The sequence below is a fragment of the Saccopteryx bilineata genome, chromosome 1, assembly GCF_036850765.1.
Source record: "Saccopteryx bilineata isolate mSacBil1 chromosome 1, mSacBil1_pri_phased_curated, whole genome shotgun sequence".
NCBI classification, from domain to species: Eukaryota; Metazoa; Chordata; class Mammalia; order Chiroptera; family Emballonuridae; genus Saccopteryx; species Saccopteryx bilineata.
The window spans coordinates 190,595,717-190,739,895 of NC_089490.1; the positions used below are offsets into that span (position 1 = coordinate 190,595,717).

General features: G+C 41.4%; 2 protein-coding genes and 1 long non-coding RNA gene across 5 annotated transcripts; 2 read left to right on the forward strand and 1 right to left on the reverse strand.

The window, feature by feature from the left end:
- The first annotated feature begins 2,117 nt into the window (after nucleotides 1-2,117).
- On the forward strand, nucleotides 2,118-36,671 carry CLGN (calmegin). 2 transcript variants are annotated; one of them, XM_066233037.1, is made up of 15 exons: nucleotides 2,118-2,216; nucleotides 9,775-9,927; nucleotides 12,401-12,474; nucleotides 13,136-13,194; nucleotides 15,523-15,664; nucleotides 19,564-19,645; nucleotides 21,056-21,248; nucleotides 24,344-24,533; nucleotides 27,003-27,116; nucleotides 27,233-27,383; nucleotides 28,861-29,076; nucleotides 30,258-30,383; nucleotides 30,584-30,743; nucleotides 31,705-31,802; nucleotides 33,509-36,671. In XM_066233037.1, exons 2-15 carry the CDS (start codon nucleotides 9,784-9,786, stop codon nucleotides 33,587-33,589), a joined length of 1,830 nt encoding a protein of 609 aa, XP_066089134.1. In that variant the 5' UTR covers nucleotides 2,118-2,216; nucleotides 9,775-9,783; the 3' UTR covers nucleotides 33,590-36,671. The 2 variants fall into 2 exon arrangements, with proteins under 2 accessions (XP_066089134.1, XP_066089136.1); XM_066233039.1 differs by having other exon boundaries at nucleotides 31,708-31,802.
- A 673-nt stretch (nucleotides 36,672-37,344) lies between these two features.
- On the reverse strand, nucleotides 37,345-68,463 carry SCOC (short coiled-coil protein). 2 transcript variants are annotated; one of them, XM_066233041.1, is made up of 4 exons: nucleotides 68,266-68,463; nucleotides 40,306-40,377; nucleotides 39,901-39,984; nucleotides 37,345-37,806 (listed from the first exon to the last, which is right to left on the reverse strand). In XM_066233041.1, exons 1-4 carry the CDS (start codon nucleotides 68,336-68,338, stop codon nucleotides 37,664-37,666), a joined length of 372 nt encoding a protein of 123 aa, XP_066089138.1. In that variant the 5' UTR covers nucleotides 68,339-68,463; the 3' UTR covers nucleotides 37,345-37,663. The 2 variants fall into 2 exon arrangements, with proteins under 2 accessions (XP_066089138.1, XP_066089140.1); XM_066233043.1 differs by lacking the exon at nucleotides 68,266-68,463 and adding an exon at nucleotides 41,857-41,959.
- LOC136306527 (uncharacterized) lies at nucleotides 42,188-49,983 on the forward strand. Its single transcript, XR_010725652.1, has 3 exons — nucleotides 42,188-42,293; nucleotides 49,718-49,758; nucleotides 49,844-49,983. It is a non-coding gene; the product is annotated as an uncharacterized lncRNA (long non-coding RNA).
- Nucleotides 68,464-144,179: the final 75,716 nt, after the last annotated feature.

Sequence of the window (144,179 nt, forward strand, 5' to 3'; positions counted from 1 at the left end):
GCCCTAAATGCCATTTGAGCTGATTACCAAGCATCTTGATATGTCTATATTTTGATAGTCATTCAGTTCTAAAGAGTCCATACTTTCTCTTATTATTGCCTTCTTAACTCAGAGGTTATTTGGGAATGTGTATGGGTTTTTTAATAATGTTGGTTCTGCCATCTTCTTTTGTTGATTGCTTATTTTATTATGTTATTGTTAGAGAACTTGGTGTAATAAAATTTGAGAATTGTTAGGAATTCTCATGTCTCAATACAATTTTGAAAAGAATGTATAGTCTCTATAAACATTTGAAAGATAGCCCCTTTAAAATATGTTGCATTAATTTGTTCTTATAAATTTTAGTTTTTTGCTTTAAAAATGTCTTCTTAAAATATTCCTACTTATTGGGTAAAGGATTCTCTTATATCAGGTTTTTAAGTTTATTTGTTCAAGTCTTTTAAATCCTTACCAATTTTGTCTGCTTTGAGCCATCATCTTCTTATAGGAGAGTCTATTCAAATTTATTATTCTTCATGTTATTCTATTGAGTTTTAGTTTATTTATTTTGAAAATAAGAGATACTTTCTTTTTTATCCTTCATCAAATATGAAAATCTTAATTCATACTGTTTTATCCTTGAGTGCCAAAATTTCATGCATTTACCTCAGTATAAAATGTATCACCAATGTATAAAGCAAGTGTGAAAGATGAACTAGTCATGTGTCCTTTTCATTCTCTCCCTGTAGAGGAAAAGATGCAGTATCTCAAAGTTGGTAGCAGGGGTCACTGAGAAGGAAAAAAAGACATATATATGTAACAAAAACTTAAATTTGACTTAAACTTTGAATGTTTAAAATTAAATTTGCCATAGCACATTTCAGGCTAATGTGAAAAATTAAAACTAAGTCCAGATGCAGTATTTCTTGAAAAGATGGCAATATTCCTCGTAAAGGGCTTGCTTGGACTTCTTAAAGATGGTTCTTATTTAATGGGGAAACACTAGAGGTCTTTGCACTAAGGTCAGGAATGAAGCAAGAATTTTTAGTCTTCAGCTTCTTCATTGCAGCCTCTGAATATATCCCTCAGAAATCCTTTCTGACAAGTATAAGTGTCTTGGTGATGGGCCACAGAATTATGACGAATAATAAAAGTTGGAAAGACTGAATAAAGAAATATTATTACAAAGTACCTCAAGTGAAATTTTTAGCTAATAAGTGCTATCCAAACACACTAAAAAAGGCGACAGTGTCAAAAGTTTAGAAATGATATGGCCTTATGACTGACACAGTGTGGAAAATGTTTGGTGATTTTGATGACTAGCCAATAATTACATCTCGTGCATGGATCGCCATCAATCTCTTAATCTGAAACACTTCAATAGAGATATCACAAGTCAACTATTACAGTATTCTTCCAACAAAATTGAACCGTGATTATACCAAAGTCAAGATTTCCTACAAACTGTAAGCAGTAAAAGCTGCATGATCCAAAATCCAGGGAGAAAAAACAAATAAACAAAACAAAACTGACTCAGTAGTACATTTGTGCTGTATTTTTATGTTTAGACTGTTGAATAAAACTACAGGTTCTGAAAGAGACAGGCCTGGATTTGAACCCTACTATTTCGACACTTACTAGTCAAAAGCACTGGTAAGTATCTTCAGTTTTTTAATCTGGATGGTTGTGAAATAAGATAATAAATGTAAAACCCTTAATAGTTCAGCGAGCACAATAAATGTTAGCAATTCTTGAGTATTTAGGACAGAAGCCTGATAATATTTTTATGTTAACATTTACTCCTATTTCACACGCACGAAATAGGAAGTCCTCATGATGACCACAGTGACTTCTCATCACCTAAAGAACTCTAGGGAAAGCCTGGGGCACTAACTGCACGCTGTTCAAAAACACGATTTTCGTAGAATTCAGGACCCAGTTACGCGCACCGGGAGGCAGAATCCCACTGTTTGCAGAGTGGGCAGGCGCTCGATGGGAGGAAATAGTTGCAGGAGTAATAACGGGGAACTCCCCTGCCCATCCCGAAGCCGAGTCCACTGCGGCCGCGGGCGGTTGAGCATCTCCGTGCAGGTGCGCGCGGCTCGCGCTCCGCGCATGCGCGGTTAGCAGTCGCGGCTGGGCAGCCTCGGGCGAGATCGGTCTGGGGAGACGCGGGACCGTGTGGCAGCGATTCGGACATATGAGCTGCCACTGCCGAAAACGGGCCCGCAAGACAGGTGCGTGGGTGGTGAGACACTTTCCCGCCGCCCTCTGCGCTCGGGCTGGGGCGAGGAGTCGGAGGCCCCGGTCCCGGGCTCCTGGCCGCACCCCTTTCTTTGGCGCCCCGCCAGGCGGGCGGCGTTGGGGCCGGGCGAGGGGCGGAGGCTGAGTTCGGGGATGGAGGGGCCGCGGGTGAGTTCCTGGGCGGGCTCTCCCGGCCTTGGGAGCCGGAGGGTCAGCTCCGGGCGGCGGGGTTGCTGCCACTTCGAGTCCATTGGGTCCCCTGGAACCGCTGTGGCCACCTGCTGCGCTGGGGCTCAGGCGCGAGCGAAGACGGCTGCGTGCCCGCCGGGTCTCGGCGGTCCCTGAGGGCGCAGGGGCCCCGGGAGCCGGGTCCGTTATTCCAGCGGTTACCACTTCAGCCCCATTCCACGCTCGAGCCCCGGGCGCGCTCCCAGGGGGTACGGAGGGGCGGGGGCGGGGCGTCGCCACGCTGCTCATTCCACGGGCTCCTTCTCACGGAAGCGCCGAGGAAACGGACACAGGCTCAGCTCATACAATTCCCGCCCCTGTGGAGGCGAAAGGACCCCACCCTGCGAGCGGCGGTGGCCTGGGGCCCCGGGCAGCTCCCTGGATGCGCCGCTGCGGACCAGCTGGGAAGTCGGTTGAGACCCGGAGAAGCCCTAATTACTAGAGACTCATTAACGCCTAGAGCCTGTTTATGATCAGTCAGACGCTTTAGCTGATCTTATGTGTAACATCTCCCCAGGTAACGGCAAAGATCAGAAAGGAGGAGGGTGAGGGAGAGAAAGTCACCCCGATGTCCGTAGGGAGAGAAGTCTCAAATTAGAAGAGAGTTAATTTATATTGAAACGTTTTGATACATAAAACCAATTAAGACCCTGGTATCATCTTAAGATTTTGGTTGCTTTAACATTTTCACGTCATCCTACTCTGGATAGTTCTCCTTCTGGTGATTTTTAAGTTTGTAAAATTATGAGTTTGACCTCTTCAGTTTGCACAGTTTTGCCTTCACATTTAATTGGTTTCGTCTTCCAGTCACATTTACACCTTATTCCTAAATCTTTAGAAAAGGTATATTCTGTATTCTTTATTTATATAGTTCATAAAGCTAATTATTGTGTGTAAATGATGTATATTGATGCAACCATAGAAATTGAACAGTGCTGTCCGTAAGCCTTATTGTTTATTTACAGTACCTAGTAAGTGTTAGTGTTCTTAAATAGGAAAGTAGAATTGTTCACTTTAGCTGACTGTTTGATTATCTAGTTTAACCCTTTTTACATAACAAATGATGAAACGGGCCCAGAACAGCGTTACCCCCTTGCCTTATTAAACATAGAACTAGAAACTTGGTGCTGTGGTGCCAAGTTCAATGTATTTTGTATTATATCACTCTGTAGTTGAGTGCCTGAAGCTCCATAACAACTCAAACTTGAAATAATAGTGATTTTCAAACACTGGTTTTGAGGCATACTAGTGTTTGGATGAGTCCCAAGTTGGCCATTAAAACTGACTAGAAGAAAGGCATTTTAAGAAGCACAGGCTTGCCAGCTTGAGCGCAGGGCTGCTGGCTTCAGCGCAGGATCATCAGCGTGATCCCAAGGTCTCTGGCTTGAGCCCAAAGGTCACTGGCTTGAGGACCAGTGTCGCTTGCTTGAGCCCAAGCTTGCTGGCTTGAGTAAGTGGTCACTGGCTCAGCTGGAGGCCCTGGACAAGGCACATAGGAGAAGCAATAAAAAACAACTTAAGTGAAGCAACTATGAGTTGATGTTTTTTATCTCTACCCCCCATCTTCCCTCTCCCCCCCAAAAAAGAAACTGTAAGAAAACTACAGAGCAATATCCTTAATGCACAAATCCTTACCAATTAAAATGGTTATATACCGTGATCGGATGAGATTTATTCCTGGAATGCAAAGATGGTTCAACATATAAAAATCAGTCAGCATAAAACACCACATTATCAAAATGGAGACAAAACAAAAAACAAAAATAAAACAACGAAAAACGAAACGATGATCAATTGATGCAGAAACAGCATTTGACAAGATTCAGCACCCTTTTATAAAAAATATTAAACAGCCTGACCAAGTGATGGTGCAGTGGATAGAGCATCAGCCTGAGACACCGAGGACTCAGGTTCGAAACCCTGAGGTCCCTGGCTTGAGTGAGGGTTCATGAGCTTGAACATGGGGTTGCCAGCTTGAGCTTAGGATCATAGACATGACCCCATGGTTGCTGGCTTGAGCCCAAAGATCGCTGGCTTGAAGCCTATTGTCGTGTTGGCTTGAGCCCAAGGTCGTTGGCTTGAGCAAGGGATCACTCGCTCTGCTTGGAGCCCCCCCATTGAAGGCACATATGAGAAATCAATCAATGAACTAAGGTGGTGCAATGAAAAATTTATGCTTCTCATCTCTCTCCCTTCCTCTCTGTCCCTATCTCTTCCTCTCTCTGACTCTCTCTGTCTCTGTCAAAAAAAAAAAAAAAAAAAAAGAATATGTGACAAACCTCACAATTTTGTTTGGAGCTTGATGGCATGTTGGTACCATAGTGTGATAGATGTTCAAGTAATACTGTGATAATGGTAGAGCACTGAAGAATTAAGCAGAAACCATCAGCTCTACATTTCTAATTTTAAAAAAAAGTAAGGGGCAATGACAACGTTGGACTATATAATTTTTTTTAATGGAGACTGATATCCTTTAGAACTGCATTGTCTATGGTTTGTGACTGCTTGCAGTTTATTTTTAAGTATTTCACCTGTAAGGTAAATATAGCCATTTCTGGGTAAATATCTTTATGGCTTAATACTACTAATAATCTAAATGTTGTAAATTTCTAAGATGTTTGATAATGCATGCTGTTAACACTGGTGTGATTTCTTTCCATTGCTTTACCAGTAAGCTTACAATAATGCTGTGGGGTCAAATTAAAATAGGAGATAGCATGGTGTATTGGTGTAGTGTTTCTGGATTCCAATCTTGTTTCACATTTCTAATCATGTGACTTTGACTAGTTTTTTTAAATCTGATTTAAATTCTGATTTCAGTTTGTCGACTGGACATGATTAATGCCTATCCTGTTTTTTCCTAGCCTGCAAAGATGATGTTTTCTAGAGTAGAGTTCTGGAGACAGCACTGCCTGCCTGGCTTCCCATTCATTCTTCCCTAGCCGGCCCGTACACCAGAGCTCAAACAAAGCACTTAGGAATTTTTTTGCCCCCAGCAGATTAAGAACCTAAAGTGTGCGTTTACTTTGAAGGAGAAGATATGGGTTCAGAGTGATAGTAATGTTCATTATTACTGCTATTATTACTTTATACATTTCTGTTTTACTCAAAGTTGTTGAGAAGCAGGCAAAATACGTCTTACATTTTATAAATTATAGAAGACTCTTAAAATTTTAGAACAATGAAGCTTCTAGGATTATTAACAATTGATAAGCACATTTCAAATATACTAATTTCTGTGCTAATAGTGAAAATAAAAAAAATAAACCTATGTCTTTTTTATTTTTATTTTTCCAAAGTTAGGAGCAGGGAGGCAGTCAGACTCCTGCATGCGCCCGACCAGGATCCACCTGGCATGCCCACTAGGGGGCGATGCTGTGCCCATCTGGGGCCTTGCTCCATTGCAGCCAGAGCCATTCCAGCACCTGAGGCAGAGGCCACTGAGCCATCCTCAGTGCCCTCCTGGCCCTTTTGCTCCAATGGAGTCTTGGCTGTGGGAGGGGAAGAGAGAGAGAGAGAGAGAGAGAGGGAAAGAAAGAAGAGGTGGAAGGGTGGAGAAGCAGATAGGCACTTCTCCTGTGTGCCTTGACCAGGAATTGAACCCAGGACTTCTACAAGCGGGGCTGACGCTCTACCACTGAGCCAACCAGCCAGGGCAGGGGTTGGGAACCTTTTTGGCTGAGAGAGACATGAACGCCACATATTTTAAAATGTAATTCCGTGAGAGCCATACAACGACCCATGTACGTTACTCATTATCCAATAAAAATTTGGTGTTGTCCCGGAGGACAGCTGTGATTGGCTCCAGTCACCCGCAACCATGAACATGAGCAGTAGGAAATGAATGGATTGTAATACATGAGAATGTTTTATATTTTTAACGTTACTATTTTTTTATTATTAAAGATTTGTGAGCTAGATGCAGGCATCAAAAGAGCCACATCTGGCTCGTGAGCCATAGGTTCCCGACCACTGTGCCAGGGCCAAACCTATGTCTTGTTATCAAGTGAAATTGCTCTCTTGCATTTACTTCCTATCCCAGTTATACCTCTTATGATTCAGAGAGCTCAAACTCTTCAACCAGATGACAGCATGCTTCATTTTTATTGTTGTGTTTGTCCATAAAGATGGTGATATTAACATACCTTTTTTTTGGGGGGGTTGCTTTTTTATTATTATTAAATTTAATGCAGTGACATTGATAAATCAGGGTACATATTTTGAGAGAAAACATCTCCAGATTATTTTGACATTTGATTGTGCTGTATACCCCTCCCCCAAAGTCAAATTGTCTTCTGTCACCTATCTGGTTTTCTTTGTGCCCCTCCCCTCCACTACCCCCCTCTCCTTCCTCGCCCCCTCCCCCCACCCCCCACCCCCGTTGCCATCACATTCTTGTTCATGTCTCTGAGTCTCATTTTTATGTCCCATCTATATATGGATTCATATAGATCTTAGTTTTTTCTGATTTACTTCACTCCGTATAATGTTATCAAGGTCCATCCATGTTGTTGTAAACTAGAAAGCCCAGCGGTCATACAAAATGACCGCTGTTCTAGATATTATAAATTGTAATTAAAATGATTTGTGCAAAGGTGTCTGCTAATTCAAACTGAATTACCCAGGGCAGGCGGCGAGGATGCCCCTTTGCTTAGTGCCCCACGGGGTGTCCCCCTTCTACTTGCTTAATTGCTTAAAGTAGAGTGCAATGAAGGAAACCACTGGCGGTACATTTCTTAAGAGCCACCGCTATCTCTGTTTGAAACTGTTTTAATCCTTTTTGCGTTTTGGTCAGCATTACTCTGTCGTTTTTTTGCATTTCTCTCCTGCCTTTGTTCAAGAGACTCATTTTGTCGAGACAGGCTTTTTTGTCTTGCATCTGAGGCAAGCCTTGTTTCTCTATGCTCATCAGTCTCATTTTTCTGAGAAAGACGCATTTGCTCTGTGACTGAAGCAAGCCTTGTCTGTCTCTGCTCAGTCGTTTCTTTTTGTTGAGAAAGCCGTTTTTGTGCAGCTTTAGCTCCTTTTCTCTTCTCTTCAGTGCTGTATTTTCTAGGAGGCATTCTTAAAAGAAATTAATTTAAGACGTAGTTTTTAAGTAAAACAGATAATTGCCAATGCAAACAAATGTTCACCTTCCCCCTGACACGCTCAATTTGCGTTCAGCTTTAAATTGTTTCAAAAGCAGATGATTGCCGATGCAAACAAGTGTTCACCTTCCCCCTGACCCGCTCAATTTGCGTTCAGCCGTGGCAACTTCACCCCATTGGCTAGTACAGTTACACAAGCAACCAATAAGCTATCGGCGACAAACGGACACTTAAGCCACATATGTTACTGTAAATGATCTGATGTCATCATTTCTTATGGCTGAGTAGTATTCCATAGTATATATGTACCAAAGCTTTTTAATCCACTCGTCCTCTGACGGACACTTGGGCTGTTTCCAGATCTTCGCTATTGTGAACAATGCTGCCACAAACATGAGGGTGCATTTCTCCTTTTGGAGCCATTCTATGGTGTTCTTGGGGTATATTCCTAAAAGTGGGATAGCTGGGTCAAAAGGCAGTTCGATTTTCAGTTTTTTGAGGAATCTCCATACCGTTTTCCATAGTGGCTGCACCAGTCTGCATTCCCACCAGCAGTGCAGGAGGGTTCCCTTTTCTTCACATCCTTGCCAGCACTTATTCTGTGTTGTTTTGTTGATGAGCACCATTCTGGCTGGTGTGAGGTGATATCTCATCGTGGTTTTAATTTGCATTTCTCTAATGATTAGTGATAACATGCCTTTTAATATAGAATGTTCATATTATTATAGATTGTTGTTGATTTAAAAAAGAAACATGCATTTTCATGTTTTTCAACTTTAGAGTTGTAACCAATGGCCTTTAGAAGAAACGAAGGCAGACTAAGAGTTTGCCTTGTGAAGTTTGATCTCATTCATATGAAGTTTTGGTCTCACACATCCACATAAAGTTTTGATCTCATTAGGAAGGGTTCTGATCAGTTGAATTAACTGTGGAAAAAGCTTTCTATAGTCTGAAGCTTCGATTTTTAGAAACAGCTCTATTGTTTGCACCTGCCAGTTCACCTGTTTAATGTGTGAAAATCAGTGGGTTTTAATACACAGTTATGCAACCATTACCCTGTTCCAATTTTAGAACATTTTTTATCACTCTTCTCCCTAAAATTCTATATCCATTAAGCCTTTCTTTCCACTCTTTTCTCTAGGTAATCACTAATCTATTTTTCATTTCTATGAATTTGCCCATTTTTTAAGGGTTACAAGGTGGTCAGTCATTCACACCATTTCTTTGTTCACATTTACATGGTATTTAAAAGTCCATTGGCACCACAAAACAAAACTTGAATTGTAACAAGCTAAGGGGAATAGAGGAGAACATATAAACCATGTATTTTTGCCAGGTGGCAGCCATATTATTCTTGGCTTCTCATTTCAATTAATGCTCGAGGATCAGAAGTGTCATAGTTGCCTGACCTGTGGTGGTGCAGTGGATAAAGCGTCGACCTGGAAATGCTGAGGTTGCCAGTTCAAAACCCTGGGCTTGCCTGGTCAAGGCACATATAGGAGTTGATGCTTCCAGCTCCTCCCCCCTTCTCTCTCTCTGTCTCTCCTCTCTCTCTCTCTCTCTCTCTTTCTCTCCCTCTCCTCTCTAAAATGAATAAGAAAAAAAAAGTGTCATAGTATTTGAATAGAGAATTGGTTAGATAATCGAGTCATCATGCTACTAGAGAATGGCAAATGCAAAAGAGCTTTATCTGTAGCAGTCAACCTGGTTGCAATGAAACCCCCATACCCCCATATCTGTTTGGTGTTTAAGCTGTGATTTGGTTTCAGCTAAAGTCAATCACATTAAATTGTGATAAAGTTCTTTCTCTTTAATATTTGGTGTTTATAAATGTATTTTGGCTTTATAGTTATAAAATTTCCAGTTGTGTGTTTTTTATACACTTGCACACATTGTAATAAAGCAACTCAAGTGAACATTTAGGAATCGTCCCTTTTTTCTTTCCTTTAATGGGGTCCACTTATTTGAGATTGGTGGTTACTGTTGTTTGTACCTTTAGGTTTGTACCATTGGCTCTTTGTTGTTAGAGGCAGACTGGTGGCAATAGCATCTGTGTCCTATGAGATTCAAGTTTTTATTATCACTTGTTCAAAGCATAATATAAGTAATTTTCTTAATTTGTTATAAAACTTCTGGAATAAAGGAGGTTATTAGGAGAAAATATTTCTTTGTAAATATACTCACACATATTTTCCACAACTTTCATTTTCACTGATAACTTTTAACTTCACAGATAATCACTATGCATTTCCAAGGCTTTTGGCTATGTTTGGGTCTTCTGTGCCTCTCCATTAATGCAGAATTTATGAATGAGGATGTTGAGATGGCAGATTATAATGAAAATTCAGAAGAGACTGTTGTTAATGAAGATGAACTCTTCTCAGAGGTAAGGTTATTGAGAAATCAGTTGCAAATTATTCCTTTACATGATGCACAGGAGTGACTATCTCTTAACACTTATTTCAGTCCTAATAATCTTCCTTTTCTATGTAAATAGAAAAGCACTCCTTTTCCCAGCTATTTGTTGCTGTGTGTTTTAGAGTGCCTGTGTACTACAGAAATTTGTGCCCAGCTCTTAGCATGGTTTTATTAGCAAATAAATATGGGGAAGGTTTTTACTATTAAAATAGGAGTTCATCTCTGGCTAAGGAGGACTTTTTGCTATGAGGAAGCTTTTCAAGGCTTATTTCTGATACTGCCAGCTCTCCTCAGATAAAAGAAAAGGTAGAATTATTTGTCGTTCTCCTAGAAGTAAAGGAAGCAGCTTCTCACTTATTTATTTTATTTTTTTGAGGGAAGAATGTCCTAGATAGGGGGATGAATTAGAAAGGGAAGGGGTGACAAGGTGGGCAGTGAGTAAACTCAGCTGCGTTTCTGTCTCGGATGTGTTAAGATATGTTAAGGTGTGCTGTGAGGGGGTGACCAGCAGGAGTCTGCAAACCTTTGCAGAGAGTTTGTATAGATTGACAATCCACAAGAGCTTTAACATTGAGAAATATTCATATATAATGTTAGGACAAACAAATTTTTTCTCACTTTGATGGTGAGAAAGCATCGATTGTGCTATGCCAGCTACTGCTTACAGGGCCAACAACAGAGTGATAGATGGTTGTTACAACCTTCTTTTAAAGTTTTTTATCTGCAAATGCAAGTGTAGCTCAGCTGCTTAAGGTGATTGAATATTCATTCTCCTGTTAAATTTTAAGCTCCACAAGCACATTTTTAAAACAACCTAGTTATGAACCATAGTACGTAAGTACTGAGAAGATACAGCTATTTCAGGGCCTTTGGAGGTGACTACTTCAAAGGAATTGTCAGATACCTACCCCTCTGAACTCTATTTGAGGATAATTTGAAAAGATGCTAAGAAGTGGGAAAGAAAATTTCATTTTTTTTGTTTTCTTTTTATATTGAATTTATTGGGGTCACACTGTTTAATAAAATTACATAGGTTTCAGGTGTATAACTATAATACATTATCTGCACATTGTATTGTGAGCAATTCTGATTTTTGATCCTTCTGATTTCGAAGTATGAGTAATCTAGGTATGATAAAGTATAAATAAAGGATAAAATAAACTGCTGGTGACTTAAAGGGTGGTCTGACAGAAGAAGGAAGCTTCTTGTGACCCTTTGCCCGTTTTTCATTTTGCCAATCTATAAAAATATAGAGAACAGTGAAGTTAACTTTCAGTCCTTCCTAGTACATGGACTACTTTGATAGCAGAATCTTGACCTTGTCAATAATTATGTGGAATTTTGTTGAATTACTGATTTTCCTCCCTTAAAGTGACAGGAAATGTTATACTGTCAGGCCAGAGTAGGGACAATGAAAATAGGAAAAGTATTTCTGCATCCTTTTCTCTAAAAACTAAGAGAAGATATTTTATAATTCATCAGACAAATGAAATCTCAAAGGCTGATTCAGAAAGGACCCAGATCTATCACATTTGGCAAAAATTAATCATTTGTCACCAATTCAAATTATCTTTTAAATTATTTTTCAATAATTTGTTAATAAGTTATCTTTAATATTTTAAGTTCTTCTGTTGGTATGTTCTACATAGTGTAGTGGTTAAGTATACAGGTTTTGGAGCCAGACAGCCTGGGCTCATACCTTTAAGTCCAGTAGTTGTCTAACTGCAAGACAGTGGGCAATTTCCTGTGCATCTCTCCGATAGTTCCATCACGCGTAAAATCGGTGCGACAATATCCCTTCAGGGAGATACTGTGAGGATTAAAAGAGCCACGGTGTTTCTACCATAACCACCCCTCTCCCCCGACCTCCCATCCTCACCCCCCATCCCCAACCCCCATCCCATCATCATCATCACTAGTAGCTGTGCAGATAACTTGCTTTGCAGTGCTCTCTCTGTTGAATAATTTTCTTTTCTGGGTTCCTAATCTCTCAACATAGTATCATCCTCTGGTCACATATCCGTGAGATTTAAGAGTTTATGTTAAACTAGCCTCCGTGCTTCCTTAGTTTTTCATCTTATATGTTTTTGATCATGCTATTTCTTTTGCTTCTAATGATTGATATCTCCAAATATTGTCACATGTTGGAATCCTTTTAAGGCCGTGTCAACTGTGTCATGAGGCCTTTTCTGTTACTTCTGTGTTAGAAGAAATGGGTGTACCCTTTGTTTGCATGCATAGTATTTGTTCCTGTCGCCCTATCCTATGGTCTCTCATATCTCATCACCACTAGGATACAAAGTGTTGAGGTTAGAGACCATGTTAGCTTATATCTATATTACCTATATGTCCATTCACAATAAGTCCTTAACTAGTGAGATTATTTAATTAAAATATTTGTGAAGATGAGTAACTTAAGATTTTTAAAAATTATTTTCTAGATTAAATATAAAACGCCTCAACCTATAGGAGAAGTATATTTTACAGAAACTTTTGATAGTGGAAGGTTGGCTGGGTGAGTATTCATTCAAGAGAGTTTTTTCCTTGACTTGATTAGCTTTTTTGAAATTATTGGTTATTGGCCTATGATAATTGCCCCTTCTCTAGAACTATAAAAAATTTTAAAGTACTTTATTTGATAGCGTAAAGCAGTGCCTTAACACATTTTTGTTATTGATAGAAATGTTTAGTTTGAATATTCATTTATGTAAAGAAAGTAAACAAGTAAATTATGAATATGAAGTAAAAATGTATAACATTTCATCATCCCTTAGGACAGATATTAATAACAATTTAATTTCACATGGCAAATTCAATTTACTCTTCATTCTAAATAATGGTAAAACAAGAAGAGTTGTTACTTACTGATTATTATATGCCACACACTATCCTAGGTAGGTAGGTGAGAACTTTCTTTATCTCATTTTATAGGTGAGAAACTGAGGCCCAGTGTGTCTCACCCATGGTTATATACAGCTAGTAAATTGCAAAGCTGACTGAACTCTAGCCTGGCAGGATGATGTATAGATGTCCTTATCTACCCTCTAAGTATTTCTTTATTTTTGAATGAGAAGTGATTGTTGGGTATTTGTGTGTGTGTGTGTGTGTAATATACTTTGTATCTATAAATTGATGATTTTATTTTTAATGATATATATTTGCTTTTACCTTTATAGGTGGGTCTTATCAAAAGCAAAGAAAGATGATACAGACATCGAGACCTCTATATATAATGGTAAAATGTTTATTTAAATATTCCATGTAACTATTATGACCCAAAGTTCACTAGCTTTTGAGATTATGTTGCTATTAACTATATACATGGGGCCTCAGTCTGCACAATGTAACATCCAGTCTTTTGTTTTGTCTCTTTCCCAGTATTTCTGGAAGACTCTGAGTAATCCATACTTAATCCGCCAATGTCAGATTTCTTTTCAGAACTATTAAGTATTCAAGTAATTAATGAGAGTTTCTGTCAAGTGCTACTTACATAAGATTCATTTATTTCCCTATTTTCAGGACTAAGCAAATCCGCATAAAACTTCATGTACTGGAATATAGGGTTTGCGTAGGGAGTGTACTTTAAAATTTTTTTCAGCTTAGGTTGTTAATAGAAGTACAATAGATGTTTAATAAATACCAATTCTTTAAATGACTGATTTTCAGGATTTCTTATGAAAAACATAAATTCTATTTGAAATTTTATTTACATTAGAATTTATATTACCTAATATTAATATTGTCTACATTTGGGCAAATGAAGGTTAATAGAGAGTTATTGTTTATTTGAAGTTGGGAAGAATCTTCTGTCATTGAGGAATTACCTTGTGACAAATTTTCTAAAATTAAAGTACTAGAGCAGGGGTCAGGAATCTTTTTGGCTAAGAAAACCATGAATGCCACATATTTTAAAATGTAATTCTGTGAGAGCCATACAACGACCCGTGTACGTTATGCATTATCCAATAAAAATTTGGTGTTGTCCCGGAGGACAGCTGTGATTGGCTCCAGCCACCCGCAACCATGAACATGAACAGTAGGAAATGAATGAATTGTTATACATGACAATGTTTTATATTTTTAATATTATTTTTTTATTAAAGATTTGTCTGCGAGCCAGATGCAGTCATCAAAAGAACCACATCTGGCTCGCGAGCCATAAGTTCCCAACCCCTGTACTAGAGGGTACCTTTTTCATAGCTGATAAGTGTCTGTGAATAATTGAAAAAATAAAAGCAACATAGTTTTTAAAATCCTTTATTATAAATATCCTGAAAATCCTAAAGATAAAGTTGTTACTTAAAGACCTTTTTATTTTGGTCCAACCACAGATTAGTAGTGGTAATATAATTTGTCATCAGCATGAGAGTAGAAACATCAATAAACTCATTTTTAAAGAACAGTATTGTATAACCATATTAGAGGGGTAAAAGAAAAAGAAACTTGAAAACTTTTAAAAATGCACTTTCAAAATTCCGATAAAACCTGCACGATAGACCAAAACACCTCTCTCTGATGTGTAAAATTGTTCTTGCACGGTTTTTTGTTTTTATTTTTTTAGAAAGAAACAAAGTAATATAAAGAGTATTAGTGATTGAAAGAGCATTAGTGATTCACAAGTGCCTGTTAAAATTTCAAGTTGGCACACTGCTGGAACATAGCCAATTTTTCTTAAATTGAGGTTTTTTAGAATATGCAGCCCTACAATATTCAAAACTAAAATAAATATAAGTTGGTATTTCCTTTTCTAAAAAGAGGAAAGGAGAAAAATCTAATATACTACATCTGGGCTACAGGGAGCCCTCCCAGCTTTGCATCTCATGCAGCCCACGATCTGATTTCAGGAGCTTTCTAACCTTACCCGTGGGAAACCTGGCCGGCCGAGAGAGGGCCCGTCCAGTGCTCGCTTCTCTCCTGGCCCAGAGTTCCGCGAGCTGGCTGGCTCACCCTGGGAAGCAGTGAGTTTCTGTTCACTGGGCTCACAGTTTTCAAAATAAAATTTAAATTCCCACAATAACGTCTGCAGAATAAAAATATGTAGCTATGGAATATCAGGTGTTTCTAAATAAGACTGAAGCAAACTGCACATTTTGTGTTAAAGATGCTCTTTGTCTCATAGGTGATATTAAAATATGTCACTTTCACCCCTTTTTATTGAGTTTATTGGGGTGACACTGGTTAACAGAATTATAAAATACAGTGGTGATAGGCCCTCTGAGACAAAGCATAGTTTGTCATTTCATTGACTCAAAAGCCTTTTGGAGGAATCCTAGCCCAGCCAGCTCTAGAAGCACTTTAATCAGATACTGTAGTGTGTATTATATGATATGTTCATTTCCACAGTTTTAGCTAAGGAAGGGAAACCACTCTGGTTGGAGAAAAGAGTAAACATATCTACAGTTGCAGATACTATTTCCTGATTTAAAATTTTTATTTTTATCAAATCAGCCTTCATGGAAAAATCCTACTGGTCACCACTGCTGATAAATTATTTTTTCAAATAATTTTTAATCAAATCAGTGTTTTTATTGTAGTTTCACCTTCTTTGCTTTATGTATTTTAGGAAGATGGGAAATAGAAGAATTGAAAGAACACCCGGTACCCGGTGACAGGGGGCTGGTGCTGAAGTCCAGAGCCAGGCATCACGCCATATCTGCTGGGCTAGCGAAAGCCTTTGTTTTTGCAGACAAGCCTTTGATAGTTCAGTAAGTTGTGTTATGTCTTTGAACATTTTCTGAAGTTTATATTAGTTTTGTGGAATTGGACTTCTGAATATGGGTATAATGGTTATAAAATGGGCATAAAAATGCAGGTTTTCCTTTTCAGTTTCACTTAAACACAATGCGTGTATACACACAAACACCCCAGGGTTTTGAATGAAAAGCAGGTTAATTTAAAAATAAATTGTGATGTATGAAATTTTTCCACCATAAGCTGTATACTGCATATTAAAATTATTTTTATCTTAACTCTTTTCTTAAAATTACTTGCTATTAAGATATTAACCTCAATATATTTATAATGGAACCATAGTATTGCTATTAAACCAGGAGTAAGATTCAAAGACAGCAAATTTATTTTTAAAAGGAAGTGCATAAATATATTAGTATCTATCAAACATGAACACCTTTGAAAGGGCACTTGTTTTCAGAGATAAGCCTCCCCTCCCCCACAATGTTACATAAACTAGGTTTACTGTGATGTTCCTTGTATGCATGTATATTAGCATAAAATCAAGTTATAAATTCCTAAAGCTTTTTTCACCTATACTGGTATAACACCAAAATAGATTTATCCAGTACAGTGAAAAAACTAATAAAATTGAAATTAAAAATGAAGAAAAGGAAATGTGTAAATGTTATTTTCTACTTTATATCAGAAGGTTTCTCTGTCCAACATTAATTAGAGCATGAGGAAATATCATTAACCATAAACTATATTGCTTTAAAACTCCTTCAGTTTTTGTTAACATAAGTTAAACATGTTCCTACCCGGTATGACTAAAATGCCTTTGTGCACTGTAGGAATTTATTTTTTAAGTATGGCATTTGGTGTAATTGGCTTAATTTTTCAGTTGTGATGCTTTGACTTAGTTGCATGATTATTTCAATAAATGTAAAATGTGTCAAAGAGTATATGACTATTATTTAAACAAAAATATCATTACAGGTACTTATTGGGACTAATATTTGAGCTTGATAGTATTTATCATTATTCAGGATTTGGTTTTTCTTTTCTAATGAAAATTTGAAAGTAATGTTATTATTCTGTGGAAACTTAGATAAATATAATATCACTTTCTATTTTGACCTTTTGTATTATAAATGAAAGGGTAAAGGAAAATAATATAAAGCTTAACTTCTCCAGAGAAAAATGAATCAAGTTTAGTATTTCCAGGAAGTATGAATCACTACTAGGCATGTAAGCAAAAGTTAATTTGCAAAATTAGAAGCAAAGATTGGATAAAAACTAAAAATTATTAAAGCAGTTGTGAAATTATTATCCTGAAAGAAGGAAGGGACAAGAAGAATGGCAGCCTCCTATACACTTAACAACTTTGTAGAGAGTGACTGTTTCTCTTCTCATTATATCGATGAAATGAAATGGGATAAAGAAAATAAAGAATTACATATCAAATTCTATAAATATTATGGATTTATGGCAAAACTTTTCTCCAAAGCTGCTTTTTTCCAAATTGTCTACGTGTTAATGTGCAATGTAGTCATATAAGTTTTAGAAACTAAGAATACCATAACCTTAAAGGTAAGGATGCATTATTTGCCCATTAAAGATTTTGAGAGAAGTTCTACACATAAAAACTGGTTTTTAATTTTAATACTGTGTTTAACAAACTTTATTTGACCACAGAAGTTGGGTTTTTTTTCCTATTAACAACAATTACAGTTTCATGGGACAGTTTGGGAAATGATACTCTGAAGAAAATAGGGTTAACATATACTCTGTATACATTGTCATTTTTTCTGTGACTAAAGTTTAGCAGCAGTCAGGCTATGTGATATACATGTCTCTAACCCATTGTGAATTATTTTTACTAGGCACAAGTTAATGGTTTGAAAACTCTGAAAGTTTTCAGTATAAGAATAGACAGTGATTGAGTCTAGACATAATAGGATAACTAATCTATGTTTACATTTATGGATACAGTTTATAAATTGTTCTTTCTAGTTATTAGCTTAAATAACCTATAATAAAGCTATATCTTTTTTTGTTTTCTTTTACTTAATGGAGTGGATATATAAATTTAAATCACATTGAGCACCATTTACTTTATAGTCTTCTAAGACATGAGTTTCTTTGTCAGCTACTGCTTAAAATAAAAATACTGATAAAGTTTTGAGAAAAACAAACTGTCCTTTATTTAAAAACATGAAAAAGAACAAAATAAAACCTTTCTCCTGATCCTAAGAGAAGCGGACATTTTGAGCATTGCTGTGCATGATAGCCTTTCATCGTTGTGACAGGCCTGTGAGGTGTAGGTTTGGGCAATGCACCCATCTGACAGATGAGCAAATAGACTTAGAACTGAAATCACTTGCCTTTACCCTTTGAGTAATGAGAGTAAGTGGCAGAATCAAGAATAAACCTCAGGTCTTTTTTACTCCAAAGTGCATGCATATCACCATATTGTAGAGATCTTGCGAAATAAAGCTGAGTAGAAAATGGGGAGGAGGGAATTCCATGGTCTGGCAGTTAAGAGATAATCACTTAAAATGTTACTGTATTTCCTGTTCTTTTCATTACAAAATATATACACTAATGAGTTCAAATTGTCAAAGGTTTGTATGCTATTTTTTTACTTTATTGTCACTCAAGTTTCTTCAGAAAGATTTTAAATAGTGCATCAAAATCACTAGTTCCTGTTGCTTCTCTCATTGTTATTTTTTCTTAATTCACTAAACCAAATCACAACTATTTTTGTCTTCACATTTTTTCACTGAGAGCCATTACCTCATTGATTTTTGTCATTTGTAATTCATCAGTTTACCAAAATTCTCTTCTAAATACTGTTTAATAAGTCTGTGTCTCATTGCCTAAACAAGATGATTTCCTTAAAATTACTTTTGCTGAGAATTACTCAGTGTTGTAAATCCACGAAAAGACTCTCATGTCAGTTTGCTCTTTTAGCTGTGATACTATGGTTTCCCATAGCTCCTAGCGGTTAAAGCCCTAAGTACTCCAGCTTATTGATTGAGATCCATTTGCTGGAGGTATTTAATTAAATGTACAATTATTTAGCATGATTTAGTATAATTGAACTAAAAGACAAACTGTTAGTGAACTGGATATTTAAGATCATTACTAATTTCTTAGAAATCTGTTGCTGTAGCTATGGTCTCCATAGTCTTTGATTATTATTAGTCTATTAAGACTATGTGCAAAGTGCATATCTTATCTGAATTTGAAGTTTCCTGTTATAGTTGTAGTCAAAATATTTTTCTTAATTTAGTAGTTTTTGTTTTGTTTTGTTTTTTGTATTTTTTCTGAAGTGAGAAACAGAGAGGCAGACAGACACCCACATGTGCCCAACTGGGATCCGCTGGGCATGCCCACCAGGGGGCAATGCTCTGCCCAGCTGGGGCATCGCTCTGTTGCAACTGGAGCCATTCTAGTGCCTGAGGCAGAGACCATGGAGCCATCCTCAGTGCCCAGGCCAACTTTGCTCCAGTGGAGCCTTGGCTGCAGGAGGGGAAGAGAGAGATAGAGAGAAAGGAGAAGGGGAAGGGCAGAGAAGCAGATGGGTGCTTCTCCTGTGTGCCCTGGCCAGGAATCGAACCTGGGACTTATACACGCCGGGCTGAAGCTCTACTACTGAGCCAACTGGCCAGGGCCAATTCAGCAGTTTTGATGGGAAATTATTTTAAAAATTAGTTGACTTTTTATTAGTTGATATTCATTCTACTTTTAATATTTTGAGGCTGTGCATAGGAAAAAGGTTTCTTCTTATTTCCTGGGCCAAGCTTACTATAGGCTTGCTGGCAATGTAACAGGTATGTTTAAATGAATTGAGAATGATACAGTAGATTTTTTAAGAGCAATTAGTATTTTTTATTTATCAGCAGTACGGTTTTTTCCCTTTACTTAGATACGAAGTAAATTTTCAAGATGGTATTGATTGTGGAGGTGCATACATTAAACTCCTGGCAGACACTGACGATTTGAATCTGGTAGGCTATTTTAATGTTAATAAGTATTAAAGTTAATAAGTATCTTAAGGAGTAATTAGTAAAATGAAAATTTTTGTTTTCAACTGAAATTGAAAAGAACTTTGAAAATCTTTCTCCAGCGTGAGTTTATGTGGCTTTTATAGTTGGCTTTCAAGTGTCCCAAACAGCTGGGTTACTTGATGGCATCCATTTCTGTAATCTTTAGCAACAACAACAAAAAATTTGCAATGTCTGTAAATAAAAAATGACATAGTGCCTTAGAAATGTCATTGAAAGATCAGCTTAGAGTTATTTTCTTTACAAAATAAGAAACAGAAGTTTGTTCAGAGAAACGAGATAACAGAGCAAAGCACTGAAACAGAATCCCAAACAACTAAATAAAAGTAGTGGCCAGTTCACAGCTGGCAGCCCACAAGAAGTAACTAAAAATGTTTTCATAATGAAGGAGGGTGTGTTAGGCCTGTTTGCAGGTGGGACGCGTTTCTTGTGGCATTCTCTGGCAGGGGGCTGCATCAGGTTCCTGCATACAACAGAAATGCACTGTGTGAGGCAGTGCGGTATGTGTCAGCTTGCTCGGCTGTGCTCAGCCTGTGTGTGAATCATGCCTGGGAAGATTTGTGTCCTGTTTTTAGACCAGGTGAAAGGGAGGTGATGCGTAGTACATGCGGAACCTCTTGTTTTATGTTTTATCAGGTGACAATCACCCGAATGTATGACAATAATAAAATCTAATGCCAAGTATTTTTCTAACACTTTATCTAAACTCAGTTAATCCTCAGAGCAACCATAGAAGGTAGGTGTTATTATCGTCTCCATATTTTAGAGGAGATGAAACCAAACTGTAAAGAGGTTAAGACATTTGCGCAGGGCCCCGTGCAGTTAATTGAAGGGCAGTGGTAGGACTTGAGCCCCGGTTTTGACTCCAGACCCCATGCTCTTGATCAGTAGACCATGTCAAATGAAGAGAAGTTACTAGTAGTTAAAAACAGTCTCTGTGTCTGTTTTTGTGTCTGAATTTCTCTTCACTCTGAGTGTATTCTGAAAAATAGTAATGGATGACCATTGTAGTCTTAAGTTCATAAGTATGCTTTTCTCTCTGTTTAACTTATTAATAAAAAAATAATACAGATTTACATAAAATAATTAAGGCTTATTATGATGTTGCAGGGGGATTTCAGCTTCCCTCCTATATCTTTATGAAGGAAGTAGTGTGTGATTTAAAAAAAAAATCTGTTTTGAAATAAAATTTGTCATTTTTCCACATCTTTTATTGTCACTTGTGTCAAATAATTCTTTGATGAATTAACAATTTCATGCATTTTTGTAAACTCTACCCAATTGGATAAAATAGAAATATTCATTAAATACTCTAACTCTAGACTAATCCCCATCACTCATCTTTCTTTGAAGGAAAACTTTTATGATAAAACATCCTATACCATTATGTTTGGACCAGATAAATGTGGAGAAGATTATAAACTTCATTTTATCTTCAGACATAGACATCCAAAAACTGGAGTTCTTGAAGAGAAGCATGCCAAACCTCCAGAAGTAGACCTTAAAAAGTTCTTTACAGACAGGAAGACTCATCTATATACCCTTGGTATATCCTTTTAATTAATTAATTCATTCATTCCAAAATATTTGCTGACCACTAATATTTTCAAGACAAGTACTTTGGGAGAAACAAACATGCATTCTACCTTTAAGGAGTTTATTATGTTTTTAGGAAAATAAGACATCATTCTACTATAGGTAGAAAGTCAAGTACCATTTGAGAGGTGCAGATGAGGTACAGTCCAGAGTTCAAAAGCAGTATCACTTCCGGTTTGGTCACCTTGAGAAAACCTGGTGAAGGAGATTGTATTTGAACTTGTCTTGAAGTGTAGGTAGACTGTGGAATATAGGAGGTGAATGGCTATTTCAGATACTGTGACACTATTGGTGTGGTTAAGAATAGAAAACTGGAAATAAGATAAAAAAGGAAGAACTTTATGAGGCCAAGCTGAAAATCCTAGACTTGATTCTACAGGCAGTTGTGATTATTGTTGGTCCTGCCTCGTGGTAGTTGTGTACATACCATCTGTTAACACACTTAGCTTTGCCTCCTGTAAGTAGGAGTTTGCATAGATGTTGCGGGTGAAGGTAGAATGCTATAAGGGATGTGTCTCCTCTTCCCAAGCACATATATGCGGTTATGCTCATATACATGAAATCGTAGCACATCAGAACCCCACAGGACAGCTCCATCTGAGAATAAGATATTTCAGCTTACTTTCCAAAGCCTGCAGTTGCAGAAATATTCATTTGTTTTGCCAAGGCAGTGTCCAATTTTATTTTTAATGTCGCTATTGACATCAAAGACTGTATATGAAATTAGAAAATATTTATATAGTACTGGACATTTTGGAGAACATAACTTATAGAAATCATGAGAAATTATAACTAAGAACAGTGAATTTAATCAGACTTAGCTGCACAGAGCTGGTCAGAGCAGTTTGGGAGTATATATCATAGGCCTTTGAAACCACAATCTCATTTTCAAGAATTCATCCAAATGACCCTCCATGTGAAAATATGCTGTGCACTGGAAATGACCCAAGTGTTATTGACCCAAGGCTTTTCTATACGACACAAAATGACTAAGTGTGAAATGTCTAGCAAGAATAAAAAATGCTTAGAATATTAACATGGGAAAAGAAAACAAGATTCAAATTTGAGGGACATCATGGTAGCCACTAGGCAAAGTATGCTGGCACATAGGGAAAAAAAACTAGAAAAATACTATTGTCATTAATCATCTTAGATGCACTGTCATCTGCGCTGGGCACTTCGTGTAGAACTGTCATGTGAGGTGAGTGCTTTCTCTCTGTTTGGGCTTAGCTGAAGTAACTTGCTCTGGGAAGCAACAGTAATCCCCTGCTCGAGCTGGAATTGAAATTAAAGCTTGACTTAAACATTTGCTTTGCTTACTACTATTTATAAAAACTTGTTGTGCTAAGATTGACATTTTTCTTTCCTTTTTAAAAAAACCTCTATAATACTATTATATTTTTGTAACACTGTTCTGTAATTGTTCTAAGAATCTTATCGAGTACCTTAACTTTATAAACCAATGCCTTTTATTGTACATTCATCATAAAATGTTTAATATTATAGTTTTCTAAATGAAAATGTTTTTCTCCAAAGATTTTGGACAAAGATTTTTTTCCCACATCTATTTGTCGTGTACCTTTTTTGTTTTAACTGTAATTAAAAAAAAAACAAAAACATTTGTTACAAAATTTATTCAGAAAACATTCTTTTTTCCAAGATTTTTCTTGAGAAACTCCATTTTTGAATTAGAAAGGATCTAGTTAGTACCTTTTCTGCATTTAAGGTCTTACTCTTAGCTTAACTTTTTTCAGCTGTTAATAAAAGAGGAAATTATAATCTCAGCTGTTAATAAAAGAGGAAATAGAGGAGAATAGGAGAAAGGAGAAAATATTGAGTGTGTTTTTGCATTTGAATTTGACAGAATTTGGCACTGTTGTGACTGAAACCTCTGGAGATTGGTATTACTTCAGAACTGTTCCTTTAGGAAGTCGTAGCCCATTTAACTAGAAGAGTTGAGACGATCCTGACATCTGTTGATAGCTCCTGCTTCCTTAGCTTAGTGAAAGCAAATCTTAGGCAGCTGTTTTCACCTATCATTCTTGCCAAAGGTATACATTTTGCCCAGTGACCCCCTTCCATGTTCACAAAGGGAAAGAGCTTCTCTCTTGTCCTTACAAAGGAGAAGGGAATTCTTTATGACATTTTTGGCATGGGGACAGTTAGCTAGAATTTACCTCGACATACTGATAAGTATAAGCTTAAATAATTTCAATCATCCTTAAGATATTTTACACTGTTGATGAGTCATTGAATTAGAAATGCTAATGAACTTTAAGAATTTCTAGGAAATAATAGTAATGTATTGATGCTAATTTCCTAGATTGGGGTTATGTAGGAGAATGTTCTTGTATAATATATATTAAAACATTCAAGAATGATGTCTATGAGGTTAGTAACTTACTCTCAGGTGGTTCAGGAAAAAGTAACATTTTTTGTTGTGTTCTTACAACTTTTAAAGTTTGAGGTTGGCCCTGGCCAGATAGCTCGGTTAGTTAGAGCCACTGTCCCAGATGCAAAGGTTGTAGGTTCAATCCCCAGTCAGAATATATACAGGAATAGACTGATGTTTCTGTCTGTCTGTCTCTCTCCCTCTATCCCTCCCCCTTCCTTCCTTTCTCGCTCTCTAAAATAAATAAAATTTAAAAACTAATAAAAATACATTATCAGATACATTTAAAATAATATAAAGTTTGAGGATGTTTAAAAAGATTATTTACAAATATTGAAGAAGATTGAGTTGTATTCTGTAACTAAAATAGTGAAGCTGTCTGGTTGTATGAGTCCCAAACTGAGCTAGCTACTGGATATTTTTATTTGAGAAGTAGTGGAGTATTTTATTAAGTTGTTATCACTTAATATTTTATCTTTGATTTTAGAAAGCACTAAATCTAGTGATTTCAGCGTATGTTGATTTAATACGTTGGTAACTCATCTATTTCTGCCTGAGAGAGAATTTTACCTGTGAATTTTAGGGTAGCTTTATTATTTAGATTATGTTTTAATGTCTGTTAATATGATAACTATATTTAAATTGCTCTTTAGTGATGAATCCAGATAACACATTTGAAGTATTAATTGATCAAATAGTTGTAAACAAAGGAAGCCTTCTAGAGGACATGAGTCCTCCTGTCAATCCTCCCAAAGAAATTGAAGATCTCAGTGATGAAAAGCCTGATGATTGGGATGAAAGAGCAAAAATCCCTGATCCGTCCGCCACCAAACCAGACGACTGGTAAGCGAGGAATTCAGTAGTAAAGCAGTATTTGGCGTATTAAGTAATGACAAAACAGATAAGTGTACAACCAATGAAATGTAGACTTTAAACTTCAGAGCTACTCACCTTGATTATTTTGTCTGAAATGCTTTTTTGAAACGGATTTTGCACTTCCCTTTTTAATTGTCTTAATTTTTATCTTAATATTTTAATGTTGCTTTTTTCAATATACTTTCATTTTCATGCTTTCAGTTCTGTAGGCAGAAAATTCCGTGACTTTAAAACACCAACACTTTAATTTCTAGTTTAATCTTCATCATGTGTGCATATTTTACATAGTTGTAGTCTTTTCCATTAATTAGTATTAAAACAGGCATATCTTCAACATCTTATAAAACTTTATAGGATTCACTCATACCAGTTTGTTTAACTGTAATTTTTTTGCTAGCTAAGTTTTTGTGTCATTTTCATTCTACAGGATTATGAATATTTTTCCTAAAAGAAATGTATTCAGTTCCTAAGTGCCCATAGCTTGAGTTCAGATGGTGAGATACCTGTATGTCTCTCCACTTACAAAGGTATTTTTTGTCCTTAAATATGTTCTATAATTTCTCCATAAAGATCTTGATACATTTATTCCTAAGAACCTTATTTTTTTCTGCTGATTGGGTAACAGTTATGGTTTTGCTAAGTAGATTATCTGTCTTCTTGTATTTAACCCACCATATTACTTATCTATGTTGTGTAACAAATTACCTTAAAATTTAGCAGCTGAAAACAAGATAACTCATTCAGTTCTTGAGACATCAAGATAAGGGAGTGGCTAGCTGAGTGGTGTGAATACTAAGTATGAGTTTATAAAATTCTGTTCTTAGTTTCCTAAGAGTATTTTTTTCATGATTGGAAGTTGGATTTTATAAAAAAATTTGCATCTATTAAGATGAGCATATTGATTTTCTCCTTTATTTTCTTAGTATGATAAATTATATTGCTTGATTTTCTAATGTTGGGCTAATATTACCATTCACTTGGTCAATAAATATTGTCCTTCATATATTTGCTGAATTCTAAGTGCATTTTCTGTCAGATGCATTGAAGTATAATTTTATACCGTTAAATTTATATATTTTGCATATAGTTCTGTTAGTTTTTATGAACATATACAGTGATGTCTCTACTACCACAATCGTGATATAGAATATTTACGCATCCTAAAAGGTTCCTTATATTTTTTTTTAGTCAGTTTCTTAAATAATAAAAAAATCACTTATTGGTATATCATCTCATGAATTTATTCTATCAGAAAAGGTAGGACCCCATCCCTCCTTGTGTAGGTTTCCTAACATTGCTTCAGATTTATTTCCCTAAAAAGTATACCCTGGGAAATAAGCTTGCCCCTAAGTGAGGGAAACTGCATATAGAAACCTCATTCTGGTTGGTGATTAGATTGAGTTGTCCTATATACAGTGCTAAAATAAATGCTCCCTTCAATTTTAAAATCTGGTTACTCTGAACTCTCAGAGACTCAAGATAACATGGATATCAGGCAAGTACAAGTCTTTACATATAGAGAGTTGATTGTTTCAGTTTATCTGGTTCGCTTAAGTTTTGTTTGGAAAACTATAACATAGTCTCTTGTTTAAAATTTCTACTTTTCTATGAAGATGAAAATTGTATTAGTAGTTCTTTTCATACATACTATGATTATATATTTTAGAATTTACTAAGTGTAATTTTTAAAGGAAAATATAAAATTGCTAAAATTAAATACAGTTTTAAAGTATTTCAGTAGGGAAGACCTTTATAAATATGACAAAATTGAAAAATTATATAGAAGAAAATTTTAAAAAATTTAACTACATTAAAATAAATTATTTGTATATGGCAAAAAAACCTCATCATGAGCTATAATAAAAAATACATGAGAAACTGGAAAATTTATTTTAGATTCATATAGTAGAGATCTGATTTCTTACTAATTTCTAATATATTCAAGCATATTTGTTATAACATTATTTGTATTACTAAGTTTTGGGGAATACTAAATGTCCCTCAAGAGTCGATAGGTTGAATAAATTAGGGTATAGCCACAAAATGGGAGACTATACAGCTGTTAGGAGGAATGCAGCAGATATGTGTGTGTATAAAATAGGGCGCCTAGAGCAGTCCTCACACATAGTCACCATCCAGTATGTATTTGTTAATAAGTGAGTTTTTAAGTGACCAAAGCAACATTTAACAACTTCCTATAGAATGTTATTTCTATAAAAAAGAACACATACATATTCTGTACATCTTCCGAGAGCACAACCGGGCAGATGTACAGAAGTCTGGCAAGTTAGCAGAAGATGTCGGGGAGGAGAGATAGGGACGTAGTGGGCACAGGCACAGAGGGTAGGAAATCCCTTTTGGTACTTTCTGAATTTTGTAACATGCCTTTTTCTACCTTCAAATAATTAATAATTGACATAAAATCTGTGTTTACAGGGATGAAAGTGAACCTGCCAAAATAGAAGATTTAAATGTAAATAAACCCGATGGCTGGCTTGAAGATGAACCAAAATTAATTCCAGATCCTAGTGCTAAAATGCCTGTGGACTGGTAAGCATTCTTCATCTTCAAAGGTCAAGTTTGTGCTTCTTTGCTTTGTTTTACTAGTGTATATGACTGACGGGAGAATTGAGGTTCTTATATTTGCTTTGTTCTACTACCCTAAGGAATGAAGACATGGATGGAGAATGGGAGGCACCTCTTATTTCTAACCCAGCATGTCAGGTTGGGTGCGGTGAGTGGAATCCTCCCATGATAGATAACCCAAAATACAAGGGCGTGTGGAGACCGCCAATGATAGACAATCCTAGCTACCAGGTAATGGCCACTAGTTCTAATCGCACTGTAGAGTCAAAAATGTTATTTCTGCTTTCTATCTAGTTATTGATAATGTTAACTTTAGAAAACTGATTTGTAATAGTATGCCTTGGCTATTGTAAGAAATCCAAGAAGTTAAACTCCAACTAATTTATATGTAAAAAGTAAAGCAGGCCCTGGCCAGGGAGCTCAGTTGGTTATGGTCATAGATCCCGATATGGCAAGGTGGCAGGTTCAGTCCCCAGTCAGGACACGTACAGGAATTAGCTAGTGAATGGATACATCAGTGAAACAACAAATCAACCTACTTTTCTCCTTCTCCCCCTCTTCCTCTCTTCTTTTCTTCCCCCACCTCTCTTTCCCTTCCCCCCTTCCTTTCTTTCTAAAATCAATATATAAACTATTCCTGCAAATACAGTAAAAACAATTCTCTCAGATTAAAAAGTAAAGCGTTCTTTAAGTTTCTGGAGAAACAAATATAAGAGCTGGAGATAAGTCACTTGATACTATATTATTCCCTAATAACTATTTGATGATCATATGGAATAAAGTTCTATTTTACAGTTAAATATAAGAAATGAGTTCTGGATCAAAAGAATTCTATTTAATGTGCTGCTTACTTTCTGATGTTACTGAAATTTGGATTTTTTCCCTAATATGAATCAGAAACATTTTGAGTGTACCTAACTTTTTGTAGTAGAAGTCCCTATGTTATTCTAATTTAACCCTGTATTTTTATCTAATTTTTCATTGACATTTTCTAACATGTATTATACATACGCAGTTACGTATTCTAGTTGCTCACTTTAGTTTTTCTTCATAGCATTTATCACAAAAATGTTTATTATGTCTTTAATGTCCGTCTCCCTCATTAGGCTTTAAGCTCCATAATACAAGGACCTTGTCCATCACTGTACCCCTAGCTCTGGTAGTGCTTGACACATATATGGGTTGAGTGAATCAGTGAGAAATCACACTGTTGAATTTATTTGATTTCATTGCATTTGATCATTTCAGATCTAATGGAACTTGATGCAGAATGATCGTTCTGAGGCTCAGCCATAACGGATTAATGATGCCTGTAATGGGCATATGTTAAAAGGGGTAGCTCCGTTTCTGCCAAACAGTTATCTCTTTGATTTGGGAAGTTTTAGTAACATCTTATCTTAAATAACTTGACTAAATGTAAAAACTTGTCTAAAGTAGTAGTATTTACGTGTGAAATTTACTCTAGTTTCTGTGTGTGTTGGATTTTCACTCCGCCTTTTTCTGCAGTTTAAAGTCAGTTCTGTTTTATAGGAACATCATGTACAGAATAAGAACAAGATTTTATTTCCAGTGAATTACTAATGAATTAATGTCAATTAAAGTTTTCTTTTTTCTCCGGCTGATTTCATTCAACAGCAACTGCCTCTTAAGTAGCATTTATAATGAAATTATTTTATTTGAAAATGTCTTCAAATTGCTTTTCTTCCAGGGAATCTGGAGTCCTCGAAAAATTCCTAATCCAGATTATTTTGAAGATGATCATCCGTTTCGTCTGACTTCTTTCCTTGCTCTTGGTTTAGAGCTTTGGTCTATGACCTCAGATATCTACTTTGATAATTTTATTATCTGTTCAGAAAAGGAAGTAGCAGATCACTGGGCTGCAGATGGTTGGAGAGTGAAAAGAATGATGGAAAAAGCGAACGAGGTATGGCACTGATCATATAGTAATAATAGGACTTGGTCCTGTTATAGTTATAGAAATTACCCTTAAAATATAAATATGTAATAATTACTAATTGCCAAAGAAATGCACTTAAATTTATAAAGACAGATATTTAGCTATATTATGATACAACTTTATTATAAACTATATAATGAACTACATATGTATATGTAAGTCTTCATTTCATTTATTAAATTATGATAGCTATAATGGAATTATTTGCTGTTTATAGAAATGATACTACTTAATATTTATATCTGTAAGTCTTTTTTTTTTTTAGCGAGAGACAGATGGGAAGGGAGAGAGATGAGAAGCATCAACTTGAAGTTGTGGCACCTTAGTTGTTCATTGATTGCTTTCTCATACATGCCTTGACTGGGGGCTCCAGCCAAGCCAGTGAACCCTTGCTAAAGCCAGCGACCTCTGGGTTCAAGCCAGTGACTATGGGGTCATGTCTATGATCCCATACCAAGCCGGCGACCCCGTGCTCAAGCCAGTGACCTTGGGGTATCCAACCTGGGTCCTCAACATTCCAGGTCAATGCTCTATCCACTGCACCACCACTTGGTTGAGCTATATCTGTAGTCTTTGTCTATAACTTTTTGTCACCTTGTCAATTCCAGGGTAGCAATAATTCTCAGATTGATTTTATTAATAAGTTCTTTACAAGTACAGACTGATTTATCAGAGAGTTGTATGCTTCCAAATGAACCAGATAATTTGGGGGGGAGGCAAAAGTAAGTTTATGGTTATTCATATTGAAAGTAATACAAAAATTAATAAATAGTAATACAATAATGAACTGTTTTGTGTACTCAAAACCATAAACCAACTTTTGCCCACCCTGAGTATATCCATAAAAACTAACTGCATCCTGAAATTTACCAAAAAAGAAAATTGTCATTATTCTTGCTGGTAGATCAGTGGTTTCCATCTATGTAGTAACATACCTTCTACTACAAAGTCTCCAGTAGCCATGCGTGCTAATAGTTAAAAGGTTTAAACTTTACAAAGTAAAATTAGGAAAATGAAGTAATGTTTTAGCTTAACAGGTGCACACTCCCTAATAGAAAACACCTGGGTAAAAGAGGTTTGGGGGTAGGCTGTATTTCCTAATGAAGGCTTGTAAAATCTGAAGAGGTTTCTGCTCATTTCTTCCACAGCCCGGTGTGCTCACACAGCTAAGGACAGCTGCTGAAGAGAACCCGTGGCTTTGGATCGTTTACATTGTGACAGCAGGGCTTCCGATAGCATTGGTCATTTCATTTTGCTGGCCAAGAAGAGCAAAGGTAAATAAAATAAATTTCCTCCAACTGAGAATAAAAACCTCTAAGGGTTTAAAAGTTCTGTGAATTGAGCAAGTGGTTCTTAAAAGTAATAAACTAAATTTTGTATAAATTTTTACTGTGTATGATGTTAGTTATTGCAAAAACCTTTTAAAAAAAGTATGTTGCCTTTAGTAAAAACAGCTTCTGTTAAACTACCACAGAAAAGATATGAAGATGCCGAGTATAAGAAAACTGATATCTGCAGACCACAAACAAAGGGAGGGCTAGAGCAAGCAATGAAGGAAGAGAAAGGGGCCCTGGAGAAGCCAGTCGACTTGGAAGAGGAAAAGAAGCAAAGTGATGGTGAAATTCTCGAAAAAGGTAAGACAGTGACAGTGATTTATAACGGGGACCCGAGGCGGAGCTCATGAAAATGTAGACAGCCTGGTGAACACTAGCTCTTGCCCTGGCTTCTTGTCAAATGTATACCATCTGAACCCCAAGAACGCGTGACTGTGGCAGAGGGGTCACGTCCCTGCCTGGGTGTTATGCCCTGAGCAGCGTCAATCTAGTCACTTCTAGGAAGACATTTAAATATTGTCCAGTTGCTTACAAGCATAGCAACTGTAAGTCCCATATACTGTAGCTTCATTCAAGAACTTTTCTTGCCTCCAAGAGTGCAGATGAAATGGGTGGTGGAGACCACGGCCTCTGTACTGGAGAAACAGGTGGAAGGCAGGTGGCTGCAGCCACAGAACCAACACCGAGTCTGCCGATGGCTGTTGTTCATCGGATGGCTTGTTACAATAAGTGATTTGATCTCCCGGAAGGATTGCTGAATCATATGTCCCCTTCCCACCCTCCACTAAGCTCCTGAAGATGTTAGAACTAAGGAGCTGAGGCTTTTGGTGGCTCTCCATTGGGACATCCTCATGCACAACTAGATAGATGTAAAACTGTCAATATTTGAACCCTCTGTGACTTAAATTATGTCTGTTTTAACTTAATAGTTGATGGAACAGTTAATTTAAAAACAATAATCTAGAAATAGACACATGTAAATTCACACCTGTAACACACACATACAGATTCTTTGGTTGTCATATTACATACAGACTGAATGCTTAAGAGTAATTTAAAACTGTCCCTTTCCTCAAATAGGATTTATTTATAAAATGTGGTAAAATAATGAGTATTTGTAATTAATTTTTATAAAGTTCTAATGAAAGAATTCACTTTTAAACATTGAAATTTAAATAAACTCCCCTTTTTGTATTTAATACTTTCAGTAGCAGAATTCTAATTCATCCAGCCCTTGCCTTTAATAAAATCTGTATTCCAGAAGAAGCTGACCCTGAGGAAAAGAGTGAGGAAGAAATTGAGATCATAGAAGGACAAGAGGAAGGCAATAAATCAAATAAGTCTGGGTCAGAGGATGAGGTAAGAACTCTAACAGAAAACAAATGAGTTTTCAGTATGATCATTATCCAAAAAATTATTTCAATAAAAGCAGCAATCTCGTTTGTGAAGGATTTTTTCATATTTTTTTGAGCTTTCTTAAGAGGCTCTGTATTTTTTTTTAGATGTGTCTGTAAAAAAGGCAAGAAAATTCTATTATTTATATCCTTTTAATGCCTAATAAAACAGTATAAAGTAAGCCTTTGCTTTACAAAATATAAAGAGAGTGCTACATCTATAAAAAAGCATGACTTTATTATTAAAGTAGTCTTTTGAATGGTATAATAAACAGCACTTAAATATTTAAAAGGTAATTGTGTTTATTACAATTTTTCTTAATAGCCATTGTAAAAACATTGTCTCAATAATTTCCATCGTCCACTTTGAAATATTTCATTCATTTGAGGAGCTGAGTACTGACTTGTTGTTTTTCTCAAATCTTTAGTAAACTAGTTTTCCCGCTAACTTGATAGATCTACCCCTTTTTATATCCTGATATGTAGCAGTACTTTTCACAGTGCCTTTTTCTAATCAGTTGTAATGGAGTCAGAAACCATCCAGGGTACAATTCAGAATCAGAACTTTATTTTAAAATCAGCATGCACCAAATGCCCGTGCTCTCTACTTCTCCAGCCCATAAGAACGACATAATAGTGCCTCCCAGTCCCCACTAGGGAGGGGAACAGCACAGTCTGGCCTGGCCTCTTGCAGATGATGCAATAAACTTTCTATTTTGTCTATTTGAACAAATTTCCCAAATAAACTTTTTATTGTTATTGTTTTCTAAAGCTTATTCAGAACCTATGGCTGGTGACTGGTCTTAACTGTCTTGTGAGGTTATAAAGAGATCATTACCTAGTATGAATATCCACATTTAGAGGAGGCTGGATAAAGATAATTTCTTCCAGAATGGAGTTTTAAATAACCATTGTTTCAACTGTCATTCTCTAAACAATAATAGTTGCAATTATTCACTTGAGTATATAGTCTACAGTTTTGCTTCACAAAATATTTTGTGTACCTTAAAAAAATATCTTAATTCCATCTTCCAGTCTTTTAGTCTTCTTATATAAGTTAGTGAGCTAAAATCAGCCAATTTTTATATACCATAACCGAGAGATCTCTTCTGTATAAGTAATACCTATATTATTTTATATTGCATCACAAGTTTAATTTATGTATAAGTGCTTATTCTAATCTAGGAGGATGAAAGTTAAAGGGAAAATAAAACCATAAATTTGATGTTTCCCTTTCTTCTCTTCAAATTTTTGTCAAAGTAGTATGTGCCAGAACTTCTGTAAAAGCCCCTGTAAAACCACCTCAACAATTCAGTACTTACAGAAATGATGTGAGTAGTTAGTGCTTAATAACCCACAGTGAAAATATCACATAACCTTTCATTTTGACATTGAGATTAAGTTCTAAATCATAAAATAAAATTGTGAGTTGAGTTGGTAGCAGTATTCCTTGTCAGGTGCATATTTGAGAAGCAGTCATTCTAAAAATGTAATCATGCCAAAAGATGAACAATGAAAACATAATTTATATACACATATTTGGACAACTGCTTGAAGTAAAGGAGCATATATATGATAGTATTTTAGAGAATAAGAACTATATTATTGATTCCTGTCTATTAGTTTACATACTATATGAAAATAGGCATTGTCATCATTCTCTTTTTCCAGATGAAGGAAGCAGATGAGAGCACAGGGTCTGGAGATGGGCCGGTGAAGTCGGTACGCAGGAGGAAGGTGCGGAAGGAGTAGACTGCTCCGCCGTCTCATTTCCTCAGAGGAACGTGCATTCTGAAACCAGCGTGTCAGGCTGAACTTGAATCGATCTACGCATCTTCCTTCTAATATCTAGTAATGTTATTCTTTCAGACGTCCATTTCAGACATCCATTTCAGACACCTTGAAGTTACCTGGTCTTTGAATTTAGAATAAAAGTGGCACATTGCATGTCAGATTTAAGAGATTGATATCATTAGAAGTTACACAGTTTTGATAGTTTGGAGAAAGTTTTGGTTTGTACAGAGCAAAATAATATGCAGCAGCTTCCCTGCTATTGGAAAAAAATCAGTTCTGAGAATTTCCCCTTCAACGGCTCTCCTACAATATAACAGCTAGTTCTACCACAAAAATGAGTGTGTCCTGTTATACAGAGCTAAATGCAATAAAGTTTCTGTATGCTTAATTCTGTCAACATTTGAAAGCGTGGTGACACACATATACCTAGTTTGTGTTAAATTATAGTTATGGTCTGTTCACTTAAATTGTAAATTCCTTTCAAGAGGCGCTTTGTTGGCAGACAAGTCAACAAAACAGAAAGGCCTGTCATTCACAGAATCACTGGTTGATAGTACAGCGGCGTATTTTACATTTGAATACAAAGATAATAGGTTCATCAAAACAAATTTTCTTTAAGCTTCTGTAGTTGTTTTATGCCAGTATGGTTTACACGACTCAGAGTATTGCTTATATGTACATTGCTCTTGAAAATATATTTTTTCTTCTTTAATATATGTCCACTTTAATAGGTAAGTTATTATTGGGAGGCTTTATTTTTATGATCTTTAAGAAGTTATAATGGCTATGAATTTTTGTCTTGCCTTTTTTCCTGACAAATTCAAACCTACTTTGTCTATTCTCTCTTCTAGCTTCAAAAAAGTGTCTAAGATAGATAGCAGCCATAATTACGATTGCTTCTCATTTTAAACTGTCATATATAGTTACCAAAGGTCATGGAACAGTATAATAGAGCTGTGTTGTTCCATTTAAAATATTTTAAGCTTTTGTGTTTGGGTAACAGGTTAGACCCTTTGGAAGGTGATCTAAACCTCTGGGACTACAAAACGACTTTAATACTGATAGAGGACTCGATACTCGATACTGTTCAGGTACTACTCTGGATCCCTTCATGGACATGTACACCTCATCTCTGGGCAAGCACCAATCACGTTCCCACCCACCCCCTCCCCAGCAGTGCATTTAGAGCATATGTATAAGGACAGTGAGTCTCCAGCTTCTTTCACTAAAGGCAGTCAGACACCGCCCACTTATTTCAAAGACTAAATTGAAAATGAAAATAAGTGCTTTATTCCATCACTGTGTTCTGAACTGCCATAAATTAGTGGTGGCAATCTTAATACATAGTTAACCATACTTTGTATTTATTTAATACTAACTGCACACATCTTGCAAGAACCCCCTTTCTGGCTTTGTATTTGGAATATCCAAATGAACTAGACATATTGAATGATTCTAGATGAGTTTCAGAAAGTAAGCTACTTCAGGAGACAAATCCTTTATTATGGAAACCCCATCAGATAGGTATCTTGTATTTGAACTTTTTTTTTTCTCTGAAGACTTATTAAAGCTTTTATTACTTTCCTGGTTGAAGATCCATTTTAATTTTAACATTTGGTTCAACTCCAAGAGCTTGCAGTGGTAAAAATCTGAGGAACCAGTCTGGCAAGTCCCTGTTCCTTCCTGTGCATGCACCCTCTGGGACCACAGCTGACAGGGTTAACAGAACTTCACCTTGAGCGTGTGTACTGGGTCCATGCTGGAGACAGACAGTCTTCCTTAATAACAGGATAGCTTTGTCCTTTTACCCCTAATCTGACTTGAAAATGACTTACATTTTGTCCTTTTCTCTAATAAAGGAGAAAAATATAATTATATTTTGCTTTTATTTTAGTTGGGGTCTTTCTTACTTGACCAGCCTAAAGTAGCTTCCTTTTTCTTGAATTATTTTTTTTAGATAGCCTTGCTTCCAATGGTTGTTTTTCTAGGAAGAGACAATTACTAGAATTAGTGGCTTTTTGAAAATTTTGCATCTATGCATCCTGCACTTTTCTGCAAGTTAGAATGGCGATAATTAGTGTGGCTTGGAAGTCATGGTTAGAAACGCCAGAGCTCTCTTCCAGTCTGCTAGCTCGCAGCACTCACCTCAGAACTATTAGTTGGGAGAAAAACTTCTGTATTACTTATCAGAGTAGCCTAACCTAAAAACTACAATTACTTTTCCCCTGGAAATATCGGATCCGTCTTTGAATTCTTTGCTTTTATTTTTTAAGTTAATGTATAATATCTTGTAATATTTGTTTTAATAAAATTGCTATTCCCCTAAACATCCAGTAATTTGGAACTTAAGGAACACATGCTACTTCCCTGTGGCCTTGAACAACCAGGAATACACCACTGTGCCACCCAGATACTTGGGTGACTATGTCAAAACACACACAATTTCGGAAACAGCTTTTTATTAAACAGCAAAGCGAAACTGCAATACAATTTTAAATGTTTATAAATTAGGTCACAAAAGGGATGCAAAATGTTTTGCAGCATGATGATATATATATTCATACAGCTCAAGTCATTCACTGAATCATACACCAATACAAACATAAGTTTATTCTATGATTAAAGAAGCCCAAATCTAATATAAGCTATATTAATGAATCTCTGTTCCTATTTAACATCTTAACATTACTTATGACATTAATTTTCTAGCAAGTGGAATCTACAAACTAAATTTTTAAAAATTTTTAAAGAATGACAAACTCTGCAAACTAGTAGCTGGGCTTACAGAAACTCTGAAATAGTGAAATAAAATACTGAGAACATGATCACTTATTATACATGTAAAACTCTCCCAGTTCAGTCAAGATTCTGATACTAATACACTCAAAGGATTTTGCAAAAATTGACCTACTGGATACTATAAATATACATCAAGCCAAAACGCTTTGTGACTATTCTAGATGTGGTTTACAGTCAGTCAGACTCAATCCACTCATAATTACATTCCCCAGACAGTCCAATCTGTGCCAGATAACACAAATCGGGAGAAAAACATCTGGACTTGGTGACTTAATATTTACTGAATACTTTTTCCATACTATTTTTATTTTTCCTCAAAATCTTCTCTTTCAAACATATGCACAACCAAAGCTTATCTTTTCAGATACCAAGTTATCTATATAAAAGGAAGTTTCAACAACAAATTTTCCCAATTAAGCTTCAAGGAAAAAAAAATCTTCATTTGTATAGCTTCAGCTTTCAATTGATTCAAGAGAAACCAACAATCCTGTCTAACCCAGTACTAAATACAGTCATGCACCATTTAAGGACAGACATACGTTCTGAGAAAAGCGTCATCAGGGAACTTTGTTGTGCAGACGTCATTGAGTGCACTCACACAGTGTAACTGACTACACACCTCGGCTACATGGCATGCCACCCGTCACAGCTTCAGTCTGTCATCAACTGAAATGTCATCATGTGGGCACATGGCTGTATAACAAATATAAGTTTCAACAATAGAGCTCAGGTTACTCTCATAAATGATTGACTACTAAAATCACTTTTACAAATGTTGAAACCAGCCTTTCCTTCGGGGGAGGGGAGTGTGAAGGAAGCAGTCAATGGAGAAGAGGCACAAGATGGTAGACAAGGTACATAAAGCTGTGCATTCAGTACATGATTTGGTCACTTTTTCACAACATGGTGGTTATTTTCCTGTATCTTCTATGCCTCTAATAAAAGCGCTAAACCTATAAATCAAAGCAAATTTGATAAAACAATGTTCATTATCAAGTTTCATAAATATATGCATTTCTAATTATAAAGTCTCTACAACGTGTTTTCATAGACTAACATAATACACAAACTCATGGAAGTCCTCTGTTATGCTCCTGACTTTGCCTAAATCTGACATTATCCTCATAAATATTCAACTAAGCCACAAACAAAAGTACTACAACGTCTGGAATCTATGCACGTTGTAAAGAAAAGAGACGAGCAGCAATTCCGTGAGACAGGGATCTCAACCCCTTACTTTCTTTTGCTCTTTGTGTCAGTCGTTTGAAAAACACTAGAAGCTGACATGAGGTTTTCTATATATTGTCCAAGAACTTGGTTTTCTGACTTTAGCTTCAGATTTTCTTCCTTAACTGCATCTACTCGTGCAGACAGATCTATATTAAAAACAAAAAAGCCCATTATCAATAAAATGATATTATAAAATGCTTAAGATTCATTTCTAAGAGAACACAACCGTTAAATTTTAAGTTTTAAATTCAGATGAGAAGGTAACAAAGTAAAGTGCAAATCAATAGCCAAAATTCCTAAAGAGATTTCACGGTAGAATCAATGTTCTTTGTAAATGGCATTTATGTTGACTACTTAATTCTTAAAATTACTATTTAAAACATACAGACTGTTCTTAAAATGTGAATTTGGGTTCATACCCTAACATCTCCACTAGTAAAGTTTAAGAAAAGGTGGTAGGTGAACACAACTGAATTCATTACTGGATACAGAGTTTCCAAGCAATTGAATATTTTGTATTTTTACATTAGCAAGAAATTCCAAAAGATGCAGTTCTTGATGATAAAACATCACCTATACCCATTCATGAAACAACTAAGAACTGGGTGCCCTCTAGAGCCAGGCTCTGTTCTAGAGGCAACAGTAACGAAAAGGAAAGGCCCCTGTCCTCACAGGGCTGACTTTCTGAGGTGCATGTGGGCACATATGCATTGAGGGGGCTCCAAGTGGTGATCAGGAGAAAAAGCAAGATGGAAGAAGCAAGATCAGAGAAGCAAAAGGGAAGCCGCCCATTCATACAGTACAGTCAGGGACAGGTATTTTGATCAAGGAAATTTTATCAGAAATTTAAAGTGAGAGAAAGAGCCTAGAGATATGCAAATAACTAGAGGAAAAAGAGTGACCCAGAGGGGAACAGCAGCTACTGAGCCCCTGAGCAAAGGCACACGGTAAGAAGTGTGTGCAGTAGAAGGGGGCAGTGTCTGCAGCAGGGTGGACGAGGCCTTGCATGTGCACGCCGTGGCTCTGAAAGGTAAGGGGGAAGGAGACTTCCAAAGTAACTGGCTTTTATTAATTGTAACACAGGAAGTCACTGGAACAACATGATCTGCTCACTTTGATGTCAAAAGAAAAAAATCTCAATTTCACTAAAAACAAAATGTTGCTGTGTTAGTATTAATTTTATGTGAAGCATTTAGAAAATGAAAAAACTCAGATCAATTCCCTTCATCTCTGAGGTTTTAAGTACAAGTGGACTTAGTAACACAATGCAGGGGCTTTATTAAAAGGGGCTCTCATACTAAAAAGCATTATGTTAGACCTTAAAGAGGGAAGCTTAAGAACATTATTTGACTTTCTTACTGAAACATACCTGTTCTTTAAAATCACCAGCCAAGCCCTGGCCTATTGGCTCAGTGGTAGAGCGTCGGCCTGGTGTGCAGGAGTCCTGGGTTCGATTCCCGGCCAGGGCACACAGGAGAAGCGCCCATCTGCTTCTCCACCCTTCCTCCTCTCCTTCCTCTCTGTCTCTCTCTTCTCCCGCAGCCAAGGCTCCATTGGAGCAAAGTTGGCCCGGGCACTGGGGATGGCTACGTGGGCTCTGCCTCAGGCACTAGAATGGCTCTGGTTGCGACAGAGCAACGACCCAGATGGGCAGAGCATCGCCCCCTGGTGGGAGTGCCAGGTGGATCCTGGCCGGGTGCATGCGGAAGTCTGTCTGACTGCCTCCTGGTTTCCAACTTCAGAAAAATACAAAAAAACCCCCAAAAAACAAACAAACAAAAAAAGCCAGTCAAAGCTATGGGCAGGAAGGGGGAAAAACTATTGAAATGGACTTGAAATGTATACTTTTTAAACTGTGTACAATAACAAAATGTAACATCAGAAAGCCTTACAATTTCAATTAATTCAGGGGTCCCCAAACTACGGCCCCCTGAGGCCATTTATCCGGCCCCCGCCGCACTTCCAGAAGGGGCACCTCTTTCATTGGTGGTCGGCGAGAGGAGCATAGTTCCCATTGAAATACTGGTCAGTTTGTTGATTTAAATTTACTTGTTCTTTATTTTAAATATTGTATTTGTTCCCGTTTTGTTTTTTTACTTTAAAATAAGATATGTGCAGTGTGCATAGGGATTTGTTCATAGTTTTTTTTATAGTCTGGCCCTCCAACGGTCTGAGGGACAGTGAACTGGCCCCCTGAATTAATTGATGTTATTCAAGAAAACTACAACATGCAAGCTAACCTTCAAGTGTGTGTTGGAGTTCCAACACTTGATTAATAAGTCGTGTTTTTTCCTCCAGTTCCACCTGATTTTCAGCATCCACTGCTGTAATAAAAAAGGTTCAAATTTGCTATTAATATTTGATACCATTTATATAGTGTAGCACTTAAAAGATCTGCAAAATGTTTTATATTATCTAACTTGACTTATACAGGAGCCCTATGAAGTAAAAAGTTCTATCCCCACATTGCAGATAAGGACACCAAGCTAAAGATAAAGTGTTTTTGCCAACACTTCACAGTTAAGGGACAGAAGTTGCCTCTAGTCCTCTGCAGAACTAATAGATATATATAAATATATAAGTAAATTAGCCAAATCCAAAACTGTAAACATTCTTCTCTATTCAAAGGAAAATAAAGAACATACCATCCATGTCAGCATTCATCATCTTGGGTAACAAACTTTTGGGCCTTGGATACAAAATCCTTGATGAGTGTTCTGCAATAAGAAAAAAATGATAAACTCATAGAGAAATAAAATGTCAGCTTGTTTTTCAAAAGAAAATTATGTGACCCAGTAGGACCATTTCACATGCTTTACTCTAAGAAGAAAATAAACACCCAATGGGTAAGTAAGCAAAGGATATGTGCAAATAGTTTAGAAAGAGAAGTAAACAGAAGAAAATGCTGTTTGTTATAAAAAACAAAACAAAACACGTAATACCATTGTCCACTTATTTAAATTTTTAGACAATGATCAATGTTAGCAGTTATGGAAGAATTACTAAAATAAAGTCGGGTATTCATATACTAAATACTTCACATATATTATTAAGTCATCAGATCCATGGAGGACATTGCAATTTACAGATGTGGACACTATCTCAAAAAAGGCTGTATCTTGCCTTAAACTTTAGAGCCAATGTCTGTACCAATTATTTGAACCTAGGTCTAACTGTAAAGTCACTTTATCCATTATGTAATGGAAGAAACTTTAAATACAAGCCTTACCTAAATTTGCCAAACATTTTGCAACTGTTGATGTCAAAATCCTTTGCTAGTTCTACTAACTAAGTAACTGAAGATAAATTTCACTCCCTTCAAGCTGCAGTTAACTGTCAACATGTTTAGTTCGGGTCCGTTCAAGTTCCGACTTGTTCTAGCTACACAAATCCCCAAATTAAGGAACTGTTCGGCCAAACGAGGGTCTGAACGGCAGCTAGAGCCCCAGAAAACGACTCTCTATGTTCAGCTTAATGACTCCAGGCGCAGAATGCACAGAGATAGCTGCAGGTCCTCAGGTACAGATAGGCGCGGGGACCCCGCCTAGCACGCCCTCAGGCCTGTGACGTCACAGAGCCGGAATCCAGACGAGGTACAACAAAAGCCCTGCCGCTCAGGAATGCATCTTTCTCGGTTCCCATGCTAACTCCCCGAAACTAGTTCCGCCGGGCCCGGGAGAAGCCCACGAGAAGCTGACCCGGGGGCCGCCCTACCGCCTGGAGAGACGTCGGAGCCCTCCCCGGGCCGTTCACCTGCCGGCCGCCCCGGCCCGGTCCGGCGGCCTCTCGCCCCACCTGCCGGGGTCCGCACAGCAGTCCGGCCCCGGCCCACCTCGACCCCGGCCCCGGCCCCGCCAGGCCAGGCGCACCGATACCCTCGCTCCCCCACGCCCCTCCCGCCGCCCCATCTCGGCGTGGGGGTGGTGGACAACGGCTTCGGCCTCGGGAGCTGCGGGGACCGGCGGCAGGATGCCCCCGCTCCGAGGAGCCTCTGGGCCCGGTGATGAGACGAGAAAAGGGGGCCGCGCGGGGGTCCCGCGGGGAGCCGGGTCGCCGCCGCCCACGGACGCCCAGGCCCGAGGCCGCTCATCCTGAACCCCTGTGCGTCCAACTGCATCCTGAGTGCCCCGCCCTCGGGGCCCTCCACAGTACCGAGGCCGCACCTCCGGCCGTCCGGGGCCCAAGACGGCCCTTACCTGCCGCTGGAGGCGCTGGGAGGGGCAGGGACAGGGAGGATGCTTCAGACCGGGACACCCGGAGCTACTGACATCGGCAGCTCCTCCCTCTCCGCCCACGGAGCGTGCGCAGCGCCGGGAGTCCCGCCCCCTCCCACCAATCGCCACTCAAAACGGCACGCCGGCGCATTGGCTGCCCGGTGCTCCTATCACCCTCTCTCCAAGCTCCGGGATCCATCTTTTGCCAAAAAAAAGGGGGGGGGGGGGACATTGGCACCCAATCAGGGTTGAGATAGTTGTGGGCGGGTCCTGGAAGAGCAACAACCAATGACAGCGCAGAAGAGAACTTAAGCTTGAGAAAGCGAATCCAAGCGCAGGGTTTCTTCTGTCTCAGCGGGAGCGTGAAAATTGGGGTCGGACATTCACTATGGAAAATTCTGAGAGCTGTCATGAAGGAGGTCGGTAAAAAGAAACTGGGCAAAAGAGAAGTTATCAAATGTAAGGAAAGGACATTTATGGATGTAACAGATAAAGAGAGCCAGAGTAATTCCGTGGTTCCTCAATTCTAAAGGTAGACTTTTCTATATTTCCCCCCCAAGTCGGAAAGCTCCCAAATGTACCCCCAGTAGATTTTTCTTCTCTGCAACCCCTCCAAATGCATAATACACCTGATCATTTCATATTTTAGAGCTGAGATATCTTACTAGTACTTTGGCATTTGGCGCTTTCTTTCACCGTATTCCATGTTGACTCGCAACCACCCACAGGTGAGAACAAGGTAGTAATAATGCCTTAGTGTTTTGACTTGGGCACATTCTCCGGAGTTCTAGGGGTGATCCTCATATTCTTGGCTTTTTAGTTATGATACAGTTTGGTGACGTATGGCCTTAATCCTTTTACGGACTATATTAAAATGTATATTTTTAAAAAACTATATTTCAGTAGTGTTAAGTATATTCACATTGTTCTATCAATTACCAGAATTCTTTCATTTTGCAAAACTGAAACAATATACCCATTAGACAACAATTCCCCACTTAGCTCTCCCCTGGCACCTGGCAACAGCCATTCTTTCTAAGCCTGAATAATATTCCATTATATACATGTATTTTGTTGATCCATTCATCTGTTAGTGCACACTTGGGCTGTTTCCACCTTTTAATTATTATGAGTGCTGTTATGAACATGGTGTGTGCAATATCTCTTTGAGAGACTGCCTTCAATTGTTTCAGGTATATATCCAGAAATGTAATCACTGGATCATGATAATTGTTTTGAAAGCAACTTTTAAAAATGTAGTAGTGACATAAGAATAAAGAGAAAATCAGGAGAGTTCCTGTACCTGCAGATTGGTATACAGTAAAAGTGTCTGAGAAGGAATATATTTGGTGAGGTCGTGGGAAAGATCTCTTCTTTACCGTTGGGAGTGTAAGTGGTGCAATAACTTTATTAATTGGCTTTCGAAAAGAGAAACTATGGTGGTTCTAGTTAAATGGGCCATTCATATAAAAATATGAAATTATATCCTGATCTCACACCACAAATACAATTAAATTCCAAGGGAAATAAATGTAAAATGTGATATACAAAGGTAAACTTTTAGAAAACGGATGTCTTTATGACGTCACCATAGGGAAGAATTTGTCAAACCAGTCAAAACAGCACCATTTGTTAAGGAAATTATTTTAGATTTTGATTGTTTTACAAACAGAAGAGCTAAAAATTTTAAAAACCCAAAGAGAAGACATTTTTAATCCAGTTAAAAACAAACCACAGACTGGAAAACTATTGTAAAGCTCTGAAAATATAAAGAATTCTGATAATTCAAGATTTTAAAAAATATATTCTAATAACATAAATAGGCACCTGAAAGAAAAGTAAAACTGAATGGCCAGAAAGGTTTTTATTAATGTTTATCTTCATGTGCAATCGTGGAAATTCATATTAAAACAAGATAAAAGTGTCATTTCATTAAGATGAAAAATCCTAATAGTGCTACAAAATAGCTCCGAAGCAAAAACTTACAGAACTGAAATAAGAGACTAACCCACAGCAGTAGTTGGAGACTTCATCACTCCCCTCACTGTAATTTGTAAACAAGTGTGCAGAAAATCAGTAAGGATACAGAACCCAGGTCCCAAACTTGGCTTTACATTAGACTCACTTGGGAATCTCTTAATAATTTCAAAGAAGAGGCTATACACCAACATAGTAAATTCTAATCATATTGAACAACTATAAAATTTAAAAATCAATAAAGCCAAAATATGACTCTTTTAAAGAAATTAAAAGCTCTGAATAGACTTTTCTTCTTTTAAAAATAAGAGAAAACATCATAAATTATAGATATCAAGAATGAAAAGAGGGATATCACTATAGATCCTATAAATATTAATATAGCATTTTAATGCTAATCAAGGAATATTATGAACAACCCTATAGCAATAAATTTGATAATTTGGAGGAAATGGACAAATCCCTTGAGAAAAAAAAATACAAAAGCTCACTCAAGAAGAATATGTGATATGAGTAGCTCTATATCTATAAAATATCATTACTAGGTTAACCTTCCCACAAAGAATACTCCAGAAATCAATGAACTCACTGGTAAAGTCTTCCAACTATTTTGAGAAATATAAATCTTATACAAACTCTTCCAGAAAATAAAATAGGAAAGAACACGTTTCAACTCATTTTATGATAACAGCATTCTGCTAATACAAAACCTAGATAAAGATATTAAAAGACATAAAATTGAACGTAGACACAAAAATCCAGAGCAATTATTAGGATACAATACAACAATTGTCCCTAGACAGAAAGCCTGGACAATTGTGGTTCTGGCCCCATGAGTGTCACTTCTCTGTGACTATAGTCTGAAACTGATTTTAAAATCCATATGGAAAAACAATCTAGAATAGCCAAAATAATTTTGTAAAAGAACCACAAAGTTAGAGGACTTGTAGTACCTTATTTTATGTCTTTCAAAGCTATAGCAATAAAGTAAATAGAGTATTTAGTGTAAAGACACACAAGTAAATGAAACAACAGAATCTGGGAATAAACTCACATATAACAGGATCAATTGATTTTCACAATGGTATCAAGGTAACTTCATGAAAAAGGATATATATATATTTTTTAACAAGCAGTGTTGGAACAATTGGATATCAGTATGGGAAAAAATGCACCTCAGCACCTATCCTCAACACCTACCTTATAGCATATACAAAAAGTTAATTTAAAATGGATTGTAGACTAAAATACAAAAGCAAAACTACAAATCTTCTAGAAGAAGACAGAGAAGAAAATTTTTGTCCCCTTAGTGTTGGCAAAATTTGACAAAGGTCCCCCCAAAAACAACTGTAACAGAAAAAAAATGATTACTTAAAGTATAAAAATTAAATTTTTCTGCTCTATGAAAGAAACCATGAAAAGATCATCTATGGACTGGGAAATCGATACACCATCTAATAAAGGACTTGAATTAAGACTATGTAAGAACTCTTTCAATCAGTATTTAAAAAATCACAGTAAAATTACAGAATACTAGTCAGAAAAAAAAGGAACAAAGTGCTGATATGAATGAACCTGAATTATATTATGCTGAGTGAAAACAGACAGAAAATGTACAAACTATGATTTTATTTTTTATTTTTTTTGTATTTTTCTGAAGCTGGAAATGGGGAGGCGGTCAGACAGACTCCTGCATGCGCTCGACCGGGATCCACCCGGCACGCCCACCAGGGGGCGATGCTCTGCCCATCCAGGGCGTCACTCTGTCGCGACCAGAGCCACTCTAGCACCTGGGGCAGAGGCCAAGGAGCCATCCCCAGCGCCCGGGCCATCTTTTGCTCCAGTGGAGCCTCGGCTGCGGGAGGGGAAGAGAGAGACAGAGAGGAAGGAGAGGGGGAGGGGTGGAGAAGCAGATGGGCGCCTCTCCTATGTGCCGTGGCCGGGAATCGAACCCGGGACTTCCGCATGCCAGGCCAATGCTCTACCACTGAGCCAACCAGCCAGGGCCCAAACTATGATTTTATTAATATAAAGTTCTAGAGCAGACAAAACTTATCTATGGTGCTAGAAGTCAGATCAGTGGTCACCTGTGGTGGAAGGTAAGTGGAGGGTTGGCCGTGAAGGATACCGGCAACTTCCTGGTGTAATGTTTATGACCTGTAACACCGTGATTGAAGTGGTGGTTACACAGTGTGTACAATTGTCAAAAGTCATCTCTTGTAACTTAAAATGTATGGATTTGATTACTTATTATATTCAATAAAACTGATGTTTTTATTATTTTTTCCAATGCTTTATTTTTTATTAATTTTATTGGGGTGACATTGGTTAATAAGATCTTACAGATTTCAAGTGTAACTTTCTATAATACCTTATTTTTGTATTGCATTGTGTGCCCACCACCCAGAGTCAAATTATCTTCTGTCACCATACATTTGACTCCCTTTACCCTTCAGTGTCCCCTACCCCTACCTCCTTCCCTCTGGTAACCACATACTGCTGTTCTGTGTCTATAAGTTTCAGTTTTATATCCCACATATGAATGAAAAAATATGATTATTAGCTCTTTCTGACTGACTTATTCACTTAGCATAATATTCTCAAGGTCCATCCTTGTTGCTGCAAACGGCAGTATTTCACCTTTTCTTATGGCTGAGTAGTAAGTATTCCATAGTGCATGTGTGCTACATCTTCTTTACCCAGTCCTCTTTCGAAGGACAATTTGGTTGTCTACATGTTTTGGACACCATGAATAATGGTGCCGTGAACATAGAGGGGCATATGTCTTTGCCAATAAATGTTTTCAAGTTTTCAGGATAGATACACAGAGAGGGATTGCTGGATCTTATGGCAACTATTCTTAATTTCTTGAGCAACTGCCATACGGTCTTCCATAGTGGCAGTACCAGTTTACAGTTCCACCAGCAGTGAATGAGGGTTCCCTTTTCTCCACAACTTGCTATTACCTGTCTTGTTCATAACAGCCATTCTAATACGTATGAGGTAGTCTCTCATTGTAGTTTTGATTTGCATTTCCCTGATAGCTAGTAAAGTTGAATGTATGAATTTCATATATCTGTTGGCCATTTATATCTCTTCATAGGAAAGGTATCTGTTCAGATCCTTTGCCCATTTTTTAATTGGATTGTTTGTTTGGTGTTGAGTTGTATGAGTTCTGTATATATTGTGGATATTAACCCCTTGTTGGAGCTGTTGTTTGCAAATATCATCTCCCATTCAGTTTGTAAAACTCATGTTTTTAAATGAGAAAAAGACTATCCAGGATTTCTTTAGGGTTTGCAATATGCTAAGCATGTTACATATGATAATTTTACTCAATACTTAAGCAATCCAGTGATGTAGGTATTATCAATCCCATATTGCAGATGAGAAAATCAAGAGCCAAAGGGTGTCTTGGCTAATATCTTATAGTAGTGATAGGCTGAATTCAAACCTATCTTTTTATCTATAAAGTGAGTATCATAATACCTACTTTATTGAATTGTTATTGTAGTAGGATTGTTAAAAGTAAGTAAAAATAAAGTACTGCAAAGACTTTCCAAATTGAAATGACTTTGGAACCACAGTCCTAAGAAGGTGGGTTGAAACTTGTAGGCTCAACCTAACCAACTCAAGTTTCTACTAAAACAAAAATACCATCATTCTTCACAAGACTGGAACAAAATCCGGGGACTCATAGTGTAACAGTCAAAATATCTAGAATCCAAGCCACAGTTATTCAGTTTATGAAGAACTGTGAGAGTCTCAATTTACATGAAAAGGACAATCAACAGATAACCAACACTAAGATGGCACAAATGTTGAAATTATCTGGAAAAGACTTTAAGCAACTATTAAAAAATACTTGAATAAGTGATCATGAAAAACCCTGAGATATAGGTTATAATTGAAAGTATAAGTGATACAATAGAAATTTTATATCTGAAAAATAAAACAATTGAAATCAAGACCTGTCTGCAAAGACTCGGTGGCAGGACGGAGATGAAGGAGGGAGGCGTAAACTGGAGGAAGGGTACCTCAGTAGAAATCAGTCTGAGCAACAGAGAGAAAAACCGTTGGGAAGAAAACACCCCAAGACCTCAGGAGGGAGAGACAACAGAAAAGATCATCAGAGTCCCAGAAACAAAGGGAATAGAATATGGTACTGAAATACGGGGGTTGAAAAAGTAGTTTTGCAGTGTTGAGTACACAAAACAGTTTATTCTTTTGGGTTAATAAAGCTTTTATAACACTCATAATCTGCATGCCTATGTATTTGCAGAAATGATGGCTCTCCAAGTTTGCAAAAAGACAATTCCGTAAGAGGAGGGGATGATTAGGGAAATAATGTCTAAAAGGCTCTGCAGATAGGGGGTAATGAAAAAGACTTTTGAGAAGCACTGATCTAGACATTGAGTACCAACACCCCTAACACCACAAAGAGACACGCGGGTAGCACTTACTTTCTGATGGAAGAAGGATGTACCACCACCTGGGAAATACTCTTGCCAAAAACAAACAAAAAGAACCCCACTCTCACCAGATCAAGCTCAAAGTAGCAATTTAACATAAAATGCAGAGGGCAGAGATATATATGTTAAATCCACCTCCTGGATAAAATTAGCAAGATCTGACTATGGAACAAAATAACAAGAGAAAAACAACAAAATATAAAGCTCTTTTCTTTAACAAAAAAACAATAATTTGCACGGGGGGGGGGGAAAATGGAAAGAAAGAAAACCTGTAAGTAGAAAGACAGTTAAAATACACATTTTTTAAAAACACATAAATCCTGTGGTTTATATAGGATGCACCCTTGAATGATAAAAACCATTAAAAAGATGCAATAAAATGATTGCCATAAAGTAGGAGATGGTTATTAGGGCATTTGGCTAGATAATTTAAACTTTAAAGCAGGCATCCCCAAACTACGGCCCGGCCCCCCACCACACTTCCAGAAGGGGCACCTCTTTCATTGGTGGTCAGTGAGAGGAGCACTGTATGTGGCAGCCCTCCAATGGTCTGAGGGACAGTGAACTGGCCCCCTGTGTAAAAAGTTTGGGGACCCCTGCAAAGGAAGTCTAAGACAAACAATCTAAAAAAGATAACATTAAAAAATAATAATGTTAGCAATATAACATTCACAAAATGTTGCTGATAATAAGATTTGCCCTTGAAATAACGAAACTGACACACAAAAAAAAGAAAGAAAAGTACATCCAAGTGAAGATCAAATGGGAGTTGAAATTTTGGCAAACTAGTCCTGAAGTAAACATTCATTAAACTCTTTTATTTTACACAGTGTTTCGTACTTGAATAATATTTTTCATTAAAACCTGGTTTAAATATAGGCACAGAAGTTATCTTCTTTTGGCTAAGGAAAGCATACAAGTACAAATGGAAACCACTGAAATTGCCCAGAAATATTTGGTTATAATGAACACTCATGTGATCTGGAATATGCATCTATTAATATTGTAAACCCTCTAAATAGAAGCATAAAATTAAGGTATTTTCCACAGAGGATGGGGAACTCCAAACTGAAAAGTGTTATTACAAAGCAATGACTTAGGTGAGGAAGAAATGATTGATAACATAGAGAACTTCCAGATCATTTGGATCTTCCAATCTGAATACTGCCATAGTCCACATAAAAACTTCTAACTTATCTAAGTAATTAAAGGGGTCTAAACATACCTTGGATATTTTAAAAGTGAAATATGTTAAATGAGGCATTTTGATAACTTTCAAGTGTAAGCAGGTGTGTTTCCTGATACTTTAAGCTCATTAATTTGCAAAATGTGTTTCATCTCATTCCTAAATAAGAACTCACATTTTCCTTTCTACTTTTTTTCCCCCTGGAAAGGTTATTGAATTCATTGACGAATGAGCACTGTCCTGAATTTGGTAAGTAAAGAATATATTCTACTTGCTGAAACTTGATTTCAAAACTAGACGTAATAGTCCACCCTACTGTTATTTGGTAAATTAGGTTGGTCATGCCTGTGGTGGCGCAGAGGATAAAGCGTCGACCTGGAAATGCTGAGGTTGCCGGTTCGAAACCCTGGGCTTGCCTGGTCAAGGCACATATGGGAGTTGATGCTTCCAGCTCCTACCCACCTTCTCTCTCTGTCTCCCTCTCTGTCTCTCTCTCTCCCTTTCTCTCTCCTCTCTAAAATAAATAAATAAAATTTAAAAAATGATTTTAAAAAATTTAGGTTGGTCATGTATACTTTTATCAAGATCATTATTTCCTGGTAAAGAGCAATAGTTGGCTAATTTGATCAGAGTCATTTTCATTTATCTGTTCAATAGCTAAGAAAAAATTACCAGTGTATTTTTAGAGTTTCTCAAATGAGAATTCAGAGGGACATTAGGATCTCCATGGAATCAAGATTTGAACTTTGTGACAAAAATGAAAATAATTAGGAATGATTATGCAATCTTGATGTTTCTCTTTCTCTAGGCAAAGTCTTGTGTAATCAGTGTATCCCAAAATATACATGAATATAACCAGCTCTCAATTTGCAGATGCTGTTGCCTAGAACAAAGAAAGGTTTTTTAAAAAAAATAATGTTAATTAAATGGTTAATGTAACATAGCAAAAACTTTGATGTTGGTAAGCAAATGACTGACTTGGAAACCCTGATCTATCAAAAGTGGAACAAGCATTGGTTTGAAAAAAAGAAAACCTGGGTTCCCGTTCTGGCTCAGTCTGTATTTGTTCAATTCTTCATATGTTTGCTAGTTAGACAATTTATTGTAGTGTTTATTATGAGCTAGATAGTGCAATAGAGTGTCCAAATATTTGAAATTAACCATAAGCCGTTGGGGGGGTGAGTCACTTTACTATAGACCCGTTTCCTCAAGTGAGGAATTGGAATAGAGTTAATTCTGCTTCTCTAATATTGTATAAAATAACATTGAGGAATTTCTCAAATAATAATAATGAGTGATAATGGGTGGTTCCCCATATTGAAGAGTGAACCTTTGATGGTTTGGTTATTTTGGACCATTGTGAATAATCTTTAGTTTTGCAACGAATTTCTGTTTTTGTTTTGTTTTTTCTTCCTCCCTTATACAATGATCTCAAGGGAAATGGTACAAAATGTCTCCTAAAGTGTTGATGGGATGGCTAGAAGTAAAAAAAAGAAAAGAACTACACTAGCTGGTGACGGAAGCAGCACCGGAAGTCAATGGCACAATGATAATAGTGTTTTAAAAATAAACCAAATCATAGTTTGTAGCTCTCCCTCTCCACACCACCCTTTGTTTTTCACTATCTAATGAAACTTTAACATTCAGAAAGAAGGACAAGCCTGTCTGTGGTTAGTTTTAAAACAAATGGTTACAATGAATCACCTCCAGCGTACTTAGTAACACTCATCCCAGCAAAAGCCCATCAAGGCTTCCCCAGCCTGAAGCAGAGCTCTGGCCAGGCTCCTTTCTCCTCCCAGGATGCCGGAAAACGAGAAAAAGCCTGGGAACAGCCTGGCCTGTATGTCCTGTAACCGCTGATGAGTAATTTAAATTAAAGCTGTAGAAGAAATAGCTCTCCAGATTATGGAAGGAGCATGGAATTCCTTACTCCTTGCCGCTTGTCCTTGATGATGCAATCGTGAGTTCTGGAATTTGCGCGTTTTCTTTATGTGCGAGATGAAGCATATTATAATAAAATATCATGTAATATTCCTTTGGGAAGAAAACTGATTTGGCCTTCAGAGATATTGTGGAGTTGCTCCTTTTCATGTACAGAAGTTTCTTCAGAGATCTTATGTCTCAGGGTATTAATTTTTTTTTTCTTAGAGTATTGCTTCTCTCATACAAGAGTTTTATATTAAAATAAATTTTAATATTTTTTAAAAGCATCATTGGCCACAAGACAGCTCAGCTTTTTAACGTTTTCTTGCAAGTATCCCTGCGGTTCCATTGTGGATTTGATGTAAAATATGTGCAGCCTGCTGTTAACGTAGCCTCAGAAAAGTGTCGTCAACTTTAAAAGCCACTGGCCCTTGCTGTGCTTCAGGTGACCAGAAATGAGAATCACAGCTCTTTTCTATATGTCTGTTGGGAAGATGGTATAAGAAAATCTGAGGGAAAGTGGCCTGCATGGTGCTCCGGAAGCACTAATTGTATTTGGATAGAGATCTCCAATGCCTGATTGCTTAAGTTCCTTAGGGCACCAACTGATCTTCATCAGTGTAGCCTCACTGCCAAGTACATGTATGTCCTGAATGAATGAATGTTCTGCTCTGGGTCCTTACTTTCCCTATTGCATAAAAAGCAGGCATGTCTGAGCTACATTAGAGGGTGAGTCTGGATTCCCACAGTGTCTTCTCACCTCAGAGTTCACACTACTTTCTCTCAGATTATCTTATGCTTCTCTCTCCCCCCCCCCCCATTACATCCCAGTGAGAAGTGATATTCCTTGTGGTTAGAGTCGTGGCCCTTCACCCTTACGGAACATGAGACACACATGCAACATCACCTAGAGTGACAACTGATGTCCCCTCATAACATATATCTGACACCTGTCAGGAGATACTCAGAACAAACTAGAAGACACGGTGAACAATGCCCTGTAAGGGCAGAGGTAGGAAACGGCTAATGACTTGATCATGTTTATGTCTTCTCTTTGAGATGGTACACTGGTGACCTCTAGTGGTGAAATTGATTCAAAATAAGTTTTCTACTATGTGGAAGCAAGATACGAATCCTAAGGTGAGTGCTGATTTTGAGAGGCACGTGAAGACCCCAGTGCTAAGATTAGGGACATCTGTCAAAACTACGTACACTACTGCCCTTTACAGCTTCTGTGCTGCATGCAAAAAAAAATGTCTAAGAAAAATAAAGTGCAGAAAGTGGCAAATTAGTTATAGGACACACAAGACAGAAGGAGGGCAGCAGAGGACATAGGTGTAAATTGTAAACACTACCCTTCAGCACAGTCATATTTAGTTTTAGTTTTAGTTTTGAAACAATCTCAACTATCCCAAATTTACAAGTATATCAAGAAGGATTTTTTTTCCCTGAATAATTTAAGAGTGAGTTGCCAAACCAATGCCCTGTCACCCTGGATACTTTAGTTCGTATTTCCTACAAACAAGGATTTTCTCCTTCATAATCACAAAACAGCTGACAAGAGGAGGGAGACTACATTTATGCATTTATCCCATCTATTCTTCAAAGCATGTGGAAGGTTCTCACCAGCTGCCTGACAATGTCTGTTCCAGAAAAAGCATTCAGTTCAGAACCATACATTGCATTTACCATATTTTTCGCTCCATAAGGTGCACCTAGGGTTTTGTTTGTTTGTTTTTAATTTAATTTAATTTTTTTTTTACAGAGACAGAGAGTCAGAGAGAGGGATAGACAGGGACAGACAGACAGGAACGAAGAGAGATGAGAAGTATCAATCATCAGTTTTTCGTTGTGCGTTGCGACACCTTAGTTGTTCATTGATTGCTTTCTCATATGTGCCTTGACCGTTGGCCTTCAGCAGACCAAGTAATCCCTTGCTGGAGCCAGCGACCTTGGGCTCAAGCTGGTGAGCTTTGCTCAAACCAGATGAGCCCGCGCTCAAGCTGGTGACCTCGGGGTCTCGAACCTGGGTCCTTCCTCATCCCAGTCCGACGCTCTATCCACTGCGCCACCGCCTGGTCAGGCGGTGCACCGAGGGTTTTAAGGAGGAAAATAAGAAAAAAATATTCTGAACCAAATGATATATTAAAATATTTAGTAAAATATACCACAATAATATTTCAACTATGTAAACTCAACAGCAGTATTAGCAACCATTAGCACTGTTATTAACAAATGAGAAGAGACTTTAATGTTCACATACTCTTCTAGTTGTCTGAGAACCTGCAGCAGCTAAAAAAATGAACATTCTCCCATAAGACACATAGGCATTTTCCCCTCCACTTTTTGGGGAAAAAAGTGCATCTTCTGGAGCAAAAAATCCAGTACTTGTCATGTGGCTTTAGCTTTCTTCGATCAGGAACAATTCCTCAATCCTTACTTGACTTTCATGACTTTGATGCTTTTAAAGATAATAGGAGTTATTATTTTTAAAATATTTCTTAAAACCAATAGCTGGTAAGAATATCACAGAAGTGGTGCTGGGTTCCGCTCACAGCACCCTATCAGTGGTACATACTCTGTTTATCTCTTCACTAGTGAGGTTCACTTTGATGTCTTGATTATGGTGGTGTCTAACTTCTTTTACTTTCCATAATTAGCAATTACTTGGCGGGCCAGGGGGGATGTGTATTTTGAGACTATGTAGATATTCCATGTCCGTGCTACCTAAGGAAAAAGCATACTTCATAAGTGACTAACAAAAGAAATACTAGTCTTAGCAGCAATATTTGTATGTGAACAGCTAATAAGACTTAGCAGCAAAGAGTTTAATTGTCCAGTAACATGCAAATTGTAAACGCTAAAACTTAAATTTATCTGAGCCAAAGACTTCCTTTCTGCATAGTTAAAATAATAAAACTAAAAGTAAAAATAAAAAAGTATTCAACTTAGATTGGCAAAGGTATTGCTTAGTCTCCAAACCCGTAAGCCAACAGTAAAATAGGAGCAAAGAAGTGCGAAGGTCAGGCTGCAAGATCAGAAAGCAGAGAAAAGAAGGAGAACTGAAGACATCAGAGATGTGAGAGAGGGAAGGGAGAAGGGGGGACAGTGAGGCGTGCACGGGAGAAACGAGGCCGCAGAAGGCAATCAGGGAGGTTGGAAAAACGACGTGATGGGAAGGAATAGAGTGGATAAAGAAGACTCATGGAGGTTATGAGTGAAGAGGGAGAAAAAGAGAAGGCGTGAGGTCCAATCGATGAAAGATGCTGCTGTCTTTATTATCTGCCTCTATCATAAGGCTGAAACTGAGGCCAAATGGGATGGTGTTGCTCCCTAAACAAATGTAGGAGGAAGGGTTATGGGAAGTCGTACATAGTGAAGTGACAAGGACAGCTCTGCTGTGTATCACCATTGTGTCAAGGTGCCTTACCTGACACGTAGAAGTTAAGGTCCTACTCCTAACCTGAGTTCTGAATTTGAGATCCATGTGAAAGATATGTTCGGTGTGTAAACATGCCGTCCTCAGAAAGCGCACAGCTTTGGGGAGGCCAGCCATGTGGTAGTCAGAGCACAGGGGCCCTCCTTCCGCCTGCCTCTGCCCGGTGGTCATCAGCTGCGGAGGCCACTTTGAGCCCAGCTTGTGGCTCAGAGCAGAAGCTCTACACTCCCAGCCTGAGCTGAGTGCCTAGTAGATGGTCAGCTCTCATCACATGCTTGCTAAATGTGTGAAGGGACACAGGAATATTCCATTTTTCCCTGTTGGTCATCCTGCCCTATCTCTCTTTTGGAGGCTGATTTACAAGAGAATAAGAAAAGCCAGTATAAGTGAGCATTTTAGTAATTCAAGGCAGTAGGAGTAGAATCTCGGTACACCTGATTAAAATCCTACACAGAAAAGATTTCAGATGCTGTGTAGTTCCGGTCTTCTTCTCTAAGGACAGACTAAGGATTATGTCCCACTCACTGGATTAGGAAACCATGAGTCTATTCTGAAATAAATAAGTGGTTGGATGTGAAATGGAATATTTACACAGTCCCAAAATATCTCCCCCCCAAATATTTCCTAGTTATTAAAAGAAAAAGGAGTAATCCATCGCCATAAATAATCAAGGCATCAAAGTAATCTCACTAGTGAAGAGACAGATTGAGTCCCACTGATAGGGTGCAGTGCGAGGGGCACAGCCTTGCTTCTGGGATTTTCTGGCCAATGTATTGAGAAATATTTTAAAAAAATAACTATCCTCTAATCTTCAAAAGCATTCAGGTCATGAAAGTCAAGTAAGGACTGGAGAATTGTTCCAACTTGAAGGAAGCTGAAGTGACACAATGAAATGCCATGTATGGTCCTGAATCAAGTGCTTTTGCTGTTAACACACATTGTCAAGACAACCGGTGAAACTTCAGTGCGCTTTGAAGGTTAGATGATGGTGATGTACAAATGTCATTTTCCTCAGTGTGTCAGGTGTATTGTGCTTATGAAGGAGAAAGTCCTGGCTTGTGAGAAATATGCACTAAAGTGTCTAAGGGGTGACAGGGCATTGGTTTGGCAAGTAAATCTCAAGTTTTTAGGAAAAAAAAAAGGAATCCTTCTTGGTGTACTTGCAAATTTTCAGTAGTTGAGATTGTTTCAAAATAAAAATTAAAATAAACAAGATATGCCTGTGCTGAAGGGTGGCCCTGATAGTTTGTTTTATCTCCTGCCCTCCTCCTCCTGTGTCTTGTGTGTCCTATAACTGAATTTGCCACTTTATGCACTTTATTTTTCTTTTTTTTTTTTTTTTTTTTTTTGTATTTTTCTGAAGCTGGAAACAGGGAGAGACAGTCAAAGACTCCTGCATGCACCCGACCGGGATCCACCCGGCACACCCACCAGGGGCAATGCTCTGCCCACCAGGGGGCGATGCTCTGCCCCTCCGAGCCATCACTCTGGCGTGACCAGAGCCACTCTAGCGCCTGGGGCAGAGGCCAAGGAGCCAACCCCAGTGCCCGGGCCATCTTTGCTCCAATGGAGCCTCGGCTGCGGGAGGGGAAGAGAGAGACAGAGAGGAAGGGGGGGGGGTGGAGAAGCAAATGGGCGCTTCTCCTATGTGCCCTGGCCGGGAATCGAACCCGGGTCCCCCGCACGCCAGGCCGACGCTCTACCGCTGAGGCACTTTATTTTTCTAAGACAACTTTTTGCATGCAGCACAGAAGCTGCAAAAAGCAGTCGTGCAATTTTGACAGATGTCCCTAATCTTAGCACTGGGGTTTTCACGTGCCTCTCAAAATCAGCACTCAATGTGAGGATTCATATCTTGCTTCTACATATTGGAAAAACTAATGTTCATCTTATTTTTTTTAAAAAATTATTTTATAAATATAACATGAAAATATAATAACCTATTATCCCTTCACACTAATAAATACAGTTTTCCAAGTTCTCCTCCCATCCTATTTCATATACATAAATTATTCTCAAATGGTTGTAATCACAGCATAGGTACGATTTTATATTCTACTTTTCTCCTCTGAACATATTCCAGTGTTGTCATTGAGCCTCTGGGGCTCTTCCTGCCCTCTGATTCTGTGATTACATTTTTGAAACACTGACCTCATAACATAACTAGGGGATCATATTTCATTATTCAATACCTGCAATGCAGGCACCTTATTGCTTCTACCTAGTCAGTATAATACAGTTATGCTATCTATCTAGTAATTTCCATCCTGATGCATTGTCATTTGACAACAGCATTGAGGTCACTCAGAGCTGGGCTTGAATTCCAACTCTGATTTGTAAAAGTTACTAAATCTTTCCGAGTTCTAGTGTTCAGTCTGAAAAACCAGGATAATATTCATTCCATGATGTTCATGAGGATGAAGTGGATAATGAACATGAAGTTCTTAGACTGCGACTGGTATGTAATACATTCTCTATAAATGTTGGTTATTATTGTTATTCATCTAAAGAGATGCATGACTAGTTTGTAAAATTGGGCTTACTCCAAATATTTGATTTTGTGACTCTTGTAGTTTGATTTGTGAAGAGTGATGGGTTATGTTTTAGGTAGTATCAAGTACCCAAAGAGTTCAGTAGGAATTCTAAAGAAACCAACTGAGTGTCTAATCATCGTCAGAGGTGAGAACACACAGGAAAACTAGAGTGACAGCTGATTAGTCATCTTTCTCCAACACCTGCTTAGTGTTTTCTGCCTTCCAAAAGAAGTTTTAAAAAAACCAAAATGCTTACAGATGTAGTCACTGGAACATGAAAGAAATATTACACATACAGTGTTTGCTTTTTAAAAGTGATCAGTGAGCTGTGAATTTACCAAATTCCTTTCACAGTCAAGTGATTACATATTTTGGAGAAAGGATGATGTCTCAACTTACAAAATGGACCAATAAAGGAATTAATGTTTATGTTAGTAAAAAGACATTCTACAAAAGTGGTTCTTTAATAAATTCCTTGGAAACAAGAAATTCCTTGAAATATAGACTCTCCTCGGGCAATCATGAAATGTTTCACAGAAAGGCACTGGCTGAGAAATTTAGTGTTTAGGAGCCAACTGTCACTGCCTAGCGTGACCGAGTCTCTCAAACATCAATTACGTCTTGTTGACAGAAATTCTGTTTTTAGACTATTTGAAAGCAGAAGGGACAGGAACCCACTATGTAAATTGAGGTTCATTTACTGTCATGAAGTTCAAGCCATTTAAAATACTAAAATAAAAAAGGATAAGAAACATCATTGGAAACTTTCTTCTAAATATTTCTATAAAGAGTTAATGCAACGTTAGAAAAATCCACTAATCTTGCCACCAAGAATGAACTTGAAAGCAAAATATCATGGGTGAACAAATAAATCTTTTGTCTGCTGGGAAAAGGCAGTGAAGATTCTGAGGGATAAGAAAGGAAAACTGTGTTTTAAAATGCAGGCTCTTTCAAACAGCTTTTAGTGATGTGCTACCTGCAGGGAGAAAACCACGCATGCGCACAGCCCAGTTCTCCGAGCCAAAACCTTAAAGCTGACAATGGAAAACGTGTGTGAGGAGAAACAAGGAAAGAATGAATGAATGGGGAAGGGAACCGGTAAGGGCTGAAAAGAGTTAGCCATTGGCTGTGTGCATCCCGGGAAGGCTGGTGAAGGGAAGGCCCAGGTCCCCGACTGGTACAGAGGAGCAGAGAGTGGACATTATTCTCCTGGACCGTTCATGTGGGCCTCCACTGAGTCCCTTCCCTTGCCAACGCTGAGGACTGAAAATGAACGCGAAAGTATCGGTGACAGCAAAACATGTCTTTCTGGAGGAGCTGTTCTAGTAACTCTGGTTCTGTGATGGGAGCACTTGTTATTTCCAGTAGGGTCACTCGTAGCTTTCGGGTCATTTAATGCTTGTATCCCTAAGGTTGAGAGGCACAGCTGAAGCTGGCTCACCCAGGGTGCCCTGTGCTTTTAGAGGTCTCCTCCTCTGCCCACTCCAGGTTCCCCTGGAAGGCTCAGAGAACCTTCCAAGGGTTTCTCAAGAGAACCCCAAAGGGTATCTAAGGAAACTAGACTCTGACCCTCAAATTCTGAACAAGTCAGATAGAGGCCTGTGACAGGGAGCTGTGTCCAAAGCTGACCCAGTCCAACTCAGGCTTTTATAAAATGCAGGTCTCCGTGTTGGGAAACAGCCACCTGGCTCCTTTCTCAGCAGGAAGAGGACTCGGAAAAGGTCAGCCCGCCTTGGTTCATGAGCGCAGATAAGCAAGATCCACCCCTGTCTTTTTGGGTCATCTCTGGGTTTTTCTCTAGAAAAAGAAACTAGCATATTTATGAAGATTTCATATATCTTGAGCACAAAACATTCTCTCTCTTTTTTCTTTTTTGGATAGGTTAACACAAAATAAAACATATTGCTGATACAAGGTAACTGACTGATGGGTGGTTTGTCTTTTAAAAGAAGAATCAAAATATTGATATGTATCCTTTGATGAGAAAATGAGAGAATACTCTAGATTACCGTACACATGTGGATGCTGCCCTGACACTGCATTTCTTAAGCCTGTTTATTACAAGTAGATTTTGCATTATGCTAAATCATTTATTTCAGTTAAGTGGATTTCCTCTGATTGAAGGTATTTTCACAGAAAGAGCACTTACAATTTCAAGCGATACATTAGTGACCCTAGAGCCATCCTACTCTCAGAAGCTACTGAAAAGCAGAGTTAATCTCCTCTTTCTCTTATTGAATCTCTGATGCTAAAGTCTCTAAGGCATTTTGCTGGGCCAGGGGAGGTGCTCTTAATGTCACTGTCCACATTACCTTCAGGTTCCAAGAACAGACGTTTTGCTCGACCAGTGCCATTATCTGTGCTTCTATGGCTCCCAAATGCCAATTAAGATTTGCAGAAACTTCCTACCATGGCTGGAGCAGTGAATGTATTTTGTTCAATTTCCCCGAAATAAAAAAAAAAAATTTTCTACCCTACTTGAGATGATCTTTTATGACATCCCTAAGAACATCTGAATCATCTTTTAGGTTAATATTCATGGCCAAATTCACTGGGGGGCATACAATGGGATGACTTAGGGAGCCCTTCACTGTTCCTGACAAGCACACTTGGCGACACTCGCCTCACCCTTGTGTACTTATTGAATGACCCCTTCACTTGGGGACTCTCAAGGGCGTCGGCGTCGTATCATCCCAAGCGGTACAGTTCTCACCTGGCAAAGCCACTCAGCGCGGTGCAGCAGACACAAGGGAGCTTGGTGCTGGCTGCAAATCCTGGCTCCATTTCCTGCCAGGAAAGAAAGGCCTGCTCCTGTTGCATGGGCGAGACTTCTGCTAGCGCTCAGTGTGTCTCCCAGCCAGGCAGCCCCAAGTCTATTTCCTTCTTTGCCTGTATTATAAGCGAGGCTGTGATGAAAAGGAACGCAGGCCCTTGAGACCTTTTACGTGGAGTGCTAACTAATGCAGGGCCTCGTGTCTGATCTTCTGCTTGGCCAAGGGGACGGCAGATGGCCTTCTGAAAGCTTTTCAAACCCAGACTGCCTTCAGCAGGGCATGAGGGGGCATTGTTCTGTTCTCTGTGCAGTGGTAGGAAGCAGCATCAAATGAAAGCCCGCAACAATGGTGCCATTTCTCTGGGAAGCTTATTACAACCTTACAATGTGGGCTAATTGGCTGAGGCCAAAAGCAGATGCAGAAGCAGCTCTGAATATTATTTGGGAGAGGTTTTGCGGGGGGCGCATAAGGGAGCACAGCCGTGGGAAGAACATCGTCGGGGAAGAGGTGAGGGCCGCGGAGAAGAGGAGCTGCATTATTTTCATCAGAAAAGATCCACGCTCTTGTTTAAAGAGTTTCTTCACATCCACCTCCCCCTCCTTCTGCAAGGCTTCTTATCAGGAGGATGTCAACAGTGTCCACAGGACACTGCAGTTACCATGACAACTGATGTGAACAAATCTCGAGCCTTTAAAGAAACTTTTGTGTGAGCTCCTTGAAGGGGGCCAAGGAGGAACTAATGTGCTGAATGAACACTCACTGTACACCAGGCTGGTTCAAGAAGCCTCCTTTATAATTCCATTTACCCTCCAAAGCAATACTGGGACATGTTGTTAGATCACGTTGCAACGGAGGAGTCACAGGCTTCGAGATGCAATACGACTTGCTCAAAGTCTAACAGATTCAAATTCAGCCATTTCTGATTCCAAAGTTAAGGAAGGCCCTTCCTGCCACATTGTCCTGAGTCAGTTCTTCAATATCTTAAGTCTTGGCACGTGGCAGTATGCACTCAATAAATGTTTTCTGAAAGCACAACTAAATTAAAGCAGCAGCAGAAAGGGGAGGGAGACTCTAAAAAGTAGAATTAATATAGGACAGCTGATGCTAGGGAGTAAATTCCCAGCTAGGGGACGGCCAGCCTAACTGGCTCTCACCCCCATATACACACAAACTCAGGTACAATTGTTTGGAAAAAAAGTGCTGAGTGTCTAGTATGTGCTAGATGCTGGAAGTACAGGCATTAAAAAACCCAGCTGTGACCCCTCACAGCTCACAGTCTGTTGGGTAGGACACATATACATCAAGTATAATATGCTGTGAAAAAATACAGGTAGAAGCTTGCAGTTTCAGGAAGGAGAGGGAATTGGGAAAGGTCAAAGGAGGCTTCTTGGAGGAGGTGATGCCTGAGTGAGTTCTTACAGGGTAAGAATTAGCCAGGTGAGAGCAGGGTGAGTGGTGTTATTTCAGACAAAGAGAGCAGTGTGAACAAAGTCAGAGGTATGAAATAGACAGCATGTAGTTGGAACACTGTTTCCTACCAATCCCAAACTGTGAGGCAAAAAATGACACTGAAGAGAGAGGTCAAGCCCAGAAGAGGAACACTTTAAACACCATGCTAAGTGTCTTAGACTTCGTCCATCAGAAGAAGAGAGGCACTGATTGTTCCCTGCAAGGAGAGGGGTCAGTGGGAAGGATAAGAATGGAAATAGGAAGACCCATTAGGAGGTGGACGCTGTGAGTTATGTGGGGAAACTGAGGACCTTAATCAGGGAGCGGGTGGTAAGGTTAGAGAGGGCAGAGGTACTGGAGAAACATTTTCAAGGTCAAGTCAATAGAAATCAGTGACTGATTGGATGGTGAGTGATGAGACTGGGATGATGACATATGAATTTCTAGCTTAAGGAAATGGCTGAATGATGGACCATTCATTAAAATTATGAATCAGGTGTGGGAGCAGATTTGGAGGTAGGGGTGGGGAAGATGGGTTCATTTGTGACTTGGAATATATCTAGGTGTCTGACAGTTAGTTGGCTTAATGAATCAGAAACTCTGAGGAGAGAGAAAGATTCAAGAGCAGAAGTCTGAAAATAGTTTCTTTTGCAGTCTCATCTATCCTGCAGGTGTGTTTTGTATGGACCTTTGTGATACTGTTTTTAACTCAGAATCAAAAACATGGAAACATAAGGAAGTCACACACAAAAAAAATTCTGTATTTCTAGTAGCTGTTGAAAATTCTGCTTCTTTGCATTTTCCATTCTTCCATGGCAACAGTCAGCTAGAAACGGGAAGCAGCCCAGCTCTCTGAGCAGGGCGCATGCTCTCTGTGGAGCCTTAGTCTTCACCAGGCTGGACCCCTGGCCCAAAGTGAGACTAAGCATTTGTTGCCATTTTATCCTAACCACTTTCTCTGTTGCCTTTCTTATAGCAGAGTTAAAAGGAAAGTAAACTTTTCTTGTTCCCTTATCTCAATGAAAAATAGAAAATAAAATCTAGTCCAAGATGACTGTGTGTTTCAAGAAAAATGGCTGTGAGAAATGAGGAAAGTTCCCATATATCTGATATGCAGACAAAGTATATCCTGGTTAAAGAATTAAATTTGAGATACCATTGTGAAATAAACTATATTCAAAGCAATTGCTGCCCTATTCAGAAGATGCATAACGACTTTCCATTTGTTTGTATCACTTTTAATGTCTTCCGTCAATGTTTTCTAGTTTTCATTTTACAAGTCTTTAATATTGTTAAAATGTCCATACTACCCAGAGCAATCTAGAGAGTCAATGCAATTCCTATCAAAATCCCAATGGCACTTTTTTACAGAAAAAAAAGAACTATAAAATTTGGATGAAACCACAAAAGACACCAAATATTCAAACAAAAAAATCTGGGGGGGGGGGGAGAACAAAGCTACAGGCATCACACTTCCTAATTCCAGTGTAATAAAAATATATTACAAAACTAGAGTAATTTAAAAATCATGGTACTGGAATAAGACAGACACATATACACCAATGGAACAGAATAGAGAGCCCAAAAAGAAATCTGTGCCTATGCATATGTTGGTCACTAATCTTTAGCAAGTGTGCCAAGACTGCACAGTGGGGAAAGGACAGTCTCTTCAATAAAGTGTTGGGAAAACTGAATATTCACATGCAAAGGAATAAAATTGGACTCTTATTTTACATCATACACAAAACAACTCAAAATGAATTAAAGGCTTAAATGAAAGACCAGAGCTGTAAAACTCCTAGAAGGAAAAATAGAGAAAAAGCTTCATGATGCTGGTTTGTGGACATGCCACCAAAAGTATGGGCAACAGGAGCAAAAAAATGGATAACTGAGACTACATCAAACTAAAATGCTTCTGCACAATAAAGCAAAGAGTCAACAGAGTGAAAATGCACCCAACAAAATGGGAGAAAGTATTTGTAAATCATATATCTGGTAAGGGCACTTTCCAAAATATATAAGCAACTCCTACAACTCAGTCACAAAAGTACTAAGAGCTCAGTTAAAGATAGAAGACATCTTTGTATGTCATCAAGGAAGACATACAAATAGCCAACACGTAGGTGCAAAGATGCTCAATGTCATTAATCACCAGGGAAATGTAAATCAAAACCATAATGAGGTAGCACCTCACACCTGTTAGATAGCCATCAAAAAAAACAAAGACAGCAAGTGCTCTTGAGGATGTAGAGAAAGTGGAAGTCTTCTGCACTATTGGTGGGAATGTAAAACAGTACAGAGTTTCCTCAAAATAGAATTACCATATGATCTAGCAATCCTACTTCTAGATATTTATCCAAAATAATTGAAATCAAGATCTTAAAGAAATATTGGCACTCCCGTGTTCATTGCAGAACCATCCATAATAGCTAAGACGTGGAAACAACCTAAATGTCCATCAGCATATGAATGGATAAAAATGTGATATATATACACGTGGAGTCTTATTACAACTTAAAAAAGAAAGAAACCCTGCAAGATGCCACAACATGAACCTTGGGGACATTTTATTAAGTGAAATAAGCCTGTCACAGAAGGATAAATAGTGTATGATTTCACTTATATGAGATATGAGTTATCTAAAATAGACTCATGGAAGCAAAGAATAGAATGGTAGTTGCAGATGCTGATTGGAAGGGAAGGAACAGTGACTAACCAAAAGGTATAAAATTTCAGGTGTGTAAAATGAAGACTTTCTAGAGGTCTGATGTACAACATTGTGACTATAGTTAACAATACTGTATTGTACACTTAAAAACAGTTAAGAGGGTATGTCTCATGTTGTGTCCTTCATTAAAGTTAAAAAAAATTTTTTTAAAGACACATGACAGAAAACCCAATAAACTGAAAAAACTGAATGAAATAAATGATGATATACTATTGCCTCTGTCCCACAAATACACTGCCTGGCCCTGCAGGTGTTGAATTTGCAAGCCCAGTCTCAGAGTCCTTGGTCTGCAGCATGGGCAGAGAGAATGGAACTTGGAGGCGTCGATGAGATCATCCCGAGCCTGTGTCTGGAGAGAAGAAAAGTAGGCCAAGGGCAGACTCTTAGGGAAACACTTGAAGGAAGAGAATGAAGAGAGAAGCCGAGCAGCGTGGTAGCATCAGAGCCAGGAGAGCTGAAACACAGGAAGGAAAGAGAGACCAATACAATCAAATGTTTGCTCTACCCCATGTCTCCCACCCGGAAGGGAGACCAGTCCAGCTGCAGCGCTGCTTAGACCGGAGACTCCCCAGTGCCCTTACGTCTAAGTCATTTTTTCACAATACTCCAAAGCCCAGAGAAATACCAAACAGTTCCATGAAGGAAGTATCATATTTAGGTCCAAACGTCTTAATACAAGTATTTGTATCCTTCAAACTTAGTAAGCACTTGAAAAAATACTACACCTGAACTGAAAGAGATGTCAATTTTTTAATTTCATTCTTAAAAAAAAAAACCCACACAATTACTTAATGGTGGGACATATGTGCCTCTTAAGCATTTCACAAATTCTCCCGTCTTCTCAAATTGATACTGCCATTCACCGTTCTATCTACATTGACTTGATCATAGCAACCACAGAAAACCCAGCATGGAAAGAGATGGCACCGACAGAAATGTAGCTCATCTAACGTGAAACTGTGGACAGCGTGTAGCTGTTCATTCCCAGCATCTCACAGAGGTGGAGGCGCCTCACAGAGCCCCCATTGGTTTGCTTTACTTCCCTAGGGCACCATGGCACACAGACTGGGCATTGGGGGGTAAAAGCTGGCCAAGAATCCTATCATATACAACCTTGTTTCTATGCAGGTATCTGATCTGAAATCCATACAACTAACCTACAAATGACTTCATGGAGCACAACTGGTTTGCGATTTTTTAAAAATTTTTATTTATTCATTTTTTTTGAGAGAGAGGAGAGAGAGTTGGAATGAGAGAGAGAGAGAGAGAGAGAGAGAGAGAGAGAAAGGGGGGAGGGGCAGGAAGCATCAACTCCCATATGTGCCTTGACCAGGCAAGCCCGGGGTTTTGAACCGGCGACCTCAGCGTTCCAGGTCAGTGCTTTATCCACTGCGCCACCACAGGTCAGGCTGCGATTTGAGGAACTAAGTGCTGCTCCTGCCAGTTCACATGCCTCCAGACTCACAGGACGTGGGGTCGCCTTAATAAATTAACCCTGAAATACGCTGAAGTTTAATGCCTTCAGTCCTCTTCCCAAACAAATCTTTCCTCAGAGTTAGCTAATGTTTTCTTCTCTTTTCTCTTGCTATCCTCTGAATAGGAAAAGAAGCAGTGTGATGATGCAGGGTGGGGTTGGGTGGGCAGGGGTAGAGACACCCACACTGGGAATCAGCATCAGGGCACTTGAGGCCTGACTGTGTGTTCAGAAATAAAAATGAATTATCCTTATACAATAGCCTCTGTACCTAGCCGTTTCAAATACAACACTGAGCTAGCCAGGGTGTATCTTGGGCAAGTCACTTAACTTTTCTGGGCTTTTTTATATATGTGTGTATATGCATGTGTATTTACATATTTAATATATATTATATACCTAGATATTCACTATATAGAATATGTAATATAGAACAAAAAGAAAAGAAATCGGATTAAACTTTTTATAATACAAGCAATACTTTTTTAATGCTTTGCTCTAGCCTAGACTCCATGATGTCTATTAAAGAAGCTGCATTAATTTCCTAATACTTTTCCTAGTTTTATTCACCAAAGACCAAGAATCTCTTATTAGCAACGCAAACCAGTGCTACCACATCAAATTTATACAGTTATCTCCAAAAGCCAAACATATGATGTTTCAGTTCATTGCTGTTATGAGTAAATGAACAATTTCTATTTAACCTCTCAGGATGCTGAAAGGGCACACATCAGCACTAGTCCCTGGGCCCACCACTGGTCACCATGCCGGACCATCATTCCGTAAGGTCCTTTTGTGCCCTAAGAGTCTGTGAGTCGTCTCACTCAGCATGAGGAGGTGGCGAGTGCGAGCAGGAGCCACAGGCACCGTCACTAGGCTGCCACCACTGTCCCTGCCAGCCCAGGGGGACTGCTTACCCCGTCCCAGCTCATTCAGCCTTTCTGCCCACGGCCTCAGGCTCACTTAACAAGCAACCCCGACAGGCGCTGGCAGTGGACGGGGCCTGAGTTCAAGTCCCCCGCCCTCCTCTGCCGTTGTCCGCGCTGCATGTGTGAGGGAGGCCGAAGAGGACGGAGAGGAGACGCCGAGGGCAGGGCTCAAGCGAGCCCCGGGCTGGGGCCGAGCGTGGTTCCAGAGCTGTCCGTTGCCCAGCCACACCATTGCGTCCCCCTTTCAGGAAGGCTCGGCTGCGTAACAATGGAGCAAGAATCCTGACGGGGGGCGGATTCGGAGCTCACGCACTGCGTGGGAACCACACCTGCCCACGCGCGCACGCAGGGCTCCTGCCAGACGCTCAGAAACAGGCTTCCCTTGGGCTTTGTTTCCTTCCCTCGCCGCTTTCTGTCACTCTGTCATTTTCTAAACCGCCCTGGTGGGATCATGTTAAGGCCGAGGGTATCCCATAGCTCCAGCAGCCCCGGAACCTTGTCTCTCTCCTTCCCGCACAAAAGCGGAAAGTGCTCCTCTTTGCTTTCCAAAGCCCCCAGCATTTTATGCGGTGCCAGGCGGGGGAGCTTAGCACCGGCTGGCTGGTGGCTGTGCTAATTGTCTGGCCAGGCTGTAGAAAGAGGCTTTTTGAATCTGGGCATTTAGGGAGCAAGTGGAGAAGCGTGGCTGTATGAAAAAGCAGTTGATGTTAAATATTCATGCCCTGCTCTCTGTTCACCAAAATCAGCCACCCCCATTGCTTAGCGGCAGCCCGGGCTTCTTCCTAGGGATGTGCTGAAGGAAGTGGATACAAAACAGTGCCAAGCACGCACGTGCGCGCGCACACACACACACACACACACACACACCCCAAGTTGTGGGTGCTTCTAGGTTTGAAGTGTTTCCAGTTAACACTGTACAATTCAGCATGGTTAATTCCTCAGGGACAGCGATCCTTCCGTCAGCAGTTTAGGACTACTGCCCTCCTCAACCCCTGCTTTTGTCCTTCTCGCGTTCAATTCAGCAAACTTTGTCCTTGCTTAAAAACCTGACATTTTCTGAAACAATTCTTAAAGTAAATTACAACGTATTCCAGTTCATTCTTCAGAAATGCTAAAAGGATAAAATTACTTCACAGAACAGAGAAGAAATGGACTCTACTTGAACAAAAGATGATAACATCACAGGTTGTTTTAGTAACAACTTTGAAGTCATGTTTCCTGTGCTTTTAGGAAATAAAATATTTTATATTTTCATGTGTTGATTTATTTTGCAAAGTACATGCAATGCAACCACAGGAACTTTTTAAATAGTCAATCGGAAAGGAAAAAAAGAAAAAATAGCTCTTAAAAACTTTTTGTCTTATTTTTGTAGCTATATTTTTTTTCAAGTTTTCTACAATGGGTGTGTTTTGCCATTATAATAAAAGTAATAAAATTTGTATTTTTAAAAAACTGCTGAGCCGTGGCTGGAGTGTGTGTTTCAGCAACCAACAGATTCTCCCTTACCTGTGTCGTCTGCAAGGGAAATGTTGGTGAAGGTGCTGTCCTCCTCCTCCGTCTCTATGCTGGACCCGTCCATCTTGGATGCACTCTGGGTTTGCTAGTGAGAAAAACGAGGGCAGGGATAAGCAGCCTTGCCCTGTGTGGTTGCCCTTGTTAAATCATTAATAAGTGCTAGCTGGAGCAGGTGCTACCTGATCCTTGCACTAGCCGGGCTCTTTCCGCTTTGCACCTGAGAAGGTCCTACCGAGTGCTGTGTTCTTAACCGGAAGTGGTTAGAGATCTAAGTGGAGTCATAGCCTTCACCTGCAGCTGTTGAGTCAGCACTGGTGCTGTACTTTGGCTAGAGGCCAACCTTTGCCTTCAACCCTACGACAGTTTCCTTGGGCTGAGTTTCCAAGAACATTGCCAAAAAACAAACAAACAAAAAAAACCAACACCAACAAAAAATGGAATGAGGTTGGGAGAAAAAAATAACATTTTATATAACATGCAGATCTTTCAGACACCAACAATAAACTTCTCAAGGACTTCGGTCAGTGACCCGGCAGCGTGACTTGGTCACCGAGCCTCAGTTTCCTGTCCTATACCAGAACAGGTCTGTGGTTAGGGTTAAAAGTGAATAACATATATTTGATAAAAGTCAACCACAATAAGGACCATAGAAGACCAGGCATATGAGAGGAGTTCTCTCCGTGGATTGAACTCATCCATGCCCTGTCATGCTATTATATCTGTATTTGCCTTCCAGAAATTCATTAGAATGGCAGGGCCTCCCTTGTCCGTTTCTAAAGGAGCCCCCGGGGGAGGAATGTTGGCCGGACCAGCCTTTAGGGCAAGGGCCCTTTGTTAGAGAACGAACCATTAGTTTACACCTCGTTTTCTTGGCCCCCTGGTCCACATTCATATACACAGACAAACCTGAAACTGTTTAAGAATTTCCTGTCATCCCTCTTTTGGGAGAAAAACAGATGAGCCAAATTTGATGATGAATTTTTAACAGATTTTTTTGTTTGTTTTGTTTTGTATTCAGTGAGAGGCGGAGAGGCAGAGACAGACTCCAGACTCCTGCAGGTACCCCAACCATCTGGGATCCACCCGGCAGGCCCCCTACCAGGTGATACTCTGCCTGTCTGGGACCCTGCTCTGTTGCTTGGCTACTGAGCTATTTTAGCACCTGAGGTGAAGCCATGAAACCATTCTCAGCGCCTGGGGTCGACTTTGCTTGAACCATTCAAGCCATGGCTGTGGGAGGGGAAGAGAGAGATAGAGAGGTGGGGGAGAGGAAGGGGTGGAGAAGCAGATGGGTGCTTCTCCTGTGTGCCCCAACTAGGAATCAAACCTGAGACTTTCACATGCTGGGCTGACACTTGACTGCTGAGCCAGGGCCTTAGCAGCTATTAAAACTGAGTTACTACATGCTACGTTCTGCCCTAAGTGCTTTGATACATAGGATTTTTTTTATTCATTCGAGTTCACTATTGCTACCTCAAGCCAAATGGATGTGAGCTATCATAAATCCTTACTGTTAAAAATTAAATTCACTAGAATAAAATTCCTCCCAATTTGCCAGTTACATTCTACAAATGTTGAGTGTCTGTTCTATCCAAGCTAGGGACTTTGGAGGATTCAAAGTAAGAAATAGTTATTGCTAATGATAAGCATATATATATATATATATATATATATATATATATATATATATGATCACTCAAAGGCAAGAGTCCTGGAGGTTTACGGAAGAGAAAGAGTATACCTGGCTGGCAGGCCTTGAAAGGCTTAGAGAAGGTGTCATTGGAGTTACATGCTGAATGACAAGTGGGACCCAATAGGCCTACATGGTCAGGTGGTGAGTGCCATCCCAATGAAAAGGCCTGGGCAAAGGCTCAGAGTTGAGAAAGCATTAGGCACATTTGGGAACCAAGGTGGGATATAGGTAAGATCATTTCTGAGAGAGCTTTGAACCTGACACTGAGATGGGATTAAAAGCATGAGAAGAAATTGAGAGGGAGCCAGGAAGGTCTGGGGAAGCCTCAGACGATGATGCGAGACTGACCCAGAGCGAAGACAAGATGGAAAGTCTAGTTTGTCCTTCAGACTAAGGAAGCTTCAACAAGGTTGTCAGTGAGTACCCGATCCATAGTTGACCAGAAGAGAAGTCCTGGGCCTCCCAGGAACCCTTAGCATGCCAGCAACACTTAGTCACTGGCTAGGAGCAGCTGGTGGGGAGCAGGGCCTCTGTCCAGACATGCGGTGGATTTCAGAGCACAGCAGCTGGGGCTCCTGGTCAGTTTCAGTCCCTGTACTTGGATGTTTACAAGGCATATGATCTGGGCCACCATACGAACTGCTCTTTTCCTAGCAACTGTATAAATAATCATGGACCAGTACTTTGGGAAGCATAGAAATACCTCTCTTGCCTAATCCATCTTCTGTCAGTCCTAGAAATAATAGCACACACTTAAGAAGTGCTTACTATGTACTACAGAACAATCCCATGAGGTAGGCACTAATATTCTCATTTATAATATGAGAGAGCTGAGGCATAGAGAGAGATTAAATAAAAGACAAGGGTCTGTGTTCTTAGCCACTATATTAACTATTCCTAATAAAATTATTGGGTCATAGAGGGGATGGAAAAGAAGAATTAATGAACCTAAAAAAGGATTTAGAAGCCAAAGGGTACTTTTGGTTTAACTTGTGTATTTAGGTTTTATTTTTTATAGTGCATGCTCAAATGTACTTTTTGTTAGGATTAGCCTAGGCACTGGGTTCTTTTCTTCTTTCTGATGACCTTCATGGTTATTTCTCATGAAGTATATATCCTAATGAATCAGGGAATGAAAGGAGATAAATCTCAAGTCTGTCAGCATTGCTACCATCCTCACAGTCTTTGGGCAAAAGCTATGCTGAAGATACACCTTTTAACTAGAGTGGAGAATTATCTCCACTGTAGATTTAGATTATCCATAGTGGATATTTACCTCTATGTTTTATTCTAATATTTTTATTGTTTTAGATCATTGATTTATTTTTGAGTAGTTTTTGTCTATGGAGTGAGGTAGGGGTGTAGCTCCATTCTTTTGCTTTTGGTTATCCAGTTGTTCCAACATCATTTGTTATTTAAAAAAAAATTTCCCCCCATTTAACGGTCTTCACATTCTTGTCAAAAATCAATTGGCCATAGATAGTTGTGTTTATTTCCAGAATCTCAGTTCTTCTCCATTGGTCTATATGTCTGTCTTTATGTTAGTAACACACTGTTTTTGATTACTATAGCTTTGTGATACATTTTGAAATTGAAAAATGTGAGTACCCCAAGTTTGTTTTTCACTTTTAAATAATGTTTGACTTTGCCTGACCAGTCAGTGGATAGAGCATTGAACTAGTATGCAGAGGACCCAGGTTCAAAACCTGAGGTCACCGGCTTGAGCACAGGCTCATCCAGCTTGAGCACAGGCTCACCAGCTTGAATGTGGAGCATGGGATCATAGACATGACTCCATGGTTGCTGGTTTGAGTCCAGAGGTTGTTGGCTTAAAGCCCAAGGTCACTGGCTTGAGCAAGGGGTCACTTGCTCTGCTATAGCCCCCCGGTCAAGGCACATATGGGAAAGTAATCAATGAACAAGTAGGGTGATGCAACGAAGAATTGATGCTTCTCATCTCTCTCCCTTCCTGCCTGTCTGTCCCTATTTGTCTCTCTCTCTGTTTTTGTCACACACACAAATGTTTGACTTTCTGGGGTCTCTTGCAGTTCTGTATGAATTTAAGTATTAGCATAAATTTGGCAATGGATTTTTAGATTTGACACAAAAAGCATCAGTAACAAAAGAAAAATAAATAAGTTGGACTTCATAGAAATTTAAAACATCTGTGCATCAAAGGGCACTACCAAGAATATGAAAGGGCAATATACAGAATGGGAGAAAGTATTTGCAAATCATAAATCTGATAAGTGTTTAATATCCTGCTTATATGAAGAACTCTTACAACTCAACAACAAAAAGCAGCCCAATTTTTAAAACGGCAAAGAACATGAACAGACATTTCTCCAAAGAAGATATACATAGCCAATAAGCACATGAACAAACGTTCAATATCATTGGTCATTAAGAAAATGCAAATCAAAATTATAGTGAAATACCACTTCACATCCACTAGGATGACTTTAAGAAAATGAAAAATAAGTGTTGGCAAGGATATGGAGAAATAAGGACCTTCGTACATTGCTGATGGGAATGTACAATGATGCAGCCACTGTGGGAAACATTTTGACAGTTCCTCAAAAAGTTAAGTATAAAGTTACTATATAAGCCAGAATTTCCACTCCTAGATATGTACCCAAGAGAAATAAGAACATGGATCCTCACGGAAGCTTGTATATGAATGTTTATAGCAGCTTTATTCATAGAAGCCAAATGCCTATCAATGGATGAATGGACAAATTGTGATATAAACAAGATGGGATACTTTTCAACAACAAACAAGGACAAAGTACTGGTCCATGCTACAACTTAAATGAACCTTAACAATATTAAGTGAAAGAAGTAAGACACAAAAATATCACATATTGCTTTATTCTTTTTATATGATATAATCAGAATAGGCAGGTCCATAGAGGCAGCAAACGAAGTGGAGGGAAGAGAGGAGGTGAAATACGGTTACTAAATGGGGAGGAGTGTTTTCCTGGGATGATGAAATGTTTTAAACTAGAGGGGTGGCTGTTTAACCACATCAGGAATACACTAAATGCCCTTGAGTTATGTACTTTATAACTGATTAATTGCAAGTTATGTGAATTTCACTTCAATTTTTTAAAAAGTTTGAGAAAATCCAACCCAGAAAAAAAAATTAGCAATGGTGTACCTGTTTCTCCATCATATGAATGAATAAATTGACTTAAGAATTCTAAATCATCACATACTCTACAATTTCAAATTCAACTTAAGATTGGTCTATCATGTACTATAGAATTAATAAGGCTAGAATGGGCCTCATATCGTATCTACTGTGTCTTCTAGAATTAATAAGGCTAGAAAGCAAGTTAAGTTGAGGATACAAATCTTCATTATAATATAATCTTTCTTAAAACAGATGTAAAAGCATAAATGCTATGGTTAATCTGGTTCTATAAGAAGTCATTTTCAAATGGGTAATGTGAATTATAAATGTGTGTGTGTACATGTGTACGTATTAATAGGTGTTGGGGTAACAGCTGAAGAAAGTATAACTTAAAGACATTAGTAAACTAACCAGGATTCTAATAATCCCTTTGCCATGATCTCAAAATATAATATAATAATGAAGCACACCGGAAGCCCATGTTTGCTGTGGGCTTCCTCAGAGCTTTCTCTAAGCAGTAACCCAGGAGACATCTCTAAGGCCCCGAGTACCCGTTACGGCATCGGAAGCGTGTGCCATCAGTAGCTTCCTGGAGAGTCCCTGGCATCCGAGAGCAGGTACTCAGCACTCCTCTCCTGCATGAAAGGGTCTCTCCCTTTAGGAGTAACTTCACGTGAAACTATGGGGATACTTTGGACAAATTTGTGCAAATTGGATTAATTCAGCCCATTGGCTACAAAGGGTGATGTGACGGCAGAACTTTATTTTTATGATATGTAGCTAATAATAACAGCTGGCATTTACTGAGTGACTATTCTATGCTCAGCACTATTCTAAGTGGTTTCCCTGTAACCATCCCATCCTTCCTCACAGCACTGCTGTAAGGAAATGGAGACATGTGGACAAAATACTGTGCCCAGCACCCCGGCTGGGAGGAGCCAGAGCCAAATTCAGAACCAGGCAGTCCAAGTCCAAAGCTCACATTCCAACCACCTTGCTGCGTGGCCTCTCTCATACCGGTCATTAAAATGCACAATCTGATTAATATTGTATTTTTACCTCTACGTGTTCATTTCAAAGATTAAGAGCAAACAGCAAATTATGTAAGAATGGAAATATTAGAAAATTTTAGATGTATATCCTTGAGGCCAGCAACTTTCAACCTTTTTCATCTCATGGCACACATAAACTCATGACTAAAGTTCTGCAGCACACCAAAAAAATATGTATTTTTCACCAATCTGACACAAAAAGTGGGCATAATTTTGATTGATTTATAAGAAAAATAGTAATAGTAATTACCTATTCTTTTTGCTCCAAAGTGACTTTCTAAAACATCAGGTACCTATACTTGCATATAAGGATTTCTGGTACCAAGAATTAACAAATCAGGTGAAAATTTATTATGCAACGTGACCAACAAAATGCAACTGTATTATATGACCTGTATATTTATGATTCAACAGAGGGCTTCACACCAGATGGCTGTTGTTGTGTTGTTCTTGTCATTTTTCTATTTGACAGTCAAAGGGAAAAGAAGTCAGTGCCCCTGATTAATTGTCAGATATTACATGTTTTTTAAAAAATGACTTTAGAGAGAGAGGAAGGGAGAAGTAGAGAATCAGAAACATCAATCTGTTCCTGTATGTGCCCTGACCGGGGATTGAACCCATAACCTTTGTGTACAGGACAATGTTCTAACCAGCCGAGCCAGCCAGCCAGGGCTAGGTAGTGCATGTTTTAAAAATTCTTGCAGCACACCGGTTGAAAATTGCTGCTTTAGGCTACCAAACCAGGTGAGCTATTAGTGTGTTTTGTTTTGTTTTTAAGTAAAACAATTTTTCTTAATTATACCCTCTTTTACATGGATTTATCTTTTGATTTTCATAAGTAAATTTAAATTGTATGTCATTTAAATCATGTATTCAATTTCAGTAAATATACCTTAACATGCTAACAGCTCACATCAAGGAATCTCTACGTAAACACTTGGCTTTCGCAATAGGCTGATCAATGGGAGCACAGTTCTGACTTTGCTGATGAGTATTTTTTCACGAGACATCAGCCTGAATTCTTCAGCATCTGCAACAGTGAACCACGACATGCATAATATACTCATTTAAATGGTCACATAATATGTATACAAATCCTGTTTACTAATAGAACTTGTTAGCAATTGGTAAAAACAAACAAACGTATAGTAAATATAATATTTTCTGACTCAACACAGGCCAGTAGGGGTTAGCAGTGTCAGTTTGTAGCGGCTGTTTTGCCCGATTCCCTTTAAGCAATCCATCTACCTACCGAGCACAGTGATGGCACGTTTCACTCCAGTTGTCACCAAATGTTGTGTGGCTTCCCTGGGCTTCAAGGGGAAACACTATTTCTTTTCAAGATGCCCAATTCTGCTTGGACAACACAGGAAAATTTAAGTCAAATTCTAACATACAGTATTTTCTTTCATGTCTTGCATGTGACTTTAGTCAGTGTATCAACTGCCTAGATTCACTCGACAAATAATTATCAAACACCAGCCAAGCACTGGGCCTTTCCCTAGGCACTCGGGATATAACAGTGAATGAAACAAAATGCTACCTGTCAGAGCACTTACTCTCTCGGAGGGGAAGACCCACAGCGATCACTCACGCCCTCGTGTAGATACACAAATATAAATACCATATGTGTGTGTACATATATGTACCCAACACACACACGTAGAGTGGAGAGAAGTGCTGTGATGTTCTAGGAAGGGAAACCATGCAGGCTAAGGGCAGGGGGATGGTGGGAGAGCCTGTCTAATAGATGGCATGTGAGTAGCCGCTAAAGGAGTTGGGGGGCAAGCATAGGACGTGGGAAGGAAGCCATCCCTGACAGAGAGGCCAGCGAGCACAGGAACTGGAGGTGGGAGCAGGTCCAGATGTTCAAGGCGCGAAGGACAGGGACGCTGGAGCGGTGTCCAGAAGCACTGTAGGGGGTGCCCACAGGAACCGTACAGACCCTCTCCGGCACCTGGAGGTTCACACCGTGGGGCAGGCCAGATGAAGCGTGAGCTCACGTAGGTGACCATCTCACCGAGGTTCGCCTGGGATTGCTCGGGCTGTGCGGGAGAACAGTGGCTCGGGCTGGAGAGCGGAGAGCGCAGGAAGGGCAGAACCAGGGGTGTCAATTAGAAGACTGTTGCAAGAATCTGGGCCACCAGGTGACACTGCTGTAGACCTTAGTGATCGCTGAGGAGGTGGTCTGAGGTCATCTGATTCTGGATGCAACTCAGACCCGGAGCCAGCAGCATTTGCTGAGGGGCAAGCAAGAAGCAGAGATGGGCCCGGCGTGACGCCCAGGCCGTTGCCATGAGCAACTAGAAAAGGAGTTGTCATGTGCTCAGGTGAGAAAGACTGAGCGAGGAGCACGTGGCGGGGGCCGAAAGAAGCGTCTGCTTTTGGGCATGCCGAGTTTGAGACGCCTTTGAACATTCAGCTGGAGATGCTGAGGAGACAGTTGAGTATGAGTCCACAGGGCAGGGCAGAGGTGGGTGGAGGTGGAGATTTGAGAGCTGTCTGTGATCGTGTGTAGAAGCCGGGGCGACGGTGTAGACAGAGCAGAGAGAGGATGGTTCTTGACTATCCGCACTTAGAAATCAGGAATAGGAGGATGAATCCATTCAGGAGGCTGAGAAGGAGCAGTCCTCGAAGCCACATGTAGAAACTGTTTCCGAAAGACAGTGTGATCACAGGGATTACGTGCTGTTGTCAGGCCAAATAAGGTAATGACTGAGAAATAGTCACATGGAAGATGTTTACATGAAAGCCTGGTTTCAAGTTGCCGTTCCAAAAATCTTCGCCAATGAGAAAAAAAAATGAGGTTACAAAACTCAGGGGCCGGGGAGTAATCAGGAAATAGGAATTATAAAGGAAAAAAAAAAGCAACCTGGAGAACGTGAGGAAGACCCTTCCAGCTGGGCAGACCGGAGGCAGAGAACAGAATGGAAAACACCCCTTTCCACAGCTCAGTGTCGGATCCAGAATTTTGCTGAAGGAAACACTTAAGATCAGAATTCTGGTCGGAAGGAGGCAGGTGGGTAACGTGTCTTGGAGAGGTGTTTTATGTGAGATTAAGAAACCATCATTGTCCTTATCAAAGAACTGGGTAGAGGAAGGGTTAAACACTCCCCCAAGCATCCCCTGGGAGCCACCATGGCCGCAACCTGGGCTTCCATACCTGCGGTTGTCCCAGTCCAGAGTCGCCTGGTAGGGGAGAGGGAGCCTGAAATTCATCCCAGGCTCTGCACGCCAAGCCACACCCCAGACCGGGCAGGTGCGCCTGTTTCTAATCTGCATACATGCCGGTGGTGGCCCTACCTCGATACAATGGGAACTTACTGCTCCTTTCATCTCCCACAGGCACAAACTGTATTTAAACATTAAATTCCTGTTGGAAGGAGAAAAATTGCCAGCACTTACTTCTTTATTTGAAGTCTTCCTAATCTGTAAAGTAGTTTTCAAAGGTGCGCTATCCTCATCTTTGTGTCCATCGCCTTACTAGGCCTTTGTGACTATTAATAATAAGAGTCATCTCTTCTTATTAAAACATGTGTACAGTTGAGGAGAAAAATAAACCCATGAATTGAATTTTTCAAGGTCCTCCCAGGAACGAAGACATTGATTCCTGTTTGTGCCGCAACTCTGCAGTCCCTGTCTGAAAAGCTTGACTGGTGGCTTGCAAAGGTCAGTCTGTTTATTATTCTGCTATGTTGGCGCCCTCTGGTGGTCAAATTATGTGAACATTCATTTTGAATGCTCTCTGTTATAACAAAGTGTTTTGAAACCTTGATTTTGCCTCTTCCAAGTAAGTAACAAATTTCCTCTGAGTAGGTGCTACCGTTCCAAGGAAGAAACTTCCTTGGTGATTTTATAAACAGACGTCAAATTGAATTGCTATTGATGGGCAAAGGGCTTTTAAAAATGTTGTTTTGATGTATAAAGTGTGCAAATTGCAAGATGATACATATATGATGTCTATCCAGCACCCAGATCAAAAACACTTCCAGCAGCAAAGGTGAGGCTTTGTAGAAACGGGTTTGCTTGTGAGCATTCATATCTGCCTGGCAGCAGAGGAAACCAGCAGTGGTGACAACTGCCAGCGCCATCCACCTAAGTCCTAACGTGACTGTGAGGAATGGTTTGTCAAGTGGCAGCTGAGATGTTGTGTGTTGTGCACAGAGGGTGGCTCGGGGGTGGCACACGGGTATTGACTATCTTCCACTCTAAAGTGAAAATGACTCAACTTCGTCCCTTTGCTCGGCTGCAATCTCTTTGCTCTCTCTGGAACAATTTTCCAACCTTATCCCCTTTCTTCAGTCCAAAGCCCCCGATTGAGTGCTGTGTGCTCAGGACTGTGGGGGCAGAGGGGAAGAAGGGACGTTCCTGCCTTCCGAAAGTTCAGGGAACAGCTGAGTTCACAGCAAGAAGAGGAGATAGGTGATTCCAAACCGATGGGTTGAGGGTGACAGTGATAACAGCTGACATTTATAAAGTAGATCATCCTAGTATTTCTGTCAGGATGTTCTCTGCGTCTCCTCATTTGAGCCTCGTCACTATTACCTCACTTGTGAGAAAATGAGAGCACAGGGAGGCTGGTGATTTGCCCGAGGACAAAACAGCTGGCCTGTGTGGTGATCAGGATTTGCTCCACCACCACGCAGGTGTTGGCTTCTCTTCCACTGTTGCTCAAGCATGGTGTTGGAGGCACTTGCAAGGCGAGGAGGGGGTACAGGGAGGTCTTTGACTGTCTGGTCTGTTGAGCTGCCCAACAAGGAGCCGTGCTCAGCACTGCAAAGAACTATGCCAGGTGGTGCTTTTTTCCTGACCCACCTCTAGTCCAGTCCCCAACTTGCTATCGGACAGACTTGGGCAAAAACTGGCTGCCCCACTGAGATATAGCAAACATGACTCCAGAATGAACACTTGACTCTTCACTGTTATGATGTAGATCTCTCCAAAGCACGGGTAACCAACTGAATCAGGTGTCAAACGATGTTTTAAACATTTCTATTTAAATTGATGAGTTATGAGTGCTGCGCACCTATCAGTGATATTTTTTTTTCAGTCTCGAAAGCACGGTAGAAACCATCCCTGTACCCTTAGGGTGTTCCAAATAGTTCAAAACAGATCGGTGTGGTGATGCAAGATTTTGGAATCCTACCTGAGGGTGGTGTTTGCATCTTACTCTTGTCAGATTTTTTAAAGTTGGCAGACTCGGGACAAATATAGCAAAGCCTTCACTTGAAGTCAGTAGAGTCTTTTCCCCTTGAACATAGATGAATTCTGTCCATCTGCTTTATTGTGATGTCTTCACACTTGGACTCCTTGGAGGACAAGATCCAAGTTTAACTTAAATTTTACTTGTCACAGGCTAGGTGCAAATGGGAAAAGAAAAATTAGAACAGGGTCTAGTAGTAGTGGGGGTGATGTTAATTTGGGAAGTGATTGCCAACCCTCTCAAGCCATCTTCTATGACCCCAAGACGTGCTGTAAAAAGGAGGTTTCTGAAATTGAGACAATAAGGCAAGAACATGGAGCAGTCCCAGCTGTCATCAGGCCTGCCCACCTCAAAAGACCCAACCACATTGTGAGCAGTGATTTGGTTTTTATCAATTTAATGTTACTAGATTGAGCTTTGTTGGGGTTGCGGTTCTACTTCTAACTTTTAATTGTTATGGTTTCAGAGCTGTAAAAAATTATCAGCACAGACATATATTTATATCCTTACACCTGTTCTTAAAACAAGATGATTAAAGACATCAACATTATGAGCTGACAACCTGGTTTTCCTCCTTGAAAGGGGGTCTGTTCCTCACATTTGAGAAACACTGTATTGTACCCATCTGGCCTGCAGGGGGAGACAAACACAGGCCTCGCTGGTCAGGAGCCACCTTTGCAGCCTTCATCCATTGCAGTGGACAATAGTGAAGCTATATATCAACTTTTTTGAAGTGATGACAGTACATTATTGCTGTTTGTATTCTCTACTGTAAGACAACTCTTTAAAAGTTGCTACTTAGCAAATAGTTTTATTCTGTATTTCCTTTTGGAATCTCCCTGACATCCTGGTTCATTTCCTTTGAATGTACACACAGTAAAGTCCATTCTTTGTAATGTACAGTTTTATGGAGTTTGATAAATACATATATGAGTCATGTATCCACACCCCCGTACCATATAGAACATTCCATCACTCTAAAAACTACCTGCTGTGGCCCTTTTGTAGAAAACCTTACCCCTAACGCATGGCAACCACCAACCTGTTTTCTATCCCTATAGAGGTACCTTTTCCATAATTTTATAAAGCTGTAATTATACAATAGGTAGCGTGTTGGGTCTGACCTCTTTCACTTACAGACTGTACTTAAGATTGACCCATGTTACTATGCATGAGTCATAACTCCTTTGTGGTCGTTGCTGAGTAATAGTCCATTATGGATATGTCAAGTTCACTCATCCATTACCCTGTTGAAGGACATCTTGGTTGTTTCCTGTTTGGGACAACCATGAATGAAGTTGTTATAAACAAACATATATAAACTTTTGTGTAAAAATAGGTTTGGAGTTGAAAACTTTAGGAGTGGGATTTCTGGGTCATGTCATAAGTATCCATATAACTTGATGAGAAATGACCGTTGCTGTCCATGGCCATGGTTGTACTATTTTGCATGCTCAGCTGCAGTGAAGGAGTTCCAGTTGCTCAGCATTCTTACCAGAATTTGGTACCCGTCAGGATACCTTTTAGTTCAGCAATTCTAATAAATGTGTCGTGCTAGCACATTATGGATTTCATTTGCATTTTCCTGATAGGAAATGATGTTGGTTGAGCATCTTTTATATGCTAATTTGCCTTTGTTATCTTCTTTGGTGATATATTGGTTTAGATCTTTTGCCCAGTTTAAAAATTAGATTGTGTCTTTCCTGATTGTTGAATTTGAAGATGTTATTAATTTTGGATACAAATTTTGGTCAGATACATGATCTGTAAATTTTTTTCCCCCAGACAGTGCCTTGTTTTTTTCATTTTCTTAACTATATCTTTGGCAGAGAAAAGACTTAGGTCTTAAATAAAATCCAACTCATCCATTTTTCTTTCATGGATTGTGCTTTTGATTTGGTATCTAACACCTCCTTGCCAGACTCAAGATAACACATGCTTTTTGTTGTTCACTTTTAGACATTTTATAGTTTTACATTTAGGTTTATAGTCCATATTGAGTAATTTTTCTTTTTTTAAGCTATTGAAATCATGAATTTATATTGTTTGATTTTAAAATTTGAACCAGCATTGTATTCCTGGGATCTGGCCTATTTATTTATGACTATGTATATAGTTATTTACTTATTTATTTTTACATATATTCATTCACTTATATATTTATGGCCATGTGTTATCCTTTTTATATATTGCTAGATTCAATTTGCTCATATTTTGTTAAGAATTTTGCCTTTACAGAGAAAGAAAAATGTCATATGGCCTTATTCATTTGAGGAATCCAAGGAACAATGAGAACTGAGGAACAGAATTGAGACAGAGGAGGGATCAAAGGGACCAGAGGAAAAGAAGACAGAGGGAAAGGGGATGAGAGGATGACATAAACCTGAAGGGAAGGGGGGAGGGCGCTGTTGGGAGGGGGGCAAGGGAGATTTTGAAGGGAACAAGGGGGAGGGGCATGCATTTGGGGCGACACTAGAATCTGTGTAAACACAATTAATTAAATTTAAATAAAGTATTTTGCCTTTATATATATGAGGTATCTGGGTCTATAGTTTTCTTTTCTTACAATAGATAGTCTGGCCTGGCCTCAGAATACTGCTGATTTCATAAAATGAGTTGAAAAAAATATTCCCTCCCCTTTTCTATTTTGAACAATATGGTGTATAACTGACATTCCTTCTTTCTTACATGTTTTACCAAATTTACTAGTGAACCCATCTGGAGGTATTTTTTTTTGGGGGGGGTTAAACTATACATTCAATTTCTTCTATAGATATATTACTATTTAGTTAAGTATTTCTTATTGAATAAGTTTTAGAGGTTTGGGCTTTTCAGGGAATTGGTCCATTCTATCTAAGTTGGTGAATTTATGAACATAGATATAGTAATTCTCTTACTAGCTTTAATGCCTGTGAGATTGGTCATGACATTCCTTTTCATTCCAGGTATTGGTAAAGTATGTCTTTCTCTTGGTCAGCCTGCCCAGCAGCTTATCAATGTTATAACTTAGTCAAAGAATCATCTTTTGGTTTAATTGATTTAATGTCTATTTTTGTATTTAATTTGTATTTTTGCCTTTCATCTGCTGCCCTTTAATTTCTAATGGAGAAAGAATAGGTCACTAAATTTAGGTCTTTCAATAGCTCTTTTCTAATACATGCATTTAATGCTATAAATTTCCATCTAAAGATGTTTTGGCTGCACTCTACAAATTTATTTATTTATTTATTTGTTTGTTTGTTTTACTTTTTGTATTTTTCTGAAGCTGGAAACAGGGAGAGACTCCCGCATGCGCTGGACCAGGATCCACTCGGCACACCCACCAGGGGCGACGCTCTGCCGCGACCAGAGCCACTCTAGCGCCTGGGGCAGAGGCCAAGGAGCCATCCCCAGCGCCCGGGCCATCTTTGCTCCAATGGAGCCTTGGCCGTGGGAGGGGAAGAGAGAGACAGAGAGGAAGGAGGGAGGGGGTGGAGAAGCAAATGGGCGCTTCTCCTATGTGCCCTGGCCGGGAATCAAACCCGGGTCCCCCACATGCCAGGCCGACGCTCTACCGCTGAGCCAACCGACCAGGACTGCACTCTACAAATTTTTGATATACTGTACTTTCATTTGCATTTAATTCAAAACTTTTTTCATTTCCCTGAAGGCTAACTCTTTGACCCATGGATTATTTAGATATATATTGCTCAATCTGTAACCATTTGATATTTACCACATAGATATCTATTATTAATTTCTTATTTAATTTCATGTGATTTGAGAATAAACTTTGTATATTTTCTATTCTCTCATATTGTTGAGGGTCTGTATGTCTGAGAACATTCCCTGTGCACCTGAGAATGTATGTTCTACTGCTTGTTGGACTTGGTGCTCTGTAAATGTCAAATGGGACACGTTGGTTAATGGTATTCTGGTCATCTATATCCTTACTGATTTTTCTGCCTACTCATTCTGTCAGCGTCTGAAGCAGGCATGTTAAAGTCTTTATCTAAAATTGTGGGTTTGTTTATTTCTCCTGTAAGGTCTACCAGTTTTTGTCTCGTGCATTTTAAAGCTTTATGTTTGGTGCATATACTCTTAAGACATTTATGTTTTCTTGGAGAATTGACTTCTTTTTCATAATGTAGAATCCTCTTTCTATCAAATAATATTCTCTATTATGATATCTACTATGTCTAAAATTAATGTAAATACTTTGTTAGTGTTTACAGTTTCTCACAAAAAAGCTGCTGTAGTTTTTATCCCTGTTCTTTTGTAGGTAATGTGTTTTTCCTTTGGATTCCTTTAAGATTTTCTCTTTGACTTTGGTATGTTTTGGTGTTTTATTTTTGTTTTGTTTTTTTGTTTATTTGTTTTGTTTTGTTTTTGTTTTTTTAACTCTTTTTGGTGTCCTCTGAGCTTCTTGGATCTAGGATTTGGTGTTAGTCACTAATTTAGAAAATTTTTGGCCATTATTTCTTGACTATTTCTTCTGTCCATTCTCTCTTTATTCTCATTTCAAGAGTCTAAATTATGCATACATTCGACTATTTGATATTGTCTCACACTTTGTTCTATTTTTTTAACTCTCTTTTCTCCTTGTGTTTCAGTTTGGGTAAATTTTATTGACCTGCATTCACCTTCATTGGTTGTTTCTTTGACTGCATCAACTTTACTGATGACCTGTCATAGATATTCTTCTTACCTGTTACTGAGTTTCTTTATTTCATTCCATTCTCTTACTCTTTCTATTTCTGTACTGAAATTATCTGATTTTGCATTTTGTCCACTTTTTCCATTTGGTCCTTTCACATATTAATCATAATAACCTTAAATTCCCTGTCGATAAATCCAACATATGTCCAAGTCTGGGTTTGGGGATTCCTCTGTCTTTGCAGACTGTGTTTTTTCTTGCCTGTTTGTATGCTCTGCCATTTTTTTTCGGTGGAAAGGTAGACATACTGTATAGGACACAGACACTAAGTAAATATATTTTATGCCTAGCAATCAGCAGCATGACTTTCCTTCTGCTAGGCCTTTAATGTGACATTTTGTGTTAATCTAGTCAGAAATTGGACTGGAAGTTTGTTGTTGCTATGGTTACTCTCAGGGCTCCAGAGGCTTCTAATTCCTCTAGTGACCCTTGGATTTTTGTCTCGCCTCTTGGTTTTGGGTCTTTATTTGGGCTAACCTTGTGCGTCTGCACCTTGTATTTCTCAGCAGCATTCCACTGCAATTCTTCTTCGCATGGTGGTGGGAGATGGCGGAGGGTTGGCCTCTTGTTCTGGTGAAGCCTCCATCTTAGACACTGGGGACCTGGGTCTCAGTGTTCCTGCCCCTTCTTCAACTATAGTCATGGCCCCAGGAAGTACCCTCGCTCCTCCCCCAGGGGGAGGACTTCCGCCCCCCCCCATCCTCCTTCCTAGCTGCAGGCAGTTTCCACCAGGGCCCGCAGCGCAGTTTTAATTTTCTTCCCTCTGTAAACTGAGGCTTTGTTTGACAGTGAGACAACAGAGAGTTCTCAGGGTGACCTGGGCAGGGGCTGCTGTTCTCCTTCCCCAGTTAGCACCTCACAGGACATTTTCTTAGGGTTCTTCTTGATCTTCCCCGTGAGTACCTGGTGTTTATTCTCAGAGGAGAAACCACAGGGGGTGTGAACCCTCCTGTGTTTGCGGCCCCTGGGCCTCACACTTTCGCGCTAGCCCACACTTGGTCTTTAGCAATTCTTTAATGATTTTTAGTTTAGTTTCCTTACTAGCTTTTATGGGATTCAGCAGCATCTGTCTCGGGTAAACAAAAATATTTTATACATATTTTTTTCCTACTACTCAAAATTTGGAGCTGATTCTGTGCTCCATTGCCTTGCTGGGGGCCGAGGTAGTGAGCAGTGGTAGAACATAAAGAAGTAACTTCCTAGAATTTCTGGGTTTTGTTCCCAGAAGCCTGAGCCTATAGTCGAACTTAGACAGTTTGCAGAGAAGGAAAGGCATAAGGCCTCATAAAAAGCAGAGAGGGTAACAGAAGGGAACAGGGCACTTCCCAGACGAGAGAGAAGTTGCCTGCGGCAGGAACGGATACAGAGGAAGGCCTGGGACCGAGCAGAAAGCGTGCCACCAACTCCTTCGAGGAGGCACCGTGTGCACTGCCTGGCAGACAGGACCCCTGAGCCACCTTACACGACATTCCCATCTTGGTGTGACCTGGAAGCAGAAAGCACCACCAGTCCTGAAAAGACACAGGACCAAAGGCAACGGAAGTCTCAGTGGAAATCTGGGACAAATCCCAGAGTTCTCCACCTCCACAAGATAGTTTCATGCTGCAGAGCACGCAGGACACCGGGCGTGACCCCGAGAGAAGGCGGGGAGGCTCCATCAACGACAGAGGTTACCTCAGGAGCACGGAGAGAGCGAGGCACCCAGTCCAGTATAGTAGATTTCTAGAAGATACGGGTTTGCTATTGTCTGCACACCCTGATTTGTGGACTGAGAATCATACCTGCCACGAGAGGACCCCATTCCCGGGGACCTGGCTGTCGTCTTGTTTTGTTGGAAAAGTTTGGGATTCTAGTGACTCAAGATTTTTTTCCCCACTCTGATACATCTGAGGGGTTCAATGTGCCATCAATCACATAGATTACCCCTGGGGGTGAGTGGGGGAGGTAGAGACTGTAAGGAAAAGGCAGTTTGAATGTATTTTCCAGGTGATTCCAAAAACGACCCCTCCCCCACACTCACCCCCTTGGCTCACGGGTCCCTGTGAATCCCTGGTCCCCTCTCTTGGTCTCTGTGCTTGTTTGTCTCTGTCTCGTCACTGAAACAAGGTCACAGGTGCGTTATTTTAAGCAGGAAGCAAGATCTTATAAGGATGCATGTAAAAGCAAACACATTTCTGTGAAAACATGCAGTGCTAGATACATAAGTTGAAATAAACTGTAATTTGCATTACAAACAACAAAAGAGTGAGAGTGCTTGCGATCTGCAGCTAGGAGAGAGAGAAACATGGGTTTCCTCCCGATGATGTGGGTGTTGGCTTGGGAAACTGTTCTTCCGACCCAGCCTCCCACGTGAAACACAGAAGCATCCGAATGAAGATGTCCCCAAGGTGAATGATGGCGAGAGTTACTGCATTTCTCCCATTCAGTTCTGGGGACTGAGGGCTGGAGCTGGTGTGTTGATGAGAGGTCCTCGACATGATGAGTGACGGAGCGGAGGTGTGGGGTTTGGCTGGCGTTTCTGCCCATGGAATAGGACAGGGTGGGGGGGACGACACCTTTTGCACTCAGTTCCCCAGAGCATCTGTCTGATGGCACTGTGGAGAAACACAGAGACCCAGCTGTGGAGCTCGTATTCTTGTTTCTGTCAATGTCTCACCAACACATAAGGTCACAGCAACCTGATACCTTAAAGCCTCTGTGCCAGCGGTGCCTGCCTGTCTTATCTAATACAATCCTATTACAGCATTTCTTCTCTTTCCTAAGGACGGAAGCAAAAAGCGAAAACTAGGTCGAGACTTCTGAAAACCTAGGCTGAAATATTCAAAAGGTGATTTAAGATGACGTCAGAGTAATGGCAGGGTAGGAAGCGATACCAATAAATCTCCACCAAAACTCAACAAGATCTTCAGCCAGAAACAGAAAAACCTATACTTGGAGCTTCCAGATGCTTCGCAATACACCCAAAGGTATGATTGAGTGAAAAATTGGCTAAATATATAACCAAACCCCGAAGGAAATAGGGAGTAAGAAATGTTCCGCCTTCCTCACTAACCTAAACAGGGCGGCTTTCTCTAGTAACTGAATATAGAAACTGAGGCGGGCAAAGGGGGTGAATAGATTCAGACTGCGACACGAACGGCTGAACCAGGCGGTGGCACGGAGATCCAAGCCGAGGAAAATCTGATCCTGTGGCAACCCGGGCAATACAAGCTAACACTCGCGCCAAACCCAAACAAAGAAAGACAAGCAGAGCGGCCATTTTACCCGGTCTCCTGGTCGGTGCGCAGTTAGTGAGCGAGAATTTCTTCCTAGGCCCCGAGAGTGGGTGCCCGTGTTGCCCCACGGAGAGGCAGGGTCAGAGGCCTTTCTGTGGGCCGAGGGCAGAGTCTCTGGGCAGCCCCAGCGCCCTGGGAAAGCCACGCACTGGAGGGAGTGAGAACTAATTCCAATGGTGGAGATTTTCCGTGCTGGAGGGTGTTTCACTCAGAGGGAAACGCGACCGGCCTCATATCCTGGTTTGCGCACGCAGATAAGGAGTGAGCAATTCCTCTGAGTGCCTCGGCAGTGCGCGCCCGTGTTATTGCACAGAGAGGCAGAGTCAGGGGCCTTTGTGTGGGCCAAAGCGGAATCTCGGGCCACCCCAGCGCCTTGCAAAAGTCGCGCACGGGGACGGAGCGAGACTCAATTCCAATGCTGCAACTTTTCCCTGCGGTTGGGGGTTTCACTCAGAGCGTGAGACTGCTGGCCAGATATCCTGGTCGCAGACAGTGAGTGAGAGTTTCCTCCAAGCGCCCCGGAAGTGGGCGCCCGCTTGTGTTACCGGACAGAGTGGCAGAGCCAGAGGTCTTTGATTGGGCGGAAAGCCCGCCTGATTATGCTAGCAGCTCTGACTGACTGAGCCTTACCCAGAGCCCTGTGCTGAGTAGAAATAGAGTGGGGAGTTGCCAGCTCTTTGAGCCTCTTACTATCCAGGCAGAGGCAGCAGCAACCCCATAGCTGGATTATCAGGCTACTAATTGAGGAAGGAAAGACTAGGAGAAAGGCTCCAGGAACATGGACTCTCTCACTGTCGGAGCCTATAAATGCTAATGAGCTTCGACTGCCAACGAGACTAAAGCACAATACATGACATTGCCATAGAGACTTATCAACTGCAAACCTCTACCTGAGCGTGCCAAAGGGGCAGAACCCGGGGTACAGAGTCACCGACCAGGAAGAGGGAGAGAAAAGAAAAAGCAAGAAGATAACCTCTCAAAATCAAGAATAATCTGCAGACTTTATAACCTATCCCATTTTATTATATTTGTTCATTTGTTTCTCTTATCTTCATTCTTGATACTTTTTTTTCCTCCTCCAATTTGGCCGATTAACTCTCTGCCGGTCTTACTCTCTCCTCTCCTTGAACTACACTACCCATAAGTGTTACATCTCCCATTATCTTTTCTCTTCTCTTCCTTTCTCTCTATGAGGGTTGCACTCCAAAACCCTTAACTCTCTCTCTCTCTCTCTCTCCTTTCTTTTTTCTTCTTTTAGTGGTTCCCTCTTTTTTTCTCTCTCTCTCTTTCTTTTCTCCCTCTACATTAGTTTCTTCCTTTCTCCTTTACATCTCCTCTCATTCAAACCTCAATAACAAACAAATTATCTTATCTGGGACTCAAACTTATGTTTGTGGCATTTTGGGGGGTTTTTACTTCACCTTTTTAACTCACTAGCAGTGCTCCCATCCCTGGCTCTCCATATTATCTAGTTCTTGTTCCACTAAATACAATAGTAATTTTTTTAATTTGTTCCCCCATTTTTCCGTTTTCCTCTTACTCCTCTCATCATAACTCTTAGACAACCAACACCTAAAAGCAAATCATTTTATTCTTGACCCAAATTTTTTCCTTATTTGCTTTTTGTGGGTCCATACAGTCTTTTTTTTTCTTTTCTTTTTTTTTTCCTTTTTTTTTGCCCCTTTATTACTTTCCCCCAATTCAGGCCCTCCATCACAGGCATTGTTTGTTATAATTCACAGTGCACCACAAGATTTTATCAAGAAAGAGGGGAGTGGAGAGGAGAGGAAAAAAGGAGGGGGGGAATAATTTCCTTTTTTTATTTTAATTTTATTTTATTTTTCTTTATTTCATTATTAATTTTTTTTAAAAAACAACTCTTCGATTTTTTATTCTTTTTATTATTTTTTTTAACTTTTTATTCTTTATTAAATCTCATTAATACTATCAACAAAACCACCCTCAGATGCCATTAAGGAAGAGAAAATCGAATATCATGGATACAAAAGAAAGAGAGGTAACACAGCTAGATGAGGAAAAATCTATGGAGAAAAAATTTAATATATTGGAAACCTTGGAGCTAAATGACAGAGAATTCAAGATAGAAATCCTAAAAATCCTTCGAGATATACAAGAAAACACAGAAAGGCAATTTAGGGAGCTCAGAAAACAACTCAATGAACACAAAGAATATATGTCCAAGGAAATTGAAACTATAAAAACAAATCAAACAGAGATGAAAAACTCAATTCACGAGCTGAAAAACAAAGTAACAAGCTTAGCTAATAGAACAGGTCAGATAGAAGAGAGGATTAGTGAAATAGAAGACAAGCAACTTGAGGCACAACAGAGAGAAGAAGAAAGAGACTCAAAAATTTAAAAAAATGAGATAGCCCTACAAGAATTATCTGACTCCATCAAAAAGAATAACATAAGAATAATAGGTATATCAGAGGGAGAAGAGAGAGAAAATGGAATGGAGAACATACTCAAACAAATAATAGATGAGAACTTCCCAAGCCTGTGGAAAGAACTAAAGCCTCAAGTTCAAGAAGCAAACAGAACTCCAAGTTTTCTTAACCCCAACAAACCTACTCCAAGGCATATCATAATGAAATTGACACAAACCAACAGCAAAGAAAAAATTCTCAAGGCAGCCAGGGAAAAGAAGAATACAACATATAAAGGAAGGCCCATTAGATTATCATCAGATTTCTCAGCAGAAACTCTACAAGCTAGAAGAGAGTGGACCCCAATATTTAAAGTCCTGAAAGAGAGGAACTTTCAGCCATGAATACTATACCCATCAAAGCTATCCTTCAAATATGAAGGAGAAATAAAAACATTCACAGATACAGAAAAGATGAGGGAATTTATCATCAGAAAACCCCCACTCCAGGAATTACTAAAGGGGGTTCTCCAATCAGATACAAAGAACAAAAAAAAAACAGAGCCACAAGTAAAAGCTCCAAGAAGAACACAATAAAGCCAAATTTAAACTGTGACAACAACAAAAAGAAAGAGGGGGAGAAGATGGAGATTAACAGTAGCAAAGGACGATGGAGTGCAAAAGTACTCACAAAATAGTTCGCTACAATGAACAGGGTAGGGACCCTTTTCATTACTCAAAGGTAACCACCATTGAAAAAACCACCACAGAAGCACATGAGATAAAAAAGATAGCAACAGAGGAAACATGTATGGAATACAACCAAATAAAAACAAAAGATAGAAAAACGAAAGAGAAGGATCAAACAAGACACAAAACTAACAGAAAGCAAGATATAAAATGGCAATAGGGAACTCACAAGTATCAATAATTACACTAAATGTAAACAGATTAAACTCACCAATAAAAAGGCACAGAGTAGCAGAATGGATTAAAAAAGAAAATCCAACTGTATGCTGCCTACAGGAAACTCATCTAAGTAACAAGGATAAAAACAAATTCAAAGTGAAAGGCTAGAAAACAATACTCCAAGCAAATAACATCCAAAAAAAAGCAGGTGTAACAATATTCATATCAGATAATGCTGACTACAAGACAGGAAAAGTACTCAGAGACAAAAATGGCCATTTCATAATGGCTAAGGGGACACTGAAGCAAGAAGACATAACAATTCTTAATATATATGCACCAAACCAAGGAGCACCAAAATATATAAGACAGCTACTTATTGATCTTAAAACAAAAACTGACAAAAATACAATCATACTTGGAGACCTCAATACACCGCTGACGGCTCTAGATCGGTCATCCAAACAGAGAATCAACAAAGACATAGTGGCCTTAAACAAAACACTAGAGCACCTGGATATGATAGACATCTACAGGACATTTCATCCCAAAGTGACTGAGTATACATTTTTCTCCAGTGTACATGGATCATTCTCAAGAATTGACCATATGTTGGGCCACAAAAACAACATCAGCAAATTCAGAAAAATTGAAGTTGTACCAAGCATATTTTCTGATCATAAAGCCTTGAAACTAGAATTCAACTGCAAAAAAGAGGAAAAAAATCCCACAAAAATGTGGAAACTAAACAACATACTTTTAAAAAATGAATGGGTCAAAGAAGAAATAAGTGCAGAGATCAAAAGATATATACAGACTAATGAAAATGACAATACGACATATCAGAATCTATGGGATGCAGCAAAAGCAGTGATAAGAGGGAAGTTCCTATCACTTCAGGCATATATGAACAAACAAGAGAGAGCCCAAGTGAACCATTTAACTTCACACCTTAAGGAACTAGAAAAAGAAGAACAAAGACAACCCAAAACCAGCCGAAGAAAGGAGATAATAAAAATCAGAGCAGAAATAAATGAATTAGAGAACAGAAAAACTAGAAAAAATTAATAGAACAAGGAGCTGGTTCTTTGAAAAGATCAACAAAATTGACAAACCCTTGGCAAGACTTACCAAGGAAAAAAGAGAAAGAACTCATATAAACAAAATCCAAAATGAAAGAGGAGAAATCACCACGGACACTGTAGATATACAAAGAATTATTGTAGAATACTATGAAAAACTTTATGCCACTAAATTCAACAACCTAGAAGAAATGGATAAATTCCTAGAAAAATACAACCTTCCTAGACTGAGTCAAGAAGAAGCAGAAAGCCTAAACAGACCTATCAGTAGAGAAGAAATAGAAAAAAACCATTAAAAAGCTCCCCAAAAATAAAAGTCCAGGCCCTGACGGCTATACCAGCGAATTTTATCAAACATTCAAAGAAGACTTGGTTCCTATTCTACTCAAAGTCTTCCAAAAAATTGAAGAAGCAATACTTCCAAACACATTTTATGAGGCCAACATAACCCTCATACCAAAACCAGGCAAGGATGGCACAAAAAAAGAAAACTACAGACCAATATCTCTAATGAATACAGATGCTAAAATACTAAACAAAATACTAGCAAATCGAATACAACAACATATTAAAAAAATAATACATCATGATCAAGTGGGATTCATCCCAGAATCTCAAGGATGGTTCAACATACGTAAAACGGTTAATGTAATACACCATATCAACAAAACAAAGAACAAAAACCACATGATCTTATCAATAGACGCAGAAAAGGCTTTCGATAAAATACAACACAATTTTATGTTTAAGACTCTCAACAAAATGGGTATAGAAGGAAAATATCTCAACATGATAAAGGCCATATATGATAAACCATCAGCTAACATCATATTAAATGGCACTAAACTGAAGGCTTTCCCCCTTAAATCAGGAACAAGACAGGGTTGTCCACTCTCTCCACTCTTATTTAATGTGGTACTAGAGGTTCTAGCCAGAGCAATCAGACAAGACAAAGAAATAAAAGGCATTCATATCGGAAAAGAAGAAGTAAAGGTATCACTTTTTGCAGATGATATGATCCTATACATCGAAAACCCCAAAGAATCCACAAAAAGACTACTAGAAACAATAAGCCAATACAGTAAGGTCGCAGGATACAAAATTAACATACAGAAGTCAATAGCCTTTCTATATGCCAACAATGAAACAACTGAGAAGGAACTCAAAAGAATAATCCCCTTCACGATTGCAACAAAAAAAATAAAATACTTAGGAATAAACATAACAAAGAATGTAAAGGACTTATATAATGAAAACTATAAACCATTGTTAAGGGAAATCGAAAAAGATATAATGAGATGGAAGAATATAACTTGTTCTTGGCTAGGAAGAATAAATATAATCAAGATGGCCATATTACCCAAAGCAATATACAAATTTAATGCAATTCCCATCAAAATTCCAATGACATTTTTTAAAGAAATAGAGCAAAAAATCATCAGATTTATATGGAACTATAAAAAACCCCAAATAGCCAAAGCAATCCTAAAGAAAAAGAATGAAGCTGGGGGCATTACAATACCTGACTTCAAACTCTATTATAGGGCCACGACAATCAAAACAGCATGGTATTGGCAGAAAAATAGACACTCAGACCAATGGAACAGAATAGAAAGTCCAGAAATAAAACCACATATATATAGTCAAATAATTTTTGATAAAGGGGCCAACAACACACAATGGAGAAAAGAAAGCCTCTTCAATAAATGGTGCTGGGAAAACTGGAAAGCCACATGCAAAAGAATGAAACTGGACTACAGTCTCTCCCCCTGTACAAAAATTAACTCAAAATGGATCAAAGATCTAAACATAAGACCTGAAACAATTAAGTACATAGAAGAAGACATAGGTACTCAACTCATGGACCTGGGTTTTAAAGAGCATTTTATGAATTTGACTCCAATGGCAAGAGAAGTGAAGGCAAAAATTAATGAATGGGACTACATCAGACTAAGAAGTTTTTGCTCAGCAAGAGAAACTGATAACAAAATAAACAGAAAGCCAACTAAATGGGAAATGATTTTTTCAAACAACAGCTCAGATAAGGGCCTAATATCCAAAATATACAAAGAACTCATAAAACTCAATGACAAACAAACAAACAATCCAATAAAAAAATGGGAAGAGGATATGAATAGACACTTCTCCCAGGAAGAAATACAAATGGCCAACAGATATATGAAAAGATGCTCATCTTCTTTAGCTATTAGAGAAATGCAAATCAAAACGGCAATGAGATACCACCTCACACCTGTTCAATTAGCTGTTATTAGCAAGTCAGGTAATAGCAAATGTTGGAGAGGCTGTGGAGAAAAAGGAACCCTCATACACTGTTGGTGGGAATGTAAAGTAGTACAACCATTATGGAAGAAAGTATGGTGGTTCCTCAAAAAACTGAAAATAGAACTACCTTATGACCCAGCAATCCCTCTACTGGGTATATATCCCCAAAACTCAGACACATTGATACGTAAAGACACATGCAGCCCCATGTTTATTGCAGCATTGTTCACAGTGGCCAGGACATGGAAACAACCATAAAGCCCATCAATAGATGACTGGATAAAGAAGATGTGGCACATATACACTATGGAATACTACTCAGCCATAAGAAATGATGACATCGGAACATTTACAGCAAAATGGTGGGATCTTGATAACATGATACGAAGCGAAATAAGTAAATCAGAAAAAAACAGGAACTGTATTATTCCATACGTAGGTGGGACATAATAGTGAAACTAAGAGACATTGATAAGAGTGTGGTGGTTATGGGGGGGAGGGGGGAATGGGAGAGGGATAGGGGGTGGGGAGGGGCACAAAGAAAACAAGATAGAAGGTGACAGAGGACAATCTGACTTTGGGTGGTGGGTATGCAACATAATTGAACGACAAGATAACCTGGACCTGTTATCTTTGAATATATGTACCCTGATTTATTGATGTCACCCCATTAAAAAAATAAAATTATTAAAAAAAAAAAAGGTGATTTAATGGAGCCCAGAAAACACCATCGTCCCATCAGACAGTGTGGGTGTAGCTGGCCACTCGCTGAAAGAGTCTAGTTGCTGCCCAGAGAGGCTGGGTGTGGGCTGCTTCTTGGACCTGCTAGTGGAAGACACTACTGGGAACAGAAAATGTCCCATCCGGAGCCTGGATAGAAGGTATTTTTTAAGAGTTCGCTCCTCTTACAGCACCCTGGTTAGGAGCCCAAGCTCTGGAATTAAAGCTGAATTTGAACCCCACTTACTAACGGTGTGACTTCCAGTTAGTCACTAAAATATAAAAAGGAGATAAGACAACACCTATCTCTACAGGCTGTTATGAGGTTAGATGAGGTGATACAGTGCAGAGCCGGAGGATCTGTGCAGTCACTGCTGGATTCTGTTGGCTGTGTGCCTCCCTTTTAAGTTTTAAGCCACAGCATACTACTTTGTACCATTACCCAAAGGCCACGCCCCCTAGAAAAGGAATGTCTGTTAACATCCAGAAGAATAGAGATTTGCATTTTTATTATTTCGCTTACTGAGAAGAGAGAACTTCACATTCTTTTCAGGGGATTTGCTAGGGTCATACAGCTAGGTCCTTCATGTAGAAGGCCCAAAAGTATTATGGGGACAGTGAATTACCACCTAGCCCTCGGATTCTTTTTTTTTTTTTTTTTTTTTTGTATTTTTCCAAAGCTGGAAACGGGGAGACAGTCAGACAGACTCCCCCATGCGCCCAACCGGGATCCACCCACATGCCCACCAGGGGGCGATGCTGTGCCCCTCTGGGGCGTCACTGCTGCATCCAGAGCCATTCTAGTGCCTGAGGCAGAGGCCACAGAGCCATCCTCAGCACCTGGGCCAGCTTTTCTCCAATGGATTCTTGGCTGCGGGAGGGGAAGAGAGAGACAGAGAGGAAGGAGAAGGGGAGGGGTGGAGAAGCAGATGGGCGCTTCTCCTGTGTGCCCTGGCTGGGAATCTAACCCAGGACTCCTGCACACCAGGCTGACACTCTACCACTGAGAAAACCAGCCAGGGCCAGCCCTTGGATTCTTGGTAGAAAGTGCGGTCCAGTGTTTGATTGTCTTGAGTCCAAGAGATTCAGGCTCATTTGGTGGAAGAGGCTTATTGTAAGAATAGACAGAGAGGTAAAAATATCATGCAACTATGTCAGCAGCCCCAGAGCCATGCCTCCTGGAGAATCAGAGGGGCAATCACAGGCTCTTGAGTCCCAGGGGCCCCTCTGGCCATGGTCATCTCTTCACCCTCTGAGACAAACTTCTCATCGCTCTTGACTCCAGCAGTGTCTCCACCGAACATCTGGCCAGCCACTCCGTCAACTTCTCCACCTGCTGCTCTTGATTCCCTGCCTCCTTGAAATTCAGACCCCAGACAGAGAATGGCTGTGGGACATTGTCTTCTCTGGTGGATAGGGCTCCTGGTATGGGGCGGAGTTCTCACTCACAGAAAGTACTAGAACCCCAAAGGACAGAAATAAACAGGACCCAATTCTTTCATGAAGTGATGACTTACTGCCTTTATCCTTGGCTTTACTTTGTAAATTAGTAAGAGAATCTTGAATTCAGTGGCTGCCTCTGCAGGATACTAGCTTAGGTCCTTGGAGCTGAGACTCCTCTCTCTTAGGTGCAGATAGAAGATTTGTAATAGAAATGGATATTCTCTTCTTCTTCTTCTTTTTGGTTGGTTTTAGAGATAGAGGAAGGGGGGGGGGAGAGAGAGAGAGAGAAAGAGAGAGAGAGATTGAGAGAAACATCGATTTTGTTGTTCCACTTACTTATGCATCCATTGGTTGATTCTTGTATGTGTCCTGACTGGTGATTGAACCTGCAACCTCGCTTGAGGTGTCGGGACAATTCTCTAACCAACTGAGTTGCCTGGTCAGGGCCCAAATTTTCTGTTCTTATTACTCTCCACACTAGGTCATATACTAAGTTTGAAACCTATACTTCCAATTTGATAACTTTTTGCTTGCAGGATAAATTTCAGCTTAGTGACTGTTAGTTACGTTGTTCAAAAAGAAATTCAACAATTTATGACAAATGCATGAAAATGACATGAGGATCCCCTGGCATGGAAACACGGAAGACCGACTTAGTGTGAGGCACTCCAAGGTGCCCTTCCTCTGGACAGTCCGACTGGAGGCGAGGAATAGAACCTGAATGACCGTCACTTAATATGTCTCCTTCACTTTGTCAACATAGAAAACGTCATCTCAATTTTACAGGAAACTGAAGGTTGATGTGACCTTCAAATGAATTTCCTTCTTGGTAGTTCTTTCTGTAGGGTGCAAAATTACCAGATGGTACAATGACCAGTACCTTGAATTAAAAACAAAAAAATCAGCAAAGAATCATTCTGTTCTTTGTAGTAACAACAGCACGATTATGAGATGAGACAACAAAAATCCCCAGATTTCAGAATAGTTTTATTCCAACCTACCAATTAAATATATAATTATGTAATCACATATGTAAATCTGGGTTTTGCTGTGCCCCTAGTTCAAACTCCAAGGGTATTTTTAGTTTCTGTTTTTCCTTTTGACCAAGTTTGATCAGTGAACGAGAAAGTCTTATCAATCATCAACTTGTTGGAAAGCACGGAGCTTTTGAATCACATGGTTCATTTCAAAATTGGAAATGTCCCCTCTTAGGGACCCACATCAGGACTTTCAGAAGAGAGCTGTCACTAGATCTTAGGTCTGACATGTGTCTTTGGGCAACAGCTGCTAAGAAATGTTCCTTCAGATGGTGTGGGTGAGGAAAAGCAATAAAAATGGCATTCCTATTTTCTAACAAGCCAATTCCAATTCATATTTGCTAGAAAGCTACAGAGCTGTTTTCACTTAAAGTGTTTTTCCTAAAAAGTTTGCCAAACAAAATTATTTTAAAAGTAAAACACATTTTTCTCATTGAAACATTCTAAAGCTGCATCCTTCTGGGATATTTTGGGTGACAGAAGAATAGTTTATTACTACTAATAACAATCACTAACATTTATTGAGGGCTTGCTACTCCTGGCCGGTGGTGTTCTAAGATCCTCAGACCATTCTCTCGTTCCTACAATGATAAGACGTATGGTCCCAGTTCCCCAGAAAAGGAATTGAAGGAAAAAGGAGTCTAAGGAACCAGCCCACAGTCTGAGGGTTGAGGCGGAGAAAGGATGAACTAGTGCACAGGCCCTGAACCGCCCCCTTATCCACACCATGGTGCTGCGACCAACTAACGCCAAGTTCACCGGGAAGAGGTGGGACATTTCATAGCTAGTCTGACATTGAGATAAAATCCCCTGTAAATTGGATGGCGAAGTCTGAGGTCTCCATCCTCATCCTTGATGTCATCCTAGGGACTTACCTAGGACGGCCTTACTGTTTCTCTTTCTTTAGACTCACTCGTGGCGAACAGTTGGAAACTGAATTGCATGATATACAGAGGAGTGTGTTACATAGGAGTGAGTCAGCTAGCACCCTCTGTCCCCAGGCTTCCAGGAGCCGCGGGTTTGGGGACGAGAGGGAAGGAGATTTGTGGCAAGTTTGCAATAGGTACGTCTGTGTCACTTTCTATCCCCCACATCAGACAACAGCCTTAGTGATGGTCTTCATCACACCTCGAGATCTGGGGATGGGATTTGTTCTTCTCTTGGATATATTATTGTGAGGGGATAGGCTGGGAGGAGTGGCAGGGAAGCCCAGGTCCGTTTGCATCTATCAATTTGGATCTTTCTAGAGTGAGTCCTCCAGTGGGTACTGGCAAGTAGCAACTGTAAAAAGCTGTGCCTGGGAGGAAGCCAGAGTGTACAGCAGGATGTGACCATGGCCCAAGCATGGAGTGGTGATAGAGATGTTAGACAGTGGTCCTTGGCAGATGCCGGAGATCTGAGGGACTATCATGTTTTCAGTCACTCTTTGCCAACTCACTTTCTGTCTCCTATCAATGGGCCCCCTGGCCGGGACTTGTGAATGGCCTTTGGCAAGCCGTCCTAGGGACTTCCATCCGGAAGGGTGCTTGCTGGAGAGAACGGCCTGCTGGCAAGGGGAGCACAGTGTTATAAAGGTCTCTGTGCTGGGCTTTGTGATCAGTGCTGGTGCTAGACGACTCTCCACCTGCTTGGCCTCGGTTTCCTCACCTGTGAAACAACCATCCTGGGAAGGTGACTTCAATGATCCCTTTTAGTTCTAACAGCCCAAGATACCCAAACAGGTGCTTGTTCCACACTGCCATTATTGGTGCCGATCTATCCTGGGCCAGGGGCCTGGCCGCCTCCCCTTCCCCAGCAAGCAGTTCATCCCACTCACAGCATGCCCGTCCCAGTCAGACCTCATGGGGAGCGAGCAGGACAGTGGAGCCACTGCTTGAACAGGACAGCCACATGCTTCTTAATCTGAAGCTCTAAGCTAACAAAGTGAGGGAGCAGGTCTCCACGGTGACCCAGGCGTTCTGGGACCCGCAGCCCACCACGTGCGCACACACAGATTGAGACAGCTGTGCTTGTCTCTGGAGCTCAACAGCTTGCATAGCAAGAGGAGGCGGCTTTGTTTTCCTACAGACACGTCTCAGAGCTACTGAAGCAGCCGGTGGATAAATATAGAAGGATGACGCATGAACTCTGAGAGGATGCATGCGCGTGAGCGTGCATGCACAAACAAGCTGTGAGCTGTGGACTGCCACGTGGCCCTCCGCCTCCAGGAATCAGCCTCAAGACTCCTGCAGCCAGGAAGTCTGAGCGGAATGTGGTCATCAAAGAAGCCTGGCAAGAGGGTGAGCGGAGGCCGTGAGCGCAGTCGTGGCCCCGGCCCCTTGGAGTGTTCCCAGAGGTTGCCCTCTGGTCCACCCAGCTATATGTAACCCTGTGTGCTGCGGCACACACGCAGTCTTTCTGAATGAAATACCAGAAATCCTTCCAGGCTCTGCAAAAGCATCAGCTAAGTGGCATTCGAAAGTCCTAGAAAATGAGTGGGGGAAACTGAGCAGGTGTTTTGCTCGTTGTGTGAGGCGAGTACTGATTTGGAAGGTTTCAAGGTAGGGAAAGTGGGCCAAACTCAAGACTGCCAATTTTTAATTACCAGCACAATTAGCAGCCTGGCTTAACAACAAGTCTGTTTTGTCGAGCTCGGTTTAATAACCAGTGAATTGCAGCAGTAGCACTAAACAGATGAACAGTGCAGTGATCAAACCTCACTCTCAAAACCCAGTGCTCAGCCTACACAGCCCTGGGCTTGTAGCAGACCCTGCCTCAGTCGACATCTGACACTCTCTTCTTGACCCTGACTAAATTATCGTAAGGGCAGGGATCAAATCATGTCTCTGTGAAGCCATCTGCCCTGTGGGTGATCAATCCATGTTAGGTAAACTATATTAAATCAATGTGATACTCCTCAATGGTAACTTCTGGGGATAAAAAAAACCACAGCCATCTTTCCTCTTAGTATCATCCCTTGTCATGAGTGTCATTTGAAATAACTGAACTATTTAAAGGAAAGGCATATAACTCCTAAAGGTTACTGAGTGGCATCTTCTTGGGGACAGGATCTCTGTGGGAGACCCGGTGTCAGGTGTCCATTGGACCCTGGAATGTTTTGGCACAAGTCCCCTTGGTAACACTTGTGCATGATTTAATCTGTTACTCAAAGCCACCTGAGAGACTGTGATGGGCTGTGCGAGCTCTCCGGGAATACGAGGGCCTCAGAAACAGCAGCAGAGGACTTTGCGTCTGGGATGGAGTCAGAGAAGCAGAAACCGTAGGCTTTGCCCAGTTTCTGCTCAGCTTTTACGGAGCCCGCGGCCCTTTCATTGCTCGGTCCGGTCCAACAGGTGTTGGCTGGCTCTTCTCCAGAACAAATCTTAGGGCAGCGATGGTGGCGGAAGGAAACTCAGACTCCTCGAGAGAGACTGGGCAGCTCCCCGCGTAGGCTGCCATTCTGACTCCAGCTACCGCGCCGCGGTGCGGGCAGGGGGACTGCGCCCTGCCCGCTACAGAGTCACCAGGAAGACCTTCCCCCTAAATTCTGCTTCATGTGATGACTAATTCCACCATCATGAACCCAGTTGAGAGAGTCGCCCACTGCTTTTCTTTGAGAGTCCTCTGCCAGCACTACATAGGAAATGCCCATCGTTCCCCACCCTTCGCCTGCTGACCCCTACAGTGTACAGACCGTGTTTCCTAGGCTTCCTTACCGACAGACTTCCCGTCAGGCTGGCCAGAGGCACGCGCCGGCGGGACGTCGGGGGCTGGGGGGGGGAGGGGAGGGGAGGGGAGGGGGGCTGGGGCTGCTCTTCTCTCTCTGCCTCCGCAGCGTCTCTTCCGGTCTCCTCTCCGGTTCCGACTCCCACCAGGCAGCTCAGCCCCAGCTGCAGTGTCCTCCTGGTGGTCCAGGCTCTTGTCCCTCGGTCCCCCCAGCTCTAGCTGTCACTGGCCCCTGCCTCACCGTCCCTTGTTGGCGCTTCAGCCCTCCCAACCTCTCTGCAGTGAGTTTCCCTGTGAATTCCCTAATGTAAACCCCCTGACTCAACCCTGTCTTATTCCGAGGGTTAACATATAGACATTATAAAGAGAGAGGAATGATTTATTTCTCTGCAAGACGGACAGCAGCAGTGGAGTCCCAGAGAGCTCGGGCCAGGCCTCAGAGAGGAGAAAAGGTGGAGAGTCTCCCCAGGTGTTGTCAGCCCTGCAAAGGCCCCTCCGACCCCAGTGTCACGTGGGAAAGCTGTAACCCTGCAGCCCTCGCCCACCATCCTGACCGGTTGCGCCGGCTGTCCACTGTGGACTCTGCCCCCGCTGCAGTCGGGTTGCTGGCACCCATGATGGGTGAGCTCCCCACACTTCTCCACCTCCGCTGTCTACCGGGCTCTTCCTCCTCGGAGACCCCGCTTAAAGCCTGAAACCCGAGCCCTCTGTAGTGCTACTGGCCTTCAGCAAGTTACAGGTGCCATCAGGGCCTGCCTGTACTCTTTTGCCCTTTGTTTTTACTGGAGATCCTGGAGTTTTCATTACGCATGTTTTCTTCTTTGACCCACAGAAGTTTCAGATCTATGGGGCTCTGAGAGCATGTCTGCTACGTCTTTCGCTTCCTGTTCCTGCCCCTCCCTCAGCCCCCTGGCCCGGCGGTCCCCATCCCCCGCTAGAATCACATTTAGCACGGCCCTAGAATGGTCAACAAATACTGACATGCTGCCTAAACAGATTCCCTCAGCTCGGAAGACAGGCTATGTCCCTCTGTCTGGACAGCATGCTTTCTGCAGGAGCAAGACTGGTCTGCAACACTTCAGGTCTGTCCTCCCTTCGACTGGCTTCCCCAGTGGACTGCAGTCTCCAGACAGGAGGTGGGCTCAGTCATCATTTTCATTTCTCCCTGGGCCTGGCATGTTTCAACTACATTTGCAATGCGGTTGTTTTTATCCCAGCCCAGACCTCCTGAAGGGGATTCTTGCTGATGGCATCTGTGGCAGAGACGAGCTCATGCCTGAAGAGATAAATTATTTATGGTGAATGGTGCCCTAATGGACTGTGTGATCAATAATGCTTATAATAGTACAGCACGGACAAATCACAGAAGAGCTGGAATGCATGTCTGCATCATTCTGAGAAGACAGGGTCCACCAGATAGCAAGAGGAGGAGAGGGGTGCTCATGATGTCAACCTCAAAGCGGTTCTGAATGAGAAGGAAAGTGCAGTGGGTTTTTTGGGGGTCTTTTTTTTGTTTTGTTTTTTATTTAAATGGATAGGTCAGCTTTTAGTCATGGAGCTCACTGCACCAAAATGCCCCCAATCTTATCCACTTACCAAAGACCAACCTTGCTGCTCTAATCCAGCCAAGAGTCTCCCCACGTTGCTGAGTGTTCCAGAAAGTCTGCAGAAAACAAGCTGAATTTCTCCCTCTGTGCTGGTATATGGCAGGCCGGCACATAATAAAGACATTAGTGTCTGTTGCTTGGAGCATTAATTGCTTCACGGCAGTGCTTAGCTTCAGTTCCTAGGCAACATCCAATATCTCAGCAGACGTCTGTGCAGACATATGATCCCACGTTTAACCTTCCGCAAGACTCTGCTCTTTTCTGCCTGCTGGAAAACTCCACTGAGGTCTCTAACTGGAATGTCAGATTCAGCATGTCTGGAACTGGGGTGTCACTTCCATAGCTCCCTCCACCCCACCCCAACCTGCTACCTTACTGCCCATTGCGCCCTTTCCCTCTGTTATCCCCTGTTATCCCAGTCAGTGGCACCCACACCTTGGGCTCACCGTGCCAGGGCACCATGCTCCTCCACTTCAAGGCCCAGCTCGAGTGTCACTCTCTCCCACGGTCCTTGGGTTTTCTCATAGCACTCGTCACAGTCTAGCTGATGTTATACATTTCGTACACGTGTCATCTCTCAGAGTACACAGCGAGCCTCTTCAGGGTATGGGTCATGTCTTTACCATCTTTGAATGTCCCAAAGAGATAAGCACAGCTGTGGTAGACTGGCAATTAGAGTGTGTTGGCTAAACAATTGAATGAGCAGAGCTACTAGCAGGCAGCGGAGGTGGCCCAGGCCGTATCTGGTTTCTTTATGGCCTCTACCCCGAGAGTGTACAACAGGGCAGAGCGGGGAGGGATGAGCCACTTCTCAGGACGTTGGGGTGCAGGGTCTCCAGTCCCTGCTTCACTGGGCTGAGTTCCACATCCCCTTTCCTGGATTCGCATAGGTATTTCTGAAGACAGGAAGGGCCCCTGGTATTGTCCCCATAGCTCCAGCTGAAGTCAGAAGTTTGGGAGACAATCCCATAGAAAGGAGAGGGGAGCCCTGGTCGGGTAGCTCAGTTGGTTTGAGTGTCGTCCCGAGATGCCAAGGTTGTTGGTTTGATCCCCAGTCAGGGCACATACAGGAATAACATGGGTGAGTGGAGCAAGAAGTCAATGTCTCTCTCTCTTTCTCTCTCTCTCTCTCGTCCCTCTTCTCTCTCTAAAATCTGGTTAGGAGATGCAATGACTTTGTCTCATAGTTTTGTAATGTGAAAACAACAGTGATCCAAACCACTACTTGAGCTATCAAAGCATGCTCCTTGTGCTTTTGGCTCTCAGGCTTCTTTCCGGAAACACAAATCCTCAGAAAAAGAGTGATTATATAATTCCATGGCGAGTTGATAGCAAATGGGAAAATATGTCAACCTTCAACAATAACTATAACTTCACAGTTGACACCAGGCTTCCAATGGTCTAAGCTTAGACACTGGGATGGTCTAAGCTGGGCAGAATTGGACAAGGATCTTCCCAGGAGGAAGTTCTGATGACCCCCACCTCCCTTTAGAAGGAAATGGTGTTGGGACAGTTCCGGGAGACACACAGAGAGAGTCTGTCTGAAGCCAACATCTGACACAATAGCCTTCTCGGAGGAAAGCTGTGATTAAAACCTTGACCTTCTCTGGTACATAAAAGGCTTATGAGGTTGTACATAGCAGTGAAGACTTGGTTGGATTGAATATTTGAGAAGCCTATGAGTAGAGAGAAGTCAGAAAGAAGATTCTTTCAAATTTCATATATTCCTCCCTCCCCTGAATGCTCAGAGATGAATAGAAGGTGGGTTATTTGTTAGCTGAAAGACCCTAGAAAGGGACATTCAATATCTTGCCATTTTTAGAACTTACTAGAAGTAAAAATGAAACAACAGAGTTCTTTCAACTGTGCAACTTTCCTCAGATACAGTCATCCGCCTCACCTGCAGCCTTACCTGTGCCCCCATCTGCAAAGCCCAGGTTAGTTCTCCGTCATCCTCCACCCCTAATTCCACTCTTGGGTGACAACTGCCTTTCTCCGGGACCATAACCTAAATACCCTTGCTGCTACTGTGTGTGTGGTGTGTGTGTGTGAGCATGGCTTATGGCACAAATGTTCCTGCCTCAGGCCCCAGTTTCTTGAGGTATGTGTAATGGGAGAAGATAAAAATGTCACTACCATTAAGGAGGTGCCAGCCTTCTGTCCTGCGGTGGTGGCTGCTTCCAGAAGAAGGCTGCCTTGCCTACACAGTGTGTTTGAGAATGGGAAGTGAAGACTACTTCATCTGAAAATGCCGAGTTAATCCATTTCCTTAAAACCATTCATTTAGAGGCGGAAGAGCAAAAGCAGAATTCCCACTAGCGCCGTTGACATTTTTTGCCTCGGAACGGTTCCCTTTCAATCAACAAAGTGAGTGCTTTATACGGCCTGGGCTTGGTTTGAACAGCTCAGAAGAGACCAACATCCCTTCCACCAGAACCCTCCAGGCACAGACAGGCCTCCAGCCACATGCTCAGCGGGTCTGAGTTCCTTGCCCACCCCACACGCCGCCCGGCTCTGTCTGGGCCATTCTGAGCCTCTTCCAACATCCAGCGGTGAGGCTGACATTTGTTCATTAGTGCTGACGTTTGTGCACTGAGCTTTCTGAGTGGGCTGGGCACTGCCGAGCACCTGGAGGAGGAGCCAGGCTCCGAATGCTAGTGCCTCTGCTTTCTGATGAAAGTGTAGACGGTGTAGGTGAGTATGCAGACACCACTGTCACCTTGCTTGTCCTTCCTCCCAAGGAGAGTGGACTGAGATGAGGAAGGGGGAGCAGGAGAAAGGGAAGGAGATCAGACAGAGCATTGTGGCTCTCTGATATGCCAGTTCTCTTTGTATCTGAAACAATTTTGCTGACAAAGCTTTAGGCACTGGAACCTTGTGCAGTCTGACAATTTTGCTAACAAATATTGCAGAGGCCATATTTGCTGCAGTGTGCTCACCACACCAGTTGCCTTTTTCTTCTGGACCCACTACTAGGTGACATTTCCCAGGCTCTGTGCTTGGATGGAGCCATGGGACTGAGTTCTAGGCAGGGAAGAGAAGAGGAAGTGATGTGTGTTACTTCTAGGGCAAAAGACCTCATGCTCAAGCCTGCCTGCTCTCTCCTCCCCAAGAGCAGGCTCAGTGTCACCCAGGGTGAACTAGGGCACCATGCATTAAAGGAAGAGTCCCCAGATGACTGTGGGAAGCAATGAACCATGAAGTGAGTGATAAATCACCTCCCCTGTGTTAGCCATGGAGACTCTGGGGTGGTTGTTGCAGCAGCTGGCCTTACTTGTCCTAATATGGCATTCTCCTTCCATACCAGTCCCCAAATGGTGTGGCTGCTGCTCTCCATTATTTTGTATAAGAAATAAACTCTCAGCCCTGGCTGGTTGGCTCAGTGGTAGAGCATCAACCTAGTGTGTGGAAGTCCCAGGTTTGATTCCTAGTCAGGGCACACAGGAGAAGCACTCATCTGCTTCTCTTCCCTTCCCCCTGTCCCCTTTCTTTCCCACAGCCATGGCTCAATTGGTAAGAGTGCATTGGCCCCAGGAGCTGAGGATGGCTCCATGGAGCCTCTGCCTCAGGCACTAAAAATTGCTCAGTTGAGAGTATAGGCCCCAGATAGGCAGAGTATTGGCTCCAGATGGGAGTTGCCAGGTGGATCCCAGTCGAAGCACATGCAGGAGTCTGTCTATCTCCCATCCTCTCACTTAAATAAAAATAAAAAATAAAATAAAGAAATAAACTCTCCAAACATATATCTTTAAAAAGGCAAATGACATTACAATTCTAAGGGGGAGGGTATGTGTGTCCAAATCCTTTAGTCTTATAATTCACTGGTTTCCAGCACTGCTCAAAGTAAGTAAATTTCATGGCCAAGCTTTGATAGTTATAGTTTAATCACAGATTTGATCTATAGACTATTTACTGATATAGAGTCTGACCAGTATCCTATTTAGCTTCTAACTTTACAAAAGTACAGATGACATATCCTAATTCCTTAAGAAGAGGAAAAAATGGGAAAAAGAAAAGCCATTTGGGGGCCATTATAAACTGACTTCCATTTTCCTTATAAATTCATATGACTCCTGAGTTGGTGTTTGGCATACATTGATGTATGTGAGTTTCGTGCCAACAAGGCCCACACATTACAACATCTCATATCTCTAATGGCAGCTAGCACAGCATTTGAAAGTTTGAAGGATATTTAAAATATAATCAATCTTTTTCCATCCTTTATTTTTACATCCCTCAGATCATCCTCTATTCCAGGGGTCAGGAACCTATGGCTTGCGAGCCAGATGTGGCTCTTTTGATGGCTGCATCTGGCTCGCAGACAAATCTTTAATAAAAAAAATAATATTAAAAATATAAGACATTCTCATGTATTACAATCCATTCATTTCCTACCGCTCCTGTTCATGGTTGTGGGTGGCTGGAGCCAATCACAGCTGTCCTCCGGGACAACACCAAATTTTTATTGGATAATGCATAACATACATGGGTTGTTGTGAGGTCAGGAAGTAAACTTCCCTCCTTTTAATCAAGTAATCAGCTAGCTAATTGCAGAAACCCTTTTGACAAAGAAGATAGCTAAAAGAAAAAAAGATGAGGAGTATCGTACTTTTCAGCAGGAATGGACTGAGGAATTCGCCTTTGTGGAGAGAGCAGGTTCTGCAGTGTGTCTAATATGCAATGATAAAATTGCATCAATGAAACGGTCAAATATAAAACGGCACTTCGACACATGCCATACTACATTTGCATCGAAACATCCAGTGGGGGACAGCAGGAAGAAAGCATGTCACAAGCTACTGTGCAGAGTGCAAGCTAGTCAGCAACAACTCCATGTTTGGACTCAACAAGGTGACTGGAATTCGGCTAGCTTTGCTGGTGCTTTAGCAATTGTGAGAAACGGAAAGCCATTCACAGATGGGGAGTATGCCAAAACATTCATGCTTGATGTTGTCAGTGAACTTTTTGATGACTTTTCAGATAAAGACAAGATAATCAAACGAATAAAAGACATGCTTCTGTCGGCAAGAACTGTTCACGATCGTACCATCATGATGGCAAATCAAATTGAGGCAACACAAGTGAAGGACATAAATGCAGCACCATTCTTTTCTCTCGCTTTGGATGAGTCAATAGATGTAAGCCATTTATCCCAGTTCAATGTGATTTCAAGGGATGCTGTCCGTGACACACTACATGAGGAAAGTCTTGCTATTTTGCCTATGAAAGAGACAACAAAGGGGAGGACTTATTCAAGTCTTTCACTGAGTTTGCTAAAGAAAAAAATCTACCAATGGATAAACTTATTTCAGTGTGTACTGATGGTGCTCCGTGCATGGTGAGGAAAAACAGAGGATTCGTAGTGCTTCTTCGTGAACATGAAAAGAAACCCATCCTAAGTTTTTACTGCATCCTACATCAGGAGGCACTTTGTGCTCAGATGTGTGGCAAGCAGCTTGGTGAGGTGATGTCGCTGGTCGTTCAGGTGGTCAACTTTATTGTTGCCCGAGCTTTAAATGATCGCCAGTTTAAAACACTGTTGGATGAAGTTGGGAATAATTATCCTGGTCTGCTTCTGCACAGCAATGTGCATTGGTTGTCAAGAAAGAAGGTGCTCAGCCATTTCGTGGCTTGTCTGAGCGAAATCCGGACTTTTCTTGAAATGAAAAACATCGAGCATCCTGAGTTAGCTAACACTGAGTGGCTCCTGAAGTTCTACTATCTCATGGACATGACTGAACATCTGAACCAGCTCAATGTGAAAATGCAAGGCGTTGGAAATACAGTCTTATCCCTTCAACAAGCAGTGTTTGCATTTGAAAACAAGCTGGAACTCTTAATCGCAGACATTGAAACAGGTTGTTTACTGCACTTTGAAAAACTGGGAGAGTTTAAAGATGCATGCACAACAAGTGACCCTGCTCAACATCTTGATCTCCAGCAGCTAGTGGGCTTCACATCTAATCTCCTGCAGTCATTCAAAGTGCGCTTTGGAGAATTTCGTGAGCGCACTCATCTTTTTAAGTTCATCACTCATCCACACGAGTGTGCAGTGGACAGTGCCAACCTGAGTTACATCCCCAGTGCCTCCATCAGAGATTTTGAGCTACAAGCTGCTGACCTGAAGGCCTCAGACATGTGGGTGAATAAATTCAAATCACTGAATGAAGATTTGGAAAGACTTGCACGACAACAAGCAGAGTTGGTGAGCAAACACAAGTGGGGAGAAATGAAAAAATTTTAACCCGTGGACCAGCTGATTGTCAAAACTTGGAACGGGCTTCCCTTCACATACCACACACTGCAGTGTGTGAGTATTGCTGTACTGACAATGTTTGGCTCTTCGTATGCATGTGAGCAGTCTTTCTCACATCTAAAGAACGTTAAGACCAACCTACGATCATGTTTAACAGATGGAAGTCTCAACACCTGCATGAAGCTTAACCTCACCACATCAACCAGACTACAAAGCCATCAGCAAAACCATGCAGCACCAGAAGTCACATTAATGGTAAGAAGTACTTTATTCATCATCGGTTAGCAACAGCATAACAACGTTATTAAAAAGAATTCAGAGACTTTTTGTACTTTAAAAGTGTTGGTCTTACATAAAATGCACACATTTACTTGTATTTAGTGTTAAACATATTGCATGAATCTCACGGAATTACATTTTAAAATATGTGGCGTTCATGGCTCTCTCAGCCAAAATGGTTCCCGACCCCTGCTCTATTCAGTCATTTTGCCTTTTTGGACTCATGAAAAGGGTGATAGAGTATTAATGGGAGGAAGAGGAGTCACTGGTTAGCCACAGAGAGGGAGACAGAAGTAAGCCCCCGGCTCTCAGAGGCTGGGGCGCCCCTGAGACACGTCCCACGCCCCCTTCAGGAGGTCAGCCAGGGACACGACAGGGCAGGAAAGACAGGTGCCCTCTTTACCCGCCTTGGTTGGTTGTGCCTAGAACAGGTAGCAACGTGCATCCAGGTTCCCAGCGGGAGCCCAGGAAGTGGCACGGTCCCGCAAAACCATGCTGTTCTCACGCCCTGACGTGGTGCTGGATCCATGTGAGTGGCAGAGAAATGGCTTTTTGCCATTTCTGAGGCCCAGCATTGTGTGGCAGAAATGGTTCATATCTACATGCCGAAGAGGTCCTGGAGGTAGATAAGACCTGCACGTGGCTCGTGGTCAAGGATAAGGGTGAGTCAGCGGCCACCTGGGGAACCAATAACCAAATACCAGATGGCAAGGTGGACACCTTGGGGGAGACCAGCATGGACAGTGAATGATCCTGAGGACCAGATGTCCCCTCCAGGTACCTGGCACTGGGTAAGTCTCCAGAATGTAGAGGGGACCCAGGGAACGGCAGCAGCAGAGAAGCCAAATTAATTAAAATTAAATTTCTGCAGCCCCAAAGGAATGGAGGCTTAAAAAAGAAAGGCAAACAAAGAATTATATTTCTGACACACCTGAATATGTGAAGGGGAATGGATACCTCTTACATGTGATCCAAGAAATGGGTGTTTATTAGCTTTAAACAGAAGGCAAAAGCATGTGATGAGTATCGTGATTTCTAGAATGATGAAAACCACACTTTCTCCCTCACTTCTGTGCTAGTGTGTGAATTTCCACCATTAGAACGTGTTTTTTCCCCTTAGATTTTCCTCTTAAAATACACATGCTCTTGAGGGATGTTTCCTCAGGAGTCCCTTACCCCTTAACATGGGTGGTTTATTCTATGTTGTTCTGACAGTAGGGTGCAAGTGAGGGATGCTTTCCAGGTAAGAGGAGGGAGAAAGAGCCTGAGGTGGAAGGAAAGGAGGGTGTGGGTGGACAGCGAAGAAGGAATTAATCAAGGCACAAAATAACGTGCAAAAAGAAAGGGAAAGTGACACTTCTGGCTACAAACTCGGCTTGCCTTGTAATTTGGGGTAGAGGCAGCCAGAAGTGTAGAGCTAGCTCTGTGTTACAAAACACCGCCCTGCTGAAAACCTCAGGGCGGCCGCCTTTCCCAGGGAGGGGCTGCACATTGTGTGTTTCATCTAACACACACAACTGTAAGTGCCCACCGTGTAAGTGCCGCGTGGGCTACGGCCGCGGTGCCCAGCACAGTCGCCGACCAGCCCGCCCTCTGCGAATACCGCAGGCCTAAGGGATTCCCGAAACCCAACGTCCACCTGCAAGGCAGGTGCCCGTGAAAACAGCCCAAGGCTGATCAACATTATTTTGGTCTAGAAATGGTGCTCCTCACAGGCCCCACGGTTCAAAGACGTCCTAGGGCTCGTGAAATCATGGCTTTCTCCTGAGGAGTTAGATCAGCCTTTGTGAGTGAGGCTGCCGCAGAGACAGCGTGGAATGCAGGTGTTTGCTGTGACATGAATCTGAAAGTATGCCAGGGGAGCAGCAGGTACACGGACGCGAACAGAAGACCTAAATCCCGCAGGTCAGTGACAGGGAGAGTCACTCGGCAGCCACAGAAAGATGTTATTAAGAAGGAAGAAAAACAATGCCCAAACCTTTGTGTATCAGGATAGTGAATTATTACAGGGTTTTCTCCCCTCATCATGACCTACCTTGTGAGATTGAGTAGCCTCCCTTTAGACAATCAGTGTTGACATCAGCTACATGCTCAAATCAATAGACATTTTATATAGCATGCTGAGGAACTGTCCTCAGAGGCAAAGCAGGCAACCTGTGTCCCTTGGCCACCTGCCGTGTCACCGGCCTTGCTGTGGAGATGAGGATGTGGGCACTGGGCAGCGTCCTTCTGTGGCGTCAGCAAGAGAGCCTTTCTACCGCACTTCAGGGATGAGCTCATCTCCGGGTTATTTTCCACTAACCCAGGCACGTGGCCATCCATTAAAACTGGAAATAAATCTTGCACATGGCCCCGGGGGACCTGTATTTGTTTTGCATGGTTCTGATTCAGTACAGCCAGCTAGAAAAGACAGCCACACCACCCTTACCAGTTCTGAGAAAATAAATGGTTACTTATTCTCAGCCTTTCTTCTGTAAGAGATGACCTATTGCTGGTTTGGGATTTTCATACAGCAGTTCTCCAAAAGAACACGCTCAGTAAGCCACTGTGGGGTTGATCCTAGTGAATACTGATGCCAGGGGCAGTGTGTGGGGGGGGCTGTCAAGGACCCCCCGCCATGATGAACCTGCCACAGTCAGTTACGGATTCACACCCAGGCAGGTGGGACTCCCCGGCCGCAATGTGCACAATGTGCCCAGAGCAGTGAGTCTGAGACCTTCACTGTATGCAAATCACCCAGGGAACTTGTTAAAATCCAGATTCCTGGGCCTGGATCCCAAAGATGATAAGGAAACAGGTCTGTGGCAGGGAACTGGGAATCAGCACCTTTGGGAGCTCCTCGGGTGATCTTCCTGCAGGTCTTGTTGGCAAGCTCAGAGAGAGCCAAGCGCAGCCAGCAGGCAGGGCGCCATGGAGGGTAGACCAGTTCCCTCTCCTCCTGGCTGTCCCCTTCCCTCCCTGCAGTCTGTGCTGACTCTCGGCCTTCGCCTTCAGGATCCTTCCTGCCTGGACTTCCTCTGCGACTCCATTGCCAGGTCGCACTGGGCCCCACCCGAGTCTGACCACTGACTCCTCCTGGAGAGCATGCGACTGTGTGGCTTCAGTCCCAGCATGGCAGTATGGGGCAGATGTCATTCACACGGGGTGGCGGTGTGCAGTGATACTCAGGGATTTAGTGTTTGTTTGGTTTTTTCATGCTCTGGGCCGCCACGGTTACTTTTCTTAGTACTTTATCCTTTACCTAACAATGAAAGGTACCAGACGTAAGCACCTGCAAACTCCCACCCAGGGCAAACCTACAGGGGAGGAATCTTCATCATTACATCATAAACCTTTTCTTTAAGAAAGAAGGAAATATACTACTATAAACCTCCCAATTATCTGCAGTGATGAAGCAAGCCATGGCACAGAGAATCCAATTAGTTTTACTTGGAAATTAATGGCACGGTTTCTGGACAGAAGGGATGCTTCCCAACTGTGCCTTGTTTTTACTGATGCGTGGTTGGTATTTCCGACGCCATGTGCCAGCAGACCGTGTGATGTGGGAATGTGTAGGATGGCTGGGAAAGTTAGGGTGGGGCTGGAGTTCAAATCTGTTGTGATAACTACATTTAGGCACAAGCGTGTAAGCTCTCATGTTACAGGGCTCAGACGTTTGGACACAGAAAACCTTGGACAGCTGATAACTGTAAGAACCAGAACATGAACCAGCGACCACTTCTAGCTGTGTCCAGATCAGGGAAAGGGAAACAAATGTGATACCAGAGCTGACATGAATGGGCACAACAGGTCTGTCCTTCTACGTGACAGTATTGTCAACTTGTCCAGTCACAGGTGGTTGGGTGAGATGGCTTGTATGGTCCCTTCTTCCGGTGAAACTCCATGATGCTAGAATGGCTAACCCAGTGGTCAGATGTGGGTCTGGAGATGAACGTGACTCCATGAGCCCAAGGAACTGAACACAGCCACTAAAATTTGCTGCTGTCAGAGTTTGGACTCATTTCCTCCAAGTTTCTGAACAGGAGAAACTCAGTCAGTTGGCCAGCCAATTAACATGTCCCTAGATGAGCTCTCCAGGGCCCAATTCCTTTCCTGGCAATGGACTGGGTAATTGGGTAATTAGTTGAAGAATTGCATTCATGCATGCAGCAAACTTTTATGCTGAAGTATATACTTTGTTTTCATGTCGGCATCCAGCACTTCTGTGGGAGGGAACTGAGAACTGTTTGGCAGTACTGCCCCCTCCTTTAGTACCTGTCCCTGATGTGGACACTGCCTCATTCTCCCATTCTAGATGGAGTCACTTGGAAGGTGGAGGGAGATGGGGATTCTAGGTGGTGTGACCTGGCCTGACACATGTCAGGGACGTATGCCTGGGACTGCCACTCTCAGCGTGACTTGGTGCTTTGGCATGTGATGGTTACCATACCTACCAGTGTGGGTTTTAGGCCCTGGTTCCAGGTGTCTCTGGTTTTAAGTACTTTGGACCCTAAAGGGTTTTCTTTAATTTATTCCCAAACTTAACCAAAGGGGTAGTCGAGTTGTGACTGAATGGGGGAAAGCTGAGTTAGGAGTTGGTTTCTGGGGACTCTTTACTCTAACTTTTCTGTTGCCTGAGTAACTTCTTCATTCCTGAAGAATGCCAAGAGGCTGGTTCTGCTTTGCTGCCTTCTTGGTAGCTGTCTGCACCAATCCTGTAAGTGGGGTCACTCTCCTGTCATGGTGGCTATGGAGGGGCATCACTCAGACCTTCCTTTAAGAGAACCGCCATGGGGAGGCTGGCTGAGTGACAGCCGTCGGCTCCTGCATCTTTGACTCAACTATGGATTCTGGACTGCTCCCAGTGAATGCGAGAGAATGCAAGGTTTGCTAAACCAGTCCATTCCTGCCTAACTTGGAACTCCATGATGAGCAACTTTGGAGTAGGGCCTTCCCATCAACCTGGTCCCTATTTACCTAGAACTGCACGATGGTCCACAGCGCCTCCTACTCACCCCTTCCTTTCCTCTCTTCTCTCACCAATGGCAGACCTGCGTCGCTGTCTAACGGCTTGCCCTTCCTACCTGTGCTCCTCTTTTAGTCATTATGGATGTTTTCTCCAAGAAATATCTTACGCACCTCACCCTGTGTGCTCTGCTGCTGAAAATACACAGGAGATACTGGGAGTGGTTTGAGAAAGCCGGCAGTGCGATGAGGTTTTGCAACTGGGTTACTCACAACAAAAAGGACCTACAGGTATTCCCTGGCTCACAGTGGCACCCCACTTGTTGGCAATTTTACGTGTGGTTCTATTGGGGACCAAATAAGTAAACTGTATTTTGCAGTTTGGATATCTAGGGGAGAGAGGGGTTGGGCCCAACCCCCCCCCCACCTCACTTGCCTAATTAAGTTAACAAAGGGCTGTGCTTCAGTACTCGACCTGACCGCCCATGTTCCCCAAAGATACTGGAAGCTAGTTTCTTCTTGGTGTAAAGTTAGATTGATTAGTATGGTGGGGGTTGTTTTTGAGTTGCCTTGGAAATGTCATTGAATTTCTAATGGCCCGTGTTAACCCAGAATAAAGACGGATGTCTTTCTGGGGACAGCTGTGTTTTGGCGGCCAAGACAGTAGTGACTGTTGGCAAGCCATGGCATCCTCCTGAACCCATCCTGTACATATCTTTAAGTCTCTGTCTATCTTCAATTCAATCTCGTACCATTTCCCACTCGAGACCCTGGAATAGACTCGTTGCGCGGGATGTGGCATGGTTCCCTAAAAAAACATTCTGGGGTGAGAATGCCTTTGTGTGATCACTAAGAGATTTAAAAGAGGTGGGGTGGAGTAGACCTGGCCCACAAGGACAGTAGAGTGTGCCTGTTGCTTCTAAATTGTACTGGTGGCCTGTGGGGGAATAATGAGAAATGGAGAGCAGTTACCAGATGATAAAAGCTGGTGTAGGGGTCCGAGGGCCTTGCTGGTGGCTGATAGAGAGGCTGCCACTCCTGCAGGGGCAGAGCAGGCACCGTGGAAGAGCCAACTCACAACCTGACAGCTAAGAGCACAAAGACCTGGCCATAGCTAAGTGCTCAGCCAAGGCAGATCTGTTACGGACTCGGGCCCAGGTGGGGAAACTGAAAACACTAACCCTGGGACGGGGACATGGAGTGGATATGCCCAAGTATTTGATGTTTCTGACCTTCCTGAACCCTCAGAGCTTTCAGAGGTGCCCCCGCCCCTGAGTAAGAGCTAGCGTTTTTCCAATTCAGAAACACACTTCTTCTCCTCAGCAAGGGAACAAATAGCAGGTGCCCTCCTCGAGGGCTGTCCCATTTTTTATTCTGGTTGCCAGACCAACAATTAAAATTAAATGTCAGCATAATCTAGAAGGGGATATATGGGGTTTGATAAGGAAAGAAAGAGACCATATCCCAAAGAAGCTGCAAGAATTAGCTAGCATGAACCAGCAGGAGCCAGGAGAGTAACCCTGGGGTTAGATTTTCAGCATGCCTGATTAGGACGTTTGAACAAAGTACGGCTGAGGGGGCAGGGGCAATACAGACGGTCAGCCAATGAGGAATCAGAAGACGGCATAAATGGAGGAACGAACAAGAGCAGCCAATCAAAGTAATCACCGTGTGCTCTGTTTTCTGGACCCAACAAGATTTTCAGATCTGGATCCCACTGAACGAAGGAGGTGGCCAGATCCCCAGGCAGAGAGACCCTGCCACACCTAGTCTACAGCATGACGATTACCCCAGTCATTCTCCAAAAAGACCTACAGACACGGAGAGACGGAAAATACCCAGACCTGTGGAGGCTGTCAGACTCAGGTCTGAGCTGGCACTGAGACCTGGGGGTCTGCAGTGTGGTCACAGACCCCCCTGCTGGAGCTGAGGCTCACAGGTAGTCTTGGCTAAGGCCTGACTTACAGTGTGTCCCTGGGTGGTCCGTGGACCCACGCAGAAGTCACATCTCCAGTCCCTGAGTGTGTAATTGGAACTGCTGCACTTGCAGTTGGTGTCAGCCCCACACTGGGGCCTCAGCCTGTTAAATAGGAACCATCACAGTAGGAAAGGCGAAAGGAAACATTCTGAAATCACACCACCACCACCCCCCGCCCTGTCCCCAGCTAAAACTGCAATCAACAGCAATATCATATGTTGGGGCGGGGGGAGGGGGGGACGACGACAATTTGTGTTCATTACAGACTCAGAGGATACAGGGGTGGTGGTTCCCAACATGTCTCTGTTTGATTCGCCGGCCCGCCCCTGAGGCAACGAGGTGGGCCCCCGAGCACCCGCTATGCACTGCTGATTTAGCCGAGTACTAATCCACATTGAGGCTGCCGCACCAGCCGTGACTTCATCACTAGCGCTGATCAGTGAGCCTCAGGAACATGGGACATTCACCAGTAAGTGACTAAGAAACAATGTCATTATAATTCAGTTTTGTTCCAGAGCTTTTTTAATTCACTCACCCTTTGCCCAGAGATGGAGTCCCTGGAGATCTGGACCGTCTGGGCATTCTATGGAACGTCACATGCATCCAGTAGATGGATGATATCATGCTGATGGGGAAAGATGAGAAAAAGGTTGCTGTCCCCTGGAGGCCTGGGGAAGACACCTGCCCTCCAGAGGGTGGCATGTATAAAGAATCGGGTTGCAGCCACTGCAGTGGAGTCTTGGAGGGCCCAGGATATCCCCTACTGGGTAAAAGACCAATGCCTGACATCCTCTTTTGCGTGAAAGGGATTGCAGCACCAGACACTTGGTTTCTTCTGGAGACAGCACATGCCACACCCAGGAGTACTGTCCCTGCCTGTTTACCAGGTGGCCAAAGGATCGCCAGCTCTCCCTGGGGGCTGGACGAGAAATGGACTCTTGTAGCAGCTCCCACCTGTGGGACAAGCTGCCCTGCCACTCGGGCCATCCATCCAATAGACCCTCGGGTTCTGGAAGCGTCATTTGAATAAAAAGAGATCGTGGCAGTTCCCAGTGACAAAACAACAATTCAGGCCTCTGGGATTCTGGAGGATGGCCATGCCATCGCCAGCAGTATTCTATAGCTTTTGAGAAAGCTCCTAGCACGTTTCTGGGCATGTTTCTTACTGAATGCTAGTCCGGGGAGACGTCCTGTGACCATTGCATCCAGGCTGTCTACTGTGATCGGGGCCTGTGAGAACTGGCAAGTCACAAAGTCAGACAGGCTCAGAAGCTGTCCACTGAGAGATGGAGATGGGTGGGACCAGAAACAGGAGGGAGTTGCACAAGCAGGGAGCCCAGACTCCCTGGTCACCCATCAGGGTTACAAGAGTGCCTATTCCCAGCTCTCACCTATTGCCAAAGAGCATCGCATATGACCAACTGAGGGAGGAGAGAGAAAGCCCAGGCTTGATTTATGATGGGTCAACTTGTCAAGGACTGGGGAAGGGCCGATATTTTACCTCCCTTACCCTGTGAGTGAACAGGTTATCCTGCCACCGTTGTGCAAGATCAGAAACAAAGAACTTTCTAACTCAATGCAATAGCAATAGTTGGGGTATCAGCATTTTTTTGTTTGTTTGCACCAGTTCCCTGAGCTCCAATCCCTGTAAGGCAATACAAAAAATGCTAAGTGACACCTGCTGCCCAAAGGTCATCACTGGCTTCACTATCCAGGTGTTTACAGTATGCGTGATGCACAGTTTCAGAATCCCTAACAGTATAGCCCCCAGCAGGGGACCCACGTCACCGTGAAGGAAATAAGGTGGACACAGGGGATCCCTCATTGCATCACCCATCATGCCCATCCCATATCTGCCAGTCTCAGAATTCTGGAGTGACCTTCTAAAACTGTGGTGTCCACGTATGCAGCACGTATGTACACATGTGTACTGTGTGTGTGGCATATGTGCAGGAGTACAGTGTGGGGTTAGTGTGTATATGTGTGTGATATATATGGATATGTGTATTGTGCTGTGTGTGGCATGCATGTATGTGGCATGCATGTATGTGTAGTATGCATACTGTGGTGTGTGCACATGTGTTTGGTGCATGGGGTATACGTAAACATGTGTGATACGTGGTCTATTTTATGAATCTGCAGTCTGTGTGTGGCATATATATGGATGATGTGTGCATAGGTGTGTGGTATATGTAGAGAATGTGTGTGTTGGGTTGTGTACATGTTTGGTGTGCCTGCGTGCATATGTGTCTGGTGCATATGGTATGTGTACAATATGATACATGGTGTATGTATATATGGGTGTGTGTAGCCTGTGTAGACTGCATGTATGATGTGAACATGCACGGGGTGTGTGTGGTCTTCCAGCTGGACATTAAGCCCTTTGGGGACAGCTAGTGTCTCTTACTCCTGTCACTTCCAGAGTATCTCATCACTCAGCAAGGTCTTGAGAGCATTGTTGGCTGATGGGAGCCCATTTCTCAAGTAGCTTGAAGGCTGTGTGACTCCCTTAGTTGCCCTTGACAACTGGACTCCAGGGCATCACCTCCCATGTACACCACACCACCCAGCACGTTGGGCTGGGAACTAATCAACTGTGACATCAGCAGTCACACTCATGCTCAAACCACCCCTGTGCATGTGACAGGGGCGCAGGCACACAGCCGCATGCATCACCCTGTCTGGGCTCCACACAGCACGGCATTCCTAACCAGCAGGCTGGCTCGTGAGAGGGATGTGCGGTCTGCAGTTCCGTGTTGCGTCGCCGTCTGGTCCAGCGCTGTCTTTGCAGACAGCGGAGCTCTTCTCTCAGAAGCTGCCTGTGTCCCCATCCAGGGACGGAGTCCGGCGGGGGCAGCGGCAGGGCTCATGGCCAGATGCCTCCATCCATTTCTCCCTCTTTTTCTTTTTCAGCCTTTAACATGCTTTCCTTTCTTGGCTTAACCTTCCTTCTCTTACCCACCCAGTAAAAACTGTGGACCTTGATAATAGCCATTTATCAAGTACTTACTCTGCGGCAGGTATGACCCTACAGGACCTCTGATCCTCGGGATAACCAGCGAGGTCGGCGTTCTAATCTCACTGGAACAGATAAGGAAACTGAATCCAGGAGGCTGAGGGCCTGCCTGCTGGAGCAGTGTGGGTGGAAGCCAGGTCCCTCTGTCCCTTCCCATTGTACCACTCACATGCGGGGCCACCCACATGGCAGCAGCCAGTGCCTAGCGTTGTCTGGGTGTGCTAGAAAGAGGAGGGGCTTCTTCCCTCTCTAAGCTTTATTGCAGGGGAGGGGGATGCTGCATTCTTATCTGAATTTCTCCCAATGGAGCAAAGCTCCATTTCCATATTCTTTCTTTTGGCATTTCTGTTAGCCAAAGGACAAAAATTAAAATCTAGAGACACCCACAAAATGCTGCAGCTGTTCACTACTCCAACCAAGAAAGTAGTGACCAAGGGCTGCTTTCCTGTTGCTTGGCCATCGATCTGTGTCTTCAAAGGACGGTCCCCTTGTGCAGGGCTGATCTGCGGTAGCAGCTAACCCTGCCCTGCACCGGATCAGGAGACTTCCTCCATCAGTTTCAGTCCAGTCCTCTGGGATGTTCACAGGCCTGTTTGTGGCAGAGGTGTGCTCTGCCACAGTGTTCCTCCTATTGTCTAAATTGGCTCTTCTCTCCTTTGGCTCCTTAAGAAAAACCTGTCCCTGCTAGCAAGAATGTGTCTGTGGCATGGAGGCAGGAGACAAAAAGAACACAGTGACGATGACCACAATGAGCACAATTTTGGATAAGACCTCAGAGACTCAAATCCTGTTTACACCGTATACAAATTCAGTGATACGGCAATTTGCTTTCTTTCTGTAAGCCTCAGTTTCCTCACCTGTGGTTGTGAGGACAGTGAAGTGTGCAGAGCTGACCCGTGGATGTCTGGCGCAGGATGAACGTTCACTGCTATCATTAGAGTTTTTAATTAGAATGAAGAGGAGACTATGTTACATTTGCATGATTGTCCTTTTACTGTAAGCCATTAAATGATGCATCCATTTAGATTTCTAGTCCAAAAGAACACAGATTTGATTAATTATAACAAGAATTTCAAATATCTCCATTATTCAGAAATAACCTACAGAGTCTAAGTTTGTCTTTTCCTTCCTCTCTTCTTTCCCAGTTATTTATTTGTTTGTTTGTTTTAGAGAGATAAATAGCCATTATGTAGTCAGGTTCATGGGCTCTTCCTCTCCCTGATACCTGGCTAAGATTTCACCTTGATTAAACAAGGTCACATCCTGATCCAAGTTCTCCCCACCTTCAACCCATCCCTGCTCCCCGGGCTCAGCACTGTCTCGCCTCTCCAACCCCGCTTAGCATCAGACACTGCCAAGGCTAGGCATCCAAAATTGTTTTCTTTTAAACTGTGTCTGCCTACTTAAAGTTGGACCGTTTTATCAGTTCTGCAGGACCGTCCTGCCCCTCAGAGAATGCTTGAGCGTGTTAACTTGTTTTGAACTGCGGGTCAAAAGCAGGGTCCTGAATCCGGACCACGTCTGTGGATTTACCAGCCTAATGGCATTTGTATTCTTCCATGGCCCTGAAGTGTCTTCCCTGGCTCTTCCTAGAAACGCAATAAAGTAAACTCTCCTGACAAAGCAAATTAGGAGTAATAGGCGGGTTTGGGGCACTGCTGGTGACTCAAAGCAAACCTATTTCTAGATAGTAAAGTATGAAAAGAGAGAAAGATCTGGTTGACATTGAGGAACATTGAACATTGATGAATGAATTGCTTTTACTCAGCCTTTCAAGTTCTCTTTTTCTCCTCTCACTGTCTTTCTCTGTCTCTTTCTCTCTCTGTCTCTCTGTCTCTGTCTCTCTCTCTCTCACATACACATCTTGAAAGGGTGCCTAGTTCCTGCAGATCATACTTATGTTAAACTCAATTCAAACACAGATGCACTTGAGGCATTAGGGGTCAGTCATTCATATTTAAAAATCTTTAAATTCCACTAAATTATTAAAACTGGACCATAGACTTTCACCTCACTAATAAAGTGACCTCCTTGTTATGAGTGAGGCTATATTTGATACTAAATATGCCACAGATTTTACAGCATTCAATCCTGAGACTGTGAATGAGTGCATCCTACATGTGGTGGTATCTCACTTTGATTAAAAATGGGATAAATCAATGAGAGTCCTTTTACCCAAAGCTGTGTCCCTTTCACATGGAGGTCAGCTACGCTCTAATTAGATGAAATATAAATCATGTTTCTTTCTGCTTTCCATATTCAGTTTGGGATCCTGACCTGTGTGGTGTCAAGAAATCACAGGGAAACCATCCTGTGTCATCCAGCCTGGCTCAATTCAAAGATGGCTTCCTTAAAACATTGAATGATATTAAATGCAATTTTAAATAAGGAATGAAAAGTTTATAGGGATATTTTTTGAAAAGCTTCTAGCGGTATAGAAAATGCAGTGAGAACCTTGACCCCATGGGCTTTCCTGTGTCATGGAAATGTTGAGCATAAAAGAAACATGTAATTCCCACCAGTGACACCTGTCATGTGTTCCCCAGGAGAGGTGACAAGGAAGAGCTCCTAGCGTCTTGATCAGTTGAGCAGCCAGTTTCTCCTTGCTTTAGGATTCATTGGTCTGGTCTCTTAATTTCTGTAAAGGTTAGAAATGCTGACCTTTAGTAAAATGGGTAGATCCCATTTCTGTTCTTTTTTTTCTATTAAATAGCTTATTTTGAAGATTTGGAAGAAAACTGTGCTGTTAGTTTTCATTCCACACACACACTCTCTAAACTTGAAAGTAAAACAGGCGTACTCAAAGGGAAAGGAAATACGGGAACATACACAGACATTTTTGAACACTGGACACAGTCTAGGCAGGCAAACGTCAATTTCTTTCACCCTCGGCCTCCCAGCTCCCGAAACACAGGTGCTCCCATTAGGGTTATCAGATCAAATACAGGATGCCCAGTTAAATGTGAATTTAAGATAAACAAAAAATAATTTTTGATATGTTTGACCCAATAATTGCATACAGTTTTTCCTTAGCGAAAATTGGCCACCCTACCCCACAAGCTTTTAAGCATACGCCCCACAGCTGTCCTGGGGAGTCCGAGCTAACGAGACAAATAACCCCACAGTATCAAGAGCAAGGAGCAACCTACCCATCATTAAATCAACCTTTCATTTTGCAGATGATCAAATAGAGGTCCCAGAGATAAAAGCCATTTTCTAAGAACACAGAGCTCCCTGCCCGTCTCCCAGGGCAGTGCCACTCCCTCTAAGGACCATGCCTCCCTGAGGAGTGAGATTCTGACTTTCGAATTAGCCCCTGGGCAAGTGCACCGCATTTCTCCATGCCTCTGTCAACTGGAGCGATAAGGACCCAGCGCAAGTGCAGTTCACAGCCTCTTGAAGAAGGAAAGTAGGACTGGCCGCCTTCACGGAGGGAAGGAGAGCAGGGAGCCAAATACAGCAAACAAAGCACAGATTAGCATCTCAATACATTATCCTGCCGCAGAGGCCTTCCACGCAGGTTTTCTTAGAGTCGGGACACACTCATGTTAGTAATTTGTGATTACTGCGGTTGGTTACAGAGTGTTCCCGCCTCAGAGACCTTTCAGAATCAGAGAGAAAACCATTTGTCTTTGTTAGCCAACTAGCAGCCCTACCTGGAGACCCGCAGGAGGATGAATTTCAATGACATCCCCAGAACTCTTCTGAACCTTGGAATCCATGAAAATTTAAACAACTAATATCATAATATTCAAACCCAAGACTAGAATAAATGCAAAAGTAGCTCGGTGTTATTACAGAGCTTCACTATTACTCAGGGCTTTGCAGAATCAAGGAAAATCCCTCCGAAGGCCATGGGAATGCCCTGATTGAGTTCCCGAAACTCCATAAGGAGGGCGCAGAGCACTGGTTAATGATAATTAAGGATGCTCTTTATATGCATACAAGATACTCACTTTCCTTAGTATTTGCAAGGATGCCTTCTAGAGAGTAGGCAAACAGGAAAATGCATTGTTCCCCTATAAACAGGGATAATCAAGGTCAGGGACCAACATATCAAGACTCTGGAGACAGTAGCTGAGGGGGCTTTATTTTCAATCCTCCCATTTCCCACTTCTGCTTTTCCCGGGCATGCTGATTACAGGAGCAGGAAGAGTGTTTGAGGGAAGCCCTCCACATCCCCCTGGCCCCAGATGGTCCTAAATTGCAGATGTGGGGAAGGCTGCCTGCTCTCCAGCCCTGGCTAGCTGGATGAGAGACTTGCAAGGTAGAGAGGCAAGTTCTCTGGGACCCAGGTGACAAAAACTGGGGCTAAAAAGCCGGAAATGCAGCACAGCCTAATTAAGCTTCCACGTAACCCAAGTAACCAAAAAGTTAAGTCATGAATATTACAGTTGGAATTACTTAATATATTTGGGAACTGGGCAAGGCTTTGGAATTTCCTTAGTAAAGAAATGAGGGGCTAATTACCAGAAATAATTTGTCAGTATTTATTATTTGGGGAAAACCCTTCTTCCCTACACCTGTAGAAGGAGCATCATTAGCATAAAACTCCACCCCCACCCCAAATCTTTACTCAGCCCCAGGGAAAGAAAGAGTGATTTAATACGGTGCAGACTTTGAGAAGAAGAAACTGAGTGCAGGCCACCTGGTCTCTCTCTCTCTCTCTCTCTCTCTCTCTCTCTCTCTCTCAATCTCTCTTGTACACTGGAAGCAGGTTCTGTTCACCTCCTTCAGGGACAGTGGTCCCTTGTGGGGAGGGAATAAGATGGTGTGCTCAGGTATAGGGCTGTTGAGTAAGTTGGTTTAAATCTGGTGTTCGGGCCCTGACCTGTTGGCTCAGCTTTAGGGCATCAGTAGGTGTGTGGAAATTCCTGGGTTCCATTCCTGGTCAGGACACACAGGAGAAGTGACCATCTGCTTCTCCACCCCTCCCCCTACTTTATCTCTCTTTCTCTCTCTCTCTTCCCTTCTCTCAGCCATGGCTTGAATGATTCTAAGTTGGCCCTGGGCACTGAGGATGGCTCCATGGCCTTGCCTCAGGCATTAAAATAGCTTAGTTGCTGAGCAGCAGCCCAGACAGGCAGAGCATTACCTGGTAGGGGGCTTGCTGGGTGGAACTGGGTTGGGGCTATATGCAGGAGTCTGTCTCTGCCTCCCCACCTCTCACTTAATAAAAAAAATCTAGTGTTCAGTATTTGGAAGACCACTTGTCCTTGTCTTCCAAAACATTAAAGCCGCATTCCAAACTTGAGCTTTGGTAGTAACGTAGGTGAAAGTTTGACCTCCATCTACCTCAGTCTTTTGTCTTGTTTCTCAACTGGTTCTGAATTCCAGCAGATTTATTGGGGCCTCTCAAATCCCCACATCTCCATCAAGGGATTCCTTTGTTGGTAATAGAAGTTACTTAATCACAAAACTGGGCATATCATTATATGCTCATACAAGTTCACTAAAAGGAGAGCATGGGTCCAAGAGAACATAGCACAAAGCAATCTGACCTGGGTATGGGTTTTCCTGATGGCACGTGCTTGACCTGCACTCTGAAGGAAGAAAAGGATTTAATCAAGTGGAGAATGGGAAAGACAAAATGTTCTGGTGGAAGCAACAGTGTGTGCAAAGGCCCTGTGTCCCATGTGAGGAACTGGGTGAAACTGGGCTAAGTGCAGAGAGACAGAGAGAGAGTGTGTGTGATGAGCTGGAAAGGTAGATGTGGCCAAAATACACAGGTCCCGATGACCATGTTAAGGATCTTGGTCTTCATCCTCAGGGTACTTTATACCCCAGTAAGGATTTAAGCAGAGAATAGGGAGGGTGGAGGATGACATGATCACACTTATAAACTGAACATGGATTCTGTCTGCACTGGGAAGAACACATGGGGTAGGGGGCAGAGTGAATACATAAAAATGATTGCATTTGCCTCATGTTGATGTAAGAAACATCCAAACCTGTAGAGGAGTTTTATGAGTTTATCTGAGCCAACCTGATGATAATCGCTGGGAAGCAAAATCTCAATGGATTAAGGAAATGCTTCTGAGAGTAGCCATTTTGCAGCTTATTTATACATCACAGCCCTAGGAGGAGAGGTAAAGCGGTTACATGAAGTGCATTTGTGGTAGATTAGGGAGGAGGAAAATGCGAAGCAGGAGCATCTCTGAGACTGGATAAAGAGTAAAACGGAGACATCGGTGGGTACAGGATAGTTAACAATGAACATTTATAGCACATAGAGATGGTATGTTGGGAACAACGAGAGGTTCGAGGTCTCCTCTTCTGGTGTAGTGGGTGTGACCTGAGGGGTCCCAAAAAAGATTACTCTGTTATCTTAGACGCAAAAAGACAATAGACAGGCTTATTTATGGTAAAAATGGACCTTTGACAAGGAAGCTTCAGGCTTACAACGTGACTACCTGCCCTGACTTGCTTTTAGTTAGGAATTTTTATGTTCATACCATCTGATGCGGTTACTTTCGGTCTCTGAGTTTCTAAGGCCCGCCATGCAGGCCTCGCCCGAGCTTGTCAGGTTTAGTGTGTGGCCCTTTCCCATCCACAGTAGGTGAGCGTTAGGACCAGAATTATGTCAGGGAGTAGAGCTGGTTGGTAGTGGGTAGTCCATTTCCTGGCCTAAAGGAGAATCACACTCTTAGGCAGCTAGACTTAGTTCACACAGATATTTCAAAAGACGCAAAAAGGAAACTACAGATTATGTAAACAAGAAGAATTGCAAGTGTACCCAAGTTCCAAAATTCACTATGACAAAAATTTGCTTTTACTAAATATTTTGAAAATAGAGATTTTTTTTTTTTTATTGACGAGGGAGAGAGAGACAGAAGCATTGATCTGTTGTTCCACTTATTTATGCATTCATTGGTTGATTCTTGTATGTGTCCTGACCAGGGGTCGAACCTGCAACCTTGGCTTATCAGGATGATACTCTAACCAACTGAGCTACCCAGCCTGGGCTCAGATACAGTAAAGAGGTTTTTTAAAACTGTTTGTATTTGTTTTACTTTCTCCGTCTCCTTAGAAAACCAACAAACTTCTGATCATATAAATTCTATCCAGGACCACTCTCACGTGAGCCTTCCCTGGACAGCAGCCTGCATCCTCTGTGGGCGATATTTGTTAAGTGACTGATACAGAAATCAGTGGTCATCACAGTCTCTGGATAAGTCCCCACTGTTTCATTTTAGGCTTTGTTTGTTTTTATGCTGCTTTTCTACTAAAATGGGAAAATAATCATCTCTCTGTCTATCTAAAAATATCACTTTGTAAATATTCTTCAAAATCTCCTAAGCTGCTTGAAACTATTTCTCTCCATTTTCCACCAAAAGCACGAAGATCAGTTATCCCTTGATGAAATTATTGACTATACATCCCTCATGACCTTCTTCAATAGCAAGTAAATATTCCCTCCCTAACAATGGCTGTGGAATGGAATAAAAATGGAACAGTGTGGAGAATATGGAAATTCTTTGAGGTTTAATAAAAGATTTCTCAGAGGATCCCAGGAGGCTAGTCTTACACCAAAGGGTTTGGTGACTCGCAACAGCGCCCCCTACCTCTCAGTAGGTGGGGTCTGCAGATTCCTGCTTGCCCAAAAAGTCACAGACATGAGTCTGTGTTGAGCTGTATGTAGCTCTTTAAGCTTAAAAACAAACAAACAAAAAAAAACCCTACTCTAAAGAATGAAATCTCTTAGTTGCCTTTCAAAATTTTATTAATTTAGAGTAGGGGAAATAACAATATTTTCTTTTTATTTAATTCTGAAGAGCCTGAATTTTAGGCTCATCTTCAAGAAACTTTTTTAAAAAGTCATTTCCACATATACAAAAACTCAAGTTAAGTTTTCAGACATGGGCCTTGCATTTATGCTGTTAGTAGGTGCATGAAACCTCTAACTAGGCTGACCAACCATCCCAGTTTACCCAGGACCTAGCGTAATTCCTGGAGGCAGGAATTTTTGTTTTAAAACTGAAATAGTTAGGGAAAAACTGAGATAAGTTGGGCACCCTTCCTAATATATAAGGTTTGTTAATTTTCTCAAGAAGTGAAAAGCATGAATAGATCAATAAGTGAGGATTTCTGCCTGCTCAGTACCCTGCTAGGCGCCGTGAAAGGTACAGAAGGAAGAGGAGTCATGAGGTCTGTCCCTCGCCTGAAACTCTGCGGCTCCTTCATTGCCCCCCAGGGCTTTATAACCTAATTTCCCTGAAATATTCGCTGCCTGCTTAGTAAATACTACTTGTCATCAGGCCTTGTGGTGGGTGCTTGGGATGCAAAGATGAATGAGAACCTGTGTCTGGACTCAGGAGCTGACTCTTCTGTGAGGAAGACAGACCCAGATAAAATACAGCACAATGCGGTAAGGGCTATCATAGCGTGCGGTGAAGTCCCCGGCACATGCGACACAGCAGGACACGGCTAACTGTCGCTGCAGATAGAGGCAGACACAAACATGGACCAAGCTGTCTGTGATGTTTCAGGCAAGTGGTGGTCTGGACTCTAACTAATAAATACTGCAATTGTTCAGAACCTTCTCTGAACAGTGATTATCTTTGTGTGTCCAGAGGAAGACCTTATTGAAAAGACAGGATTTGCCTGACCTGTGGGGGTGCCGTGGATAAAGCATCGACCTGGAACGCTGAGATCACCAGTTCAAAACCCTGGCCTTGCCTGGTCAAGGCACATATGGGAGAAGCAATTACTATGAGTTGATGCTTCCCGCTCCTACCCCCTTTCTCTCTATCAATAAATAAAATCTTTTTTAGAAAAAGATAGGATTTAAGATAGACTTGGGTAAACTTTTAATATGTATAAATAGATATAAAAGAGGCTCTTGCACAGGCCAACTATACTACTACGGTATGAATCAAAGATTATGATTGATCCAGTTCTCTGCACCCAAGGTGCAGAAACTAACCAACACCAATAAGATGAATAGGCAGAGATGATATAGCAGAGTGTAGTGGCATCGCCCCAAGTACAGACTAGAGGCAAGACAGCTTACCGCCCCTGGGTGTGCAGTGGCTTTAACAAAAGAAGGGAGTTCCGCATGGAAGGTGAGTTTGAGAAAACTAGGTAAAGGTCAGATGCTAAAGGATTGTGAATTGCCGCAAAGTTTGAAACTGCCCTGTAGACACTGGGGACCCACTGGAGGCTTCTGAGACAGGAAATGCTGCGGTGAGAGTCATGTTGTCAGAAGCTTAATCTGGCCAAAGTCATTCCCCGGGTCTTGTATGATTTAGAAAAGACTCTGAGTTAGTGAATTAAAGCCAAGAGAGTGTTAACACATGCGGAAGGGGGTATTAGAGAAAACTCTCCCTTTTTACTGCAGAATACAGCTGCTGGCTTGGGGGCGGGGCGGGGCGGGGGAGGCTTTGGCATCTCCCTGGGAGGTTTAGGGAATTGAAACACCTGCAGAGAGAGAAACTGGGACCTCCTCTACGGAGAGGATGGTGGCAGCCATGGATGAATCTTTTCCTCCACGAAGAGCATCTCATAAGTGAGGGAGGTCACTTACAAGGAGAGACCCAGCGGACAGGATCTTCCAGCTCCCATTTCAAAATGAAAAACAAACAGAAAAGTTGTTACACCTAGGTGTGTCTAGACTGAGCTACACAAAAGGGAGAAGCAGCAGCATCTGCACCGTTCCATGTCCTAGACTCTTTCACATTCCTTTCTCATAGTCTATTTCCATTTCTAATTCCACCTGCACGAAATAGAATTCTGCCTGCTTGTAATTACTCATGCATACATGAATACTAGTCAGTAGAGTTGTTCCCCTATTTACGACAGTGTGGTACATAGTAACTTAGGGGTTGCTTCTTTTCGCCATGATTTTAAATGTGCAACGGGTTTCTTTTCTAAAACACATATTTGCAGATGTCACTTTAAACACTATTTTGTGAGATTATATTTTCCATAGAAAACAGATGTCTGCAATTATCCGTTTTTTGACCTCTGAGACTTATCAAAGTCAAATAGGTAATCATCCAATCAGACGGGCTATCATTATCAGAAGAAAAGTAATTATAATCTGAATATGTTTGAACATGATTATTATAAGCTTTAAACTGTTACACTTTTGATTGGGGCAGAATTGGAAGACATTATCACTTCATAATTCAAATGATGTAACTTCGCTTGTTTTTGTCATTTAGAATCTGGAGAGCTAAATTTACTTAACAATATAATTCTTTAAACATGAACAAATTATGCAATACTCTCTTTAAAACCATGAGAATGCTTCTCAAAATCTTGACAGTGAAATTAGGGGATTTTTTTTTTTTTAACTAGAGCAAATCAGAGTGCAGCGCGGAGCCTGTCAGAATGGGAAGCTTGAGGCAGACCTGTTCATTTGACAGACACTGTGTCATCTGCTTGGTTCCGTTAAAAAGACCAGCCCCCTTCCCCCCTGCCTTTGGAGGCCCACCCATCACTGGCCCAGGGCAGACAGCGAAGCCAAATACAGATATGATGAGTGAGAGGGGCAAGAAAAAAAAAAGCAAAAGCATATAAGAAAAAAGAAATCTTTCCCAAGAAGGTGTGTGTGAGTAGGAGAACGAATTAGATTCAAAAGTGAAACTGAGAATTTTTAAAAACACTTAAGGACTTAGAGTGTGGGGAACATTGAAAACCTGGTGCCTAATAGATGTGGAGTAACATAGCATTTCCCAGTGGAAATGATTTTAGACAAAGACAGCACAGTCTTTTCATCCAGCTGTTTGGCCTGGGCGTGTGCTTCATGTAGTGGGATAGCCTGATGTTTTCCCAGACCCCTGTCTTTCGCACCATGGGTTCAGACTGGCGTGCTCATCTCCTTGGGAGGGTGGTGGGGTAGAGGGGCTTTCCTGGGCGGTGGCTGCGGCCCGAGTTCACACTGAGCTGATCGTGATCATGTGTACTGTGAGCACATGGGGCCCTGTGGGAGAATTCTTGTAGCTCAGAAATGTTTGGCATTTGTGCTCTCTGAATATGGCACGGGCTGAAGTTAGAAACAGAGGATGGAAGACTTGAAAGGTATTGAGTGGTTATTTTTCCACAAGCACAGTGTTTCTTAGGGCAGTGATTTGAGAGCTGCCCGTTCACCTTGAAATTCTCGTTCAGCAACGTGAAGACCTGAGGTTTCTCTCCAATATGGCAGAACTTGTGTAAACGCACTTCATACCTTTCCACCTCCCTTATTCATTTTACCCCTTTCTTGTTGTTTCTTCCTGACTTGACTCTTCCCTGCCTCCGCCATGCCTATGTGCCCAATTCCTTCATTTAACAAAGACCTGGTAAGTGTCTGCTATTGGCTAAACACTGGATAGAGCAGTGAACAAAACAGACAAAGATCTCTGCCCGTCTGGAACTTACCGTCTAGGTAAAGTCTTGCTAATTCCAGCTGCTGAAATGTTAACTGAGAACAAAGGCACGGACAAAGCTATCGAGGATTTAAGGCAGAGCTTGCTTTGTCACTCAGGGACTCAGTGTCTCTGTAGGTAGGGTCCATGGATAGTGTGCATTGTTAAACTCCCGGAGGGTCGTGATTCGGACCCTCCAGAACTGTGAGAGAGATGACTCAGGGTGCAACTCCCCCACTGGAGACAGTGGGACCTTTGTAAAATGGTTAATCTGGTGCTGCCAGGAGATTTCCAGGTGCCTCTTTGACTTTCCCCTCATGGACAGGTGCCCCTTTGGAAGGCTGGCCTGCACAGGTACCTCCTTTGCTCTGTCCTGTGCTGCAGAGACTAGAGCTCACAACTTCGTTAGTTCTTCAAAGGCAGAGATTCTGTCTTAGTAACATGCATAGTGATGTATAACTCCCTAGCACAGTGCCTGGCCCAGCATGAGCACTCAGCAACCTCTAAATGAATTAATGGTTGTCAACTTTGCTTGCCCAAACTTTCGACACTCTGTTCCGTCCACGTGCAAAGAACATGGTCTGTGTTCTCCCTATTGGTCACAGACCCTCAGTGAAACTTACTATCTGACAGGGTGTCAAATTGGAAATTTCCAGCTACATTCTTACTCTAAATGTCATCTACCCTAGGCATTTAAATTGTGGCACTGCATTTAGGTGGGGACATTTTGTTGATGTTTAGTGCGACGTGCTGAGTGTTTTGTACGCTGTGCGCTGCTTCTGATGGATTTCGCTTATTAAAGTGAGTGGCCTCCGCCACATCTCCCCTCCCTTCTCTTTCCTTCTAATCTTCTTTCAAGTAACCAAGGCAACCTATTAACACTTGGTGTTTTCATAAGATCTCGCACCTTTTGTGCCTCCTTTGAGCCTTGTGATCATACCATTTCCCGTCTTTTCACAATAGCCTTTCTCCTCAGTTTTGTCTGAGCTCCTTTTATTCAACTTTCAAGATCCACCTAGCAAGCATGATGGCCCTGTCATCTCTGAGTGGGGGGACTAGCAATCTGAATGACATTTTTTTTCCCCCTACAAAGCCGTTTTGGATACTACAAATCATCTCTTCTCCCTTTCATTGCTTAGTGTGATTATTTTTTGTAGACATTATCCAACAGCTTACCATTTTATACAGTTAGAGCTACTCACCTGTGTACTTGAGGGGCTGGATGACCAGCAGGATAGCACGTGGGTAAAAGCGTGGGGTGAGGGATCCAGCAGACCCAGGCTTCCGTCCAGGCCTTCCTCTTCATGAAGAAAGGACCTCTCTAGATTTCAGCTCTGCCATCTGTAAGCCAGGGTCATTGTATCTGCCCGTATTCAGCATGTTTTGTTTTGTTTTATTCAGATACTTTGACATCTGGAGCCTGGCTAACCCGGAGAGACTGCCCTTCCCGGAGCCAGCCACTTCTGCAATTGGCAAGGGACTGGCTTGCAAGCAGGGCTTTCATGGGCATACCAGACCGTCTAGAACCCACCCCCAGCCACCTGCTTTATGGTCTCCCATCTTTACGCCATTAGTCCCTTGCCCTAATCCCTCCAGGGCAACTAGGGGCAGACCCTAGGGACCCGGCTGCCACTAAAATGATCTAAACCAGTCGGTGCTGAGCTGGCTTGCCCTGCCTCACCATGCCCTTCCCACAGAAGCCACACAGAGCTTCCTGCCCACGGTTTGCCCGCTCCCTCTGCTTGATGCCTGACCCTGTGCTTCCCCATGTGGCCCCTGTGCTATGCCATGCTGTCTCTTGTATCTAGGGAACTGTGACTAGAAACTTCTTTATGACAGTCATTTCCATGCCTGATTAAAACTAATCCTGTATATGTTTTTAAGTAAGACCCCCTATGTTTATGATTGTGGTTCTCCACTGGAGGTGATCTTTGACTCCCGGGGGACTTTTGGCAACCTTTGGTGACATTTTTAGTTAACACGGGAAAGAGGTGCTACTGGCATCCAGTGTGTAGAGGCCAGATATGCTGCTAACCATCCTATAGTGCACAGAACGGTCACCCAAAACAAGAATTATCTTGCCTGCTCTGGCCAGGTGGCTCAGTGGATAAAGCATTGTCCCAGCTTGCTGAGGTCATGGGTTCAAACCCCAGTCAGGGCACAAATGAGAAGTAATCAATGAGTGCACAACTAAATAGAACAACTAAGTAGAATAACAAGTTGATGCCTCTCTCTATCTGTCTTCTCTCTCTCAAATCAATGGAAAAGAATTATCCTGTCTAAAATGTCAAGCATAGCAACGTTGAGAAACCCTGGGTCACAGTAAAATACTTACTAAAGTGACTCTCAGATTATAGTGTGTGTCAGGATCACCTGGAGGGCTCATTAAAATTCATGTTGCTGGGCCCACTCCTGGAGTCTCTAACTCAGTAAGTCTGGGACAGGGCCTGGAGACTTACACCTCTAACGGTTTCCAAGGTGATACTGATGGTGTTGGAGCCGCCTTAGCCTAATTCATAGCAGTCATTTAATAAACATCTCATCATTGTTACCGTATTATTTTATCAGGTCATTTAATTCAGACACTGAGCCTTAAACTTCATGTCCTATACATCTCTGGGGTTTGCAACAGGCACTTCATGAAAGAGGCTGATCGCTATTTGACTTTGAAGCATTACTAAGTGGTGAACTCTACTTACTAAGGTACATTTGGGACTTGATTAGAAACTTGTCTGAGTAGGCATATGTTCCAGTTAGCTATTACTGCATAACAAATTGCCCCCAAATTTAGTGGCTTAAACAACTATTTTATTATATCTGATGATTTTGTGGGTCAGGAAGCTGGGCAGGGCCCGGCTAACTGGTCTTGTTTTGTGGGGCACTGATGGAAGCTTCTCAATGGCTGATGGGGTCATTCATCCACAGTCTGATACTGTGCTGGAGTGGCTGGATAACAGGGCTCCATGGGACAGTCAACCTGAGTGCCCCCACATGGCCAGTTCTCATGGTGACCTCATGCTAGTCAGACTCATTACAGGGCAGTTGAGGACTCTAAGAATGTTCCAGCCAACAGGGTGAAAACTATGTAGCTTTTAAAAAAAGACTTTATTTATTCATTTTAGAGAGGAGAGAGAGAGAGAGAGAAAAGGAGGGGGAGGAGCAGGAAGCATCAACTCCCATATGTGCCTTGACCAGGCAAGCCCAGGGTTTTGAACTAGTGACCTCAGTATTCCAGGTTGATGCTTTATCCACTGCGCCACCACAGGTCAAGCCCTATGTGGCTTTTTAAGATGCTGTCTCAGAAGTCCCATTGTGTGACTTTTACTGCAGTCTATTAGTCAAAGGATATACAACACCGCCCCCCTTCCCTCCAAAGGGTAGGGGATGTGGCTCCCACATTTTAAGGGGAAGAGTGTGATAGAATTTGTTGGCTGTGTTTTTACGCCCTCACAGAACATTGGCTGCAGCCCTGTTTCCTATGAATAGAGAAAATAAGTACATGACCCTAGGGCTTTATCATTTTACTCTGCCCTTCTGCATTCCGAACTTTTCATGTTACCTCTTCTCCCCGAATATATCTTTGCAAGCCAGACAACCTCCCCACTACTGTCTTCATCGTATGACTCTGACATGGAAGAAGTACCCATATACCTGTCAGAATCGCCTAGTGCAGTAAAACCCACGACGAAATGCCCGTCCCTGTTGCAAGTTCATTACACAGCGTGAAAAATGGCATCTGCCAAGGACACAGTCCCAGAGGGCGTTCCTCTCCCCGCGTTGCAGTCTCCAGCACCTGTGATACAGGTGGGCTCGTGTCCCCTTCCCCGGCGTGGCCATGGGCTCTGTACAACCGGACTCCAGCGTGAAGCTCTTGCTCTCTGAGGGATGCCTTCTCTCGTGTCTCTGGGGCTGCCGTGTCCCCTGTGAGATCCGGGCTCTCGGAGCTGCTCAGCATGGCAGCTGGAGCTAAATGATGACCTCACCAGCAGCCAGAGATTGTTCGGGTTGCATTACTCTCCTCGATTATCCAAAAGGGAAAACAAAGTGTCATTTAAAAAGGCAGCTTGTGCTCTTCCAGTACAACAAAGGATCTTCTGGAAATCTTTTTTTTTTTAATGATGTTGTCATGTCTGCTTTGTTTTGTTTTATTACTTTTATCATTTCTTAACAGAGGCCCAAGTGACTTAGCTGGGGTCGGGGGGGGGGGGAGTTTGTAATGATTCATTTGTATACATGTGTCCTAGTGGAACCTCAATGCCGAGGAAATATCATTGGAATATTAAATTAGTGGCACTCAACATTATTCTCTGTTCTGTTTGAAAACAGATGCAAGGCACAGAGATGATAGAGGCCTAAGAGTGCCACGGTAATTCAGTGATTCATGGGCCCCCCAGAGCCCCTTGGCTGTTTCAAAACTGAGTTGACATAGCTTTCTCCTTGACCTAGATGCCTTATTTTAGTGAATGTTTTAGCTACTTTCCCCCCCCCCCCCATATCAATTCCTCTGTCAAAGCCCTTTAGACAGCAGCTCAGGTGGATCTGGAGAGGATGGGAGCAGGCAAGCACACACCCAGCTGTCCCGAAGATCCCTTGCTTTCCAACAAACCTGTCCCAGCCATGTGTGCCCAGGTTGGTCCTTCACAGCAGTCACCTTGAATATGAGCTGACCAGCTCCCGAGACCAGTGAGTCGGTCAGGGTCCAGCCAGGAACCAGAAATCACTGGAGGATTTGAAACCGAAGGGCTTTGATGTAGGGATTGATTACACCTAGGATGGAAGCGCCCAGAGGCCAGCCAGGGGGTGGTGAAGAATCCAGAAATTGCAAAGACAGGAAGCTGATACTGCTACAGAGATGATGGGGGACGGGGGGAGGTGTACAGAGCTCAGGGTATTGTCACCAGGTGCTGGCTGGAATCACACAGACCTGTGGACTTGGCCAGCAACAACTGGGCCAGAGAGCTTGTACAGCTGTAGAAAGGGAGGAGGAGGGCCTATTTTCCCCTTCCTATCCGGGTGCCTCCTGTCCACCAGCTTTGGGAAAGCACCCTACAGGGGGCACACCCTTTGGTTCAGAATAGGATAGGGAAGGGGCAAGAAGAAGACCTGGAGGTAACAACCAGGGGGTGTATTGCAGTGACCCTGCAAAGCTATTCTCACCCCACTCTCTGGTCTCTCCAGGGCCCAGCACAGATCTGTCCTCCAGCCCAAGGTCAATGTTAGCTGCTTGAAGGTCTCAGCCACTCACATCTATTCTGACAGCACTGATGTAGCCTTAACCAATACCAACCTTTTTCATTAACACCCCACTCTGGTCAGATTTCCAGGTTCGGTCAGCTGGCTCCTCCAGGGCTTCCTGCTGGCATCTTTCCTGCTGTCCTGGGCACGTGGTTCTCACTGGCTCACTGGAATGTCTACCAATTTGGTATCAGAGTTAAAGGGCACAAGGCCGTTTCTGTGCACTGACTCTCTGGGTGTGCTCAAATAACCTTCTTTCTCTTTGGGTTCCAATTTGTCTCAGAGGTTAATTTCCAGAAACTGCAACAGTTATGATTGTGTTGAGTGTGGTCCTAAAAATCTATGGTTTTCCAACAGACCAGAGCTAAATTCTCTCTATTATTATAGTAAGTATTAAGGTCTACCAGAAAGTTCTGTCCGTTTCTATCACAACAATTTTTGACACATAAGCACATGTTTATTTGGCGCATGTGTGCCTCTCTATTTTTTTCACTTAATATATACATACTGATGTAGCAAATTAACTAAAACAAAGTTGATTCACGTTAGTCTTATGTGTGAAGCGATAGTGTACCCATGGCTACTGATAAAGTTCATTTACACCACTGTATTGTATACGAATTTCGACAAGGAAGAAATGCTACAGAAGCATGTAGAAATTTGTTGAAAGTGTTTGGTGAAGGTACAGTTTCTGATAGGACATGCAGAAGATGGTTCGAAAAATTCGAAACAGGTGATTTCGACCTTTCTGATAAGCCACGTTTTGGGCGACCATCTTTGATTGATGACGATGTTGTTAAGACCATGTTGGAGCAAGATCCTTTTCTGACAACATCGGAGATCACAGAAAGGCTTAATTCAGCTCAGCAAACCATTTCAGACCATATTCGGAAGATAGGATTGGTGTGGAAATAAATTATTTAATAAAGTTTATTGACAGTAAGAAAATTTGTATTTTGTTTTATTCCAGAAACAGACAGAACTTTCCGGTTACCTTATATTTTGTAATGCCCCTTAAATATCCTGAATAAGATTAATACACATAATTCATCTTCACACATTTCAAAAAGAAATCAATGTAGTGTCTTAACTGATATAAAAGAAAGACACATTCTTTATAATAAAATAATGGGCATTTCAATAGGTAAGGACTCAGGCACTGTGCATTGTGATACTAGAAGTCAATGAAGTTGTCTGACTTCATCCAGGTAGAAAGGCCCCAGGAAAGTACTACAGCTGACCCTTGAACCACAGCCTGCATGCAGTTGAAAACCTTTGTATAACTTCTGACCCCCTGAAATCCTAACTTCTATAAGCCTACTGTCGACCAGAAGCCGTACTGATTAACATAAACAGTCAAGCAATCATATTTTGTTACAAAATAAAAAAGTAAGCTAGAGAAGAGAAAATGTTATAAAGAAAATCAGAAGCAATAGAAGGAACATTTACAGTGCTGTACGTCTTTATGGGCAGAAATTCACATATACGTAGACATGTGTAGTTCAGACTCGCGCTGTCTAAGGGTCAGCTGTCGCTACAAACACAGCCCCGCTGGTGGCTGTCCTCGCCACCCGTGATGTGATTTCCTGAAATGGTGAGCAACTCTTGACAGTACTCTGAGCAGAACAGAGTGTAATCAGCTTCTCGATTTTATATGGTTGGGTAAAATTCGGTGTATATTAAAACAATGCAAAAAGACTTCATATCAAAATTTAAAACTGCGTAGGTTCTGAGTTCTGATCACCTCAGTCAGGTATTTCGCACACGGGAATATCCTATAAGATTCAAAAGTCATGTGAGATGCAGGATAATTTTTTTGTTGTTTGACCTCCATCCACACAATGGCAGTAGTACCTCATATCCTTGTTAGAAACAAAATGAGGCCCTCCCAGATTTCCAAAGTACCCACAGGACATTGAAAACCATGACGTAAAGCAATAATTTTCAACTTTCTTTATCTCACGGCACATAAACTAATTACTAAAATTCTGCAGCACACCAAAAAATATATTTTTTGCCGATCTGACAAAACAAGTCGGTATAATTTTGATTGATTCACAAAGGACAGCTATTGCTGTGTTGGCTGTTGTTATTTTTTTTTGACAGTCCGAGGGAAGAGAGGTCAGTGCCCCTGACTAAATAGGCAGGGATTGCATGTTTTAAAAAGTCTTATGGCACACAGGTTGGAACTAGCTGCTCCACAGTGTTCATCAGAAAGCACTTCTTGAGTGTTTTCTAAGCACTCGGAACAGTTCTAAGAGCTTTAGATGAATGGCATTATTGGCACAATTGTTATTTCTGTATCACACATGGGAAAACTGAGGCATGCGTAACTTCCCAAAACAAGGATGCATGTGGGGTGGAAGACAAACCTAAGCCTTCCAGAACCCACATCTGCCATCACTCCTTTCTTTTTTTTTTGTATTTTTCCGAAGTGAGAAGCAGGGAGGCAGACAAACTCCCGCATGCACCCGACCAGGATCCATCCGGCATGCCCACCAGGGGGCGATGCTCGGCCTATCTGGGGCACTGCTTTGTTGTGGCTGGAGCCATTCTAGCACCTGAGGCGGAGGCTATGGAGCTGTCCTCAGGTGCCAAAGCTTTGCTCCAATGGAGCCTTGGCTGTGGGAGGAGAAGAGAGAGACAGAGAGGAAGGTGAGAGGGGGAAGGGTAAAGAAGCAGATAGTCCCGGAGATGACGTCAGAGTAATGGCGGAGTAGGAAGCGATACCGATAAATCTCCCCCAAAACTCAACAAGATCTTCAACCAGAAACAGAAAAATCTATACTTGGAGCTTCCAGATTCTTCGCAATACACCCAAAGGTATGATTGAGTGAAAAATTGGCTAAATATATAACCAAACCCCGAAGGAAATAGGGAGTAAGAAATGCTCCGCCTTCCTCACTAACCTAAACGGGGCGGCTTTCTCTGGTAACTGTGAATATAGAAACTGAGGCGGGCAAAGGGGGTGAATAGATCCAGGCCGCCGCAGCAAAAACGGCCGAACCAGGCTGTGGCTCAGAGATCCAAGCCGAGGAAAATCTGATCCTGTGGCAACCCGGGCAATACAAGCTAACACTCGCGCCAAACCCAAACAAAGAAAGACAAGCGGAGCGGCCATTTTACCCGGTCTCCTGGTCGGTGCGCAGTTAGTGGAAGAGAGATTTCTTCCTAAGCCGCGGAAGTGGGTGCCCGTGTTGCCCCATGGAGAGGCAGGGTCAGAGGCCTTTCTGTGGGCTGAGGGCAGACTCTCTGGGCAGCCCCGGCGCCCTGGGAAAGCCACGCACGGGAGGGAGTGAGAACTAATCCCAACGGTGGAGATTTTCCGTGCTGGTGAGGGTTTCACTCAGAGGGAACCGCGGCCGGCCTCATATCCTGGTTTGCGCGCGCAGATAAGGAGTGAGCGATTCCTCCGAGTGCCTCGGCAGTGCGCGCCCGTGTTATCGCACAGAGGGGCAGAGTCAGGGGCCTTTGTGTGGGCCAAAGCGGAATCTCGGGCCGCCCCAGCGCCTTGCAAAAGCCGCACACGGGGACGGAGCGAGACTCAATTCCAACGCTGCAACTTTTCCCTGCGGTTGGGGGTTTCACTCAGAGCGTGAGACTGCTGGCCGGATATCCTGGTTGCAGACAGTGAGTGAGAGTTTCCTCCAAGCGCCCCGGAAGTGGGCGCCCGCTTGTGTTACCGGATAGAGTGGCAGAGCCAGAGGTCTTCGAGTGGGCGGAAAGCCCGCCTGATTATGCTAGCAGCTCTGACTGACTGAGCCTTACCCAGAGCCCTGTGCTGAGTGGAAATAGAGTGGGGAGTTGCCAGCAATTTGAGCCTCTTACTATCCAGGCAGAGGCAGCAGCAACCCCATACCTGGACTATCAGGCTACTAATTGAGGAAGGAAAGACTAGGAGAAAGGCTCCAGGAACACGGACTCTCTCACTGTCGGAGCCTATAAATGCTAATGAGCCTCGACTCCCAACGAGAATAAAGCACAATACATGACATTGCCATAGAGACTTATCAACTGCAAACCTCTACCTAAGCGTGCCAAAGGGGCAGAACCCGGGGTACAGAGTCACCGACCAGGAAGAGGGAGAGAAAAGAAAAAGCAAGAAGATAACCTCTCAAAATCAAGAATAATCTGCAGACTTTATAACCTATCCCATTTTATTATATTTGTTCATTTGTTTCTCTTATCTTCATTCTTGATACTTTTTTTTCCTCCTCCAATTTGGCCGATTAACTCTCTACCGGTCTTACTCTCTCCTCTCCTGGAACTACACTACCCATAAGTGTTACATCTCCCATTATCTTTTCTCTTCTCTTCCTTTCTCTCTATGAGGGTTGCACTCCAAAACCCTTAACTCTCTCTCTCTCTCTCTCCTTTCTTTTTTCTTCTTTTAGTGGTTCCCTCTTTTTTTCTCTCTCTCTCTTTCTTTTCTCCTTCTATATTAGTTTCTTCCTTTCTCCTTTACATCTCCTCTCATTCAAACCTCAATAACAAACAAATTATCTTATCTGGGACTCAAACCTATGTTTGTGGCATTTTGGGGGGTTTTTACTTCACCTTTTTAACTCACTAGCAGTGCTCCCATCCCTGGCTCTCCATATTATCTAGTTCTTGTTCCACTAAATACAATAGTAAGTTTTTAATTTGTCCCCCCATTTTTCCATTTTCCTTTTATTCCTCTCATCATAACTCTTAGAAAACCAACACCTAAAAGCAAATCATTTTATTCTTGACCCAAATTTTTTCCTTATTTGCTTTTTGTGGGTCCATACGCTCTTTTTTTTTTTCTTTTTTCTTTTTTTTTTTTTTTTTTTCCTTTTTTTTTTCTTTTCTTTCTCTCTTTTTTGCCCCTTTATTACTTTTCCCCAATTCAGGCCCCTCCATCACAGGCATTGTTTGTTATAACTCACAGTCCACCACAAGATTTTCTCAAGAAAGAGGGGAGAGGAGAGGAGAGGAAAAAAAGAGGGGGGGAATAATTTCCTTTTTTAAAAAATTTTTATTTTATTTTATTTTTCTTTATTTCATTATTAATTTTTTTTTAAAAAAAACAACTCTTTTCGATTTGTTATTTTTTTATTTTTTTTAACTTTTTATTCTTTATTAAATCTCATTAATACTATCAACAAAACCACCCTCAGATGCCATTAAGGAAGAGAAAATCGAATATCATGGATACAAAAGAAAGAGAGGTAACACAGCTAGATGAGGAAAAATCTATGGAGAAAAAATTTAATATATTGGAAACCTTGGAGCTAAATGACAGAGAATTCAAGATAGAAATCCTAAAAATCCTCCGAGATATACAAGAAAACACAGAAAGGCAATATAGGGAGCTCAGAAAACAACTCCATGAACACAAAGAATATATGTCCAAGGAAATTGAAACTATAAAAACAAATCAAACAGAGATGAAAAACTCAATTCACGAGCTGAAAAACAAAGTAACAAGCTTAGCTAATAGAACAGGTCAGATAGAAGAGAGGATTAGTGAAATAGAAGACAAGCAACTTGAGGCACAACAGAGAGAAGAAGAAAGAGACTCAAAAATTAAAAAAAATGAGATAGCCCTACAAGAATTATCTGACTCCATCAAAAAGAATAACATAAGAATAATAGGTATATCAGAGGGAGAAGAGAGAGAAAATGGAATGGAGAACATACTTAAACAAATAATTGATGAGAACTTCCCAAGCCTGTGGAAAGAACTAAAGCCTCAAGTTCAAGATGCAAACAGAACTCCAAGTTTTCTTAACCCCAACAAACCTACTCCAAGGCATATCATAATGAAATTGACACAAACCAACAGCAAAGAAAAAATTCTCAAGGCAGCCAGGGAAAAGAAGAATACAACATATAAAGGAAGGCCCATTAGATTATCATCAGATTTCTCAGCAGAAACTCTACAAGCTAGAAGAGAGTGGACCCCAATATTTAAAGTCCTGAAAGAGAGGAACTTTCAGCCACGAATACTATACCCATCAAAGCTATCCTTCAAATACGAAGGAGAAATAAAAACATTCACAGATACAGAAAAGATGAGGGAATTTATCATCAGAAAACCCCCACTCCAGGAATTACTAAAGGGGGTTCTCCAATCAGATACAAAGAACAAAAAAAAACAGAGCCACAAGTAAAAGCTTCAAGAAGAACACAATAAAACCAAATTTAAACTGTGACAACAACAAAAAGAAAGAGGGGGAGAAGACGGAGATTAACAGTAGCAAAGGACGATGGAGTGCAAAAGTACTCACAAAATAGTTCGCTACAATGAACAGGGTAGGGACCCTTTTCATTACTCAAAGGTAACCACCATTGAAAAAACCACCACAGAAGCACATGAGATAAAAAAGATAGCAACAGAGGAAACATGTATGGAATACAACCAAATAAAAACAAAAGATAGAAAAACGAAAGAGAAGGATCAAACAAGACACAAAACTAACAGAAAGCAAGATATAAAATGGCAATAGGGAACTCACAAGTATCAATAATTACACTAAATGTAAACAGATTAAACTCACCAATAAAAAGGCACAGAGTAGCAGAATGGATTAAAAAAGAAAATCCAACTGTATGCTGCCTACAGGAAACTCATCTAAGTAACAAGGATAAAAACAAATTCAAAGTGAAAGGCTGGAAAACAATACTCCAAGCAAATAACATCCAAAAAAAAGCAGGTGTAGCAATACTCATATCGGATAATGCTGACTACAAGACAGGAAAAGTACTTAGAGACAAAAATGGCCATTTCATAATGGCTAAGGGGACACTGAATCAAGAAGACATAACAATTCTTAATATATATGCACCAAACCAAGGAGCACCAAAATATATAAGACAGCTACTTATTGATCTTAAAACAAAAACTGACAAAAATACAATCATACTTGGAGACCTCAATACACCGCTGACGGCTCTAGATCGGTCATCCAAACAGAGAATCAACAAAGACATAGTGGCCTTAAACAAAACACTAGAGCACCTGGATATGATAGACATCTATAGGACATTTCATCCCAAAGTGACTGAGTATACATTTTTCTCCAGTGTACATGGATCATTCTCAAGAATTGACCATATGTTGGGCCACAAAAACAATATCAGCAAATTCAGAAAAATTGAAGTTGTACCAAGCATATTTTCTGATCATAAAGCCTTGAAACTAGAATTCAACTGCAAAAAAGAGGAAAAAAATCCCACAAAAATGTGGAAACTAAACAACATACTTTTAAAAAATGAATGGGTCAAAGAAGAAATAAGTGCAGAGATCAAAAGATATATACAGACTAATGAAAATGACAATACGACATATCAGAATCTATGGGATGCAGCAAAAGCAGTGATAAGAGGGAAGTTCATATCGCTTCAGGCATATATGAACAAACAAGAGAGAGCCCAAGTGAACCACTTAACTTCCCACCTTAAGGAACTAGAAAAAGAAGAACAAAGACAACCCAAAACCAGCCGAAGAAAGGAGATAATAAAAATCAGAGCAGAAATAAATGAATTAGAGAACAGAAAAACTATAGAAAAAATTAATAGAACAAGGAGCTGGTTCTTTGAAAAGATCAACAAAATTGACAAACCCTTGGCAAGACTTACCAAGGAAAAAAGAGAAAGAACTCATATAAACAAAATCCAAAATGAAAGAGGAGAAATCACCACGGACACCGTAGATATACAAAGAATTATTGTAGAATACTATGAAAAACTTTATGCCACTAAATTCAACAACCTAGAAGAAATGGATAAATTCCTAGAACAATACAACCTTCCTAGACTGAGTCAAGAAGAAGCAGAAAGCCTAAACAGACCTATCAGTAGAGAAGAAATAGAAAAAACCATTAAAAACCTCCCCAAAAATAAAAGTCCAGGCCCTGACGGCTATACCAGCGAATTTTATCAAACATTCAAAGAAGACTTGGTTCCTATTCTACTCAAAGTCTTCCAAAAAATTGAAGAAGAAGCAATACTTCCAAACACATTTTATGAGGCCAACATAACCCTCATACCAAAACCAGGCAAGGATGGCACAAAAAAAGAAAACTACAGACCAATATCTCTAATGAATACAGATGCTAAAATACTAAACAAAATACTAGCAAATCGAATACAACAACATATTAAAAAAATAATACATCATGATCAAGTGGGATTCATCCCAGAATCTCAAGGATGGTTCAACATACGTAAAACGGTTAATGTAATACACCATATCAACAAAACAAAGAACAAAAACCACATGATCTTATCAATAGACGCAGAAAAGGCTTTCGATAAAATACAACACAATTTTATGTTTAAGACTCTCAACAAAATGGGTATAGAAGGAAAATATCTCAACATGATAAAGGCCATATATGATAAACCATCAGCTAACATCATATTAAATGGCACTAAACTGAAGGCTTTCCCCCTTAAATCAGGAACAAGACAGGGTTGTCCACTCTCTCCACTCTTATTTAATGTGGTACTAGAGGTTCTAGCCAGAGCAATCAGACAAGACAAAGAAATAAAAGGCATCCATATCGGAAAAGAAGAAGTAAAGGGATCACTTTTTGCAGATGATATGATCCTATACATCGAAAACCCCAAAGAATCCACAAAAAGACT

Coding starts and splice junctions, on each gene's coding strand:
- SCOC (XM_066233041.1), bottom strand. CDS start 68,338: ATGGACGGGTCCAGCATAGAGACGGAGGAGGAGGACAGCACCTTCACC. Junction 40,378..68,265: donor TTCCCTTGCAGACGACACAG/GTAAGGGAGAAT, acceptor TTCTTATTGCAG/AACACTCATCAAGGATTTTG. Junction 37,807..39,900: donor ACTCCAACACACACTTGAAG/GTTAGCTTGCAT, acceptor TTTTTAATATAG/ATCTGTCTGCACGAGTAGAT.
- CLGN (XM_066233037.1), top strand. CDS start 9,784: ATGCATTTCCAAGGCTTTTGGCTATGTTTGGGTCTTCTGTGCCTCTCC. Junction 9,928..12,400: donor AAGATGAACTCTTCTCAGAG/GTAAGGTTATTG, acceptor ATTATTTTCTAG/ATTAAATATAAAACGCCTCA. Junction 21,249..24,343: donor GACTCATCTATATACCCTTG/GTATATCCTTTT, acceptor ATTGCTCTTTAG/TGATGAATCCAGATAACACA.